Genomic DNA, 132005 nt, shown 5'->3' with positions numbered 1-132005 from the left:
ATTAGCAACATTATAAAACCTAGAAGATTGAACTCATGATAATTTTCACTTACTATATAACTCCATGAATAAATGCAGCAGTTTCAACAGTTAGCTTCATCTCTAAAGGACAAGAAAGAAGAATACGTGCTAGAAGTTACAAACACCGATAACCCCATGCCCCCATGAAAAACCAAGCGTGCTGCGTGCCATCAAGAAAAGATAAAGAAATTATGTCGTACCAATGAAGATTTGAAAAATTAACTAATTCAAAAGCTCAACCACAAGCCCAGTGTCTTAAAAGCCACTAAAAAACCGATACTAATGCAGTTCAGTCTGTGGTAGCATCCAACAGAAAATAATACACATTCAAACAAGTGGCCACTGACTAGCCACAATGCATGAACAATATTAACCTAAATTATACCTCGCCTGATTTCTGTGACCAACTTCACTGCTTAATCATATGTGACTTCTCTAGCCAAAAACTCTATCTAAATTCCACTAAGACGGGGTTTTAATTATCTAAAATATACTCATTCTGTGCATTCATCTCAGCTGTCACAGTACAAAAAGCAAATGCAGACATGCGAACTCACCCAGTTTTTGAGCATCTCCAAACCATTTGCTCATCAAGTTTGATATCCTCACGTTGATAAAAACAGCTCCAGACTCTTTTGCTATAGCCTTGGCAAGCATGGTCTTTCCAGTACCAGGTGGTCCATAAAGCAAAACACCTTTTTGGGGACCAAGAAGTTTTCCATGTGAGAAGAGATCAGGTCTTCGAAGCGGAAGAATAACCAGTTCAAAGAGAGCCTGTTTAATGGTTTCCAACCCTCCAATAGAGTCGAATTCCACATCAATATGGTCAGGATTTATGACATCACATGCTATCACATCCTGAAATTGTAAAGGAGAAAAATTAGAAGGAGAACGAATCCGAAATTGACATATGAAAGCCCAAAAACCTTCATGAGAAAAGAACATTTTTCACAAAAGAAGCTATTTACTGCAACTTGCAAAGTAACCCAGGCAGATGAATGATGACCGACCAAACAACAAGATAAAAGAAAACGTGCCCAGCCCCACTGCATATACGTAACACGCTATCAGTTGACAAACTACTCAAAAACCAATCTAAAATAGTTTTTATGGCAATCTGATCGGCATTCACCATAATCTTAGTACATGTTCAAAACCCACAACTGCATAAGGCATTCCCAATAACTTCCAAGATGGTGCAAGACCGTCAATAGTGACAACACCTTCCAGAGATAAAACAATAATCGAGTATATATCATACAGATAGAACCTTCGCATTAAAAATGAGACCGACAATTGGGAGGACAGCGGTAACCCCTCAACTCCTGTCCCAACTTCCATACGAGACTCCTTATTCACTTAACCAAGTCAACACTGTTTTAGACAGGAGCTGCAATCAATAGCAAGAAATACAAATCTCAATCACATTAAGCAAAATGAGTATCTTAGAAAGCATATGTGCTTAACCCAATATCACACTATAATATGCCGGAATCTCTGCCCCTTTGGGTAAAGAATTCTATATGGTCGACCGTATAAAGAATTAAAATCAAAGTACCATTATGACTCGGGCAGAGCAATACAAAAGATTAGATTATGGAATCCTATCAAACACCGACCGAAATATGAAGCAAATGAAAAAATCAAGCATCTTGCCGGCGGCAAGCAATTCGATTCATCTCATCTCAGTAATAAACTCATAACAACTTGAGGGCTTCCAAAAACAAAAACCAAACGCAAAAGCTCCCAAATTTTCCCACTTAAGCACATCAAACACTGCACAATCCTCCATCCAAATCATAAAAACCCGCTTTAAAACACGCCACCTAAACCTCAAATCCAAACCCGTGTGCAGGGCAATAACGATTCCAACAAACAGAAATTCGAAGAGTCCAACCTCGTACGGATTGGTCTGGATGAGGGGGCGACCGAGCCGCTTGGCGATTTCCTTCTTGTGCTCGAGGGCCTTCTTGGAGGCCTCACGGTTCGGGTCGAGGTGACGGAGCCCCGCGAACATGACCAGGCAGCTGAGCGCCGCGCTGGCCGCGTACAGCACCAGCTTCTCCAGGAACCTCGCCTCCGAGCCTTCCATGTGTGGGTCTCGCTCGGCGGCGACGCTCGTCGACGTTGAGGGGCCCGGAAGAACCTGCTTCTCCGTGTCCTGCGCCTGCGATCCGGAAACTCGCGCCAATTAAGTTGGAGTGGTGGTGGGGTTGCAGAATTCCAGAGGAGAAGACGAGTCTACGCTCGAGGATTGGGAGGAGGATGAAGGAGAGAGGGTTTTCGGGAGGAGAGGAGAAGTCGCGGGACTCCCAGGAGGGCCCAAAGTGGCAGTTTTGGTAAAAAGCGGTTGATCCGTTTCTCTTTGGGCTCTCAAGTCTGAGCCATCTTTTTGGATGGGTCGGGTCTTAGCATTAAGGCCAGGTCCAGCCCGGCCCGGCCCGGCCTGGTCCTCTCTATGTGCCGCGGTCGGCGAGGGATGGGACGGACTTTTCACGGAGAACTTCAAATGGGATGAATGCCTCCTAAAGGGTAACCGAGGTGTGCGAAAGTAGGCTCAAATCAAGATTCTACTCATGAACATCGTCTCACATGTAGATCAATTCACCATTTGCAATTCGCAGCTCTACATATTCGAAATCTCATGGCTGGAGATATCCGGTTTGATGTTAGCTTCGGAGCGTGCGGGAGTTTTGGAAATACAAAGAGCTTATTGAGATGCATATTTTATGGGCGGTATTATTCTACGTGGCGTATAAGCTCTCCCTATACATGCAGTCTCCTTTTATGTAAGTTTTTATAATAGTTGGCACCGGTCTTGCAAAAACTTCACATGGTACCAAAGCAGGAAGTCCCGAGTTTCGGATCCCTTATTTACGTCCACTACATCCATTTCCACGCACAATATTATGACAAAGTCTAGCCTAAGAGTGAGGGAGAGCGTTAGAATATGTAGGTATTAAATTATGCATTCATTTAGTAGCTTGAACCCTTAAAACGGGCCGCATGCTCTCGCAAAACTTTATAATACGGGCATTGCCCATTTCAGCCATCCGTTCCATTCAAAAATGGGATCGATGGTGAGGAGGCGGGGCTTGATGGTTCCAATGCTGCGCTTCGGTCTAATTTTGCGGGGACGGTTCGTGGATCCTTCCTTCGGTCCTCGATCCTTGCTCTCGCTAACGTTCGTCCACCGATCTGATCTGTTTGAGATTCTCTCGAACTACGCAGCTCTGAAGAGGCCAACTGCATTTTGCAGGCGAAGCAAAGCCCGTATGCTTATCAGATGAAGGAGCTATCCACAACCCAGCATCTTAATATGAGTTAAGAGCTGATCGAGAAGTTGCGGTCGCAGCAAACTAACAGGAGACCGATCACGGAAATGCTTACGTGTGGTGATTTTCTAAATATAGCATAGATCCTTTTCCCTGCTGATCTGAGTATCCATGGGAATGGCTTGGAATGGAAGAATTAAAGTGCTCTTGAAGAGGTGGATTGAAACTTAATGGGATGGCGGGTTCTCTCTCCCCTTCAAGAAGGTTTAGAAAGGAGGATCTCACCTGTGAATAGAGCCCAAACTGAGTCCACATAAAGTTTGACAGGATCGAATCGAACACGACGATCTCGCAAGCTTGCATTGAATTGGGCGACAGCATCTGCTTGCTTTGCTAAAAACCTCTGCACAGGCCTAACTGCAACACTTGATAGACTTGATCATGTTGAAGTATATAAGCTGTGAGTTTGAGAAGAAGCCCTGAATGAGCTCTATCTTAAAAAACTCCAGTGAGATCAAAGGAATGACCTTGTTGTACAGTAACGAGTTCCGTGGTTCGAGATGTCGAATCGTTTTTCACTACACCACTCTTGCAAAATTGATCGGCCGAAAATTGCAATGGAGCTCGAGGGGAATAACTGATCCTCCTAGGCCAGCGGTCTAATGGAGGCATTGCTTCCCGCATTGTTGCCGCGCAACAACGGTAGAGACGGAAACATTCTTAGATCCCCTTGCCTTCCCCTCCTGAAGCTCAAGAATAGTGTTTTGACCAGGGGTGAGTAAGTCAAGCCGATCGAATTGAGAACAGTCCGAACTGGACCGGACCGGTGGTCCGGTTCCTAGTCCCAGAGGGCGGTAGTCCAGTTCCCAGTTTTAGGACAAACCTAAAGATTTTAATTTTTTTTTTTAATTTCAAGCACAGATTGTTCTCTAATTTGTTCATCGCCACCGAATCACCTAATTCTTGAAAATCTCGGTTAGCGGGTCAGATTAGAGGTTGAAATCAGAATCAAGTAAACAGTATTGCTGGTACTACTTTATCAGAATACAATTGACTCGCACCATGGAACAGTTGAATTATTACCGACGCCTAATAGATGTTTGTTTTATTTAACAGAATTACGGGAACTACCAGGTATACATCATCTTGATTTTTTATTAGGTTGTTTTGGGATATCAAGAGACATTGCATAGTATACTGATTTCATTAGACCGCCTAGTGACCGGACTGGACCGGGAACCGATCACCTCTAGTTCTGACCGATTCTTAATCCCGTTTAGGAAACTTCAGGCTTACTTAGCTTACCTCAGTTTGTAGAGAAGATAAGATCAAAATGATGAATATCAGTCTTTTGAGACAATGAATAATAGGGGACAGGCATCAAAAGTCAAAGGACTGAAGAGTGAAATCCAAGGGAAAATGTTGTGCAGTATCAGCAGCAACCAACTCTCTGACCCTAAAGAGCAAAGACCTCAACACCAAACCCTAAAAAAATTCACAATTTTATTCATCCACAAAGCTAACAGGGATCTAGGGAAAGTTGGTCATCTCCCACATGATCATTAGTGGCCCTAAACACTTTCAATCTAGGAAACCTGTTCTCCTGAAAACAGCACTCCGGACTCGGCTCAAGTCCCTCCCTTTCAGCGTCCTCCCAGCGCCTACGAACACCGAACCCGCCACCGTCGCCTGCGACATCGCCGCCATTTCGTGCGGGGCCACCATCTCCTTCTCCGGCCCATGGTCATCCTCCGCGTCGTCAACGTCCTTGTGCTGCTCCCAATTAGGCCCAGGCCCACCGCCATTGACCCACTTGGGCCAAGTGGGCACATCCACTGGGGCCGACATCCGGACCCTCCCAGGACCCGACCCGGAGGAGCCTCCACGGTCCGGAGAGGGCGAGTGCGCCGCTTCCGGGATTGCGCGCGCGGCTGACACGGCGGACAGGGTCGGGTTTATGGCGGGTTTCTTCCGGACGAGAGGCGGGTCGGCCAGCGCGGCGGAGAGGCCGAATCTCGAGAAAGGGTGGCGGTTCGGAGTGCTGGTCGGGGTCGCGGGTGGGGAGCTCGTCGTGTCCAAGTCAGAGGACCAGAGGATATCAGACTCTTCCCATTCGAAGGAATCTCGGCCGGAGCCAGGTGGGTCGAGCTGACCCATGTCGCACTGCCAGGGCGAGTTGCTGCGGAGTCTTTCCATGGCAGAATTCAGTTCTCCTCTCTCTCTCTCTCTCTCTCTCTCTCTACAGCGGTCTTCTTTAGTTATCTCTGTGGCTTGAGATTCAATGGGAAAACAGAGTGAAAAGTACCCAGAACGAGGAGAAGAGCTGAGATAGCGATGTGCAAGTTCGCGAGGAGGCTGTTGCCAAAATCATTTGACGCCACACGTTCGGATAGTTTCAGGAGGACCACCCAAATGTTTGGAGTTTTTTTTTTTTTTTTTGGTCGGAAAAATGTTTGGAGATTGAATATGAGAAAGATGCTCACTGGCCATGCATTTCATCAAATCTTATTTCATGGCGAATCCCTCCTTTTGTTGCTTTCCAGATGATTTTCCGAACACACTTCAGGTCTCTTGACCGTTGCGAAAACACGGAATCGGGCATCGGAATTACGTGATTCGACCGGCGCGACCTACTCCCGAAAGTAGAACTATGAAACAAACAATGCAATGAATATTACAATTATTCTAACACCCTTAATATTTCTTGGCTCCCGTTTACACCTAGCAACTCATATGCTGCCTCATTATTTCTCTCAATCAATTTCTCATAAAGGATCACACAGCTCTTGCCACAAGATCCGTTTGTTTCAATACACTTGCAATTCGTTCAAGATGTAATTCATAAGCTTGCCACGCAATTGATTGTTATGGCCAAAAACTCCTCCACATGAACCTCTTACGCATAGGGGTGAGCATTGATTTCGAGATGGAATCGAAAATCGAGGAATCAAACCGGTGAAAATATGATAAGTTCTAAATTCTAGGGTATGCGGGGTAAGTTCCAGATTTCAAAAATTAAGGAACTTGTCCCGACGGATAGGTTGTAAGAGGTGGAACCCGAAACCCGAAACAAGTCTTTATGTTTTCCTTGTTCTATACTTTCGTTGTGGTATTCCATGAGGTCTATGTGTAATGTGGAACTATTAATTTAAGCTTCTGTTTTCGGTGATATTCATAACTGAGTCTTTTACTTTATCAATATTTCATATTCTTCGTGTGTCTAAATGTGAGTTATGATCAATGAATTGTAGCGACAAATGATAATCATTAGATATGATAATTTACTGCAATTGATCAATTAAGAATAAATGTAGAACCTATGGGTATACCCTATAACTCGTGACAGGGTATGTTTCGTGTTCCAAAAAATAAAGAACCAATAGGTTTCTGGTTCTAATTTTCGTGTAGAATCGCTCACCCTTGCTTATATGCAATCAATCCGATTTGAAAATAAGAAACCCCTTTTAGGTAATCTGCTCAAACTAGAAAACCTACTCGATCATATTTTCTTTACAAACTCAAACTCAAGACGTTATTTTTCACGAGTGCCGCAACCATCCTCGTCGGCCGGACTTGAAATCCTGACATACCGTATCACGGAACTGGTCCTTGGATCCAACCTTGGATCTTCACGGCTCGAACCGATACCCGGCACACCGGGAGCATTAACAACACTTCCTAGTATATTGTTTGGGGCCATACCTCATGATTTGGAGATCCATGGCAAAGGAAAAAAAAAAAGAAGGACTAACAAAACGGTGAAGCACGTGTCGTCAATGAATCGAGCGCGAAATCGACACGTGCAAGTGATTGATGTTTTGCCGATTCAACTCACCGAGCCATCTCTGTCTGAACAAATCTAATGGAGTTGACTCGAGGAATTTCGTCTGTTTTTTTTTTTTTTTTTTTGGGTGCTTTCTGAATTGGCAAGGTTGGCTAACTTTTCAGTCCTATTATAGAATTGTCGCTCCCTCGTGGTAATTTTGCCCATTTTTCACCACAATTGAGAAATACTTTCCAAGCTTATCATCTTGTGAACACATTTGGCTGCAAGTCAAGAACTTACTGCCGACCAAAAAAAAAAGGCAAGAGGGAGTCAAAAACAAGAGAGAGTGCCCTATCGTTTCTGACCAAGCTAGTTTGACCTGACTCTCTGTATAAACAAAAGAGGAAAAAAAAATAGAATTGCTAATATTCGTATATATTAATATTACTTATCTGTTTTTTTTTTGAAAAAAAAAAGGTCGCAAATCTCCAAATTATGCCTACCGCGACACGTTCATTTAAAAAAAAAACTATATTGTTAAAAACTCCAAACTATGTCTATTAAGACAAATTTACCCTAGACTTTTTATTGTAACATAAAAAAACCTTAAACTTATATCTATTTGACTCGTTTACTCTCTGTCAAGGTTCCATCGCATGATCTTTCAGCCATAACGACGTCGTTTTTTTATTTCACTGGAGTCTCGTGGGCACCATGCCGGTGGATACAAAACTTTGACGGAGGGCGAACATCCGAACACATGAATAAATTTGGAATGTTGGTATCGCAGAAAAAAGGTTAAGACAGATGTCTCACGGGAGACATGATTGAGAATTTTTGATGACTTTTTTTCCTTAATTTTTTTTTACGATATTCTTTTTGGATTTTTACTTTTAGGGCACTTTCGAAAGAACCTGGCAACCAAAAAAAAAAAAAACTCGACCAGGATGAAACAAGTGGTGGGACTAAGACCAAGTCAAACAAATGGAAAAAAAAAAGTCAAAACTTTGATTTCGGGCAATATATTAGTGAATCACGCACCCAAGTCGGTCTTCATGAAACTTATAATATTCATATGGTACTATTTTATGATTTTTCCTTTTTCCACCTACCTCGGAATTCATCTTTTTTTATTTTAACGTTCCTTTTGTATGAAGAGGAAAAAAGGAAAATGAAATGACGACGACGAAAGCAACAGCAGCAACAGCAACAAAAGTGAACACAAACCTCGAGCCAAGAATGACGAAAACTCTGTTTAGGCATCCTAAGATTGAGATTCTTTCAATTTGCTAAGTTAGGTCGATAATCACTCCACCCTTTTGACAGAAAAATTTGAGGAACAAAAAATTACCATTTTTTTATATTTTTTATTTTGTGAGTAATTCGGTGGTAATCTAGTTAATTTACTTCCCTTTTTTTTTCTGAAAATGAAATCCTTTTCTATCAGTAGAAAATAAATACAATAAAAGCGATCGTTGTCCCAATTCAGGACACAATTACCCCTGCCCGATTCCTTCACCTGGAGAACATTGCCACATGTTGTCTGGAAGCGAAGGGCGTTTCGGACACTTCGGCAAAGGGCCGGGCGCATATAAAACGCAGTGCGTTGAAGCGGCCCGCGGTGCCATTGAGCTTGACAGGCGGCGACAAGATCGAGGGGGGACGAGAGAGACAGAGAGAGTGGGGGAAAGCAAGTTCCAATCCGTCTTCCAGAGACCCTTCTCTTCCGTAAGTAGGGGCAGATCCGTTGCTATGTCCGACGCTGATTCTGATTCTGATTCAAGTTCTGTTCTTTTGGTTGTTAATTCATTTCTTGATGCGCTTCCACTTGCTCGTGTTTTTTTAAGTGGGGTTGATGTAGATATCGCGGGGGGTTTTTGCTTTTCGGGGGGGTTCTTTCCCTCAGTCACTCACTTTTCATGTCACTGGTACAATATGATGCAAGATTCAGTACGAGTCGAACGTCTTCTTTGGCGCAAGTTTATGTCTTGGTCGACTTCACTCTTATGTTTTGAGTTAGACTTGATAAAGATGTTTTTTTCTTTTTTTGAGGTGGGGTGGTTTCCTTTGTCACTCATTTTTCATTTGATTTTCACTTGATTGGTAAAATTTATGTTTGATTCAGTGCGGAGATCAAAGTTTTTTCGTGCATTTTGGATCTGTAGGAGCTGATAATGGCTTCGGACCAAAAGCTCTTTGCATTTGAGGAGGTCGAGAAGCACAATCAAACCAAGGATTGTTGGCTTATTATCTCGGGGAAGGTCAGAATCAGATCTTTCTCAACCGGATTTGTGATCGCTCGTTTGTTGCGTTTTTGGATTGTAATTGCTGAAGTACTGACTTTTCAATTGCAGAAGTGAGGAGTTATTAGAGGGTCGGTTGAGTTTTCCCTTCGGCTAGACCGAATTTTGCAATTGAGCAACCTTAACTCCTTAAATTGTCTTGTCTGAAATCTTTGTGGGCGCTTTTAGCATGGTTTGTTTGATTTAGGTGTTATCCATCTGCTTTGGGTGAACATTTTGTGAACTTTGCTTGCTTGGAACTGACCAGGATTGTGCGTTAGCGATATACTATGGATGTTTGTCTTTCGTGAAGTACTCAAGGCAATGAGTTTTCAAGTTTGATGATCTTCTTGTCGATTGGCGAGTTGTCAATCAATCATAGTTTTAGTAGGAAAACATGGCATGAGTCATGAAATTTTGTTGTATGTAGTCGAGCAAGAAGATACTCAGAGTTTCTTACATGAAGTGAAATATCTCTTTTTGTATGCACCAGAAATTCCACCGTTGGAGTGCTCTATAACAGTAGTTTTGGCTATTTCTGATGTTCGTGAGTCTGTTGCTGAAGCCTGAGATTCTTGGATAGGACTTCGAGAAAAAACTGATTCGGCAGAATTGACCAATCTTCTGCTGTACTCTTAGGCTCCGGTTGTTTTGTTGGTTGGAAAACATTTTCCTAAAAATAATCACTTGTATTTGCCTACAAGAATGAATGAATGTCATCCACAATAATGTTTGGACATATATTATTGTTGATGATGAAAATAATTTTCGTTGACTAATTATTTCAAGCAATCATTTTTAAGAAATTATTTTCTAAATTATACATTTTGTGCGAAACAAATGGAACCTTAGTTTTTCTTTATTTGTTTTTCCTTGACAACATATAGTTCTAAGTATCTAGTGCCAAGCATCAACAGTAAGACGGAGACAGTTGATGAATGATGTACACTTTTAGGACATAGGGGAAAACAAACCTTTTGTTAGTGATGCAGAATTAAAATATATGCATGAATTTTGTCAAATGTAGACTCTCTCTCTGGATAAATCTAGTTGTCACATATCTTTATAGTAGTCTAGACACCATTGCAAATTAGTGGAGTGCTCTGTGATGAAAATAAGAAATGAAAATGCAACTTCTGGTTGTTGAAATCATTTCTCAGATAGAAACTGCTATATACTATTGCAGGTGTATGATGTAACGCCATTTATGGATGATCATCCTGGAGGAGATGAAGTTTTGCTATCAGCAACTGGTAAGGAACAATTTCAGCTTACTCAATTCTTTATCACCTCGAAAGAAAAATTGTTGGAAAACTTTAAGCCGCTTTTTTCTGGAAGCATGAGCTTGAACACAGGCAGCTTGGGTTTGTTGAGTAAGCTGGAGGATGTAAAAGGGAAAGTAAAAGAGTTGATGGCAAAGAAAATCTGCCTTAAGTCGTACTATTTTCTTATGTTCATCTCGATGTCTTGACTGAGTGCGATATGTGCTCTACTAATTGTAGGAAAGGATGCAACGAATGACTTTGAAGATGTTGGCCACAGTGATGAAGCTAGAGAAATGATGGATAAGTACTACATTGGTGAGATTGATGCATCAAGCATTCCTTCCAAGCGCACTTACATCCCCCCGCAGCAACCCAATTACAATCACGACAAGACTCCGGAATTTATTATCAAGATTTTGCAGTTTCTCGTTCCTCTTCTTATCTTGGGCTTGGCATTTGCCGTGCGGCACTACACGAAGAAAGAGCAGGACTGAGAACTACCGCTTGGAGATACCCTCTCATGAGGAGGGAACTGTTTGTCTTGCAGTAGTCTTTAGTTGTTTGAAAAATCATAATTTGGGGTTCTGTCGTGGCAGGCAGTTTGTCACGAGACCTAAATGTCATTGGTGGACCCCCATGGATGATGGTCAGTTGTCCCCAGGGTCGGAACATCTTCTCTCTCTTTCCCCATCTCTCAATCGGATGTTCTGTTTCAGCTTGGACCTGCCATTTTCTTGCACTTCGTTGGTTTTTCTTCCAAAGGTGCTTTCAGAGATTGTTCTCATATCTTTCCTTGTTCATTTGTTGAATTGATGCGGATTTTGATTGTTGATGAGTTTGGAGTGACACTAAAAAACAACGCAACAAGTTGACGATATCGAACATGTTCTACAGTATTATGAGAAGCGAAATTCGGGATGGAAGATTGGGTGGTGATTTTGCCGTTTCCCTTTTGTTTTGCTGGAGAAAGTTGGTTGGCAATGAGTGAAACAATTATTGAGAAGCTGCAACGCGCTTCAAACGTTGGCAAAACACCCTAAAAAGCTAGCACTCTTTTACGTAACAAATACCCTGTGATTAGCTGATGGCAGAGCTACCAACTAGGAGAATTGCCCACGGCATCAAGTCAACGCCGATGAGGCTAGAGAATGATGATTTAGTGGTAGGTTTAGACTCTAGAACTTGGAAGACGTAACAAAATGTCAAACATAGAAGAACAAGAGAAGCCTTCAGTTCAGCTCTTGTGAGCCAAATTTGATAATCTGTAGGGAGAAATAAAAAGTTGCCACCATGTCAAATACCCTTTTTATTAGCTGATGGCAGAGCTACCGACCAGGAGAATGACACCCGGCATCAATTCAACACCGATGAGACTAGAGAATGGTGATTTAGTGGTAGGTTTAGACTCAAGAACTTGGAAGACTTAACAAAATGTCAAACATAGAAGAATAAGAGAAGCCTTCAGTTCAGCTCTTGTGAGCCAAATTTGATAATCTGTAAGGAAAAATAAAAAGTTGCCACCATGTCTTTCTTCTACAGATCGGAATCTACGCTTTCGATCTCACACACTTTGAATGGAAGCAGACACGGCTATGCTCTTTCAGACTAAAGAGGTTCTCTCATTGAGGCATCTCTTGCCCGCTGTTGCTCCAGGTGCAAACAGTAGTAATTTATAGCACAGCTGCACGTCTACTTTATCTAAAGTGTGCCCCTGCCACTTCCTCAAGCCTTGATAATGTAAGCCATGGCCAACAGGCGGTATAAGCTACAGAACCGGGTACATATATAAATTGGCCAAAAAATGAAATTCAAATACTAATCATTGGAAAGAAGTTTCTATTTTCGGATGGAGGGTCACCACCAGGTCGTGTGCATCATCTAAAAGCTTCCACACATCAAGGTGCCCGGCCATGCTATTGCACTCTCTCAGTATCTCATCCATGCTGTTGTACCGCTCTATGATCAATTTCCTCTTCTGCAAAACCGAAGCAGCTATCGCATAGAGCAACAAATCCTCTGTTGGAGGGGCCCGCTGCCTTATGCGGCTCCATGCCGATTTCCCAACCCCAGCCCGTATGGCAGCCTGGTCAGCCCACATCACCTCCCAGAGGCAAATTGTCTGTTCAAAGGTTAATTCCCTTCTAAATAGTACGACCACCATCCTATAAACAAAGAAACAATCTTCTGCCTGGAGCTTCTCCAAGTGCCTGTAAAGGTGTGAGTCCTTGGATTTGATAATTTTGGAGACAATGTTGAGCTGCTTTCTAATCCCCACCTCATCGAGCCTAAAATTATGCCGAGCCTTCCTCATGAAACTAACGAAACACCAGAAAGCCTCATGATCTTCAGCGATCACAGTAATTATTGGAGAAAGAAGATCACTCATACCCTGACAATAGCCAATTTCAGGGTCATAAACGGCATAGGCTTCGAGAACTGCAACTAGTCGAGCAGCGTGGAAAATTCTGCAAGGCTCAAGATGATCATAGTCCTTCAAACCAACAGCCTCAGCAGATCGCCGAGCCCTAGCTTCTGATATTGTGGCCTGAGATGGGGAGTAGGGTATCCATTCTGGGTTGGCACGCACTGCATCCAAGCGGATAATCCGCTGCCATGTTGCAAAGTCCTCATCAGTGCGAAGGGAAGATTGAACTTCTGTCCTGGACGGAGAGAGGTTCTCTTTGTGTGGTGTATCGGGATCATCCCCAGTCTCTAATGAGAAAGATGCATCAATTACTTCACCATCCTCTGATGAGTCCGTATCTGATGACTCAGAGTTCAATGTAGAGGTATCAGCATTTGTAACTCTTCTTGAAGAGTTGTCTCCTTCCAACAATTTGCTAGAAGAATCATCCAAGCTCCCACTATTTGGGCCGCCTTCCCCACTAGATAGGGACTCCCTGGCACTTTCCACTTCTTCAGAGCTAGGAGAATATGCGTCTTGAATGAGCGGCCCACTATATCGCCTGCTGCTGAAGCTGTCATCAAATTGCCTCATCAACCGACGGCATTGCATTCGAAGTTTTTCATATTTCTTCCTGCAAAGAACAATGGCAAGCGAAATGCTAATTAAATGGAGTTGCATCAAGGTACAAGGACAAGACATGCCACAGAAACAATGACCAGATTCAAACTGAACAGGGAAAGCACCTGTTTTGGGTCCTTGTTATATCTCTCTCTTCTTTAGAACTTTTCAAATCATACCTGACAGTAAAGGAAGTAAAATGAACAAATTACTTGCACAGAAATTTACTGTTACCACATCCTAATTCAGAAAAGGTATAAACTGTTGATACACAAAAAAGCAACTAATATCACAGAAACTAAAGAACTTGGCAAAAATCTCACTTTTAAGAGAGGCAAGAATGCTTTTGTCAATAAGGAAGGAAAGTTCTACAGAATCACATCAATCCCAACATGCATATTTCTAGTGAGGGCAAGCCACAAAGATATTCAAAGGTTCAAATTCATATCTCATATCACAAGAACTCCAATATGAGATTAGCACACTCCGTTATAATAATATTTGAGAGTATCAAGATTCTTACACTCCAAGAAGGAAAGGCCAAACCTCTGCCCTAATGCTTGGATGAACTCCCTGGAGAAGGATATGAACTTTTAGCTCACAGGTTATGAACATTGAATAATGCAGTTTAGATACTTCTTGAAAAATTATCCCTAGAAAGACTTGATTACTCACTCCACTGCGAACTTTCTTGAGAAACTTGACTCCACCATCTCTCAGTCTCCCATCGGGTGAAAACAAACTTCTCCATTGCTTGGGCAAGAGTGCATGTTTCCTTTTTCGGCGAGACCATGGTGATTTAAGGCGGCCCCTGATTTTGATGACAGGCAAAATTAGTATATGCAAGAAAAGGGAGAAGAGGAAACAGCATAAAGATAAGCAAGCAAGAGTAAATTGCACACGTTAAACAGATGCTTGGTTTCCCTATAACCCGTTTTGCAATATATGTATTCCAAATGAGTACTCAAAAGACAAGTCATGAAGAAAGCAAGAACCAAAAGCATTCAACAATCCTAATGGACTTCAAGTCATCCTCAGGGAAAATGGGCAAATCCACAAACTAAGACCAGCCTAAAAATGAACCTCGAGCCATACCACCATAAAAATGGACTAGCACCAATTACAGTGCAAGAAGCAATATAGGGAGAAACACATTACAAGTGATGGTGACATTCTCAGATAAGCCAAGTGACAGCAGCACACACATGGCATAAAAGTTCAACAAAGCATGCAAATGTTGGTTGGCTAGTTCGGTTATGTGTACTGTGTTCCCTTAATGTTGGTTGGCTAGTTCGGTTATGTGTACTGTGTTCCCTTGCATATTGATATAGGTTTAACACATTGACAAGATTCCATCATCTCCTTAATAAGAAAAATTTCTCCAAGCTGCATTAAACAACCTAGAAGGCATCCAAATTTCGCTGCCTGTGTGAACAAGATTGATCTATGCAGAAGCTTTCCAAATACATGCACTTGCACCAGGAAAAAACAAAGAGAAAAACAACAAAAGGGAACAACTGTGCTTGTGATGGAATCTAATCAAAGTAATCGCCTTTGCACAGGAGAATCCATTCGATAGCAGGCAGGACACATGCTTCCAGCCAAAATGGCTATCGAAGTTTTCCAGACTTCTAATATCTGCTTTCTTGCCTACAATTTCCATTGTTTATGGCCAATTGGCTTATCACCATTTTTTCCTGTATGGAAAACATAATTTATTCTATGCACTATTTTTACCTATTCAATAAGTACTTTGATTGACCGCGGACGCATAAGAAAGTGTACATCACAAACTGACAGAAGCTCAAATAAAACCAAAAGGAACAAACACGGTAAACACCAAACCGGAACTAGCACGGTAGATTGTCAACCCATGAAACTGCACGAATCTTCAAATAGAACCCGATCTTCAACCATCAAAGCCAAGCAACAATAGGCAAATTTACACTAGCCTATTAACAGAGAGAATAGAATCTTCGTAACTCCGATTTCAACAATCTCCCCCAAAGTTGGCGCCCAAAAACATTTACCTCAAGAAGGGACTAGCAATTTGAAGAACGAGGGTAAGTTTAGAAAGTAATCGGAAGTGAAGCTAGAAAAAAAAGATCTTTGATTTAAGACTTCAACTACAAGATCTGAACGGCAGAAGAGCGACATAAAACTAGAGAGAGAGAGAGAGAGAGAGAGACTCACCTATCAAGGGAAGAAGAACAGGAAGCTGGCGATGAATTAGCTACGACGAACAGGACCGAACGCAAATGGATCCACGAAGAAGAAGACGACGACGAGGAAGAAGGAGAGGACGAATTCGTAGAAGACGAAGTGTGACTCCGCTTTAGAGCTTTCATCTACGTGATGCATACGCGGACAACGCGGCCTAACACTCCCTAACGAGTCTCTCTCTCTCTCTCTCTCTCTCTCTCTCTCTCTCTCTCTAGGGTTCCCAGGAGACTTCAACTCTGACTGGATCAACTTCCGACCCACGACAATCGATTACCTACTAGCGGAGCAGAACACAGCAGCTAACACCGCGAGGCCGGCCAAGGCGGTGAACAGAGCCGCCGCATAAGCGGGAGGAAGCGGCGCCGCCGACCAGAATCCACCTCCGCCGCCGAGTAGGGGGAGGAATCGGGGGAGTAGGTCGGGCATGACAGTGGGGTGGGGGGGAGCCAAAATCACGGATTTGCCCCTCCAGCGGCCAAAGAGCTCGATGCGGGCGGCGGTGGCGACTTCCGTTCCACGATGTTGATGGAGATTCTTCTTCCACAGAGACTCGCCAACTGAAGCCCAACTGCATTCGCTTTGATCTCCTTCCTTTCTTTTCTTTCTCTCTCCGTCTCTGCGCGTGCAAAGTCTTTTTCTTTGTCTCTTCTGTAGAGAGAGAGAGAGAGAGAGAGAGAGTGCGGGTTTGTGGGGATCGATCGTAGTGAAGCGACTTTGAGAATCAACGCGAGCATTAAGTCACAGAGATACTTTCAAAACGACGTCGTTCGGTCGTCGGGAGACACATTGGAATTTACTAAAATAGTATGCGACGAACGATAGGGGAGTAATTAAACTAGTCGCGTGCAGACCCCTTGTCGGACTGAATCATTTTGGTGTTTTTACATGAGATTTTGTTGGTTTAAATAAATTCATAAAAGTTACATATTTGGAGAGATTTTGTTGGTTTAAATCAATAACGATATGCCTATCCAACCTCGCCGGATGTGCTTGACGGTCCCCGTTCAGTAGACTTCTCGCTCCAATTATCCATAGAGAATCCCGTAGAGTAGATTCTCACGTTCTGATCATCCTTTCGTCGATCATTTGGTCGATCGAGATGTTAAATCTTAATAACTTGAAATGAAGTATGAAGCATCGGCGGCAAGCGGTTAAATAAGCGCCTCGCTGCTACTCAACCTCAATGGAGTACTCTTCTTTGCTGTCTTCCCTAATTCGTCGTGATCATCCTACGAAACATGTTGCCTGTCTTGCCAAGAAAAAAGGAAGTGCGCTCTAAATGTGACTTGCAAAGAAATGGTCTGTATATTCCTTTCTAAGTATAGGCGCCTTCCTTTGCTTTCTACCGGACAGTTGAAAGGATGTAATGTAAATAGAAAAGGCAGAGCTTATTTATAAGCTTTATTACATGAATATTTAAGGTAATAAGATAAACGTAACACCAAATATAATCAATCAAGAATACGTAATATCAAAGGAGATATACGCATAATCACGATAGATGTGCAGAATCAAGCGCACATCCTAATATCTTTGGAAAGATATATAAAATATCTTTAACATCTTTCTTCAAACTCGGGTGACTTGAGTCACCTTGAATTTGAATCAATGTTGACAAGCTTGGTGGATCCGCAACGGGGAATTATGTGAGGCGGCATCTACCAAATTTGACTCGTCGACGGCGACGAAGGCTGGTGGTGGTGTGGTGTCGGCTTCTCGAAATGAGAAGTGAAAAGTTGAGAATCGGAGGCATTTGAGCCGAACAACATGCGCCCTTTGACGTCGACTTTGCTGTCGAGATAGTAACTTAATAAGCGTGGCCGATGCGGTTGGCGTGGCTACATCAAGCGAAATAAGCTAGGTACTATTGAGCGAATGTTACTGTGCGAAGATACGTCTTCGCAGCATCAAAAAATACCTCCGTGGGAAAGAAAAGCTTGACTTGGCGTCGCCGACGTCGTATTGCGACCACCATGTTGCTTACTCGGATGGGAATGAGGCACTCGGTGAGCATTAGGATGTATTTATTTTGCTATGATGATGGAGAGGTGCACGCCGAGGATGATAAAAATGAAAAATAGAATTTCTAGGGTGCGTACTCGGTTCACGTTGCCTCGTGAAAGAATGGCTCTAATACCAACTTGAGAAATATAATGCGTAAGAGAGAAATATAATGCGGTAGATATCTAGAATATCTTTAACACCGGCTGTACCGTGCCGTTCATGATCCGTCCTCATCGAGAAAACGTCCGGGAGACAATCGGACGAATACAAATGGTTAGCTCCCGCGAGCCCGAAAGATCGGTGACTTGTCTTTTTTTTTTTTCCCTCCTCGTTATTGAACGGTTCGAGCGGATGGATATATCTGCGATCTCATTGTCGGAGCAAAGGCAAAGCCCTAAAGCGAGTGCTCACCAGAACACGATGCTTTTTCAAGGCTTTTTTACTCAGTTAAGAGCCATTCTCCTAGTTTCGAGTCAACAAGAGCAGGCGCAGACCATGCAGTTCATCGAGCACGAAGAACAAGAAAAAGAAGAAGAAATCGCCATGGGTTCAATAAAAAATGAAGATAACCCCAGAAAAAGGGTTGGTCGCAGAATCAAAGGACTTGGCGTCACCGAGTGGATAACCCGGATGACCCATCATCAAGTCCTCTTTGGTTCTTGGTGGGGTGTTGCTTTCCTCTTCCTTTGGCTGGTCAAAAGGTCAAAAGCGACCCTGTTTTGTCCTCTTTTTCAGCTGGGGGTCGTGCTGGCGTTATCATTAGCGCTAATGAAATCGATTAAGGAGGAAGATTAATGATACGCGAAGGTTGGGGGCCCCGTGAGAAAAGTGCCGGCCTCTCTCTCACGAGTCTCTCCGCTGGGGTCGTTAGCATTACCTAACGCTTTCCACTTCACGGACACAATCATGGGACGGAAGGCCCACCCCGGGGGGGACAGCAGATTCGACGTCTTTCTTTGGTTCTGGTCGGCCAACAGACCGTCCGACTCTTGAAGGTTAATTTCCAAAGGGACGCACCGTCTCTTTGTTTCATCATAGAACTCGCCCCCCTCTCCTTTTGACCCTTTTAGGCAAAGGACGATTTGCCATTGAAATGAAACGCGATGGACAAGCCTAAGGCGAAAAACGTGGGAAGGCTTCAATTGAGAAGCTCGCTTGCGGGCAATGAACTCAGCTGCTTCGCGTCCGAAGCAAGAAGTCGTCGTGCATTAGCTCATGGTAGTGGATTTTAGGCTTCAATCTTTAGGCATTGCAAGGCTATAGCCGCCTGTAAGATATCGACCTTCTTCAAGTACGCGAGTGACCTCCTCGCATTGCTGATCAAAATGCAGTAAGCAGGCGATGAGAATGGACATGCCGTCTGGTAAAGAATGATAAAAGAGTTTTTTCAACACCGGATGGAGCTTGAAAGGCTTTTTGAACAGCTCCAGAATGGCCGGATCTGGTAGCCATCAACTGTAAACACAGCGGCGTTTGCCGTAGTGACAGCTGACAATGAATGCAATGGCTGCCAAAAACAAGCAAGAGCAATGCGCATAACAAAACCCAAAACCATGTTACATAAATCAAAAGTACGTGAGGCAAGTTACAAAGGAAGATGCATGTATCGAGTTCACTCTGTTTTATTTCGTTGATGCTGTGATCCTGTGACGCACAGATTGCAAGAACTGTCCTTGATGATTGGGCAATGGCATCGACATCTCCCAGATCCTGTACATGTAAAGGTACAGAACCAGTAAGATCTCGATGACTTGATTATAAAGGAAGAAACACCGCACAAATATAGCATAGCCTTGCTACTACAGCTTTGAAGCAGCACCCTTGTCCAAGAACCAAGTCAGCTCGCCCTCAGGCGAAACCATTTCAACAGGTAATTGCCCAGGAGAATTACTTTTACCCAATGCAGCATGCACTGCACCAGCTTTTCCAGCTCCAGCAACTACTAGCGCAATGTGTGCAGATGCGTTGATCACAGGGAAGGTAAAAGTAATTCTCTCTGGAGGTGGTTTCGGCGATTCCTTAATGAAGGCGACCCATTTCTTGTTTTCGTGGACAAGAGGATGACCAGGGAAAAGAGAGGCAACATGTCCATCGGGACCCATTCCCAGAAGCATGAGATCGAACTTTGGGAACCCACTTTCTGATGACGCTACTATGTTGCTCTTCACTAAATGCTTAATACATGTCTCATAATCATCCGCTGCACCCTCTGCCGACAAAGCGTCGTTAATTGCATAGACATTGCCAGGAAGTACCGGCACCTACAGTAGGGAAAGTAGCAAGAAAAATGGCTGGTCAGTCAAGAATCTTACAATTCAAAATGATCTCCCTTACAGCCAAAGAAATGTGCTGTATCTGTTTTCATACATGTCAACCTTAGAGACTGCACAAGAATTTTTCTTTTTCCTGATCACGTTCCGTAGATTATATGACTCATGCTCCTTTAGGTTCTTAATGCGAAGCTTAAGTTAATCAAGCATAAGATGGAGCCTCTGGATAGCCACTGATAGCAGGTAAAATAGAAAAAAACAGATGACCTAATAGATCAAAACTACTGAAGACATCTGCCAAAAACTAGGTCTGGAAACTATTTATGACAGAAACCGAGCACACAACATATCATCAAAGATGCATCACATCCACTTTCATCTGCACCAATACAGATACACCCAAGTAAGTAAGCACTCCCAATCAGCTAAATATACAATCATGCAATCCCAATTTAGTTGACTGAGCTCTCTCTTGAATTGTCAGTAGTGACCCTTAAAAAGCGGGTTGGGATTTGCTTTGCCTTATTCAATCCCAATTCATCCATTTGACCCGTTTCAATGCAAAAATGCACCTCGAAGTAACAGAGCTCAAAACCAATGGGTACCCTATCAACCTTAGAAAACGCTACTTGCTAGTGTAACATTCTGTGCAATCTAATGACAAGAAGTGTCTTCGGATGATCTAGCAAGAGGAATAACAGCAACAAGCATATCAACACACACCATCAGAGCATGAACTTTGCATTTTGGAGAAGTGTAAATGACATTAAGAATCGGCCTTTTAGAGAAAATAGACATACCTGTGATAGAAAGCCATTGTAAGCGAGCTTGTAGTTACTATCATCGTGATCCTTGGGCACAACTCTCTCATCCACCCAGAGAACGTGCCATTTCGACCAGTCCACCGAATCAATGTACGGCGCTTCAACTAGTTTCCTGAAATGCATCTCGCACAATAAGCCAAGCTCTTTCTAGTGTAAAGTAAATCAAAGACACATAATCAAACAACACTCCAATCTTGACCTTCTAATGGTATCGTAAAGCCACCAACTAATGGTGATTCTAATTCTTTATGCCAAAGATGATTAGCTATTTGACGCTGAAAGAGCCCAACTTCAGTGTCTAGTCAAGCACTATGCTTCAGAAATCTCGGTCTTGCTCACTAAACTAGCTCAACCACCCCCAAAGGCTACACAAATGGTGGCCTAAATCTCAACAGCAGTTGAAAAACAACTTTGAGTTACTAACCAAACGCACAAATCTTCAGCCAAACAAACTTGTTAAGTTCGTTTTCTTCCGCCATTCATCCACTGAAAAAATTTCACTGAGTTGTAATCTTCCTCAAGCCCTAATTCTTCGGTTTAGCAATCACTCCTCTAATTCCCTCCCACGAGTGACTGAACTGCCGAAAGTTAGATAAATTCCCTCGGAGTCCAGAAAGTTATTACCGCAAACACACAGAAAAGCCAATGAAAATCAGCTCCAAACCTGAGTGACTTGATCAACGAACCTCCGGACAAGACGACGCTGAACGCTCCTCTTTTCTCGACGAACTTAGCAGACAAATCAGCGGTGTACTTCGCCAGAGAAACAGCGAGATCCTCCTCGGTGTCGAACACCTCCACCTTCTTCTCACCGCTCTCGGTCGCGGTTCCGGCCATCGACGATTTCGCCCTGGAGCCGACGTTCCTCGAGCGAGTGCCGATCAGAGAGAGGCCTCCGAAATCGATGGAGAAGGCGAGCCGTTTCGGCGGCGATCGGGACGAGAGCGGCGACGCGCGCGAGAGGAGGAGGTGGCGTCCTGGGGAGAACGAGCGGAGCGAGGAGGAGAGAGAGGCCATGCGAAGTGGAGATTTATGGGGCATTTGGTGAGTTTGGTGGCGACGTGTTGGAGCGCGGGGCTTGACCTTTCGGTGGTGGCGGTGGTGGTGGGGAAGGTTTTAGGTGTCCGCGGCGAGTCGGCGACACTGACGGTGATGGCCGGCGAGGTTTTTGGCGACACGTGGGAGGGAAGGGTGAATTTCCGGTTTAAGTTACTGTTTTTTTTTTTTTGGGACTAACGACGAGTTTCAAGGGCTTTTTCGGTTTTTCCCTAGCGATCGACAGAAATGGGCACTTTCGTCGTAAAATTAGGGATACTAGGAGGACGCTCTAAAATCAACTTCTAAATAAAAGTAAAAGTAAAATTTTTTTTTTCAAAAATAAAAATATGAAGCTACGTAACTAAACTGATTTCTACTCTAAAAGCTCTTGTAGAGTAGAAATTTACTCCAGAAATGTTATCATGCGTGCTCGGGACATCCGATTCACATAACCTACGAACAAATTTCTATGTAAAAACACATAATCGGGACATCAATTCACGTCATTTATAAGATTTGATGAAGTAATTATGGCATCTCAATCAAATTTTCTTTTCCTTTCTCAAATATTCTCAACCGCTTATTTTGCATATATTGACGTTTTAATTCTTTGTTGTCCGTCCACAAAAAAAAAAAAAATTCTTTGTCATCTCTTGTATTTTTAATTTTTAATTTTGAAATTATTTTATCATTCCATATAAATGTGTACGATTTCTTTGCGTAATGTATTTTTTTTTTTTATAAATTTTTGGGTGACGTATAACTTTCTTGGTTGTGTATTACCATCCGCTTCTTTAATTTAAGCACTGTGATTTATGGATATATGGATATCGACAAATTAAAAGTTGAAAATTGACTTTTTTTTTCTTAAGTGAAAAAAAGCCTAAATTGGGCTAATTTATCTCCACCACTGCCCATTTTTGTTTTCCGCAATAGTTTACTTTATTAAGAAAAAAAAAACTATTGCCTTGTTTTATTAATCTAATTGACAATTTTTAAAAACAATAAAAACCAAAAAGCCGACTTAAAAGTAAGGGTGAGCAAGTCGGATCGACCGGATCGGGAACAGCCCGGACCGAACCAATGGTTCGATTCCCTGTTCCAAAGGGCGGCAATCCGATTCCCTGTTCCAGAGGTACATAACCGAACCGGATCATCCGGATCGGACCGATCAATTTTAATTTTTTTTTTTTACATTTACGAGGTCTCGTGCGGTTGAGATTTGGACCACATGTTTATTTCGCTGCTTCTATTGCCATGACTCCACCGAACAATACTGAATTATGCTCGGAAATTCTATCATCTCGTTTTTTTTTTTTTTTGAGAAAAACCTTCTATTTTAGAATCATTTCTTTGAAAATAATAACCTTGATAGTATTTGCTTAACTCCATTGGACTGCTCGATAACATGACCGAATCGGCAATCTGGTCTCCAGTTCATAAACTTGAGAACTGGCACTACTAGTCCAGTTCTCAGTTCTTGAGGAAAATCGGATCAAACCGAAAACCGCTCACCCCTGCTTAAAAGGACTGGTTAGCAATTGACAATTCTTATCCCGGTGCGGCGGTGAAAACTAAGAACTCCCTATCCCTCGTAAGAATATCCAAACCGAAGAACCAAACAGAGCCTACATCCAAAACCCTAGTCTCGGAAATTGCCTCGTATAAAACGAAAGCTCCACCTACATCAACAGAAGCTGGCACCGGAAAAGCGTCTCTCGGCCGCGCGAAAATGCAGATCTTCGTGAAAACCCTAACCGGCAAGACCATAACCCTCGAGGTCGAGTCTAGCGACACCATTGACAATGTCAAGGCCAAGATCCAGGACAAGGAGGGTACGTAAATTCCTGATTCTGGAAGTTCTCGATCGTTAGTGAATTCAGATGTTTGACGTTGTGCGTTTCTTTTTGAATGTTTTAGGAATCCCTCCGGACCAGCAGAGGTTGATCTTCGCCGGGAAGCAGCTCGAGGATGGCCGTACGCTGGCTGATTACAACATCCAGAAAGGTTTGCTCGTGTACCTGAGCTTGCTTTTGCGTTCTAGATAGCTAGATCGTAGCTTACTGAATTGGCCGTCGGGAGCTGTGTGCCTGTGTTTTCGAAACTTCAGCTGATTGTTGAAGGCGTCCAACTTTGGAGGATCGCTGAGTAGAATCTTATCTGTTAGGTATGCGATGATCACAGTGTTTTAAGCTCCGAATTAAGGTACATATATTCTGCTGTAATCTTTGCTGTGTTCGGGGAAAATGAAGGTTGAAGTGTTCTAACAATCTGTCCTTTTTCATACGCAAGAAAAGGACATCTATTGTTGGGTGAAAATTAATGATCAGACCTAACAAAGTGGATCTACGGTTTCTTTTACATGATAATCTGGCTGGTGTTGCTACATGCCAAGGAAAAAGGACGCAAATTATTCGCTTTGCGACTGATTTTTTTGTTTGGCACTAATGTGATCAATATTTAACTTGATGAAAACACAGCAATCGATAATAGGGCTCAGAAATATTTCTGGGCGTGTATGGATATCACGTTGAAATTTACTCGTGACCAAAATTCACGGTATGTTGGTTGCTCGCTGGTCATGGCTAGTCAGCTACAAGTAGGACTCTGCAAATTGGTGCGTTTTCTGTCTCCTTAAAATTAATGGACTGATCATCCTCATTGTTGCATTGTGCAGAATCAACTTTGCACTTGGTCCTAAGGCTTCGAGGAGGCATTATCGAGCCCTCATTGATGGCATTGGCCAGAAAATACAACCAGGACAAGATGATTTGTCGCAAGTAAGTAGACTTTTGACACAATGAATATCACGTGATTTTCATGCGCGACAGTTGCAATTGTTTATCCTCTATATCGCTCTCCTTGCATTTTTTGCAAAGGTGCAAGTAAGAAGTATGCTTTGGTATTGGAAATTTCCGGAACAGTGAATCCTGCTGCTGAATGATCTACCTGTTCAACTTTGCCTTAGTTTTTTAGGGGAAAAAAGATGGAATTCACCTATCAATTCAGGCATTTCTTTTTCCTCAGTTCCCTATATGACATTACATTAGTGAAGATAGATTATTAGAAATGGCAATTCATAAAATGACCTCCAGCGACAGGCATCTTTTCTCGCTCCATTGGCCTAGTCGAATGCTTCCTTGTAGTGTCCTTAGTTAGATGTGGTAGCCTTTAGTGAGATAAAAATGCATGTTTGGGTTGCTTCGGATTTTCTAATGCGGAATGCTTCTGGGCTACAGATGCTATGCTCGCCTCCACCCTCGCGCTGTCAACTGCAGGAAAAAGAAGTGCGGACACAGCAACCAGGTAGATAATTCAGTAATTCCATCAGTTGCTTTTGGTGTCTCTCTCTTTTCATCAGCCCCTCTCCATATTCATCTCTCTTTTTGGGCTAATTGTATTTGTCCATCTCGACTTCAATTGCAGCTGAGGCCAAAGAAGAAGATCAAGTAGATTGCTGATTTTGAAGGGCTTTGGCGTGCGTTTTGTTTGGTGCATTCCGACTCAGGAAGCTTAACTATTTCAATATATTCCGTGAGAAGCAGAACCTTTTTCGGTTACCGGTATTAGTAGTCACTGGCAGTACATTTGTGCCCAGCATTTCTATATTGCATCTCTCAATTTGATTCGAAGTGTTGGTAGAGTTTCAATCAAAGATCTCCTTTCTTCTGTACTATCTCTCGGAGTTTTGTTTGCAATCGAGGATGATCGTTATGATTGATGTATAATGAATTATAATGAATGTCGAGAACCATACAACCATAAGCACATTTGGAAGTGAAAATATATTATTCGCATCATTTAAGTATTTCCAACAAGAATGGTTGTGCCGACAAAGAAAACTGAACGTAAGAGGGAACGCACACACCCACATCGACACATACCAAGCACAAAGTTGGCCCCTGAACAAATAAACGAGCCCTATCCAGAGGAACTGCAACTGCCCAAAACAAGCGAGACAGCAGCAGGAACGTTTCAGCAGCTACTGCGGTTTTAAGCTCGTTACCCTTGCCTTTACCCATTCTTCTCTAAAATGAGAAATTCCCGTGCTCGAATGCCTTTTTTTTTTCTCTGCGGGGAGGGGGGGCGTCGAAGCTTGAACACCTTTAGCCCGTCCAACTTCAGATGAGCTGATGCTTTAGCAATTGGCGGCCTTCAGTCGCCGTCCCATTGAATTTTTCACTTCGTCTGAAAAATGTTTTGGATCATCTTCTTTGGAGATTCTTCCGCTGCGTTTTCTAACTGAAGCAACTCGCTGCCACTGAGGCGCCAACCTAGAGCGCCCAAGTTTTCCTCGGCCTGCTCCACTGTCTTAACTCCCGGTATCGGAATTGCGCCCTTACAGATGCACCAGTTTATAGCAACCTGCTCACGGAACAATCTCCCATTACCAACAGGGCAAGTCCAATAAGATCAGGGGACAACGGTAGATAACCGGGCAATCCTCTTTTCGAAGCCAGACTGGCCAGATCACGAGAAGGAACAGCTTATGGCAGAGGTTAAGAATTCACAAGAAGGAAGATTCATAGCAGTTTACCTGAGGTATGGTTTTTTGCCGCCTTTGCGCGATATCTTCTAGCGAAGATAACAAGGGCTTCAGTCCAGGAAGAATTTGTCGGAACAGGAATGAACTGTGACGATTACGCAACTCATGAGGAGATAGCAGAGACTTGCATAAATAAGCAATTTTTACCAAAGTCAGTTCACCAAAATCTTAAGGTGAAGTAATGGAACTTCCATACCGGGGACCCCGTGGTAGTTTGGAACGTGTGTACTTTCCTGTCAGCATTCCAAGTCCCAGAGGACTATAAGCAATCAAACGGATCCCCAAAGAATCACATATCTTCTTTATCTCAAACTGATCTTCTCCCATGCTAAGCAATGAAAACTGGACCTGCGAGCACAAACGTGATCATGATCCAAAGTCTAGGCGAGAGCCGATTGCCGCACAATGATGAGCTCCCCGAACCCATCTCGGAAAAGCTTTAACAGACAACAAATTGGAAAAGTATTCAAATTCGATCTAGAGCTTCACATTCACCTGAGCACAACTTAGAGGAATGCCTCGGGCTGTGAGGTACTCGTGAATCTTTACTAGCTGCTTTGGTCCATAATTGCTCACCCCGACCGCTCGAACTAAACCCTAAATTATCGCGGCAAGTTGTAGGAACTTGAAAGTAGTACATAACTGGGAAAGATTTCACGGCTTAAGAGTGAATCACGATAACCTTTTCATACATTGCCACTAAACCATCCCAGAGGGCTAACTCCTGAAGAGGGGCGTAATTTGCAGTCGACCAATGCAATTGTCCGATTCCAATTTGCTCGATCTGCAGTCGCTCCATAGAGGCCCTGAAACGATCCACATACTCGTCATGATTCTTCTTGAGAAGCCAAAGTACAGAGAGGACCGGGACTTCCTTCTCCATCCCCGCTCCCTCATTCTTTGAGTTGCCATACGGAAGAAATGAGCATTGTCTTTTTCATAGAGCATAAGAGTGAGCGCGACATACTTGCACGCGTCCACGAACTGGCCAGGCGTAAGTCGCCAGGGGTAGGCAGCAAACTTTGTAGCTATCACGATCTCGTCTTGTCCCTGCTCTTTCCCTACTAATGCATGGAAGTGATTCAACCAGTTGGATGAATCGGATCAGAGAAAGAGAAACTATTCGAGCAAAGCATTTTCGGACAACTTCGGTTGAGATTTCAATTAGCAATCTGCAAGTGTGATGCAATTTTACAGTTTCATGGAGCTGATATCTCTCAGCATTGCAGTTGACATTTTCGTGTAGTTTCACATTTTAATGGAAAGAACATTTGGTCTCCACCTTCACTAACCCATTAAAAGCAATCACTTAGACAGGAAATCAGCTAATTACAGACTCATTATAAGGATTATCTTCCTCGAAATGATCAGGTAAACAACACCAAAGCTTCACTCATTCAAGCATGGCAATTCGATCCCCTCAAACGTGCAAAGTTTCACATTCATCCATTCCAGAGAGAGAGAGAGAGAGACCTTGAAGGTCTTTGATGAACTTCCCCAGGAGCTTCTCGCTCTGCCCATTCAACCTACCAGTGCCGTAAGAATCGGCCGTATCGAATAGATTGACCCCATTCTCAACAGCCAAATTGAAGACCCTTTGAAGATCAGAGTCCATCGATTCTTGATAACCCCACAGGAGCTGATTCCCCCATGCCCACGTCCCAAACCCCATTGGAGACACGCTCAGCGGGCCCATCTTCACCTAAGCTCCGCACCAATTTCAAACGCTTCAGCAAATCCTTACAGAAAAGAAAGAGTTGGGCATCGCGTTTACCTTTTTCCGATTCTGCCATGGCCAAAAAGGAGGGAGCTTGAGGGACTTGAGGAGTGAGGAAGGAACAGAGGCCTCGCTTTGAGGAGTGAAGCTCGAGGGGCTAAAATACGCCGAGGGTGTTAATAATGTCAGGGTGGAGGACGCCATTAACATTCACAGCTGCTTGCTTCTCTGCTGTTCAGTTCATCGTCCGCCTCATGCTGTGTTCCGTGCTCGTTGTGTGGTTAGAAAATGGGATCCGCAGGCTCCTATTGGATATTACAAGTATGGTTGTTCAGATGATATTCTGACCTGTTTAATCTTTATGAAGTGGATGCGTCCGACGGTCAGTTGGCAACGGATTGGCTCTAACCCATTATGGCTCGCTGACACCGAGCCATTAAGTTAAAACATATGCCCACAATAAAAAAAAACTATCAAACTTTACCAATTAAGTTCATCCGATCAATTTTGATCTGAAATTACTGATGAGGACGCCGGCAATCTTACGTGATATAATCGGCACCGACGTGAATAATTTTTAATAATACTTAAATATCTTTTTTCTTAGTTTCTTTCCATTTTTCTTCCTTTAGTCGGTAGTTGACCACCGACCATGGCGAGCGAGGGTCGTCGTCTCTCGCCACAGGCGAGGCCCAGCTGGACGAGGACGAACCCCAGCAAGGGCTCCCCTCCCTAGATCCGGCCTTGGCAAGAGGCTAATGCTCGCCGGGCCAATTTTGATCGGAAATTTCAAGGCATCAAACGAGAAAAACGAGCACGCTTCATCAGTGGGTGGCGATTATATCCGCAACCTAAAGATGTATGATCGTTTACTCAATTTTGAACGTGTCCACGTTATCTATCGTCCATTCCAAATCGGGCATTTGATTCTTTTTTCCTTTGGGTCTTTTCTGTTATTCTTGCATGCTGCCTCACCTTCGTGGCACTATCCCGCATTTTTTTTTTTTTAAGGTGGTCTTGATCGAAGTTGGTATTTGTACAAATTCATAAATTTTTTGAAAGGTTTATGATTGAATTGACTAAAATAAAATAGGTTTAGGATTTTTTCGAAAAGAACTTTCCGATGCAATGAAATTCACAATTCAAAATACAATTCCTAGAAAAGGATCAAAACGACACCTGTAAATCTTTTTTATTTTTTTGGGTCAAAGTATCATTTCATTCGATCCCTCGACTGCCAAATGTTTTTTGGTCGTGATGTTAACCAAATGTTGGTTTAGTTCAAAATTGACAAGATCCATCGACCCAAATTGAAGTTGTATGGACACAGAGACTAGTCCTTCTTGGGGCTACTAGTGCTTCCATGCTCAGAGCTCGAGCCACCAGGAACTGAGCATGAACCGCTGCTATTGTTGCTGTCGTCGCTACCGTGGCCGACACCCGCGTCTCTGCCGTTTCGTCTGTCATAGAGGTTGACCAGAGCAAAGCAAAGCCTGTTGCAACAGTCTGTCGGAATCAACTCGGAACGACCAGATTTGATTCCTGTCGCCCGCTCTCAGCTTGTTCTCCAAAGCAAAGTTGTTCCAACCGGACCTGAAGATGTAGATCAACGATGGTTTCGCTTTGTCCCTACTACCCATCTCCAACAACGCGAATTTCAACACCCCTTTTTGCTTCGGGCCGATCACGCACACGTCTATCGCGTTCTGCACTTTCCCCGACTCGGCTTTCTTCGTCTCTGAGAAAGCTTGGATCGCGGACTTGGTTCTTGGGAATCAACAGGCGACATATATGTCTATCCATGTCCATCCGCGGCAGCTCGTTCTCAATCACTAGCTTGACCTCTTTCCCGCCCATGCGATCGATTCGGTCTTTGAATTCCTGAGGCATATCCACCGGCGGATCACAAGGGGCCGGCGGACTCCCCTTACTTTTCCTGCTGCTGCCCTCTCCTGCTTTTGGGGTGAGGCCGACCTTTCCCTTAGTACCGCAACTCTTCTCTTCTCCCAAACTCCATTCCCGGTTGCGGCTGAGCCACGAGCCCAATTCCCTCTTCGGCAACTTCTTTCCAGGGCCGGAGGCGGTGCTGCACGTCCCCACCCGAGAGTGTTCCTTCCATCGCTTTCCTCTTTCCTTCTGCTCTCCCCGGGTTACCAATGACCAACTTGTTACTCCCACCGGCCCTTTCCAGGATTTCTCCTTTCCTTGGCGCACCTGTCGAAGTCGTGGCCGCCGGCTCACGGCTCTCTCCTCCGCAGGACGACAGTTCTCTTTGGTGTTTGCTTTGAGCTACTTGGGCGAATGCCGTGAGCATTGACCCGAGCGAATCGCCCATGGGATGTCCCTCGAAGTCTTCGCGGAACAGCCATTTCCTCTGATCCCTCCAACCCTCCATTGAGGACAATCTCTTCTTGATGCATAACAATCGATTCGAACAGATCTTTTCTTCGAGGTTTCTGAATCGAAATAGTTCAGTGCCAAGTCTAAGAGTGCGAAAATAATCTAGGCATTTGAGAAGCTAATAGTGTAACATAACTGTGCAATATCAACCGCAAATGTTATGAATGACAAACTATATTTAGCAATCATAGCGGGATTCACCTATGATGTTATGGCTAGCATTTCACTATTACACTGTCATACTATCATGATAGTAAGGTCGAAATTTGAGAAGCTAACATTGTACAGTATAACAGAAAACTAAGTCGAAAGAATGAAAGAAACAAACAAACAAGTTTCCTAATGTAGTCGTAGCATACTAGGATTTCCCGAGCTTTATGGGATAACTATCTCGCTAATTAACACTATCACAAACCATTTTTCTCTAACTTATCTCAAAATTCAGTTCCAAAAGAGTTATCCAGACCAATATTGTGATGTCCTGAAATTTCAACATCCGTAAAAAAATTATAAATTCCAGCGTGGAAAATAAATTTGGATTTTGAGGATTTAAGAGAGGATGATTAGTCGTTCGAAACGTTCGTCGAGAAAAAGTCAAGTTTGAATAGTCAAACTTTGATTTGTAATACCACGGACTCGTCGGCGCAAATCCAATTTTATCCGAACCCTAAATGCGAAAATCTCGATTTTACCCTCAATAGATTGAGCTAAATGACCGTTCGAGGTCGATTTGTTAAATTACCATTTTGCTTCTAAGTTTTATTTGTGTAAAACAAAATTATTAATGTTTATTTTGAATTAGTGAGTCCCATTTCTCATTTTCATTATTCGGCCGCCATTCCCCCAAAAATTTGTGCAGCCACCCCACTTTAGCTAAGGTGACATCATTGCCCACCTCATCACCCTCTTCCCCAAATTTTATCTTTTTTGACTTTTCTCCCCCACTTCCTGGCCAAGTTTCCCCCTCCCCACGTTTTTTTCTTCTTTTCTCTCTCTCAGCTTTCCCCCCTCCCCCACGACGTGACCCCACTCCTCTCTCTCTCTTTCTTCTTCTCCTTCTTCTTTTCCTTTCGTGCGCGAGCAGACCCCCCAAAATCTGCACGACCACCCACCCAGTTGCCGTTTTGCGCCGCGCCAACTTCGGTTCGACGCCGTTGGTCTGCTTGATACTCGCGAGGCCGCTGGCCCGAGGGCCAACGTGGCTTGCGCCGCCGCACCAAACTCTATCCGACCCAGATCCGGCCGTCGCCAGTCCCGAACCGCCATTGCGGCCCAACCGCGTCGTGACCCGACGCCGCTGTCTCGAGTTTCCCAAACGCCAGCCCACTGACTCGACTCCTCGACGTCCGCCCGATCACTCCCTAGCTTCTGCTCAGTCCCGACGATGAACCACAGCCCACGTTCCCTCGCTTTTGTGACGCCGCAATCCCAACCTCCACTGTTCGTCACTTCCATCAGCCACCCGAGACCTAAACAGTGTAGTCCCAAATCCGAAAATAACCGAGGACCTGAGAATGTGCTAGCTCCGACGCTTAAATCCGTGACGCGGCGCTAACCCGAGGATCCGAATCACCCGAACCGAAATTCTGACCGATAACCCCTAAACCCGAACCTTATCTTTGTTCAGCCACCGTGTAGTTGCCTCATTGCCGCCGCGGTTCCGACCCAAGGTTGAGCCAACCCAAAGTCGCACGTGGACACGACCCGATACGGGAGTTTGTAATGTGATCCCAGAATCCGACTCGATATCGAACGCAGGAGTGGTGAGTTAACCCCTAAACTACGAATAGGGTGTTAACTGCGTTTAAGGATAGATTTAATATTATTAACTTCTAATTAGATTTTTTTAGCTGGGACCGGATAATTTAATTGCATGAGATCGAATTACTTGCGTGAAGCTGAGTCAGCTAAATATTTTGGTATTACTAATGGAAGTCTGGATTAGTTAATCGAGATTGATTGATTAAATGTGATCGAGATAATTAATTACGTTAATTAATTATTATTATACGATTATTATTATTATTGGGCGATTATTGTATTATTATTGGGTGATTGTATAATGGCTGCTACTTGTCTGGATTGATGTGAGTGATCACCCTGTTTATGGTTGCAAAATCTTGTGGATGATTTGTATATCTATATGACCACGTGTGGACTGAATTTTGAGCATAAAAATGGCCTCGAGCCAAGTTTTGAACACGACTGTTTGTTAGTGCATTGAATTAAATGCAAAGATAAGAATTGGCTTGATTATCCGGTGTGCTTGTGTAGTCATATGATGAGATTATACCGTGCAAGTCGTACGGTTTCCTAGTAAGTTCGTACCGTGCTAGTCGTACGGAATAACATGACTTATTAGACGCCGGTCGCAGCTTGTGAAGGACCGAAGCCCCTACAAGGATTTTTGGTAGTTTCGTGTCGTGCCAATCGTACGAATTTTATGGACTATCGGACGCCGTCGCCGGAAGTAAGGGACGAAGCCTGGTCATGCCGGTAGACACCGCTAGTCATAGTGTTAAGCCACACTAGTCGTGTACGCTGGGCCCGATGGTCTCTAATAACCGGAACATGTGTGATACATTATGTATGAGATTGTGATGAGTGTTACGGTTGAGTGCCTTGGTTTATATGTTATTGGTTGTTATGCTACGAACTGTTCGTCATGTGAACCAAGGCGGGGTAAGTTTGCATGTGATTGAAGATTCACCGTGATATTGTACTTGGCCATGTGGTAGATATAGCGTGGCGTGAGTCACGCCACGCTATTGATCTGTTATCAATATTATCCCGCATGTTTAGGCTGCCTTGAGCAAGTCAATGTCCTACTCGGACTTAGGCGTTGACTCACGGAGATTTTATATCTCACCCGTTATTGTTAACCATTTTTCAGGCCTTAACTATAGGAAGCTAGAAGTGAGCGTGACTTCTTTTTGAGTAGCATGAAGTAGTGTTAACCCCCAACCCCGAACTGATATTTTTTTTTAGAACTGTAGAAAGTGGCCCGGAGGTAGGGCTTGTATGTACGTACTTCCCAGGATTAACAAGATAATTAAATAAAAGTGATTTTTGGTTAGTATTGATTGATTTGACTTCTTACTATTCTATCACTGCTTTTAATTTATTTGTTTGGGGATATTGCACGTTCCGCATGCGTTATTATTAAGATAAAAATAATGGGTCGATGACGTGCTTGGGACGTCGTCCATTTTGACCTAAGGCGTTTTGGTAGGGTTGTTGCGGGTCCGGGAATCGGGGCATGACAAATATCGTTGTTACATTAAGCTGCAACGGATTATTTTTCACAGCTTGTTGGTTGTTTTTGTCCGTATAAAAGTAAACAATATACCATTTTAGTCTTAAAAAAATATGAAAAAAAGATTATAGAGGATTCTATTGGTGGGTATTCAACTGCTATGAAAGTTTTTAAATGTTTCGAATTAAATGAGAGTTTTTTTCGAAATAAAAACGTCAAACCCATACTTGACCAACCGACTAATTTGATTTATCTCATGACCAGGTAGGGCGAGTGATTATGGTGTCTGGCACGACTTCAAAGACTGCCGTGCAAGCAATTTAACGCCGCAATTTGAAAACGCAGAAAAAAGGAGGAGGACGAATTCAAGGAAATACTACAAGTTAGAGGATTACGATATGAAGTGGCATTAATTATTAGAGTTTTCGCTTATGTTAATTGATATTGTAATATACCGTTTACGGAGTTGGCATAATAAGGTAAAATAGAATGACTCTTAACCAGTCTAATATGAATTTGACATTGTGTGGGCCGAGTTAAGCCCTGCTCATGATGAGAGGAGCCAAGCTGAAAACTTTATAAATAACGTTCAAGTCCCTCCTTATGGCTCTAACGAACTCATAACACGTCGCATGAGGAACGTATACGGACAAGCATAGTTGAGGGGCTATCTCATTGAGTAGCCAATGATACAGAGAGTAATAGAGGGCTATCTCATTGAGCCAGGGATACGGAGGGTAACAGAGGAGAAGAACTTGAACTCGGATCATCGTGATTCCGCCTAAAGCAATATGGATTCGAAATTAGGTGCACAAATTCCTTTAAACTATTACCGTGTTTCTATATTCTAGCTATGTTAATCCTGGGATTGCCGACATAAGATTATAGCGGCTTACATCAATGGCTTGATTCAGAACAGGAACACTCAAACCTGGGTTTTGATCTAGACAAACGTTTTGTGACAGCCCCTAGGCCTGCTTCCCGACCAAAACTATCCACAAGAACGTCAGCCAAGGATTGCTGAGAACTCACAAGATGCTCCCAGATAGGAATGATTGAACTTAGGCTAACCAGAACATACGTCGCCTGCGATGCCATGTCGTCTAGTAAATCGAATATAGTTAAAGTTTAGTACCCTTAACGATGTTCGTTAGTTATTCAGAGTTCTTTAGGTTAGCGAAATGGTAATAGCAGCCAAGAAATGCATGCAGAAAACAGCAAGAACCAACTGCTAAATGCAAATGCAAATGCAAATGCCTCAACATGTCTTTACATGTCCACTGTACTAACATCACAAAAGAAGTCCATGCTTCGAGCTCTGAAATTCACCTCATTTCCCTCATCTGCGATGCCTCTATTACCAAGCGGTCTCTTCGTCTCTGTTCGAGTAGGACCATTTACCCCACCAGCTAACCCCCGTTCTGTACAATGTTTTCGCTGCTGCTGAGACCCCGATGTTACGCTGAATCCCGAAAGTTCAATCGCCTAGGCGACCCCTTCTCAGGTCCAGAAGTTCCACCACGGCGCAACGTTGCTGCAAGGGTAGTCTAACATGTCATTCGAACCAAAGTTGCTCCATTTCTCTGGCAATGCCATGGAACAATTCTCTTCACCCCCGCTTAGATGTTCCTGCACGTCTTCCGCGGACTTCTCCGTCTCGTTTAATTGGTCATCTGGTGAGGTGACAATCAAACTCCGATCGAAAGATTCGCGTAGCCGAATTGGGTTGGCTTCGTTCTCGCAATTAGTATCTTCATCCTCCAAATTGCTAGTCTCTCCGCAGACCCTGCCCCCACCTTGGCTTTTATCTAACATGCCACTCAACTTCTGCAACTGTAAATGACCAAAGAAGGCTGTCATTGTGAGGTTTATACTTCTCTCCAGAACAACTTGTTTCCTAAAGCACTACGGAATTGTCACTTATGTGGTCATAGTTCATGCAGACTTCATCTAGTGCTCAAGATTGAAATCATTTGGAGATTAGCTTTCATCAATCATTGCCTAAGAAATGAAGTCGATCTCTCCTTTTATTCAAAATTCTTTGCCCTGATGTGATTTCTCCAGGACCATAATCGGAAGGATCAATATCAGCAATTAGCCAGGAATTAAACAAAGGAGGGGATTAGTGACTAACTACCTCTTTCTCCAAATCCTGTTTTTCTGTCTTCAAAGACTCGAACTCAGCCAACAGCTTCTCATAGCTGGCTCTCAGCACCCTGTACTCTTGCTCGACCTGCTTCGACTTCCACCGCGCCCTCCTGTTCTGGAACCATATCGCCACCTGCCGCGGCTCCAGCCCGAGCTCCCGCGCAAGCTCCACCTTCCGCCTCGGGTCGGGCTTTGCCTCGGACTCGAACATGGTCTCCAGCAGCCTGATCTGCTCGTCGCTGAACCCCTTCTTCAGGTTCTTGCTCTTGCCCATCTTCTTCTTCTTCATGTTCCCAGCCGCAGAAACCTCGCTCCTCTCCATCTCCGGCAGCACCCTCGGTGCCACCCAACAGCAGAGACTACACTACAGAACGTCTTGGGTAAGCGAGAGAAGCTACTTATGGAGTTTGATGTTAACAGAGGAGTGAGTGCTGATTTGATATGTCTTTCCAAAAAACAAAAGAGTATGGGCTAACGTGGGCTTTAGTAGTATAGCTGTGGAGGGAGGATTTTCCCTTTGACATGATTTGGATCAATTGCTTTCCGGGTGATGAAGACGTGCGATTGATTATAGGATTGTTTTTTCATCCAAAGCCAACCGGGTCAATATCGTATTGCAGTGATCTTTCTTACATTATTCTTTGTAATGTCGCCTTTGTGGTAGTCGCTATCTATCTCCTCTTCTTTTCCATTCTGGTGCTAGTAGTTGTACCTCACTGTTTGATTATCATGAACCACTTGAGCTACGTCATGGAATGAAAAAGGAAAGGAAAAAACAAAGCTTGATCACCACCATGGAAGCAGAAAAAATCTCAGTCTTCCCTTTGACAGCTTTTCTGGGATCGAAGCGGGAGGTTTGTTTCCGTCACTGGAAACTCCAGTAAGATCGATCCGAAAGATGGGATCTTCACGCCGAACTATGAATCTATCTAGGTGCTTATGGTGTAATCGGCACGGATGAATTATACTGCACATTCGATTCGAGAGACCTGGCTAATTGAAGAAAAATTGCCGCCTTGAACTCGCGTTAGTTAACGTATATCTTCTCGTTCTTCCGTCACCGAGATGCCAACAAAGGCGGAGAATGGAGACGAATGCGAGGAAAGCCAAGAACGCATTCATCAATCAACATCAAGCTCAATGTGAACTCTCCTGAGTAAAGCAGCCACTTGGCTAGTACACGTTTGAATGCGGATTTACTCAACAGTCGCGTCTCACCTAATCGAGAGATTACGACGTTCCAAAACGATAAGGATCGAATCCGCCAGGGGGGACGACCCCCGCGCTAGCGTTTTCCTACTTCGATCCTACACGAACCCACGCATCCGAGTTCGGTGAGGTTCTCGGGCATTAGAGTCGCGTTTACGTGGCCGAGCCGTCCCGGCCGCCTTAATCTTCCCAACATCGGGCAATTGCGGGTGAGAAACGAGCGCAGCCGGGGAAAGATTAACGGGGTCTTCTGTCATTTCCTCCAATCAAAGACGTCAAGCAGAGAAACATCTTTGTGCTCGGTCATCACATCATCCGGGGAACGAAGATGGTGTTCATCATCGTTTAGTCTTCGCTACAACTCAGGAGTTGGTCCCTTTCGGGTCGCCTAATAGCGACAAACGACCTGTCGGATTTGTCAAGTTGAGAGTGGTTTACAAGTTTCTTCACCCTGGGAAAAGATAAGAGAGGAGGGAGCCAGCGAGCCACTGCGGGAAAGCACAGCGTTTGCAATCATGATCAATCATCATCGTCCGCAGCGGGGCACAGTAGCTCGGGGGCCAAAGCTGACTTCACATCGGCCCGGGTTTTGGAATTTCCCCGTGCGATTAGAACATCGTTCGGTCAGATTCAGGGTTCAGAATCGCGCGGGGGGGCCCACGAGAGCTCAGGCTGAAGAGGCTGATCTGGCGAACTTCGCTTGTCAGGGCATGGTTTGTATGGTGGTGGGGACGTCCGTGTCGTGGGGACTGCTAGGTGGCTCCCGAAGCCGTGTACGAGGCTCGCTCCCTTCTGGATGTTGGTCGCTCCACCACGCCGCGGATGCCACCTGTGCGCGCCCGAGATTAGGTCGGGCCTGGGTCGTCGACACGGATAGCCACGTGACTAGAGCGCGGGGGTATTACTAGGCAGATGAGGATCATTGTCAATATCGATGAACATCGGTAATCGTTACTGGCCGGTTGTCGATATGCGGCGGCGACGTATGGTTAATGATGTTCGACAAAGGCATCGATTTAGAAGGGACGACGGATTACCGGTCGAGATAATCACGAAAAAGGTCGGATGCCTATAGGGCGTCGGGGATGCAGTTATGAGTAGTTTGAAGTCTGGTGGAGTGACCAAAACACGACCACAAGGAAGCAACCACTTGAAGACAAAATCGTGGCATATGAGATTATGGCACAACCACCGTGAATACCATCGTACGTCTACTGAAGATCCATGCGCGCGAACAAACATTTTTCACTATCTTTTAGCTATTTTTACTTTCCTGCACGGTAGTTTCGGTGAAAACTCGCGTGTTCGATTGAATTCCGATGTACTTCTTGGCTGGAGTTTCTAGATCCGCTTCTGTCGATTAAATTTCGGCAGGGTTTTTGTACATGCAATTCCATTTGGAATACACTTGTCGTTGATTCGGATTGACCTGTGATATTTCATGTCCGAAATACCATAGAAAATGTCTCGACGACTTTCGACGAAAGATATTTCATCGCGGAATCCAATTCTCATGGAACACCGCTCATTCAAATGCTCGAAACATCATGTGTGCTTATTACGTTAACTCAAGGGTGTCACAATATGGCATCAGAGTGATAGCCCTCCAATAGCTGTGTGATTCGGGGACATAACGTCGAAGCTGGTAGGCCCGAAACGATTTGGTCTGACAAGGATGAAGAGTGTTTGCCGGAGGTCGGAGGGTCTGAACAAGAAGTATGACTACTAAACAAGAAGGAATGAATGGACCGAATTGTGCATCGTACAAGAAGGCATCAATGGATCGAGTTGCGCATCAAGCGAAGGGAGAGCGTTCTTAAGGGTATAAACGTGAAACTGGAATTACTCGTAAAAAGAGCGTTTAGACAGAATATTAATGTCTGTCTAGCAATAGTTTTTCTCTCAATGGGAAGGGGCTAAAAGTGCCCATTCTTTTGGGCCCATCCATCAAACTCACAAGGCTAGTTCTTAGACAATTGGAGAGCTAGCAATTATTATCGATTCGTGTCTGCTTCGAGTCAGGTCGGGGACATGCCGTTACGAATTCTTACTTCTCTCGACAGCTTCGTGTCGGTTTTCCGGTCGTGTTCTCACACCATGTCCGGAATGGGCCGTCCATCGGACGCAGTCTCGAGGGAGCCGGTGCGAAATAGAAATTGATATTTCATTTTGTCTACAGGACTAATGTTTTTGGGAATCTATGTCCGAGTCACAAAGATTAAAGTGAGGAGCGCGTTCGATTAAAGAAATTTAAATAAAAAATACTAATGTTGAAAGTGGAGTGCGAGTGGTTCCCCATTTTCATGGAGTAAGGGCTCCAGTTCATCATTTGCTTTTGACAAAGATCTCCTTTTCATTCTGGGTCGACCAAAAAAAAAATTCTGGGTCATCCCATTTTGTGGGTGAGTAACGACTCCACGGTTCGGTTAAGCAAAAGAATCTATCTTTTAAAAATAGACGAGAGGAGGTTTTTTTTTTAAAGAGGTAAAATCGCCCGATCAATCCTAAGTCGAATGTCGATCCAATCGTAAACTTTCTGTTTATGCCCAATTAGTTCTAAACATCTTCGCGAAAATTTCATGGTAATCCTTTTGGCCAATTTTTACCGGAAACCGCTGACGTTACGATCCAGTCGTCAACGTTAATCCTAAGGGGGTGTGCTGCCACGTCAGCAATTTCCGGCGGAATTTGGTCGGAATAACTATATTGGAGTTCCTCGTGAGGGTTTAGGGCTAAATGGGCAAAAATGAAAAGTTCACGTCAAATTTTTTTTTTTTAATTTCTACTTAGTGCATAACATCATATTACGTCATGAGCGAGTCGATAAGGATATACATTAGAATCTGTTGTTATTGAATTCGGGGGGGACGCATATGACCTAATATGAAAGCTCTAGAAAATGACTTGCTCCCAGCAACTTCTCAAATTTTTTTATTGTTCGGATCCATCAACTTCTCAATTTAAATACTCCATTTATTTCACGAAAAATCTTTTAATCGTCCACGAAAATTTTCTGTTATAAATTATTTCAATCGATGCAATCGATCATTTATTAGGGATGACCCCACAATAAATAACACGTAGGTGTAACCTTTCACTGGATAGAATTGACAATTAAAGCATCCAAGGCTGCATTAATCGAGGATACATGACAGAAGGATTTTTTTTTTTTCAAAATTCACCTTCAAAAAGCATAGATTTTTTTATTGCCATAGCCTTTTTTCTTTTCTTTCTCGAATCGCGAGTATTTCTTATAAGGCTGAAAGAAAAGCGATAAATAAAATAGAAAAAGATACTAAAATAATAATAATCAAATCGCACCGTCTCTATAATAGGCAAATGCCTCTTTTTCTCCCGAAGTTGTCGGTATTGATTGATGAAATGGAAATTCTCCTATTTATTTGATGAGAAATGGGAAACGAAAAAACAAAAAAAAACCAAAAAAAAGAGAAATCCAATCCCTTTTGGAAATGAAATTTGGCTATTTCATTGTTTCTCTTTTCATCCAAATGGGGTGATGAATTAATGTATTTTTTTGTTGGATTTGATTCCGTCGGATGGACGGGGGCTCAAACCCCCAGCTATCACTTTGATAGGGCAGTGCTCAAAACCAATTGAACTGCAATCCCCAATAAGTAAAGCGTAGAGTATATACATACTCTTATGATTGCATTTAAACCATTTCTTTTTTCTATTCGAATCCCCGTGATGTAAGAAGGGTAATAGAGGCCCGACATACTGATATCTCTATGGATGGGCACTTTAGCGAGAGCGACACGGATTACTAGTAATCCTTTAATTATTGTCAAATCGGGTGATAATCAATCTTTACATGAAAAAATAAAAATAAAAAATTTCAAATCATTTATTTTTTGGGAGGTAAATAGAGCTTAATAATAAAATACAAGGCATTCTCATTGATACTTTATAGATGATTAAAGTGCAAACCACAACAACTACCGGCCCCATTGCATAATGCACGGAGCGCAACACATCTGGTGCTCTTCTTTTTGTAAACTGAAAAAGAAAAGAAAAGTGCTTTTTGAAAATCCCAGAGCACTGCAAAAAATTTCTTAGGGTGAGATGTATAATTGACTCATTCCACGCTAGAAATAATCGCAAGAAATCTTTTAATAACATGGATTTCTATTTTTTAATAATATCTCACGACCGAGACAACTGGTTAAATCCCGTGAAACCATTTGTGAGAATTTCAAAATGTACGAAATTTTTAGTTCAGTTCGGTTCGCGCTTCAGTCCAATTTTCAATTCGGTTTGGACGTCCCTAGCTTGTTAGCGATGGCGGTGATTTACGAGTAGGTCGATTCCGTCGAAATCCTAGCAGATGAAAGGAAAAAAATGAAGTTGAATTTGATTCAATCTATTCAATTCAATTACTCAAACTTTTAAACGACGATTTATGCTGATCCGAATGATTTGAAAAGTGCCTACCTATATCTAACCTACACTTCGACCCAAAAAAAAAAAAAAGAATTTCTAACCTACACATCTTCTGAAAAGTCTAAATCTGACTTTGATTTGGAAGCTCATCAGAAGATTGTACTCCACACCTTCCACGTTGACAAAATACTCAAGTAATTTCGCTGAACGGCAACTTCTTCCATTGATTGCGGCGTCAGATCCGGTCCACACCAGGCCCGCAACTAGAACATTCGTGAAAAAAGATCAAACGGAATCGAGGGTAATTTTGTCATTAATCGAATCTTCAATTCCGTAATAAGATTTTGTTGACAGACGTCCTAAAAAATATATATTTCCTAAATCAAAAACACGATTATTATTCGAGTAATCCGTAATTTAATATTTTTGTCGTGTGATCACGGATTTCACGTTAAAGGAGATATTTTTTTTTTATTTTTTGGGGTGGGGTCGAAAAGCTAAAGGAGAATTAAGAAGGAAGGAAAATGATGAAAACGTTGGGATTAAGGCAGGAGCTGCTGACCAGACGTCTCTATTTGCGCCGAAGACTTTGGTTCCGTCAGGCGCGCCGAGCCAATTCGCCAAGCAGTGCCCCCCAACCCCCACGCCACTCCCGTGCTGACGTGTACCGGCAGAACGTGTCGGTCAGTTCTCGATCGACGCGGGCCCCACGCGAGCTGACGTGGGGAGGGCATTTTCGCCTCCAGTCTCCCGCGTGTCGGTTCGAGGTTTGCTTACGAGCAGGCCCCGCGAGATCATCGTGCCTTCCGCTGCGCCGCCGTATCTGTTCCGGGCGAGCAGTTGGGGAGGGCGGAAAACAAAAAAAAAACAGAGAGGAGGGGTGGGTGCAAAGTCAAATTCACGAATATAAATGGTTGTAGTTGGAGATCGACATTGCAACTTGCGAGTCAATTGATTTTCTTTTTGCCCTTTTTGGCAATAGTCTTGAGGTGAAAATACAATTTTTTTTAAAATATGCATTGTAATTATTACGCCAGAAATACAATTTTTTTTTTTTTTGGTTTAAATTCATGGATTGGCATCCTCAACGAGGATTCGGCATTGACTTTCTTGTTTGCTGGCCGCTTGAAATACAAATAGCAAGTTTGTTAATGCTTAAAGAACATGAATAAATAAATAGGGAAGGAGGATCAAAATAGAAAAATAGGTGCGACCCCATGAATAGGTTATGATCAAGGTTTATTTTGGAACAATTTCTAGGACGCGAAGTGCATTCGATTAGTCGATTATAAGAAGATTTTGAGAAATGGATTTTAGGTCATACATCCCACTTTAAGGTGTTACCGAACATGATTTATTGTTTTATTTCTTTTGCTTTTATTTTAGAATTAATAGCACGAAAAACTTCAAACTGATACACGTGTGATAAATTTACCACAATTACAAAAAAACCCTCAATTGGTACACCTGTGATAAATTTACCACAAACTATTTTTTCGACCACAAAAAGTGTCAAACTTAACTACTTTTTTCACAAAAATCCCGAATTGATATACCCATAATAAATTTACCGCAAACTAATATCTTGACCACCAAAGCCCTAAACTAATACACGTGTGACAAATTTACCTCAAGCTATTTTTCTGATCACCAAAAATTTCAAACTAGTACATCCGTGATAAATTTACCTCAAACTAATTTTTTGATAACCAGAAACTCTAAACTGTGTACACTTGTGACAAATTTACTTTTTATTAGTTTCCGTTAAACTGAGATAATACCATAGAAAATTCCAAACCGATATACTTGTGACAAGTAGAGGTAAAAATATCAAACCGATACACACGTCAATTGCTACTTGTCATCCAACTCGATAAATTGATGATAAAATTTAACGAAAAATTAATGAAAAGTAAATTTATCACAAATTTATCAATTTGGAGTTTTTGTAGTCAAAATAATAATTTGGGATAGATTAATCACGCGTGTATTATTTTAAATGTTTTCGGGGTATTAATTCTCTATTTTATGGCGCACGTCCCGGCCCTGTGCAAATAGACGATATCTTAGTGAATATAAGGGGTTTGCCACGTTGGATGTAGTTAATTGCGCCGATTTGGCCTTTAGCGAGACCTTATCCCTGAATTTTGAAAAAAAGCAAAGCCGGATCCCCAGCGTAAACACGGAGAAGCTTTGAGAGAAATCCCCACATAAATCACATAATCAAAAAGCTAAGCAATATTCTCTGGAAGCAGCAAAAATCCTCTAATCCCGGAAGTAGCGCATTCTGATCTCCAGCTGTAAATTACCCCGAAAAAAAAAAAAAATAAAATAAAATAAAATCCCTTCATCTCTTCTTCTTCTTCTTCTTGTTGGCGAGCGAGAGAGAGAACCAGAACCACCTGATCTTCACACTGATGACCCCCACGAGATATTGACTGTTTCTCTCTCTCTCGCTCTGCCTTTGTGTATAAGCTAAGCTAAAGCGAAAAACCGAGCAAACCCTATACCAACACAACACCAACGCCAAAAGGCAAAACCTCCTCCTCCGTTCGCCGTCTCTTCTCATTATAAAAGCCTGCCACCGCCTCCTCCACCAGACCTCCCTCCCTCCCTCGCTTGCTCCATGCTGATCGGCCATCGTCGTCTACCATGAGCAACATACCCAGATCTCTCACCGACTCCTCCTTCACTCTCTTCCAGTTGGCCATCTCCTCCTCCGACCCTTGGCCCTTCTCTCTCCTCTCCCTCTTATTGTAGTCCTTCATCCATCCCCGACTCGCTCCCCGTCTCTCTCTCTCTCTCGCTCTCTGGTTTCTTTCTTTCTTTGTCTCTCGTTCGGCGGCCGGCGATGGGAAGCGGAGACAAGCTGTTCCACCTGCACTTCCCTCACCACCACCCCCACCAGCCGCGGCACGAGCACGACGTGCCGAAGGGGTGCTTGGCGGTGATGGTGGGGCATGGCGAGGAGGAGAGGAGGAGGTTCGTGATACCGGTGATGTACGTGAACCACCCGCGTTTCGTGGAGCTCCTCAAGGAGGCCGAGGAGGAGTTCGGCTTCGACCAGAAGGGACCCATCACCATCCCCTGCCACGTGGAGGAGTTCCGCTCCGTCCAGCAATCCATCGACCGGGAGAGCTCCCTCCACCACCACCACCACCCCCTCTCTCACGGCGGCGGGCACGGCCATGGCCACGGCCTCCACCACGCGTGGTGCTTCAGGGTTTGATCACACGGATTCGATCTTTATTCTTATTATTATCATATGCTAGGACTTCCTTTCGTTTATTAGATTGTTCTGGGTCTGTTCGCGTCGGTCGATGATGATGCGTGAATAACTTCTGCAACTGTGAAGAATCACTTCCTTTCTTCTTCTTCTTTTTTCCTCTCTTTCCTTTTTGGGCTTCTCTTTAGGTCTCTTGTTTCAGCTGATTTTTTTTTTTTGCGGGGCGGCGAGAATGCTGCTCGAAGATGATGACGATGTTGACGAAAGCCTCTGATCTACTGATAAAAACGACGTGGATGCTTTGGATTTCTACTTCTTTTTCTCCCCCATGTTCCAGTAAATATTCTCGACAAGGAAAAAGCGAAAAAGAAGAAGAAAGAAGAAGAATATTGCTTTCATTTGTAAATCAATATGCTTTCCCTTTACCGGTTTGATAGCAACGTCGATCAATTTAATTAAATAATAATTAAAAAAAAAACAGCTAGCAAATTTTGTGAATTGCTGATCGTTTCAAAAATCCGAATTCCAAATGTCGGGGCAATTTCCGGGTCTAATGGGAAACGGGGATAGGCCCGTTTACTTGACCGCTTTCCGGTGAGTGGAGGTGGTCGGGGGAGAGCGTGCGAGGTGGGGGAACTCCAAACGTGTGGAGCACGATTTAAATGTGGAAAAAACAATGAAACAATGATTGGATTGGACACTATAAAATAAGATATTATTTTAAAATAGGAGTTCGAAGAAGATACGCCGAGCAAGCTAGTCGTTTAAGCCGAAAGAGCGTTCAGATTAGCGGGGCTCTTATATCGAATTAATTGAACATTTATTCGCATTTTGGAGATCTTTTTTTTTTTTTTTTTGCTTAAATTGCTTTTGCTTTGGAGGTTAGGATGCCATGCAATTTCTGTCATTTGGATATAATTTGGTGGTTAGGGCTTAATATCGAATTAATTTGTCTTTTTTTCTTCTTCTTTTTCGTTTGTTGTATTCTGATTCTCTTATCTTATTCGAACTTCTACTCTGCCTTTTTTATGGAGCGTGAGAGTTGAACTCCGTGCTCGAAACTAAACGTCCCCATCCCATTGTCTTAATATTGGGCCGCATGTTTAGTGGGTATAATGTCGAATTTGTTGGAGGAGGGGGAAAGGGCCATCAAAACGGATTCTTTTGTCGTATTGAGCTTAAATTCGATGCTCCTAGGAAGTAATAACCTTTTTAACCTAGGTGTTGTTTTCCCTAGCCCCACTTTTGTGTGTCATGTGGGTCTAGGGGTAATCGTCGAGTCAATTCCCGGTAGAAAATCTGAAACATGTCGTGACTAGATTGTTTCCATATTTTGAGAATCGAGAACTGAACTGGGGTCCCTATTGAACCAGCCTCGAAGCCGAATCGGCCGCTTCCAAATTGATTTCGGGGTACATAGACGCGGGAGCCGGATTGCAAGTCCTTTTCTTTTCGTTGCCTCGCCACCACCCCGGGCGGGGGCGAGGTGATTTTGCCTTCGTGGAGGGCAACGGGGCACGACCTTGAACGAATTTAAATTTTCCCTTTTCATCATCGCAGAGAACTAATGCCGAGTGCTAGATGACAAATTGGCATTCTTTTTCTTTTTTTTTTCATTCTTTACAAAAAGTAATAGCCTTTATGAGTGGATTTTGTAACATAAAAATGGTCTCGTGAGTTGCATACATAGAGCCAATGAAGCTCCAAGCTTCACAAATTAGTCGAATATTAAGACATTGTGAAGTAAACAAACGGGAAACAATTGTCTCCTCATTACTTTCATAGACGTGTTCCAAAAGCTTTACATTTTCCATGGAAAAACTAAACTCATAAGCAGGAGGCTGATGATACCGGCCTCAGCCTACCCCATGCCCCGCCTAATGCCCGCGGTTTATTTTTTTCGAGGAAAATTTGCCGCATTCAAGGTAGTATCCAACCGTTCATGTATTCCTCGCATCTCCGGACCGGGTAGGGCCGGACCAAACCGGTGGCCCTGACTCGTTTTATACATACATATATATATATATATATATATATAATAATAATAATAATAATAATAATAATAATAATGGTAAATTTTGGATATTGCTAAATTATTAGGGCCTTATAGATAAGTTTCGCCTCCTTTAAATTTCTCCCATAAAATGCACGAATAAGTCAATAGTGATTATTTTCATTACAATTGCCCCCACAATTTGATGAAACTCAGTAAGCAATTCTACAATTGTGAAAATGCAGTTAGTTTAGACAAATGAAGCCTACATAACATTTGATAAAATATTGGCCCCCACTAGAAAAAAAATTTATAGATTCGTCGTGGGAAAAATTACCAAAAAAATCCTAAATCTATTGTAATTCTGTTAATTCAGTCAATTTGGCCAATTTTGGCCAGAAATTATTGCCGTGGCGCAATTGACAACGACATTGATAATTTTTAATAATAAAATTATTATTTATTTTTTTCCCTTTCTTCTTCCTGGCCGGGGGTGGGTGAGGCTCTCCCTCGCCAATGATCGGTAGGGGTGAACTTTGCCAAAGGTTGGTGAGGTCGACCTCATGGCCCTCGCCTGCGGTCGGTCGCCGAGCTCCGGCGATCGGCTGGAGAAAGAAGAAATTGTAAGAAGAAAAAAGAAATAGGAAGAAAGTACAATATTAACATGTAAAATTACTATATTATTAAAAATTATTCACGCTAGCGATTTTCGGCTGAAATTGATCCGATGGACTGAATTGGCACAAATACAAAAGGTTTAGGACTCAATTGGCAAAAAAAAGTTACAAAACTACATTGACACCATTGCAATAGGTTTTAAATTTTTTTGGTAATTCTCCCTCCATCATGACTCCCTGCGCTCTTACTTGATGTGCAATTTAGTTCTCGAAGTTTAATTTCGATCCAATTAGTTATTGTATTCTCTGATTCGAACTTATTGAGTCCTTTTAGATAATATGGCAATCTAACTCACACCGTGGAACCATATTTGCGGACGTGGCTATACAAGTACGCAGCCACAAAAGCAAATCGGCAAAAGATGAAAGATTGGTTGGACCTAAAGAGTACAAGTATAAAACCAGCCGAAATTATAATTCAAGATCAAAGTGAAAGTCGAATGAAAGTTCAACCACCGATTTTCACGTAGTCCCACCAAAAATTGCCGACCATTCATATCCACCTAACCATCTCTCTTTCCAACGTCGATTTGTGCGTGCGTGCGACATAGAGCTCGACGAAGTTGATTGGCCAGGGCCTATGATCATTCTTGTCGTGAGAAATTATTACAGTAGACGACTGAATCTACAACGACATAATAGGAGCCTTTGGCTACAAACTCAAGAACACATTTATGCCTCATAATCCCTTCACATGTTTCCCCTCAAGGCTTTCACGCGTCGACTTAGTGGCTTTACAAGCAATGACATCAACTCACTTTATTATTCTCAGTTAGGTTTGGGCGCGGGTGATGTCCATGCCTGTAACTCAGCAGACGCATGGTTTGGAGTGAATTTCCGACCATTGATCGAGGAGTACAATGTAAAAACAAACAGTGGGGCTGGGACCGGAAACCAGAAAAAAAGTAAAAGACAAAGTGGTAGTAGGGTTTGCACATGCACATCCACATGCACATGCACAAGGACCCAAACATAAAGATGCTTCCCAAAACTTTCGACAGCGGGAACATAAGCTGGCAAATTCGTGGCTGTAAAGATTGCTGGAAGTCAAAATGAACGTGAACCACTCAGTCCCCATGGAAGGAGCCACCGAAAGACAAAAGTCTCCTGTCCAAAACCCTTATCATCCTCGTTCTTGGCGGGTATAGCGGTTGCAGAACATGCTTCTCCACCGGCGAAGAGGGGTTGAACCCCGAACCTCGAACGTTGACAAGACAGAATCTGACTCAAGGTAAAGCTTCGTCGTTCCCGGCGCGGGGGGGGTGGGGGTGGGGGGTGGTGGTGGGATGAGAAACGAGCCTGTCGACCAACCCTAGCGTCGTTGACTTCTATTCGTCTGCGTGTCCAGGGCAACTTCTCCTAAGAATACTTTCGAATCATGCGTCGGTTTCGTGCTTCCATTTGTATGGAACACCGGGTCGCCCGCCGTTAATCGCCATTTAAAAAAAGACAAGTCAACGGTCTCGTCTTGAAGCGGCGAATGTATTGAAGATGGGTTTGTCGTAGTCGTACTCCTCCTCCCCCCCGCATGCATTCCCACCAACAACGTGATCTTAGGGCCAAGTAGAATGGACCGAGCAGACGCGGAATCGCCCAAACCAGAACGAATTGACCTATTCAGTCCGATTTTTGATTCCATAAAATTGGAACCAGTTATTGTCTGTCCGGTTCCAATTCCAAAGGGCAAGAACTGGACCGTCCAGATAGGATCGTATAGTATTTCTTTTCTTTTTTAAAAAAATTCTAAATGTAAACCTAAACCTAAGATGCTTATGATGCTTATGATGCTTAGTATAAAGCAACAACATGATGCAATTAATAAGAGGTAGTTCAATGAATGTGTAATTAATGAGAAAAATTTAACGACGAATCATACAAAAAAAAAAAAAAGGCTGGTCCGATGATTTGCCCACATAGGAACCGAATCGGACTAGGAACCAATTACCCCTACATGATCTCACACTTTTTTTTCATGTTAACATGATCCTAAACTTGGATCGCGTCATTTTGACTCGAATTCTTGCATTTTTTGTCTTTTGATTCCCAGTACACCATGCACGAGACCGTCAGTCAAAACTTATCGAAACGACAGTACTCGTGTGGGAGAATTACCAAAAAAGTCCTAAACCTATTGTAATTGTGTCATTCAATCCTAAATTATTACTTTTTTGCTAATTAGGTCGTAAGCCTTTTGTATTTATGTAAATTTAATGTGTTTGGCGGGAAATCGTTGACCTACCGTGGCCGGTGATTGTGCACAAATGTAAAATGTTTATAACTCAGTTGGCCAAAAAAAAAAAAAAGTTTAGGACCGAATTTACATAATTGCAATAATTTTATGATTTTTTTGGGTAATTCCTCCGTGCTCATGTTATCGTGCCTTGGATTTACGGTTGTCGGTTGCATAGCCCAAACATGCCGGATTCAGAAAAGCAAACTAGAAGGAAATACGATCGCGACATAACCCCAAGTTCAATCTAGATCCACATCGGTAGCTCGAGGTGGGGGCAATGAGCTGATTGCAAGAGAGTGATACTAAACGTAGGAACACTAGTTCGTAACATGGATGTGCCAAGAGAGATGTGATGATTAAACTCTTCTTGAGAGCCTATCGGATCTTTCATACGCCACGGCCGGTCCGACCCCGTTTGATTCCCCGAAAGTCAAAATGCGTGCGGCTATAGTTGGGGGGGTCGTGAAATAAGCGAGTGGGCGTTGACGGCGCTTCTCAAGGGATCGATCGGGCTCATCATCATGGGTTTGTTACATAGTTTTGGGTCTTTTCCAATCGGGTCATTTTTCGACCCGATCAATCCCACAACGCATCATCCAATCCCGACACTTCTGCTCATATTAACTTCCCAAGTTCTATGAGAATAGGTTTGGAGTGTTTGGACCCGATGAGTGGCCCGGCCCATGCACACCGGAACAAATAACTTTTCTCAAAGGTCAGGCCCGAGCCCGAATTTGTCCGGCCCGCCCATCCATCGGTGCTAAGGGGACGGCCGAGCCATACGCTGCACGCGCCAAAATGGGTGCGTGAGCCTGCCAATCATGTGAGCCCTATAAATAGCAGGAGTCTCGAAAGCGTTGCGATTTTTCACATCTCTCTCTGTCTTTCTGGACTCTCTTAATTATACTCCAAGCCCTCCAAAACCCTGCAATCTCAAAACCTCACTCATTTCGCCCCTGAATCTTCAGCTCAGGGCCTCCGACAGTTCATCCCTCGGTTGCGCTCGGCTAGTGTCGCGGCGGACCTTCTTCTCCGCTAGCCCTTAGACCTAATTGGTCGGCTGATTTTTTCGATCCGAGGGCTTTTTGTTTTTGCCCTTTTTTTTGTATGGTCTAGGGTTTGTGGCGTCGAGAGGGGAGCACGGGAGGGGGAAGGGTTAGTGTTGCCGCAGCAGTGAGCGGGTCTGACTCGATGGAGGCTCCGGCCGGTGTGGCCGCCAGTCGCGCGGGTTCATCGCCGATGTCTTCGTCCCGAAAGGAGTGGCGCGCCATTTCGGAGCATCAGCCGATTCGGAGCTCTGGAAATGAGGTTAAACTTAAATCTGAACACTTGCTTCATTTGATTGGGGTATAATGTGAATTGATCATTACGGTCATCGTGGAGTTAGTTTTGGAAAGCCGTAGTTTGTGCGTGACTCTAAGCGACTGTAACGAGCCCGTGGGGATTGATTTTTATTTGGCTAGGAATAGTTGTTGTTAGTAGTCGTCGTCATTTTTCGGTGCTTGCTTTTCCCAACTTTCTCCACACTGTTGGGCGTGGAAGATCGTGCGCGAATGGTCGTGTAGGGAGTTCTTGTGATATGATCGTGTACAGTCGGACTCATTCTAATTTAAATTCGGAAAACTGTTACCTTTATGCTCTGAGTAGATAATATCTTTTTTTATCCTTCATCTCGCGCATTAATGTCCGGTGTAGGAGAAAAGCCAAATTGTATATGCTTATGCTTGGTATCCTCTTAGGACTTGTACTTGTTATATTCCTTTTCTCTAAATCTTGATGTAGAAGTATTTGCAAAATGCCTGGCTAGGTTCGGCCTTTTTGCTGTATTGGCAGCCTGATTTTCAAAAAATTTAAAGAGAACTACATTTGCCTCTCACCTTGTCTAAACTACTCCTGGTCTTTTGGTAATTTGAATTAGCAATTCGGCTTGATGATAGCATAGTCTTTTGCTGGTCCGGTATCTGGGTGCTAGCCTCAGTAACCCGCTCCCTCCCTTTAGTATAGGAAAAGAGATTGCCATTTTTGAATTTTTTTTTCTGGCGAGCAGTTTTATACGTAGATGTGAATTGTCTAGGATAGTCATTATACTCATCATGTCTTACTTTCTCCCTCCATCGATTCCTCCTGAAATGTTAATTGTTAACAGGATTTGGAGAGGTCAAAATTAGGCCAGTCTGATGAGAGAACGATATATGAGGTAATGAACATGATATTGTGGTTGGGACTTATTCGATGGACATAAAAGTGACGTGCTTTGCTTTGAATTAAGGTGCAGCAGGGAAGACAGCCACTCGACTTCTGTGCTATTACAATGGATGGCAGTTCTGGTGATGACCTATTGGAGCAGCTTCAAAGCATTGCAAGTAAGAGAGAGGATTTGCAGCATCTGGAGATTGAGCTTAGAGCGCAGATGATCGCTAAATCGGAGATTGCTGAAATGCAAAACTCCTTTGACTCTCAAATCAAGGAGCATGGGGATGCTGCTGTCAAACTTCAGGTCTGCTAAAGTCATAGTCAACTCTGAAGTTCTTGCTCTAATAATGTATTTGGAGGGACGAATTGGTTGTGAAATTTCAACCATATGTTTCTCCATATACAAAACTAAAGTTATTTGCACTGGAAGTACTTGAGCTTCTGCATCAACTTGTTTAGAGCACAGTTATTAGGAGCAATCTCCTCGATGATGGATGACCTCGACTTGCATTCTAATTTTGTTTTGATACGGTCAAGTTTATTTCTTATCTTTCGGATGGGGAGTAATAGAATAAAATCTTTGTCTACAAACGAGCAATCGTAAGTCTGTATAATGGGTTGGAACATGCATGGTCTTAGAATAAAAGGCCAGCTGAGCATTTTCCATTTATACAGGCTGCTTTCTCCTTCTCTGATTGATAATGGTATGTCATTTTAGGTTGTTAGCTCCCTATAGCTCTGACTAGTCATCATCGACTAAAACTTTTCAAATATATCAGTAGATTTATATATATATATTTTAGTCCGTCATTTAAAATGTGATATTATTTGGTAATGCAGGAGCAACTGCACGAAAGAGAGCAATCGATCCATGACTTGGAAAGGAGGATGGAAGAGAAAGATCGAGAGCTTATTGCTATAAAAAGAGACAATGAGGCGGTTTGTGAACCTTTTTCATTTTCTTCTACTTCCATTTCAAAGTCTCGTTTCTAGTTCTCTCTTAACTGTCCCTTTAATTTCGCAGTCTTGGGCCAAGGAGGATCTTCTAAGAGAACAAAAGAAAGAATTAGCAACCTTTCGGTGTGTCTTTAACTTCGAGTTCTGAGCTTATGCTTTAGTTTCATATTAGGTGTCACTTTGCCGGATAATACGAAAAATTTCTCTTTGATAGTGCCTTTGGTGCAGTATTGTCATCTCACTTGAAATTGAGTGCTTTAATTTGTGCGTATCTTGACATGCGAGGCTTATTTCTACTGCAGCTTTTTTACCTCGATAAGTTTTATTCCTGTGACTTGGACAGTCTGATGCTTAGACATCTTGAAGTGACTTTGATGGTAATTTCTCTGTTGTGCTCTCCACAGAAGGGAGCGTGATCATTCCGAAGCTGAAAGAATGCAACACTTGCAGCAAATTCACGACCTTCAGGAACATATTCAGGACAAAGAGAGGCAGCTCATGGACTTGCAGGAACAGGTCGGTGCTGCTTAACAAAAGTGTTGCTTAGGCTTCTCAAGTGAAAAGCTTTTTGAGAGTCAACAATTTTCAAATCTTGTTGGCATAAGGAAATCATCTCATTTATCCCTTTTTTTTTTTTCTAAAATTATTTGGTTGATGTGCTAGTTTACTTTGGTGCGCATAATGTTGTCTGGATAAATTACACTGTTTATAATTACTTACTCTTTTCCCTTTTTGCAGTATAGAGTTGCTCAAGAGACAATCATATATAAGGATGATCAGTTGAGGGAGGCCCAAGCTTGGATTGCACGTGTTCAGGAAATGGATGCTTTGCAATCTCACTCTTTACAAGCTGAACTGCGGGAACGAACTGAACAATGCAATCAGCTCTGGATTGGTTGGCAACGACAGGTTGATCTGCTACGATCTCTCTATCATACTTCTAGATTGTATCTCTTATCTGCGATTAAGTTAAACTGTTTCATATTTATATTTTTAGTTCATAGCATTATTTGGCTATTTCGATTTCCATATGCTGACATTGTACTGTGTTACATTTGTTAGGTGGCTGAAATGGAGAGATTTCATGTGCATACTGTACAACAGCTTCAACTTGAACTGGCTGATCTGAGAGAAAGATGTGGATCCTTTACTGATGAATCACATATACCGCAAACAAATATGAAGGATGCATCTCAGTTTGGACAGATTAATGACAACCGATTAGATTCTAATGGATCCAGTGGAAATACTGTGGCGCTTTCAAGTGATAATTCTGGCAGTGCATCCAGCAATGGGTCAACCCAGGTAGAATGCTAATTATGGGATCTTCTTTTTATCTCAATGATGTGCCAAGTTAGATTTAGAGCCAGAAATATGATCCAGATCCTAGGGTGTTCATTTCATGGAAAAATAGCCCTTGGACAACGTCTTATCTATGTCATTTGGCTTTGTTTGGGCTATTTAGTCAATAAAAAATTGTTTTCACGTTCGAGATTTGGAAAGGGGACTTTCTTTGGTTGTTATTCGAAGATGTTGGACCTGCATATTGAATCAGAAATATTAGTATATAATCAAGTTTCATTACTGTACTTTTGTGTCGTTTTACTGAAATTATGCTAGTAATTTTTGTCGAGATGCCTCTAACTTCCAAGTGTTTTGGATATGTGGCAATTTCAAATTAGATTGACCGTGCTACTGGTGTTCCACTTGTGTCGTCATCACTGCTTGGACTGCCTGCATACCTTCCACCTGCTCAGGTCCCTACTCTTCATCCATTTGTTATGCATCAACAGGGAGTCCCACAGTCTGTGCCATCAAATGTTCCTCACTCACAGCTTAATGAGTATCAATCAATACCATCACTGTCATCCAATCAGCAGTGGCAGAATCAACAGGTTAGCAGAGATGGCATATAAGCCATACGTGCTAATGACCAAATTTTCTTAATGTATGGTGATTGAGTTCATGTGTTTTGGTTCATATCATATACACAGGATGTATCTGGAGAAGTACATATATCAAAGCATATACAGCATTCAGAAACCCAGAACGAACAGAACTTACTGAAATCTGATTCTGGATATGGCTATGAGATGACTGTTAATGGTGAAGTCGTTCAAAGAGAATATCCGGATGTTCATGTGAGCCAAGTAATAAAGCCTGATTCTTCGATTTTCTCATCTACTGGAGAAGCAAAGGTGGTGTTTTCAATCCCTGTTTAGTCATTGAGAAATTTCCTCTTCACACTGTTGTCCACAATTTTGAATTAAATACCACAATCTTCTATCCGCTAGGTTACCGAGTCTATTGATAGTAGCTACTTGGGATCCTCCCAGCACGAGCAGAGTTTAAACCAGATTTCATCTCAATTTCATGATGCTCTGACTTTGGATGGTCATCAACAGAGTACTGAATCTAAGGTGGGCTGCTGTTTATGCCTTCGTAACTTTTGCAATTTCTTTTTGCTTGTCTCGTGAGGTCATCTTCCTCAGGCAGCTTGTAGGGCTAAAAAAAGTTTCTGTTGTTGCAATGGTATAGGAGGAGGGTGTTTCCAGTGTGACTAATCAAGAAATAGAGGTTCAAGCATTTGAAGCTGAACAGCCAACTCCTACTTCACTTCATCCTGCAAATAGTGATGCCATTGGCAACAATCATGCTGCTGATGAAGTTGCACCTGAAATGGGTGTTCCAACTGGGAAGGCTATTAAGTCAACTGGTGGAAGAAATCTGGAAACTAATCTTTTGGATGAAAGATCCTTGTTGGCTTGTATAGTTCGCACCGTTCCACCTGGTGGTAAAATACGAATTAGTTCAACGGTTAGTGTTTTTTCCTGGAAATAGTCTTTGCGAGCCACTTTGTCCATCTTGCATGAAAGATTGATTCGATCGGATGAGCCATTTGTGTCAATTACAGCTGCCAAATAGGCTGGGTAAGATGCTCGCACCGTTACATTGGCACGATTACAAGAGGAAGTACGGGAAACTTGATGACTTTGTTGCTAGTCATCCAGAAGTGAGTTTCTTGATAAGCTAGTTTGCATTCTTGCACGTGCGCACACTCAAGTAGATTAAATATCGTTGATATAGGGAAAGATCCAATATAACTGGAGAATGTTATGTGCTATTACAGTTTTTTGTGATTGAGGGGGACTACATTCAGCTGCGTGAAGGTGCTCAAGAAATGATAGCTGCTACGGCAGCTGTTGCCAAAGTAGCTGCAGCAGCGGCTGTGTCAGCTCCCCATTCCTCATCCATGCCCTCTGTGGCTCTTACCCCTATGGCACAGGCCCGGCTAAGAAGTGTTTCATCCATCGATAGCAAACAGATGAATGCTTCTGAAAATAGTTTCAATGTCACTGAAGATTCCTTGCGCCTGTCAACAATGCATATGCATTCTAATGGAATGAACTTTAGCATTACCGGGAGTACTTCCAAAGTCATGGTACTAAGCAAGTCTAAGGATGCTTTGGTTTCAAACGGTCTGGAAATGAAGCCAGGCCAAGCACCTGGGTTCATTTCCAATGGGGCGCATCTTGATAAATTCAGCATTGTGAATGCTCATGGCAAAGGGCTAAGTAATGGAAGAGCTGGCTTAAATGCTGTTGGCAGACAGCCGGGAAGGTATTGATCGATGTTTAAAAGTGTCCTTTCTTGTTCTTTTTATTCAATGCTTTTGCAGTCGAAACTATTCTAGAGCATGTGCTTATTCAGTGTACTTAATTTTGACAGGGCTAGCAACCATACTTCTATTCCCAGAAGATAGTAAGTATCATATGCTTATGGTCGCCACATGCGTGATAAGTCATCAATCTACATTACTTAACTCACATGTCCGTTTTTTCTGTCATTTTTCCTTTTCGGTCCTAGGCTTGTAGAGTGTTTATTTTTTTTATGGTGATGCAGGAGATGATTGGACGTGCATGGCTTGACTGCTGATATATTAAGCAAAACAAGGAACAACGTCCTTTCAATCACGATGGTGACTGGATGAATAGGTGATCGGGAATTCTGTCAGACTGAAAGTTGCACCCACCCTTTTGCTGACGCTCAAAGTCGCTCTAATTGAAATATCTTGGCTTAATTTACTGTCTCTCATTTTACCTGGTCCAGTAAAATTAAAAACGTGAATCTTCATACTTTACATTGCATGCTAAACTGACGACTGCATTTTTGGCAAAAATTTATGCGAAGCATCCTTCTATACCATCCCATTTTCGCTCTATCATATTTTTAGGCGGTGCATTGGGTTATGAGTGTCCAGGTCAGCGTTTCAAGGTCTTGAATTTGTCCCAAGGACAATGACACATTAACTTAACGAGCGTTGAAATGAGAGGCGGTAAGTAACTTCCAGTCAATTTCTCCTTAATTCTGTGAAATGTATTAAATCTCATTGAACCCCCCAATAATATGCATGGTAGCTTTGAAGGTTTTGAGGGTCGCTGTACTATAAATGCGATCGGCATGGGCTTCGTTTCATTGGAATGTGAATCTTTTTGTGATGTATATTATCTAGCTTTCCCCTGGACATCAATGCTACCCGGATGAGTCTTGGTCGAATTTTCTCTGACTTGAATGACTAGATTTGCTTTCAGCCCTCATGGGTTCTTCGCCAACTAATGAATTGATTACCCTATGGAGCCATGTTGTCGATTGACGATGTGTTACCCGAGCGGGTCAGTTCAGGTGTAATGATTGATCCGCAAAGGAAGGGAGAAAGAAAGGAAGAGAGCGAAGTTCGAAAAAGAAGAAGAGGAATATCTGATGCTGGGTCCTAGAAGATGGACGTGAAAAGGAAAAAATCACATGCATGCCAGCTTTGTTTTAGGGAGGACCTAGTGGACGAACACAGCCGAGCCTGAGGAAGGAGTTTAGGCCCACTTGATCCCTACCAGCGACCTAACCCATTTGCACAAACTGGACTTCTTCCCAAGTCCAAACTCCAAAGTGTTGGGAAGATAGAGTACTTAACTCAAACCTCGCAGTTTATTGGGGCTTGAAAACTATACCTGGCCAGCCGGTTCGATCTCCGACTCTATCTTTAGGCCGGTTCAATTGCATAATGAACACCTACGGGCTCTCATTCGCCCCCCACGTAGCCAACGGTTAAATAGCAATGTTCCTATGAAGGTACAGTCAAATGATTGATTTTGCGAGCACACTTTTTGATAGGAGTGCAGGCGGTGAAGTGAAGGCAAGGGTGTCTCCTTCGCGGTGGCAACTAAAGACTTGCGCGCGACAGCGGCCCACGCCGTCGTCACTTGTTTGTTTGCTCGCAGCATGGAGGCACAAAAGTTCGTCTTTTTCTTCCGTGTACACTGAATCAAGAGGGGACCATCGTTTCGTTTTTTGTGGGGGTGCAAGTACAAATGGACCCGTTTCATGGTTGCAAAAAATTTCGTAATTATGAGCATGGCTTTGTATGTAGTGATCGGAAATGTGTCTTGATAAGTCGATGTATTACTAGTAGCAGTAACGGTAGCACGAACTCTAGAACTCGAAAGGCCGGGCAATCTTCGAATTAGTGGGAGTTAGGGGAGTTTGGTTGCGAGAAATTTTGACCCCACATGGATGCATTTTGAGCACGACCCTTCACGCAGGGAGGGGGGGTGGGGGGGCTTTTATGGGGTCATCTTCATTGTTTGTTTTTCTGACGACGTGAATGAGAAACATTTCAAATCTGACTTTTAGATGTTTCGTGTGATCGCCGATCGTATGGTTAGCGTTTGTCAAAGGCACGAGGGAATTAGCGAACGAAGAAATCGAGCAGCTTAGTAAATGCAAGCGATGCACATCGGAAACTTCTCACCACAGTGATTACAATCTCGATTATTTCTTTTGTCGAATGGAATACCTCACGCAGGGACCGACCTAAAGTGATGGTAATTGGGGCTGTTGCCCCCTCACTCATTTCTCCAAATACCTGATATAATTCTAGGTTTTTTTTTTTTTTAACTTTATGCTAAAAACTAATTTAGCCTAGAAAACTAAGTTTTGCCTCCTTCCCCATTAAATTTCTCAAAATTTTTATGGCTAAACTTTATGGTTAACATTTTCATTTCACACAGACATAATCATATAAATAATCTATGAACTTTGATCTAATGTGCAATGTGGTTCATGAACTTTAAACCCTTAATTTGACCAATATGATTCCTCAACTTTTGGGATATGCTCAACTTAATTCCTGAATCATATGAAGATATTTAATGTAGTCATTCCACTAATTAAAGTTCATGGAAGATTTTCAATATTTTCAAAAGTTTGTGCATCGCATTGAACAAATTAAAAGTTCATAGATCACATTGCACGTTGAGCTGAAATTCATGGATCATGTTGGGTAAATTAAAAGTCGATGAATCATATTACACATCGAGTCAAAATTTAGAGATCATTTGTGTTATTTTTCTTTTTTACATTTGGCCCCACTAGTTGATAAAACTCAGTTAATTTGCACCGCAGCTCTAAGGGTCGAAACGTATATTTCTGCGTACTATAGTCATCATTGATCGAATTTCGTCCTCACCCAAAAAAAAAGAACACCCAACATTCATCCCTGGCCTCACGTCAACATCTGGACAACCTTTCTTCGTTAGAGCTGTCGTGCAACTCCACAACCCTTATCTTCTTGTCGAGTACAGACATCATTTTCCTCCTCTTCTTCTTCTTTTCTCTTTTGCATTTTAAGAAATGCGACAATAGAAGATAACCCAATTTACGTTTTTTTTTTCTTTTATTTTTCCCCCCGTGATCTTGACAAATCGCTATAAATGGTGGGGTGACGACTTTAGGGATGGTTGCCAATGGTGGGGGCACGGGAGGAGGAGGAAGATGCCAAAAATCAGGGCAAATATCTTTTATTGTACGACCACTGTCTAACGTGCGTGTCGCCATTAATTGGACAAGATGGAGGAGGAGGGTGCAACTTTCCCCCCACTCCCACAAGAAAGTTCAAGAGCAAAATTTGCTTTTGGTACTTAAAAATCGACACAAACGGAGTCTCGATTATAATAATCCAACGTTCGGTCCGGTCCATAAACTTTCAACTCGCTCGACCTTGTCATCCAGAATGTTTCCCAATCTCATTTTTTGGACTTTTAATTCGTTCGATACGATATATAAATCGTTCGTGAATATTTGGTCCCGTCCATAAATTTTTGTATTGTTCGAACTATAATCTATAGAGTATCACGATACTTCCATTTAAGCGTATTTTAGTTTGTGAACTCTATAACCGTTGAGGTAGAATCTCATTAAAATTCGTATCGGATTGATATCCCGGCTATTTTAATTTAATTTAGTCAAGGCAACACGAAATGCAAAAGCTTGTAAATTTATCTAACTAAAAAAATTGGAGCGGGATTTAGATTAATATAAGTACGAAATATCTATAGATATATTAATGTCATTATTGATTATTCTTGTGAAAATAAATATATTTAAAATAAAACGAACACGAATCGGATATAACCTTAGATGAGGTTATATTTATACTACTACAAATAGTATCGGTGAAAGTATAGTTAAATGGGACGGTAGTTTTATTCATAAAGACCAAAAAAAGTAAAACGGTGACAGAAAGATAGCATAATCGCTATTCTTCCCTTCATTAAATTATTCCGCAGTCAATATTAATCAATTGATTAGGACGTAATTGAATAAACAAGATATGTAGAAATGAAGTTATGTGATTAACTCAATCGATTTACACGGTTATAATCCATGGGGGAAAATTTTCCTAGCTAGAGAAATTTGAAAAATATTTTGTACTGTTCTAATCATGGATAGGCACTAAGGAAGGTTTTTAAACTCAGATATTCGACTGCCTTTTTCATTGATTAAATTTAGATAGAAATATATTTGACCTAATTTGCTTATAATTTGAAAGCTCTTTCTTTCTCCTAGTAATATTTTTACAAAATTTGTTATTACGAACATGGGCAACGGGCACGATACATCAAACCTGGTTTGATAAGAAACATGAAAAATAACACATGTGAGTTCTAAATTTTGGTCCAACGTGCAATGTCATTCTTAAATATTTAATGTTGTCCCTCGACTATTGAAAAATATTTAATAGAGTCTGTAGACTATAGGCCTAATACCCCAAAAAACCCTAACTTTGACATACATCCCCAATTATATTCAAAACTTTTTTTGTCTTGTAGAGAACCTCAAACTTTTACTTTTATATCAATTCTACCGGCCTAATACATAAAAAACCATCAACTTTAACATCAGTCCGAATTATATCCAATTTTTTTTATCTCATAAAAAATCCTAACTTTTATTTTTGTCACGATTCCACCACTATCGGCCTTTCGTCCATAATCACTTTTTAGCTAATTCTATGTGGCACGAATTTTCTCGCCGAACTTACCAATGAATTTTCGAAATTTAGAAACAACGGGTTTCGGGGAGGATGAGATTTGATATCATTCGTCCAAATAAGCGAGTCTCCACGTCTAGCCGTCCTTTAGGCTATTGAGCACCGAGAAGAATCAGAAACGTGTCGTCTTGAGTAGCTTTGTATCTCCTAGCAATGTGGAGGAAAAACAGACAATATAAGAGAAGTTTTGAATTTTTTTCATGTTAGCTTTACTGATATGCAATTCATTAGCAATGTGAAAATGCCATGTAGGATTAACTAGCGGCGATTATGGATGGAAAGCTAATAGTAATAAAATCGAGACAAGAGTAAAAATTGAAGGGTTTTTTTACGAGACAAAAAAAAAAGGATGTAATTGGGACGGATGCTAAAGTTATGATTATTTTTTTTGTATTAGGTCGGTAGAATTGAGAAAAAAGTAAAAGTTTTAGGTTTTTTAGGAGACAAAAAAATTCTGGATATAATTGTGATAGATGCTAAAATTAGGGATTTTTTTAGGTATTTGATCATAGATAATATGAAAATGTTCAATGTTGTTATTTATCAAAGGAATCTGCTAATGTGGTTGCCAATCCATTAAGTTTGAATGGTAGATAAATAAGAAAAAGCTACATATGAACTACCAAAGTGACGTAATAATCAACGTCATCAGACCATGATTAACATGCCAATGCTCCAATTCTTTTTCCTTTCTTAAAGTAAATGGATAAGACGGTAGGCACATTAAATCATCATTTTTCCAAACTCTAATTCAACATGTAACAATTCACGTCATCAAACAACGTCCGGTTTGTCGTTTGAGCAGATGGAAAGACTAATTTATAGACAGTTCGGGAATCGCATCAGATACATTAAAAAAGTCCGGAGAAGAAGAAAATGTCGCGGCAGCCAGGATGTTGGGCCGCCGTGCTGGCCGTCGGATTACAACACATCTAACCCAAGGTTAGAGGGGAAGAGCGAGACATTAGTACGAGCGCACAAGCAAAGTAGTTCTCCAAAAGGAGGTACTGACGAAGAAGAAACGGATTAGACAAAAAAAGAGTAAAAAAAAAAACGGAAACTTAAAAAAAAAATAAAAAGAAAAAAAGGGTAAAACGAAGTATTTCCTCATTTACAGCTGTCTCCCCCAATATCTGCAATCTCGCTTACTTTTCTATTGAAGAATTTCCAAATAAGGACACGAAATATTTTCATTTATTTTAATAAAGCCTGAAGTGTTTTAATTATTTCAAAAAAGAGTGCTGCCAAAGAATATTTTTATCATTTATCTTTTTTAATTTCTTTTTCCTCTTCCCTCCATGGTCCTCACCGACGTCAGGCGACCCTCGCCAGCGTCGACGTCGGGCAACAGCCCAAGCGGAGGGTAAACAAGAAAAAGGAAAGGAAAATAGAAAAAGAAAGAAAGAAAGAAAATAAAAAATATAAATGACGAAAATGCCCTTTGATCGGGCTTTTTCTTTTTTAAATAACGAGTGCACTTCAGATTCTCATTTGAAACGAGTTCCGCTTCAGGTCATTATTAGAGAAAATGAAGGCACTTCGTACCTCTCATTCGAAATTTATCCTTTTTTCTTTCGATGAAGAAAATGGCGACAAGAAGCGATCACCGACTGCACGTTTTGCTCTGCCCCGTGAATGCACGGGGGTCAATTAGCAGCCACGTCGGATCTCTCTACGCGATTCGAAATGAAATCAATTTTTTAAAGTAGTAATGACTTTGCGTAATCCCGAAGTGCATTTTACATATTGAAAAACTGTAAAATATTCTTAATTAGCTGTTTTAAGTGCCCCTGAACTGGAGCATACATTAATTAAATCTGTTTTTATTACGGCATTGACATTAATATTAGTTTCATTATTGAGGAGTGGGGAGTGGGGGGTTCGTAGGGTTCATCTTTTTGCCTTTTTGGGGCCAATAATGTTGTTCTTCCCGATGGCAACATGCATGGCCAAACAAAGCATTAAAAAGAGAGAGAAAAAGGAAAACGTTTGTTGCATCATTAATAGCCGTAATCCCTCCCAATGAGATCCGTCCGAAGGTGGGGCCCACCACCTCCTCAATTTAAATTTTATTTTTTTTGCCAAAAAAAAAAAGTTTTTATGACAACGACTATTTAATAAAATAGATAAAGTGCACATTGAATTACTTGACCAACTTCGTCCCAAAAAAAAAAAAAAAAAAGCTTTACTTGACCAAAATAGAAAAAAGAAAAATTTCAAATACAAGATTTTTTTTTTTGGTCGAACAAATAAATAAAAGCTCGAAATGCATTTATTTTTTCAAATAAGAAGTTGAAATGAATTTTATTTCAATAAGTATCTGAAATGTTTTTTTTTATTTTAAAGAATGATCTGATTAAAGGGCGTTTTGGTCATTCTACGTTCTTTTTTTTTATTTTTTTCCCCTTCTTCCTTCCTTCCCGTCCCCTCCCCCAACGTCTTCTTATGCAACCGTGGACACCTTCATCATCTTCAAGCCCAACATCTTCTGCAACCCTTCGACGGCCTTTATGGCGGAGTACAGTGGGCACCCGGAGCCTTCGTCGGCCTCGAGCATGGCCGCAAGGATGCCCCCCACGCCGGTCCCGGCGAGGATGTCGAAGAAGTCGCGACGGAGGAGTGGGGTCGCGGGTCTCGAGGCAGATCTGGTCCTCGAGGCGGACGAGGGCGGACGAGGGCGACAATGCAAGTGGTCCCGCCGCCGTCGATGCAGAGGAGGCGGGTTCGATTTGCATGCCCATACGGCTCAGCCGGTGAGATTGAACCCAGTCGGAACGATGTTGGCGATGCTGAGGAGTCCCTGGATTGTGTTCCTGACGAACTGCAACGCTGATTGGAGGACCCCGGCGACGGGCAAGCTCGACGTCCTTGTCAGTACCGGCGTTGGGGGCATCCTCACTGCCATGCTTGCGGCCAACGACGGCTCCGGCCGCCCGCTGTACTTTGTCAGGAAGGAGTCCAAGGGTTGCCGGAACGTTGGGGTTGAAGAAGACGAAGGTGTCCACGGTTGCAGAAGACGTTGGGGTGGGAGGGGGAGGGGAGAGGAAGTAGAAAAAACAAAAGGGAAAGATAAATTTAAAAAAATAAAAGAAAGAAATTCAAAAAAATAAAAGGACGAAAACAACCTTCGATCAGGTCATTTTTTGAAATAAAAAGAAGTCTTCAAGCCCTTATTTAAACCACACTCCACTTCAAGTCATTATTTGAGAAAACAAACGTAATTCAAGTTATTTTTTGAATTTTTCACAAAAAAAGTTACACATTAAATTTGGGTTATGATGCCGTGGAGGGGTGATTTTTTATTTTTTTTTACACAGACAAAAACACGAAAGGAAATTAGCAAATTTGGTGATATCATTCGTGTTCGAGTCAATTTCGCATCAATTCGCGTGACATGAGTAATAATTGCGTCATATTCATGTCAAACTCCTATAACATGTATAGATCAACGAATATCAGTTCTTCCAAGTTAGTCGTTGTAAAAAAAATATTTGATTAAATTCTATGAATACGTTGTTTAATTTGATTTGATAATGTTTCGCATGATTGATTATCGCAATTTTAAGATATGTTCTATGAGGAAACTCTATTTTTTTTTCATGCTGGACTTGTGTTAATGGGTTAATCTGGTATCGTGTTGACCCATCGATGGATCGTGTGATGCAAACTTTGATAAATTCCAAGTCGTGTGTCCATTCGAGCGGGGTCAGCACAAATTGTGTTGCACGGTTAGTTCATCATCTCGTGTTCAAATTGACAAATGTTGTAGGAAACAGTATGAGCATGACTTGCCACCACTAGCATTAGCGCGTGATCCAACTCATATTTTCGAGGATCAATGTCATAAGAAATCTTAAATCGATATATTTATAACAAATTTATCATAAATTAATTTTTTGATTACAAAAAAATTCTAAATCGGGTACACCTTTGATAAATTTATCATAATCTAATTTTTTGACAACAAAAAATTTCAAATCGATATGCCTCTGACAAATTTACCATTCGATATTTTTCGCTAAAATATCACTAAAAATCTCAAAATAGTACAAGTGGGACAAACAAATGATAAAATCTCAAATTAGTACTCCCATCAAGTATCATTTAACTTAGCAATTTGATGGTAATATTTAATAAAAAATAATAATTAATAAATTTATTACAGGTATGTTAGTTTGAGATTTTAAAATGAGTTTATCATAAATGTATTAATTTGAAAATTTTAACTCTATTTTCAAATGCTCAAATTTCATTTATTATTATTATTATTTTTGGGTGGGGGATCCCATTATTTGAAATTAGGTACCAAACTGTTGGCTCTCTTCGGACATACCCCCAAAAAAAGTCCACTTCCTTCTCAACTTGCTCTAGTCCTGCGCGTGCTTCGCACCGCCCAATCGCAGCTTCCGCAAGGGAAAAGTCGCTCTTGCTCCCCCATCGCGGCGTGGCCCACACGCGGCGAAGCGAGCGTGAGGGGGGGGCGATGGGCCTCGCGCTGGTCCAAGAGTGTTTAAAGCTTCGCTACGTCAGCACATGGGCGGGTGGTCCCCACTCCCTCGCACCGAATCGTGTGTGCGTTATCATCAGTCTCTCGAAAAAGCCAAGGCCTGTGTCTGGTCTTTACCACCACGTCCCCTCGCCTCTGCTGCTGCTGCCGCTGCAAGACCGTTCTCGTTCCAATTTCTTTTCGGTCTGCTCTGTCTCCATTAGTCCATTGTCTCTTCTAAGAGACACAACGCAGCCTCAGAAACTAAAACATGGGAAGTCTTTAGAACAGATTGCTCGAAAACGCTTCGGAGTTGCCTAAGATGTTGTCCTATCTTTACCTCAGCAAACATGGGTTCGACATTTTCCGATAAGGCGATAATGGGGAAAGGGCGACCGGCGACGGCACGTCCGATATAACTATGGATGGTGTAGATGTCTTTTTAACCTCGACGGACGTTGATTAAATGATTTGGCATTGATTGCTGGGGGATGATCATCGACATTTGCGAAAACAGGGTACTTGAAAATCGATTGATCAGAAATAGAAGCGTAGAGGGTATTTCTGGTATTTGAAAAAAGTTCACATACGGTGGTACTGGTTCTGGTGGTGGAGAGAAGGAGATGGTTGGGTACGGAGGTGGTGAGCATTACATGCAGAAAACGATAGACACGACAATAATGAGGAGAGAGAGAGAGAGAGAGAGAGAGTGGGAAAGTAATTATCTTCTCCTACTTTGTCTTCTAGTGTGGTGCGAATGTTGGAAGCATGGAGGCAAAGCAGAGGCCGAGAATGGCGGCAACCCATTCCTCCTCCTTCCCTCCTCAACCTCATAACCAAAACCACCACATTATCACGCTATTATTATCATTCCCACCTTTTTAAAAAGTGGAAAGAATGAAAAAAATATCTGCGATATAAGACATGGGTCCTCTCGGTCACCTCCTTCGGGAGCTCCTCTTGAGATCTCTCTCTCTCTCTCTCTCTCTCTCTCTCTCTCTCTCTCTCTATATGCCAGAGACACCTTAGGCCTGTCTGAAACAAAGAGAGTTTGGGGGAGAGACGTTGGTGTTTTTCTTCCCTCGTGTGCTTAAAGAGCAACCTGGAGATCTGCCATTTTGGTTAAAGTTTGAATCTTTATGAACGGAGATGGAAATGGCAATGTTCTCGGGACTGACTTGAAGCGGTGACCGAGCTGAAACATACCCTTTTTGTGAGACCATGATGGTCCATCACGAGAATCAACACGGCGGCGGCGGGGTTGGAGGAGGTGGTGGTGGTCCCGCCGGTGGTGCGTTTCCCAATGTTGTTCTTCTTCCTTCTGATGTCTCTGGTGGTGCTCGTGGCGATAATGGTGGGCTTGGTGGTGGATTTGTGAGAACTCTGCAGCCTTATGACATGGCTCCTACTGTTCACACTGCCTTCAGATCCCCTGGTATTGTAGCCTTCCTTTCACTTTTGGAAGTCACTCCACTTTCACTCTGTTGTTATTGTTGCAGTGGTTAAAGATTGCATCTTTGTGTCATGAACCACTGAGAAAACCTGATGGGTTATTACGGCAGTCACTGAGGAAGCGGCTCTCTCTCTCTCTCTCTCTCTCTCATCTTGTGGGTATTTTGATTTTTTTTTTTCCAGCAGGAGCAATGTTGGGATATCCTTTTACGCATGCACAGTGGAAGGAGCTTGAGAGGCAAGCTATGATTTACAAGTACATGATGGCTTCCATTCCAGTACCTGCCGAACTTCTCATCCCTATGTTTACGTCCAGAGACGGTCCTCCTCGTTATTCCTGTAATGCTTCATCTCTCCCTCTCTGCTCTGACATGCAGATTATACGCTTTGCTTCGGCATCTGTTCTTTTTCTTCTTTTCTTTTCTTGTCTCTCTTGCTCCGTCTGTTTGATTTGATGGGTTTTGGGTGCTTCTCTAGAATACCAGCAGAAACAACATTTATATTGGTTTCTCCTTTGCGCTTGTTGAATCCTTGATGTCTCTTCCGTCCCTTTTGGTTCAATGATACTCTGTTTTCTGTATCCGATGTTATAGACAGTGTCTGCTGATAGCTTCCTTATGATTCTGGGGGGAAAAAAAAAGCTTCAATCTATGTTCCTTTCCTTGGCTTTCCCAGATTCTTTCACAGGCAGCTATTGGTCACCGCTCTTTTGGTGGCTTCAGTATCTACCTGTTTCTTTCCCCTTTAGAGTTCCTTCTGTACTCCCCCACCTCTAGCAAAACCATTCTCACTGGGGTCTATTACATCAGCCTCTTCATCTCTTTGATTTAATGCATGTTGTTTCTTCACAGCTAAAAGAAACTTTATCTATTTATGCCGTATGCTCGTCCTTGCTGAGAAATTAACTGCTTTATCGTTGGGTTAAGTTAGGTTTTTAGTCAAATCTCTGTGTGTGAAGCCTAATGTAGGGTGTTCTTGTTGTGGTGGCGGTGGCAGTTGGGAATGGATATAGTCTAAGGTACTCGAGCAATGGAGATCCAGAGCCAGGGAGGTGCAAGAGAACGGACGGTAAGAAGTGGAGATGCTCAAGAGAAGTGGCTCCTGATCAAAAGTACTGCGAGCGTCACTTGCACAGAGGCCGTCCTCGTTCAAGAAAGCCTGTGGAACTCCATCCGTCCGTGTCCAAGAAGACCCGCCTTCTTCACCAGCCCAGTCCTCTTCCAAAAACAGAGGACCCTTCGTTTCTTCACAAGCCCAGTCGTAGTTCTCACTCTGTCGAATCTCCCCTCAAGGAAGCTAGGTGAGTGAAAAATTCCACCCCAAAACCTACAACTACCGAGTAGCTACTATTCTATGCTTGGGTTTCAATTATTTCGATCTTCTGCAAAGCATCCGGACGTGCATACGCTTGATTGCTTATGCATCAGTATGACCTTAGGATTAGGAAAAGTCAGTTTTAGATGCTATATATGCACTTGCTTTCGTGCGGAACTTGGTGAAGCTAAAGGAAAAGCTTATTTGAGCATGTTTAGCGGCTTTAGATGTTGTATTATCTGGATATTTGACTTGTTTCTGCGTGATCCATTTCCAAGGAACACGGACTGGCTCATGATAGGAGAATCTTCTCCGGTCCCAATGCCGGATCAACAACAATGGCCAAGTTTGATGCATAGCAAAATAGGATCAGCTGCCGAGAGCTCCCTCGACAATTTCAATCCTTTCCTAGTGAAAGAAGAACCCCTGAACCTAAGTTTTTCTACAGGTTTTCCTTCTGGTGAAATCCATCATCTCAGCAAAAACCAGTTTTTCCTCAACTCTTATTCACTTCCCCTTGACAAGACCCAGATTGAGAACCCCAAGGGATTCATTGATGCCTGGTCTAATTCGGTTTCAGCCGGCAACAATAGCCGCTGCTCTGTTTCTTCGGATGAAAATATCTCTCTTTCCTCACTCACTCTGTCCGTGGGTGGCAATAATTCATTCGAAGAACAAATGGGCCGAGCGCATTTAGGCGTCAGTCGATTGGATTCTGACCAGAATCCGAGCAGAAACCACTCTCATGCCACTTCTTGGCTTGGTTCGACTTCATGGGTTTCTTCAACGCCCGGAGGACCGTTGGCCGAAGTGCTCGGAGCTGGTATAAATGCGACCCTTTCTAATCCACCATCTCCTGGGGCAGGTAATGAAGACCCTGGTAGTGTTTTGACGACTACAGTTTCTTCTCCTTCAGGGGTCTTGCATAGAACATTGGCTTCTTTGTCCGATAGTAGTGGCGGTAGCAGTCCGACCCCCTCGAGTTCCATGGCTAGGTCAGAAATCACTGTCAAGTGGTTCAATCCTAACAAACTGGCATCATCTTAATTGAGGAGGCAGACTTTTCTTATCATCTTCGTGCGTGAGCTGTTCTTGAATGTGTTCCTGATGAATTTGCATTGCAATTTACTTTGGGCAAAGTTGTAAAATGATTGGTGAAGTTGAACACCTAGTACTGGAAATCAAGACAGATTGTTAAGTTGAAAGCACGAAACCAGCATATGGGTGTGCTGATTCCTTGCTTTTCTCCTCTATTGCTCACTGGAGATATTCCTGGTTGTTCTTACTTGACTGTCTTAAATGTTGTCTACTAACAGTTAAACAAGCTTACAAGTGTTTTATCGTAACGTAGAGGCGGCATTCCCTCCTTGAGTTTGAATGTCTTTCATCGATCCAAAGCGGTTTTGGAGTGTCAAGGCGCTAATCGGAAACATTAGGGCTGTATCATAGCACTGTGATTGACATCCAAACTTTTGGATGCTTGGTTCATGACGACACCATTTGCACTTGAAACGCTCAGCTTTCCACCCTCCATCTTTGAACTTCGAAATACAGAAAAGAAACTATAACATACAGAGGTAGGCTACATTCTGATGGTCAGTCGCTCTCCTAAATCAGCATTTATCTTTTTTGGTCATATCCTCCAGTTCTTGCCTTAAATGGTTTCCGAGGTCATTCCTGGAATGGTTGCTTCCTAAAGCTCTTCCCTCATTGCTCGGGCTCTTCCAACAATGATGAAATTCACCATCCATTTTGCCAAGCGGATCGGGAACAGGAAACGACAAGCGTTTTCTCGCCGATCCAGGTTTTTCTCTCACTGGAGTTGGAATCCTCTGCCTTGGTGCGCTCTGGGACCGTATCCTAGATTTTGCAGATGCAGTTGCAGCCATGTAGTTTGGCTTTGGTCCAGCGCTCGAGCCACTTAATCTAGGTTCAGGACTGGAATTGTACGCCGGTGCTTGGGGCGATTCCTGGTGGTTCCGGTGATATCTGACAAGGCGAGGACTAGAAGACTGTACGACTTGGGTGTGATGTCTCGACTTAATTGGAGATTGGTACAAAATGGACGATGGACGGTGTGCGCATGTATCGATTTTGATGATTTTTATCGCTTCTCCGTGGTCACACGAGGTTCTACTTTTATTTCTTCCTGTCATCCTCTGATCAGAACTCCGGGGCGTGTCCAGGTTCGGTTCTTCCTCACTGTCAAGTAGGTCTCTGCTGCAATCACTCCATATCTTCTAGCATATCATGCAAAAAAAAGGAGAGGGGAATTAGATGCATAGCAAAGCTTAGGTGAGGTTGGATGATTGCAGAAGCAGGAAAGGGGGTTTCCTATTGAACCTGCTGAGAGAAAGCAAAAGCCAGGTCTTTTTCGCATTTCCAAGTGACTTTCTTCCTCTTCTCCGGCGCGGATTTGTTCTCTGCCAACTCGTGCGGTCGGCGATAGTTACTCCTATCCCAAGAAACGCTTCTTCCATCTCTAGGCTGCAATGAAAGTTCCGAGATTCAGCAAAAACTGAATTAGCGATAGCCAATATGGACAGACCGGTTCACACTGATGTTGCTCCTGAATGCGGTGAACGCTACGCTAGTGTTTTGATCTGAAGCGCGAAAACCCGGTTTGTCATAGTAATAACTATATCTTTTTCAAAATAGAGACTCTGGAAAAGGCTTGAACCGCATGAAAAAACTACTAATTTGGCTACAATGTTCTCCGGTAAACAGAGCAAGTGAACCCGAAAAGCCTGAACTTTTGCTTCTCATCATTATTATTTTCTGCTCTTTCTTCGCCAACACTCCGACAACAGACAAGTACATGTCTATAGATCACCCATGCCATCCAGAAAGGAAATGTAATCTTACAGCGAGTTTGATGTCGATAGAATCGATTGAACTCCAAAAGCTGCTGAATTCGGGAAACCTGCATTTTGTGTTCCCTGCATCTGAGAAGGAGAGCCTCTTACGTTGCTCGCATACCTGCGCCTGAACTCGAACCAAAGCCTGCATGCACTTGAGAGTCATCTCCGCTCGCTTTCTCACATTGCGGCCTCTTACTATTGCCTGCACCTTCACCAAACCTCTAAGCGCCCGAAGCGCTTTCCTCGCCTACGATTTACGCAACATGGCGCGACCTTAATCACTAGCCACATGGTGGTGGAAATATAGCTATCGATCGAGGCAGCTTTACCACGTGCGGTCAATGAAGAAATGTCTTGAGAAAAATTTAAGTGCGCATGTCGAATGTGAGTACTAATTTTACCAAATATCCTCTGAAGCTGGTTTGAATGACAATGGCGGCACAGTGTTCTATCCGAGCATCAGCGCAAGCCCTACTGATTAGCGGGAGGACTTCAAGAGCCACTTTTGCAGTCGCCACCGCCGCTTGAGCAGCCGCCGTGGTCGCCATCGCTACTTCGAGTTGAGCACCATCTGCATGGGTTTCTTCGACGACACTTCTCATTGCTGTCGTGCTTATGGTCCGTTCGCGGCAGCATCGTCGGGTTGCCGCAGCTTCTTCAGTAGCAGGCCTCAAGAACGTCCATCTTCTCTTCGCTCTCCCCTGCAAAATGATAAAAAAAATGAAAAAAAAAGAACATAGGCAAAAAAGAGAGGAGAACAAAATCACTCCTTTGACCCTTTTCAGAAAATTGGCGCATCTGGACACGAACCTTGTCTTCTTCGTCTTCTTCCTGAAATTCTTCTCTCCTCCTGCAAATCCTCTTCAAGGCACTGAACCAAGAGCTTCGCCCACTACTCCTCCCCATGAATCAATAAGCTAATGTCGCATCAACCAGACGAAAGCTCAGCTGAAGCCAAGACATGCACCGAAGGCAAGAACCTTCTATCTATACGAGCTTGGCCTGGCTCAGTACGCAGCTGGAGTCATTGAAAGCGACAGGGAAAGGAAAGGGACAGAACTGCGATGAGACTGATGCGGGTGCCATCAATGGAAGTGGGCATTTCTGGTCCGTTCATGTGGGGAGCAGACGCTGGCCAATATCATGTTAAACGTCCATATATGTGCCGCTGTGAGAGTGCAGTTGCTCATATGATGTCGAAAAAAAGAAATGGGTGCTCTCGAGCAATCTCGAAAATGGTGAAAGCGACCCACATGGAGAGAGAGAGTCCTCTCCTCTCCTCTCCTATCCCCTTTACATGTTTCTGTAAACTCACGTAATTGTTCAATCATTCGAACCCCTTGTTAACTCAGCTATTACAATGGACTTATTATGCTTAAGGATGCCGCGATGTTATTAAGGAAAAGTAAAGAATGCTGCGGGGGACTGCATCTGAGCAGTCTCGAATTCGTTTCTACTCGATAAAGTTGAAGAGAATAACTCCATGCGGTCTGTCGCAGAGTTCAAAGCACACAGCTTTAACTAATTGCTCTCGACAGACTTGCAGACACAGGGAGAAATGTGGGGCTGTCCCACCAGGCACCAGCCGAGGAGACTAGTCAAAGCGCCTTGGATCCTCTGGGGCTGTTTGCTTTATTCGCCTGGGGTTGTGCTATTGCCTCTCAAGAATCAAACGAAAAGGCAAAGGCAAAGGCTATAAACTGTGGCCATTTGCGGGCCACCAAACCGCAGAGACGCGAGGACCAGTAAGATTAATCCTTGAACTGTTGAGAAAACATTTCCCTCCCCTCCGTTGCATCAGTATATTAAAGCGTGGTTCATACTTCTTATCCACGTATCCACACGAGGAGATTATAAGGAACAGTGCTTTCGAGAGGTCGGAGAGTTTTTTATAATTTAAGTTCATATTTCAATAGTAATTTAAGTTTGGGTTGATAAATAATTACTGTTATACATATTTTCTTTCTTTTATAATTGAGAGTTATAATAAAGAAGTGAGAAGTGTTAATTAAAGTAAATTTTTTTATTACTGATGTAGTTCTAGTTTAAGATGAATTAGAACAAATCTTGTGTCCCTTATACTCTTCGTTTGGTTACGTTTGTGTGCCTAATTGTACTAAGCTTTTCTAGGTTATGCTGTGGACATTACCCGAGTTCGAGACTATGATGTTACGAACGGTGCAGGTGTTGAGGCGAGCCTTCAAGATGACAAAATTTTTGCATGATGTAAGAAACAACCGACGACAACATCTTGAGCGGCGACAGATGTGGGGACCAGGAACTTGTAACCTCTTTCACTGCACACGTATCACACTTTGGATCGACCTCGCCAATCTCTCCCCAGAAAAGATCGAACCACAACTCTATCCCCAGAAAGGATCATATTCAAAGCTCGCTCTTTGGATCACTCTCGACGTTAACAGAGCATAGTTCTAGAGGAAATGGCCGGGTCGTTAGTATCGTACGCTTCACCTTTGCTGTCGGTCATACCTGCGGCTCCGTGACAGCAGCTGTCGGTCGGGCTTCCGTCGCTGCCACGGTGGGTGGCAGCGGTGAGAGCGGCGCAGGGTGGCAAAGACACAGGCACGTCTCTGGACGTACAGGTGAATCAAAGAAAGCCTAGGCGTTTGGCCTTTGACATCTCTCCCTCGGGTCCTTTTTCAAACATGCTTGCACATTCACTTTCTTCCACAAGGCAATTGAGGTTGTTCCTGACGCATTTTATCTGATGGCAGGGATGATGGATCATCTATCTCCGATGAGGACGATGCGGCAGATGGGCCATCGACTGCCTCTTCGATGATGACATGGAGGGCGGCGGGGGATGGGAGATCTGCCCGCCGTGGGACATCCGCGAGGACGGCCGCGAAATCAAGATGCGGTTCGACATGCCACGGCTGTCCAAGGAGGACGTCAAGGTCTCCGCGGAGGACGACGAGCTCGTCATCCAGGGGGAGCGCAAGGAGGAGGCGGGGAGCGGAGGAGGCGGCCCGTGGTCGGCCAGGAGCTACGGGTCTTACTACACCCGGCTCCCGCTCCCGGACGACTGCGAGAAGGACAAAGTCAAGGCCGAGCTCAAGAACGGGGTGTTGCTCATCTCGATCCCGAAGGCCAAGGTGGAGCGCAACGTGATCGATGTCGAGGTCGAGTGGCAAGTGATGCGAGTAGGTTTAAACCGTGTCTTAAGTGCCTGTTCTGTCATGGAGATCTTGTCCTTTGCTTGTGCCTCAGTTCTGTTCCCTTACCTCGTCTACATGGACGTGCTCAAGAAACTATCTTTGTCTATACTTGTTAAAATGAGTTTGAACCTATTTCTTGACCCTACATGATAGTGCTGTCACAAGATGACATATGAGTTCGTTATTTTTATTAAATGATTTTTAAATGGATCAAATATAATATGAGTGTTAGGTGAGTCACAAATAAATTGTAAATTGATTATAAGTAGCTTCGTTCTTTTCGTGGAAAATAAAGCATTTCTGAAAAATATTTTCTAGAAAGCATTAGTCGGCATTTGGCCGATACGTGAAAACGAACTGAAAAATATTTTTCGCCGTCGGTAAGAAAAATCAATTTCCTCTGCGCAATCCTTTATTAATTTTTTTAATTAAAATTTTTTCTTTAATTATTTTAACTTGTTTTATTAAAATGATTAAAAAAATTCAAAAATAAAAAGAAAGAAAATAAAATAAAAGAGAGTTAAAAAAAGAGGGAATGAAGGTGTGGAGGAAGGAAAGATGAATGAAGATACCTTTCTCTTTTCATGAAATTATATTTCCCATTTTTGGATGTGTTTTTTTTTTTCATGAATGAAAAACGTTTTTTTTACTGATTTATTTTCTGTGAACCGAACGTTGAAAAATTTGAAAATATTTTTTTGGACGGAGCGTTAGACTTAATCCATTTTTGTGACTCTCTTCATTCTCTATTGCTCTCACTTGATTTCGCACTCGCTCATTCCGCACTTACACTTGAATTTGGGGATGAGTTTTATTAGATTTGACTAAATATGGAATTACTTTTGCAATATGGGTTGGGTCGATAATGAGTCACTAGATTTGCATTAAACGAAAATAATTGAAAATGAATTAATAAATCTATTTAGATCAAACCATTTTCGAGTCAACTCAAACTTAAGTCGACTCACCCCGTTTTGCGGATCTATTTGTCCGGCATCTCTTTTCGAATCTGGTAGCCCTCTAATGGGCTTGCTGAAGTCGAGCCCAAGATAGAGTAGATACTGTTCATAGCAATGAGAAACAAGAGCTTTTTCACGTTTCGATGTACCGTCCTTTTCTCGTTCGTTCGTCAAAGCAATGCGTAATCGAGAGACGTGGCCCCCTGAGTGGCGGACAGTCGGCAAAGATAGCCGTCGTGACAGCCCACAAAAATGATGCCAAACCTTTGGATAAACCTTGGATACTCTTGTACCCCCACGTCACCCAACGTTTGACTCTGGTGCTTCTCCCCTCTCTTTTCTTGCAACTGTCCAATTGATTCTAGCCGTTGTCTTTCCCCATCTCTCACGTTATCTAATGTGCTTTTCCATAGGATCCTAAACGCATACTAGAACACGCGATTTTAAGACGAAATTTGCGTTATATCTCTGCTGGCTCCCAAAACTGAGATGCCTGCACGTTGCGGCTTTGCAGCTCATGCAAGAATGTCTAGTTTCTGCCACTGATCGAGGTCTCTGAAATTTGGCTTAATATGAAATGTGGTTCCTCTGAATTGTAGGTCAATGCACAATGTGATTCATGAACTTTCAATCTGCTCAATATGATCATTGAAATTTTGATACATGTCCAATTTAGTTTACCCGAACCATATGAAAATATCCAATGTTGTCCTTCACATTGCACATCGAATTACGGTTTTCGGGGATCATATTGCATATCGAGTTAAAATTCAATAACCATTTGTGTCACCGTCCTCTATGATATTCACGAGAGGACGTGCACGAAGGTGTCACCAATGTTTCGAGGAAAGCACCCACAAAGACCATGCCCAACATCAAGAATTTGCATGGAAATGGCTGGGAAGGAGAAGCGAATGCGATGTCATGGAAAACGAGATGTAACAATAAACAAAGATTTCCGGATGAGGAGAGAGTGAGACGGCGAGAGTTGTATACAGCCAGGCACGTATCGTCGTCGGACCCATTAAAAAGTTTGGAAATTTATGGTGCGAGACTGATTAAATTTGGAAGTGAAATATCGAATTCATCTCGTCCTCCTTTGGAAACCTCTTAGCTCTGCCACCCACTTGCACTATTCTCGTCGTTTTTTTTTACCTTATTCAGTCATTGAAATAATCTTTACCCTCCATGATTTTCTGCATGTGCATATATTTTTCTCGCCTTTTGCATTGATTTCCTTCCGTTCTGATCTTTTCTTCTCCCTACATCAACGGTTCTGGTTGAAAGTTTTTACATGGGTGGCAGTTTTCTCTCTCTCTCTCTCTCTCTCTCTCTCTCCCTTCTTCCTTGTTGAAGGAATCTTCGTTGGGGGAATCTGAGGAGGCTCTGTGCGAATGTTTTTCATATCAGCTGGTCGTGCTATAAAGTGCAGCAAGCACACTTGATGACCCTGATCATGGTTCTACACCCTGTTTTGACCGGATTCTTTTGCTGGTTGCTTTTAGGTTTTTCTGTGTTTCGTGGGTGTGTTTGAGATCACACGGGGGGGCTCTCTCCTCGCTTTCTTCCTAAAACCTTTTTCTGTTAATTGGGTTTTTTCTTCCTCCGGAATCCGAATCTTCGGCGCATGTCCTGCTGTTCCTGCTGTTGTCGGCTAAGTTTCCGGCTTCCTCGGGTTTAAAATGTCTCGCTCTCGGCAGGCGCAGAAGGAGATGGTGAACGTGAGCGAGGCCCCGCAGCCGGGAGACACGACCTACACCAAGATCTTCGTGGGCGGGCTGGCTTGGGAAACTCGGAGAGACGCGTTGAAAGGCTACTTCGATCGGTTCGGGGAGATCCTAGAGGCCGTGGTGATCGCCGACAAGGTCACGGGGAAATCCAAGGGATACGGCTTCGTAAGTTAACAGTTTAGCGACATGCTGCCCGCCTTTTCCTTTTCGAGGTAGATTAAGGATGAGAGGAAACGAGTGTTGGGTGACTGTGTCTCACGGTGGGCTGTGGTTGTTCGATCCTGTTTGATCATTTTGTACCAGGTGACGTTCAGGGACCGGGATTCGGCGAGCAGGGCTTGTCAGAATCCTTACCCAGTCATCGACGGCAGGAGGGCTAATTGCAATCTCGCATCTCTCGGCGCGCAAAGGAGTCGCTTCTCGACAAACCAGCAAGGTGCTCGTTCTTGGTGTGTGTGTGTGTCTCTGACATTTTTCTTTAGGAGCGTTATCAATTTGTTCTGCCACAAGAAAGTACAACTGCTGCATCAACCATGGAAAAGCTTCAATTACTCTGTTTTAATTGTTCCTGCAAAGTAACTGGTTGTCTGTTTTCTCATTATGGCGATTGGTTGTTACCATCTAATGCCTTCAGTTCAGGAGCACTTTCAAGTTGCATGTCTAGTTTCTGTGAATAATGGATATGTAACACCAGGGTCGTTCGCAACGTGCAGGAGCCGAGAAATTTAGGCAGAAATCCGCATCAGCGGCATCCTCCAGCTTCAACGCCTCCGCTCCGTATTTTCCGCAATCCGTGCCTCATAACGCATTTACTTACTCAGCTTACGGGTATCGAAACAGATTTATTCGGTAGACAGTCTGTGTCACGCGCATGTTTGTTCATACTACCATCCTCCTCCGCTCTAAATTCACCATTTCTCGGCATTTCAGGTACCCGGGTTATCCTCACGACTTTTACGCAATGGTTAGTCCGATTCCTTGCACTCGTCGAACATGCCATTGCATTCGTGGTCCGTTTCGGTGCTTAATTCAGAAGTAGGATTTATTTTGGGAAACAATTGGATAGACAAAATTAGTTGAAAACCAATTCAGATGATGACTATAGAAGGGAAGGATCTGTACGTTTTCATGCATCTTCTGCTGATCACTTTGTGCTAGTTGATCTCGTAAGGTAATGTCTTTTGAACGAGCCGGTTGGATGCATTGCAGAACTATTACAACGTCTATGGGGGCCAACAGCATCCAGCTTATTACCCGTCTCCGGCACCTGGGTCCTCGGGGTTCTACTTCCATCCATTCTATGCACATCATGCGCAGAGTAGTTCGACACAGTACCCAAAACTGATGCGATATCCGCTTCTACCTCCGACGGTCCGTGCCTTAGAGTTCCCATCAGCAACTACCTCGGCTTCTTTGCTACCTGTTGTGACCAGTTGAGTATGATAGCACTCGTCTAAGACTTAGTATTTTCGGTTTTGACCCGTGAACCGGTAAAAGATTGTCCCTCTACTGCATCGTTGAATTGCAGCACGATCAACCGCATCAGCAGTTCCTGCAGAAACGAGGGACAAACCAGCACACAAAAATGGCTAAAAGATTCACGGGGCAGGCGAAGAAAAGGCGCTAAAGGAGCAAAATTCGAAGTCTCGACGGGCTGCAAGTACAAAAATATATGGAGGCATGAAGGAGCAAAATTTTTCAATTTGACCATCTTGTAGGCTAGGTCTTTTCTTACTGGTTTCGTCTTCTTCATTCACATGGATTACAGAAATTCATTCTCATTTCGCAGCATTGTACACATTCACATACATGCACATTGCATAACATACTTAGACATGGAATTTGCGTTTCTAACTAAAAATTTGAACTCAATTCTTGACAATGTTCAGGTTTGTGTCTCTATAATGTTACCGACAGCGCGCTAGTGATTGTTCTAACCCTTCCTAGTTGGCAATTTTTCTGTGCCTTGTATCGATGCCTAGCGGCTTCACATACTGGCCTAGTAAACTGCAGTTGGGCATCTTCAGTTGAATAACCAGTACCGGAAACTTGAGCGATATGAAAACACCAAAAATATGCGCTGTCGACCGAGAAAAAAATGCTAAGGAGAAGGGTAGGTTGCGCATTTGCATCTTAGCTTTGTGCGTGGGATTGCACAATCGTGCAACCGCCGGATGCAAACTAAGATTTATGAGACTGGAAACTGCTTTGCCGAGTAGCACAAAGACGAGCAAATCCACTGCCAGAGAATGCATTAAAGATGAAATATTTCCGTGGCAATATAGGAAACATGTTGAAGCAAATGCCAAGACTGACAGAGTCAGCTTGTCCCTGTAGTAGTATCAAAGGTTGTCTTGTAGCTTATTGAGTATTTGCTATTGGGTTTTTTGTAATCCATAGACCTTTGGCATTGCAAGCAACAAATAAAAACGTGGGATAAGTGCACCTGAAATCCAAGAAAAATTGAGTTTTTTTTTTTGGTCGAAAAGTACAATTGAGTTTTTTTTGGTCGAAAAGTACAATTGAGTTACAACTTTCAAAAAGTGCAGTCAAAATATAATCGAATGCAAAAAATTTTGAAATGTGCAATTAAATTTTAAAACTTATCACGAAAATACATACTACATCTTAAAACCTTTCAAAATGGAAGGACCTGATTTCACAGATTTAACAAATTTTAGGACTTCATTACACTTTCTAAAAGCTTGAACCAGACCTTTCTCAGGCTTTAAAACGCGATTCTTGAAAAAAAAAAAAATCTTGAGGAGAAAATTATGTGGCCAGATTCTCATAGGCTTTGGCTATTTAACTCTGTATTTGGTTGCTAAACTAATGTTTCGGAAGCACCCATCTACTTTAGCTCATGAAATTGTGGAGACGACAGAAGTTGAATGAATATAAACAAGACGAAAAGCTTTTCCTTAGTCTCGCGACTTGAAAAAGATTTCTCTCTCTTCTCTAAGTTTGTCTCGTGGATTCTATAACACACAACTTAAGCTTACAATGCTGCAACAATTTCCATTCTACTATCAAATCCAATTAACCGAACATAAAATTCATTTAACAACTCATCTGTCAACGGCGAAAACGTCCAGGAGTTAAACTACACAAATGGAACAAACACAAAATAAGAACTTTTGGGGTTCTTCAAATAGCACAGCAATCCTCCAAGGGGCAGAACTCATATTGCACTATGCAACAAAACTAGGCCACTCATATCCTCAAGATCTTCAACTCTACATGCTTGACAAACAAAACATGAAGTTGTCCTACACGTCGGAACAGATCAGGCTGAGACGGAGGAAAGGATACAGATAGATAGACGGGCACGTTTGCAAGTACCATATAGTGACTATGTACCTATGTATGTGTGATTAAATGTCTATCATCAGCAGATAAGTCCTAGAAAGATGAAGAGCCATAATTAATGCGTCAGAGAGTGAGGAACTCGAGGCCTGACAGGGGTCTTTGATGGACTCACCCTGCACGCGTAAAGCGAAGAAAACTGGTTAAAAGACGAGCAAGTCCTATATTAATCTCGTGTCGGGGAAGGAAAAACAGTTGGATCACAGATATCATGAAGAGATCGCGAGGAACAACCTTATGGGCAAAGATCCCAAAACCACACCACTGCAACTAAGAGCCGCAATTGCACTTTCAGCCTGCAATTATGGTGAAGATGACCAATCAGCAGTAGTGCAGGGTTGGCAGTAGACATAAATATGTCCTACTGATTTGGCTGAAGACATCATAAGGCGATGCTCTATACTTCATAGATAGCGAACACAGAAGAGGGCTTGTCATAAAAGAATCTAAAATCAACATATATTGTCTCATCAACATCAAGTGAAATTCCAGAACCTTTACAAAACTAACATACCCACAATGACAGGACACCAGACTATGGTTGGTGATTTTTAGGGCTAACCTATGTAGCAACAATACCCCATATACCAATACGCCAGCTATTTGCTCATAATTACCAACGGTGAACCAACTACAAGGTGCAGCAAGGCTTTTATTTTTCCCCCTAATCTTCTCATTCAGTCAAGCATTACAAAATGAAGAAACCATCGATGGGCAACATATGTCCTGGCTAATGTACCATACATCTATGCTAGGATACCACTGGTCAAAATTTCGTCGTAGCATAAATATATAGTCTCGTGTTTTCGTCAGGGATTCAAATATCTATAAGTGAAGTTCCATGAAATCAAATTAGAGACGACAGCTTAGAGGCTAATGTTTCAACAGTTTATTGGCGTCGATCCAATTAATACAACTGCGACAATGCACCACCACGTCAGCTACAAATGTTTTTCCATTGTCTTGTGCATAAAACAATTACACGGTTAGGAGAAGCATTGATAAAGGAAGGCATTTAAAAGCTCAATTTCATCCTCGGCAAAGCAAGGCTGAGGGACCTTACTCAACCACATTAGAACTATGCTGACCTGTTTGAAGCCATCAGCAACAACAAATGCTTCCCCAAACCTCAGAAGAGGCAACATTTGCCTAAGAAAGAAAGTATTTTCTTCCTCTTTAATCAGTACAGGACTACTCCATCTCTGGTGTAGCATTATGCAATTTTTTTTTATTAAAGTGCAGTACAATGAACCTTACTCTCCAATTTAGTCCCTAATGTAGCAACGCTTCTGCTCATCTGCCACATGCCAACTTCAGCACCTACTACTCAATGTTTAGCTAATGCTCGCTTGGACAAGGCTTCAAACTCAGTGAGACTTAAACTTCATGCTATGCATTTCCTAACACACCAGCCTCTCAACTTTCAGCTCGAGTAGTCTATAACAACCGCTCCCTGAGGACCCTAAAACTTCAACAGAGGAGGTTCAGCATAAATTCACAGGTCATACAATTGTTTAGTAAAACATTAGAAGTGATTAAGATATGAATCTGACCCCCTAAACCCGACATTTCCGCTATCATTAGACAGGCAAAACCCAATTCTGCATCTAGCGACAGAAATTACTCCAGTCTACTTGTGAGGATCAAACTTGGGTAATCACAGAGGATTCCAGCCAACACCTGTAGGATTCATTGTCTATTTTGCTAGAGAGATAGTGGGAGACCATCACCACCAAGTGGCACTAACAGTTAGCCTGACATTGAGGACCACTAAAATCTTCAGCACCAGGTGCTCTAAAAATGAACAGTAGACTAAAAACAGTGTTTTAGCAGTACCACATTGCATTAGTGCGATTTTGCGGATGCTGAGGACCTCTTTTAGGCATTAAAGAATTTCCCAAATGTAAAAGGAAACAGTGAAGCCAAGACCTGAGAGAGCTTGCTTAGTTGCAAATATCCACAAGTTAAAAATCATCCAAATTCGAATACTAGTAAGGGTCAACCGCCCGATAAAGACACCTATGTAAATGTGAACATGAAAGGACAAAAGCCACCACTAGGAAAAATTAACTAACATGAGATGATTGGAATATCGACAAAGGCATCATTCTTAGTGACTGGAAGGCCAAAAACACCCAGCCATCACATCCCTCTGAAGCAATGTAAATTAAAAAGAACTCACCTCTTAGATTTGAGACTACTGCTTAAAGGGAAAAGATTCTTAACTTACTATAAAGAATCTCAATTCAGATTGTATTAGTTCAGAGAGAACATATATTCATAGACAGTAGAGGATAGCTATAAGAATTTAGGATCAAAAGATCTGGCTTTACCATCACAAACTCCACAAAAGCAATACGAGTTGAATGATGGTAGTCTCCAAGTAGCCTCAGACGGTGAACCTGCAGGAAGCAAATCCATTGTGTTCAGCAAAAGGTAATCAAAGTGAAGCAAGGACTAAAATATTGCTTAAGCTGTAATTGCTCACCTCTCCACAGAGAGATTCAAAGAAAAACTTAACATCTGCTTGAGTAACCTGCATTGATGATCGACAAAATGAAGAAGGGCAAACACAATCCACCAGGATAACTACTCCCAAAATAGGGGAAGTTCATATCTACCGTTTTGTCAATGTTTGTGCAATAAACAGTTCTTGAGCACATCTCACGTTCATCGTCGGACTGAAACAGAACAAGACCACAATTATTTCAGAGAAGATGGAAAAACTTAGGTCAATACCGGAGAAAAGGCATGATGAGATGACCGACACAGTTTACTCACCCTTGGCAAAAATGTTGGATTAACAGGTGCAATCGCAGTTTTGGAAGGCTGAACCCTAATAGGATAATAACCAAGAACAGTCCCCGAAAGATTCAAAGCAGCCCTTGCACCATCTGCAAGAAAAAGAAATGATTATGTCAAAGTGCATGTGAAGAGCAAAAGTTTGCCATGGCACTATAAGTATGTTCAACCATATACCTTCATCAGTAAACTCAACAAAAGCAAACCGGAGACAAGAGCTTGGATCGCCACATACACGACAGTCGACAACCTTCAGCAGAAAAGAGAAGCTTTCTTTAATGAAATGGCACCACAAGCATCAAACCAGTACATTATATAAATGAAATTCTGCTTACCTGCCCAAAACTATTGAAAAGAGCTGCAAGTTGCTCTTCAGTTACCTATTCAGAATAAATTACAGACCCAATTAAACCCAGAGACAGGTACTGGTAAGAGGGAAAGGAAAAAATATTACGAGCAACAGATGACATTTCCATCAAAGAACAATAGAAGTCCAGTAGAGCCATACAGTGTAAACAAAATGCTTACCTGTTGATCAATGTCAGTCACATACACGGTTCTCCTAATTACCTCGTGACGCTGCGCCATACTAGTTCTACTATTTATCCGCCGCTTACCCTGGCTATAGCCATTCTTCCTCTGGAAAACAAAAAACAGCCACACGAAAAAAAAAAGGTAAGCAATGTGCTCAGAATTTAGCAGACAACAGAAATGAAAATTAGATTAGAAACGACACAAAACAATACCACAGCCCGGTTAACTTCACTGAATGTTAAACTATTTAGCAGACAACAGAAATAGAAATTAGATTAGAAACTACACAAAACAATACCGCAGCCGGGTTAACTTCACTGAATGTTAAACTATTCGTTCCCAAACTGACAATATTCCAACACCGACGTTATTCATTTACTAATTCAGGACAACAAACTGAAGATTGCATCATTCAATGCTTTAAATTTTCTCAACCTTCTGAACTAACCATCAGATAACATTATGGAAGATTTCTATGAATGAAAATGCAGCTAGCGTCAATACCCTTCTTCCGGTATGTCCATTGCCATCGACCCCATCAATCTGTAACACAAAATTCTGGGGATAGCCAAAGCCGCCATCAGCTAAATAAGCAAAGCTCTGACCCAGCGAAGGAGGCACAAATTCCTCAGCCATAGGATTCAGCTTCGACAACATATCCACAAGCTCCCTCACGTCATTCAATCCACTCGACCCGAAATTACTTCCGTTCCTGCGGAGCCCGTCTCTCATCTGACTCATTTGACCATTTCTACTCCCCCTAGCGACCAGAACTCTGCCGTTCACATCCGCGCGGCCGTTAGCGCCGGCGTTGACGGGCCGATCGAGTTGGGTCGCGGCACCGTTCCTGGGTTCCGATTTCGCGGAATCGCTCGACGCATTCCCGTCCGACGATACAGCAGTAGCGTCCAAATTCTGACCCGACGCGCCGATCTTGACCCCGTCATTCTCAGCGACCGCCATGATCAAAGACCCCTTCTTTTTTAATCTTCTTCCTTCTTCAAAAGCTCCTCCCTCTTCTCTTCTGCAAAGAAGGTTTTATCAAAAGATCAAACGATGCCGATGAGGAAGGAAATCCCAAAATGATTAGATTCAGCAAGAGTACGTCTGGTCGAAGCAGCAAATTATCTGCCTTTATCTAATTCGCATTGAAGCGAGAGCCCAAGGAAAAGACCCACCACCACCAGATCGTGTCTTCCCTCCTAAAACCCAAGAACAAATGGCAACAAAAAGCACCAAAATCGTTGCGGGGTTGATGAAAGAACAGGTGACAAAGGTGAAGCTCGCACCTTTTGCTTTTATACTCGAGTCATTGTCTGAGTGATGACCCGTGTAAGAGAGAGAGAGATTAGAAGAGGGTTTTAGAGAGAGAGAGAGAGGAGATGGGCTTACTTTAGAGAGAGAGAGTCGCAGCGGAGCTCGTCTTCGGATCGTCCGGTTGCGCTGCACTGCCCTCTTTGGACCTTCTCGATTTCGATGGACACCGGTGTTGGGTGTGCGCGTGACGCCTGGTACAGAAGAAAAGTCTCATTCGAATACCATTTTCCCCGCATGTAGATGTCATTCACGCTGTGGGTCGTTGAATGCCAATCGGGACCATTACAATCTGATTATTGTCCTTTCGGGACACATTCTCAAAAATCTTAGTACCAACGAATTTCATCGCATCTTTCTCGAGACGAATTACATTCGACATCGATATTTTAGCAGTAGATATACGATAAGACAGGAGAAATTTTAATTCTGGCTAGTAATGTTCTTATTCAAGATCGCAGTATACGGATAATCTTTTACATATTATTGCGCGTGTTTAACCGAGAATTGTTTTACATTTTCACCTCTCGCCTCATTTATGAAAGAGATCCGACGATAATAATTTCTTGAATTCCCTTTAAAGATCTTTAGATTACTCGACGTGCCTGACTTGACATTAACGGTTGTCAAAATTAAGCGTTTTTCAATAAATTTTGGGAATTCGTATCAACCGTCGGAAATGCCGAAATGGACATGAGATATATTCAGTGGAAAAGCGATAGAGCAGATGACCGGAAAAATAAAATAAAAAGAAGAAAGAAAGGAAAGAGAATGAGAGGAGGGAGAGTTGTAGAATATTAGGCGGATATGCTGCTGACGTGGCGGGGGAGAGAGAATGCCGTGCGGTAGTGTCCATGATTGGCGTGGTGGATCGATGGCCTTATCCACTGCCACGTGTACTTTCCGATAATCGTGATCAGATTGGATTTATTACAGTCCAACTTGGAAATGCTCACCGTGATAAGGTCAAAGATAACATAAAACCGAAATTTCCGTTCTCATCCATTTTTTTTTTTTTTGGGTCGAACATTCTCATCCATCGCGCACTGGCGGCTTTGACAAAATTCCGGTTCTGATTGGGCCTTCTTTCGTGGGCCATCCGCCACGTGCGATCCGTAAATTGGCCCATTGGTCATATCGGGCCGAACTCAAACGTGCCCGACCCGTCAACCCGTCCCAGCTCAGCCCTCGAAGTAAAAGGGCAAGAAACCAACGCCAGGGTCCACAGACTGTCAGACTCCACCTCGGCCAGCAAAGCTAAAAAACCCTAGCGCTCACCTGGTCCTCTCTCCATCGACGTCGCTCGGAGCTCGACTCGCCTCTTCTCCTGCGCTCGCTCTCCGGAGGGAACGTTCCCCGCGCTGTCGAACTCAGGTACGGTATTCTTCCTTTGTTTATGCAGATTGCGTTGTTTCTTCGAGATTTGGTTACGGAAGATCGAGTACTTTTTTAAAGCGTCTGGAAGTTAGGCTGCGTCTTTTTAGCTTCTGGTGTCATATGATTTGGTTTGCTACTGAGGAGCGATCGGAGGGCCGGGTTGGCGTTGCTGAATTCACTGTTTTAGGGGACTTTGGTATAGTGTCTTTGGCTTCAGTCGTGACTGTGTGGAAATGCGCTGTAATGCATCTGTTTGGGCTCGGGAATTCGGTTTGGAAATGCAATGTCGCAGTGGGGATTTTTTATAGAGGGGCGGGTCTGATGGTCACAACTTATTATTTAGCACGATCCAGCGAACTGTGTGCATTTTTTTTTTTTGGGTCAAAGGACATGGGGCTTTTCATATTTGAGTGTGGCGAGCTTTGTGTCGTCTTTTCAAACAAATATGGATGTGTTAGTGTGATTGGCGGGGTGCCTGTGCAAGTTTAAAATGTGAGAGGTGCGGCACATTTCTGACAAACTGCAAGGTTTTCACTTAACTTACCCTTTGATTGATGATCTGGTAAGGTGGCCCTTTTGTTTTTTGGGGATTTAGCCTGCAAGGGACTGTTTGGGGCCATAAATTTACCTATGATCATTTGCTGTTGATTTTCAGTTTGGTTCATGTGACTGTGTTCTTTGTTGACATTGAAGGATGGTAAGGACCGCTGAGTTCCCAGCATATTCACTTATAAGATGGTCATCTTCATATTATGCAAAATAACCGGAGAGAGAGTCATGTGAGGGTGCAAGTTCTTTTAGAGGTAACTGCATTTTGGGAAGTATTGTACAGGACGCTGTTGAATAAAGTGCATTATCCCTGAAAGTTAATGTGATGCAAGTATTTTGTTGTACTAGGGAGGGCTTGTGTATTGATTTTTGTGAACTTGTATGTTCAGTCTCATTTGCATATTGGAGAATGCTGGGGTTTGATTGAGCACTCTTACTTTCATTCCACCCTTTGAACTATGTCATGCTACACTCAGTTTGACAATAGCAACCAATAGGAATGTCCATCAGGACAATCGCTACAATGCAGGTTTTACCTTCTGGAGAGGAAGGCATAGTCAACTATTGACTCACTAACAAGACATGTCTGGCATATATTTTTTTCTACAGTGGCCTTTTGGTGTTTAATCAAATCTACGTTTTAATTAAACAGAATACATGTTTAGCAGGCTTGTTAAACTCCGACGATTTTAAAGAGAGATAAGTAAGGTGAATGAATTGATGTTTCTCAATCTTACCTGATCTCATGACACGGATCCTTTGTTTATGATAGATGACAAGTGCTTGGACAAATATGAGCTTTGCAATCATTCATAGGGATTTAGAGAGGGAGTGGGAGAATCAGGGAGGAGTAATGGGTATTTTTTTAAATAACTGGAGACCTTGGTCACTTCCAGAAGATCTATACATCTGCGAATTTTCTGGAGAGGATGTGGAGATCGAATTTGTTTTCAAATTTAATATAGCTTTGGAGCATCTTGGAGCAAATGAGCAGTGGAGCTTGTGGAGCATGGCTCACCGCGGGATTGCTCTCTTGGTTTGCTTCATAGTTTTGGTCTTTCTTTTCGTTACTCTTGACAGCAGTGGTTGACCGATAATGGCAGCTGGGTCAAATATCAACGAATTGAATAAGAACAAGTTAGTTTTCAAGCTTCGCTAACCTGTTCCTTGCCCTGTTGCAGTGAAAAAATTTTGAGATAGAAATGAGTAGCCGCTTTTCTCGCTCAATCTACGTTGGCAACCTCCCATCTGATATAAGGGAATGGGAAGTCGAAGATCTATTTTACAAGGTTTAGTTTAAAGTTTCTTCTCATATAGATGTTGTTCTGCCATTTTTGCCTTGTCAAATTAGCTATTAGATATTTTTGGCATAGGTGGCTTTGACAGGTGTCTAAACTGTAATGTGTTGTTTTACCCATCGAGCTTCATTATATCCATATCATTGAATTTTTGTCATATAAATCGCTTCTAGTTACCGAGGGCTGTAAACAGTGGATCAAACCTGAGTTTATCTTCTCAATTTCCACCAGTTATATGGGACGCTTGTTGGATAATCAGCTGTGAAGCACTTAAGTGTCTTGATTCCCTAATTCATTGTCTACTCAAGGTTGCTGTGGATTTCATGTTGTCTTATGTGTCTATATAGGTTGAGTGAAATCATTTCGTAAATGACTCATTCTGAGATTTTACTGAGCTGACTAGGTTAACCAGCTTATATGAGTTCTTTTGCCATCTGCAGTATGGAAGGATATTGGATATCGAGCTGAAGATTCCACCTCGTCCTCCATGTTATTGTTTTGTGGAGGTACCTCATAATAGCCTTCATTCTACTAAACTATGCTATGGTATTGGTGATGCTTACAGTCATATTGATGTACTTGGCAAATATGTGTATCATTTATGAACAGTTTGAGAGCTCTCGAGATGCCGAAGATGCAATTAGGGGTCGTGATGGATACAATTTTGATGGCTGCCGTCTGCGGGTGAGTTGAATGTCCTCACTTTTGGTGTGTTCTATTTTTACGGCTCTTCCCTTTTTTCCTTTGGCTTTTGACCCGTCCTTGATGCAGGTTGAACTTGCTCATGGTGGTAGAGGACAATCATCTTCAAGTGATCGTCGTGGTAGCTATGGTGGTGGAGGTGGAGGTGGAGGTGGAGGTGGAGGTGGAGGTGGAGGTGGGGGTGGGGGTGGGGGTGGGGGGTGGAAGTGGTGGGGGCGCTTTGGTGTCTCACGCCATTCGGAATACCGAGGTACTCGATGTAGGACTATTCAAAATACAATTATAGATTTAACAGGAGAACTGCAGCTTGAGTTTATGAGAATGAACTTGATTTTTTGTCAAATTTATATACAGTCATTGTTCGAGGGCTTCCTTCTTCTGCATCCTGGCAAGATTTGAAGGTGAGGCTTTTTTATATGCATAAAAAGCTTTGAATCTAGCATTGTTTTTGCCCACTTGAATGTTTCTATTAATTGCAGGATCATATGCGTAAAGCTGGTGATGTTTGCTTTGCGGACGTTACGCGTGATAGTGAAGGTTTGCTATCAAATTTCAATATGCATTGCACCAGCGTCATTTTCTTCTATCATTTCCTTTTACTCTGGTTGACGTGAAAATAATTATTGAGTGCTACCTTTAGTTGACAAAGGCTGTCTTGTTGATCGATCAGCACAGGTTTCTATTAATATGTTAGAGCTTCTATATTTCTCAAGAGAAACTGCAGATATTTCATTGGAGTCATTGAGCACAAGCATCAGCCGTTTCATACCCCAGTCGTTAATCGTGGGAAGGAAAATTAAAATAACATCTACATCTGTCAATCTGAAATTTTAGCTGACTTGAATTCTTTGGGATTGCCTTGCCTTCAAAAATCTCAAGTGGCATCTTTTTGTCATAAAGTGGATGGGCTCTCCTATAATGTACAGACATCAATGCCAATGTTATACAAATGCATTTACTTTGTCAATTGTTTTCTTGTTTTGATCATGCTCTGAGAATCAAGCTTAAATTGCCCAAAAATTGTGTAGAGTATTGAGTGCTTATGCTAAGTAAATTTCTAGAAAATATGGGCTGAGACCGAGTGAAATTTCCAACTATGCTTATTGAAGCAATACTTCCGCCTTGGCATATATGGTGTGGTTTTCTGTAAAATGTTGATGTCAGTATCTGAATAATTCCTTCTGCTTCCCTCCTCTTAGTTCCGTGAAAGATTATCCTGATAGTCATATCTTACATTTGAGGTTCTAAGATGCACGTGGGCTCATAAATGTATATTTGTCGGTTTATTTTATTTTGCATAATGAGAGCGCACTGCACTTTGGTAAATTTATCATGGAAAATGAAGTTTTCAATTTACTTTGTACACTTCTAGCCAACTTCTGATGTCATGTCTGTATGGGGACCCATTTCCATTTGAAATCCTCCTTTCCTCTGATGAACCGCTAGATCTGGTCCTGGCTCTTGGTTATAGATAAACGGTCCTGGCTTTTGGTTATAGATAAACAGTCATACTGCTGAGGGCATGATAGAGATGATTAGAGTCTGCACCATGCAATAAATTTATGATTATGGAATGCTCATCTTAAGTTTTTTTTATTTGGAAGTGCTGATATTTGAGATATGTGCAATCAGGGACTTATGGCATTGTTGATTACACCAACTATGATGACATGAAGTATGCTGTAAGTTTATGAAAAGGAGCACTTAATTTGCTGGAATTACTTTCTAGGGCTCCTAATTTTTTCTCTTTTTTCCTGATTTTGTGTAAAAACCTTCTGTTGTTCAGATTCGGAAACTTGATGACACTGAGTTCAGAAATCCGTGGGCGAGATCTTATATACGGGTGACTCATTCAATGATTTGGTTGATAAATTTGATGTTTAAGATTAATTAAGCTCTGTAGGAGAACTAAGCTTTAAAAGTAGAGGTTATAATTTCAATAACATGGAATTTTAAGTCACTTTGTTAAAGTCTTCTTCTGATTTGCATCTTTTGGTCACTTGGCTAGGTGAAAAAATATGAAAACAGTCCTTCTAGGTCTCGCAGCAGAAGCCGCAGTAGAAGCAGAAGCGACAGAAGGGAACGGAGGTTCTCTCTCTCTCTCTCTATATATATATGTGTGTGTGTGTTCTGACAAAAAAAAAAAATCTATCAATCTATCTATCACTCTCTCTCTTGATGCGCTAATATGCCATTTTTCTTTCTCTAGTGAATCACGGGGTCGATCTGCATCAAAATCGCCATCTAGATCTAGATCAGCATCTCCAGTCAAGCCTACTAGGTATGTAGGTTGGATTCTGATCTTGATTTGCTTCTGTGTGCTATCTTCTGTGTCTTATGCTCTCGGTCATTTTCTCTGTGCCAAATCAAACAGAGCAAGATCCAGATCAAGGTCAGCATCTCCCCGCCAGGTGAGTTGTTTTCCCCCCGTGTACTAAGATGCATGTCGTGCTAGGCAAATTCAGATAGAGCTGATCTATCGAGTCTTAGGGTTGTGCTTCTGGAAATTAAAGATTAGAATATCAATGATATACGAGATGACAGGTCCTCCTGGGTATATTGAGAGGAAGGAAACGAGGGATGCACTATAGTTGGCAATTTCATACAAATGTCTCATGATTGTCGTAGATAAATTGCTCACCTCTTACATGTCAGGGGGGTCCTATTTGAGTCTAGATAGCGATAGTAAGGCTCTCTCTTGTTAAAGTTGGTACTCAACACTCCTATGCCTATGATCGTGTTCTATTACTGCTGTCAATGAAATTGTTGAGTCTATTACCCCATCAATATGCACATGGGATAGATACAAATTCCTATTTCCTATGGAGGACAAACTTTTACTTTTAAATCAATGAAATAGCGATATTTATATTTTTCTGTTAAACAGTAATAGTAGGTCTTTTCTTGTTCGGTGATTCTATGCATCTCTGAAGATATCCACGTTTCTTTTCAGGTGAGGTCAGGTAGTGGCTGATTCTTTGAAGCAGACGTCCTGGTGCTTATGGTTGTAATGAAGAAAAGTGAGTTTAGGGAACTTTGGGATCCATCTTTGTTGGGGTTACGATGCCTTAGTCAAAGAACTTTAGGTACTCAAGAATGCCTTATACTGTTTTGTGACGTCCTGTAGTGTTGGATTTCAATGCGTCATCTGAATATTATAAATAGCTACGAAGATGCTATGGTGTTGTTTGAGATGATGATGGCTTGGCTCGAGACAAATCCAAGGGAGAGATTGCATCCTGGTTTCGAATTAATACTGATGTTGAACTGATTGCCAGTGTCCTTAGCACTGAAATTTGTCTTGTCCTTATCAAGGTCCATCGCGCGGAGCTATGGGGAGGAATCTGAACTTGGTCTTCTAGCAATGCTTGATGGATTCACGAGGATACTCTTATTCAAGGATACTCTTATAATGCCAATAGCTTTCATTCTGGGTATTTTAGCGGGAGGTATATAATTCCCTAAACAGACTTCTTGATAATTTGGCAATTCGTCCTATGAATTAAATTGCCAGATACCTTCAATAACTTATTTGAAAATCTAATGAAGTGGACACAGAACAACGTACTTGAAACAGAGAAATAAGCATCATGCTGTCGACAAAGGTCAAGATCAAGGCGTGGCAAAACTGGTTCTCTTGGGTTTTATCGTTTCCTAACCTAGAAACTAGTTCGAACGGTATCTCATTAGAGATGGAAAGGTCCAATTGCTGTTGGCGTGTGTTTATTCGAACGATCCGGCTCATAGCGAGATTTAAATCCTCTTTCCAAATCAAAACTGCCAATATCTCAAAGGCTTAGGAGGTAGCCAATGCGTACGATCGACGCCTACGCCTTGATTGTTGGTGTAGTAGGATGACGTCAAGGAAACTTGCCTTGATCGTCGGTGTAGCAGGACGACATCAAAGAAACTCGTCACTCCAGATTGTCGAGGAGTGATGACGTCCCAAGAACTAACAATCTTTGTTCTAAACCTCGTTATTTCGCGCCATTTAGGGTGTGAGCACTCTCTCTTAAACTCACTGGTCTTCAGCTATTCCTAGCACCGAACGTGCATAAATCTTTGAACCAACAACAAATTGCCCCATGATGCTTCCACCAAATGGGTATATGAATGTTCCCCTAGAAATTGGATCGTCTCGTTGTGCCGGTCTCGTGGTGATCATCTCTATCTTTAGGTTGTTTATCATCCAATAGCAACAATATCGGCTGTGCCCCTTGGGGAATCCACAATATGAAAGAGACCTTTGCAGAATATTATTGCGTCTTTGAATACTCTTATCCTCGGATGATCCCGAAGGCACCTTCAATCACTATCTCCAGGTTCAGAAGTGCTAATCCTGTAGATCCCGCCGCACATTACTGCGACCTAGTACTCGTTCGAAGAGGAAGTAGGCTAACAAGGCGAAGCAGCTCCTTAATGTGGTAATAGGGATTAGGATCTCCGTCTCTCCTTGTCGTTGTCGTCCACTCGAACATCAGGGGGAAGATAGACTCACGTACCGTGGAAATGGTTGAAATGGTCATCAAGAAGGCTTCACCCACGACGAAACAGTCATCCACTTGACAATTCGGAACATCTCTTATTGCCGTGCATTTCGTCGTTGCTATTCCTCGTGGGGATCAATATTATCGTCTCTGTCAAGAATCGAGATCTCTTTTTTGTTTTTTTGGGCAGAAAAAGAATCGAGGTCAATTACATATTTTTTTTACACCGACCGGTGGACCTAACAGAAGTCCTGGCATAGTCCTGGTCCGAATCCATGGGCTGGGCCCAACCATCAGTGTTCGTTTGGCACAGCAGACAAGTCACGTGCTGCACCCACGTGACAATCCAAACCCTAGCTTCCCGAGGCATCATAAATACGTCCGTCTTCTCTAGAGCTTCACGACGGCACGCTCGCTTCCATCGGCTCTCTCAGGCAGGTTTTTGAAGTGAAGGTCTTCGTCCGCCACCGCCAAAATGTCAGCCGGCGAGCTCGCTTGCACTTACGCCACTTTGATCCTCCACGACGATGGAATCTCAATCACCGTAACTCTCTCTCTCTCTCTGTGACGCAAATGCTCATGCCTCCCTTCTCTTGATTGTCATCGCTGAAACGTCGAATGTAATGAAACAGGCGGAGAAGATCGCCTCGTTGGTGAAAGCAGCAAACGTCTCCGTGGAGTCGTACTGGCCGAGCCTATTCGCGAAGCTGGCGGAGAAGAGGAACGTGGAGGACCTAGTCATGAACGTCGGTTCCGGCGGCGGCGCAGCTCCCGTCGCGGTGGCCGCACCAGCTGGCGGCGCCGCCGGAGCGGCTGCGGCGGCTCCTGCTGCTGTCGAGGAGAAGAAGGTAGTTTCCTCTTCTTTTGGCTACTCCTTTCTATATACAGCTAATAGGATTTGATTGTGTGGATGTGCAGAGGTTTTTCTGCATCTGATCGATTCTGTGTTGGAAAATGGAAATTACTTAGCCAAATTTTTAGCATTGCATAGCGGTGATTCCAAATTCTGGCCCTGTTGCATATTTTTTGTGGCTTTGTTTTCTTCCTTTCGATTTGAATCTAGAAGATCACTAAAGGCTTCTTTGTCTGCAACGGTAATGCGAAGCATGATCATTACTACGGATCATCGCTCGAATTCGGAAATTCGTTAAGTCGACGTAGCTCGGCTGAGTTGGTGTTAGCAATTGTGACATCACTTGTTCTGAAAAATCTGTGTGAGAAATTTGCAGGGACTCGTTCAAGTTCAATTGTCCTGGTCTAGTTGATGGCTTTGATGGACAATCACTTTGTCATTTGTCTCTGAATTGCTCCTTGTCTTCTTGAATTTGACCGCAGGAAGAAGCGAAGGAGGAGAGTGACGACGACATGGGCTTCAGCTTGTTCGACTAAGGAAACAAGTACTCATTCTGATTCTTCTGGTATTTTTTGTTTGGTTCTTCAGATTATAGAATCTTTTGGAAAGTTTCCATCCTCAATTTGGTTGCGTGCAATGTCGACATTTAGCGGATCGTTTGATATTGAGTTGGCTTGCAAAGCGGAATTATGTCTATGGCGGATCGTTTTGATATTGAACCTTATCATGCTTAAAGCGATCGGAGTTACCCCTGAAAATTCTCAAAACACACAGAAGACTAGTAGCCAGCTGCACATTTACTTATTAGAAACGAAAGATTACTCTGGTCGCGGTGAATGATCATCGTAAATGCAGCATTCGAGAATTTGCTCTTGAAAAACAGAATTATGTCTATTGCGGATCGTTTTGATATTGAACCTTATCACGCTTAAAGTGTTCGGAGTTACCCCCGAAAATTCTCAAAACACACAGAAGACTAGTAGCTTGCTGCACATTTACTTATTAGAAACGAAAGATTACTCTGGTCGCAGTGAATGATCATCGTAAATGCAGCATTCAAGAATTTGCTCTTGGAGAATACAAACGGTCAGAGGCCAATTTTTGTCCTGTGGCAAATGGCATTCATTGCTATCATTTGCGTAACAACTGCAAGTCCCTACACAGTCGCGCCTTCAGTCCTGACATATAACTACTTAAGAGGAACGTTGTATACAACGCATGGCTAGTCTAGGGCCTTCCATTCTCATTTCAACACATAGCTAATTTCAACATTCGAATGAGGGAGGGGACAATCAATGAGAATCTTCTAATATTACACCAAAGGAAAGATGGGGGAAAAGGAAGTTTTTATATAAGATGACGATTAGGGTATTTTCTTCTTTTTTGTGTTTTGACAAGGGTCAGCCGTTAGGGTTGTTGGTTAGTTCATTGGAGCATACTGAAAAGCTGGTATTGGAAGCTGACCAAGCTTAAGGAGTGGCCACATTCTCTTTAGCTTGAGGAGCAATCTCCTCCCCGTCGACTCCAGGTTCGCTGCCTGCCACCTCTAGACTTAATAGCAATCTCTCCCAGTTCTTTGCCGGTCCCTGTCACAACAAAGAGGCAAATCTCAGAGAAACTCAAGAAAATGGTAGCTAATGCGTTTGGACTTCCGGTCCATTGTTTCTAGAGGAGGACAGCTTAATATATGGGAATATTACTGTACGGCTTCCCTATGCGGTTCTTTCTTCGTCGTTCTTTTTTTTTTTTTTTGCTTAATAGTCAAACATGGTTCAATAACAACGATAAACATCACACGATGCCGGCTGAGAAGTAAATGTGAAAGGCTATCGATCTTTCTGACCTTCCAGGAGAGATCTTGAGCCATGCAGTTTCCGATCATCTCCTTCAGAACGGGGGTGCCATAAGTTGCTAGTGCCCTTTTAACAGTCTTTGCTATCGCTGCTACATCAGCAGGATCAACAGTCTCGCACTGAAAGGTAGTAAAACAGGCAGCTTATTACACAGCACGAGTTTTCATCGACCTTCTCTTGTGGGATGATAAACGAAAGCGACATATAATCACCTCGACATTGAAGGCGCCCATATGGAATCCGGTATAACCTTCTAATACCGTGTCGACCAGGCCGCCGGTGGATGCCACAATTGGTACCTGCATCCACGGTTGAGTCTCAGATTTGTGTCTACAAGAGGGATGCTTAGTAACAACCGTGAGAAATTATCAGGCTTAGTAAAAGATGGAGAGAAATTCTACGAGCATTCGTACCGTTCCATATCTCATGGCGTGCAGCTGAATGAGACCGCACGGCTCGAATCTACTTGGTACCATCATAAAGTCAGCACCAGCTGTGATCATATGCGCAAGGGGAACATTGAATTTCGCGACTCCCCTGGCCTTGTTAGGGTACTTGATCTCAAGCTCTTCAAGTTGTTTCTCCATATGTTTCTTCCCAGTGCCCTGAATATCAAAAATTAAGATTGTAAATAAGTAGGCAGGCAGTATACAGAGCAACCTAGTTCTGAAATTGCAGTAGCAGAAGCAACACTTGAAAATCATTCATTTCTATCTTCTTCATCCTTACTAGAACAATTATCTGAACATCTGCGCCGATGAACAGAGGAATTGCTTGCGCAAGAATATCGGAACCTTTCTGCTCTTCAAGCCTACCAATGAAGCCTATTACAGGTACATCTCTAATTGGCAATCCAACATGAGCTTGCAGTGCTTCCTTCAATAGGGGCTTTGCTCGCATCACCTGAGAATTATCGAAGGTGTTGATTAATGAAGATTCTTAATTCACTGGCATGTCAATTTAAGTCTTTCGGGCAACGAGTAGAGAAAGTACTGGCACCGAGGATCTTACATTTGTAGCATCGTATTTGACGTCGATGTACTTGTCTGACAATGGATTCCACTCTTGGACATCCATGCCATTGACAATTCCTGTGATGCCAGCCATTCTGATGATATTATCCAATTCTACACCTTTTTCTATGCTAGAGACAAGTTCCTCTGCATAGTATGGACTCACTGTTACAATCCTGTCCGATTCTAGGATCCCGGCCTTCATCCAATTAATCTTCCTCCCCTTCACAGGCTTGTCGTAGCTTTGGAATCAAAAGGCTATCAGATCAGACACAGGTTCAATATATACATGATGGACAGTTGAAGAAAAACGCAAAAGTAGTCGTACCCGTCAATAAAATCGAAGGATGCCCTGAACTGGTTTGGAAGGTTCAATAATGAGAAGTCCGCATATGCAAATCTGCCCTGGTATGCAATGTTGTGGATACAGAAAGCAACCTAAAACCATTGTCATGAAGAGATTTAGCTCGCCGACCTCTAGAGACTTGAATAAGAACACGCAACTATACTAAACCTAAAAATGTATACCTTTGCATTTTTGTAGATTCCTCTAGGCTTGTACATTGATTTTAAGTAGCAAGGGAGAAGAGCAGTGTGCCAATCATTAGCAATAAAAACAACATCCTCGCCTGTACAGTTTTGTGATTTTGTCATGTATCTCATCATGAAAAATCAACCGAAATGATTTAACATATTTTCGCCCGTCCTCTTCTTTTTACTTGGCAAAAAAGAACAATGAAGAATAGGAAAGGAATGACCCCCACCATAATGTCCCTTGAAGTACTTGCTGAGGTTCAAGTTTAGAACTCGTGGTGCTTCCAAAGCTGCCTGATGATCATTGCAGTCCCACGTTAGGGTCAAAGCATTCCAATGTTAACAATGACAGTGGCATTGGTCTTAACACAAGTAAAGTGCACGATTGACTCTCCTTCTGTTAAATCGAATAGCTATCTTTTTTCAAATGAAATTTTGAAAGATGATAAACATCGTTAGCTCCAACGCATGAACAGCTTAAAGAGCTGACCTGGCATAGCAAGCTGAATCTAAGTTGGTTATCAGTATAGTCCTTCCCCGCTTGGGGACCATAAATCTTGGATCCAGTTTTCCCCCATACCTTATTAGTCAAGCCATGGAGACGGATTCAGCTGAAGAGATTTTCGCCGATTCAATTTGCAATAGTCAATGACGAAAGTTTCCCCACAAAAGAATAAACAGTGTATGAAACTTACTTTCTCGAGAAACATGGGGTGATCTACAAACACACGATCAACTCCTCTTTTGTAGCAGTGGAAGAAGCGAACCGTTTCGATTCTATCACCGACTTTAACCTGCAGAACGAAAAGAAGGCTCCGAGACATTCCATGGAAAATGTGAGCGCAATACAAGTATGAGCCGTTAGAGAACTTTACCTCAGCCACCACCTCTGTATCCCAAGCATCTTTATACTGATCGTAGCGAGGGCACACAGTCATGACCCGGTGACCTATTGCCTGGAGAAGAAGCATAGAACATCAGGGCTTATGACCGTAATCATTTGAACTTCTGAGCAGGAGCTAAAAGTGATAGAATTTGTCGATAAAACAGAAACAGAAGTATGCTGTAAGGTATGCTTACTGCCATAGCCGGTGGAAGTCCTCCAAGAACATCACCGAGTCCACCAGTCTTGCTCCATGGACCAACTTCTGCACCTACAAAAACTAAGTTCATCCCAGTTCCACATTTTATAACTCCCAAGGGGCTCGCAACCTGTGTCTTTAATGCCTTTCTTCGCGATTGTCTGCTGCCTGCCCTTACATTAGTCCTAGTCTGCAGCATATCCAACTTGTTCAAGGACCTCAAGCCACAGTGTGTCATTGGTTGGTTTTTCAGGTCATTGTGGGTCAATGCTGTTTTGGAATCTGACCCAGTTGCTCCTGCAGAGCCGCAGTAAGAGCTCCCAGAGACGAATCGAGCAGCACTCACGGACGCCATTAGGGGAGAGATGGTGCACACGGCCGCCTGGAAGGGTACACATAGTTTGACGATGTGAAGGATTAATGCAAAACCGCCAATTATCAAATGATGCATGCATTTCATAGCCAAGCAGTTGCAGAAATACTGATTGTGATCCAAGAAAGCGCAGCGTGTTTATCAATTTTCAGAACCATAAACATCGCATTTGAAATCGTTTGAACGCCACAATGGAGCCAACACCACGCGAATTGAGCAAACTTGGTCCTACATAACGTGAAACCTGCTCATATTCTTCGTATTACCTATTGCATCACGCTATTCGACACGTTCGAAACATTTAAATCAACCGTGAACTCGCAACATCGATCATGAACAGATGAACAATTTCAAAGTGGAACTTAGCATCATGCAAATGAATGACACAGAGGCACCGGGGCATCGGAAGAACGACATGCTGATGCACGATTCGAAAATTTAAGCTGGATCCCCAATGACAACGGCGAGAGAACCGCGTTCGGATTCGAAGAACAAGCGAAACGCAATCGAGAGGAAACGCTACAACGCCGCAACCGATTCCGCAAAGGCGGAAGGGAAGGTCCAAGAGAGGACGCGCGAGCCCCAATCGCATTGCTTCTTCGCTCACCTGGAGAGCTGGAGCAGCGTGCTGTGCGGTTCTGCACAACCCTCGATCGCTTCAGGGAGCCAAGAGCTTCTTCCGACGCGAGCCGCGAGTGAGTGTGAGCTCGAAGCGTGGGGAGAAACGGCCGCCACTTGTAAAACGGGAGCCGACCGGGGGGCCCGCAAGTCCCACGTGGCAGAAGGATAGTGGCCGGGAGGTCCCTCCAAGTCAATGGCGACCTCTAAATCTGACTTGAGGCCGTGAGGCCAGGCCGCCTGAAGCGGGGCCCATGGTAGCCCAAAGCGAATATACGGGCAGCTCCCCCCGGATGATATTATTAATTTTTTCCTCTCCGTACGATGTTGCAGACGCCACACCGATAACTCTGGCCCATTGACCAAGAACAAAAATAATAATAATGATAATAATTCTGGCCCATGTCGAGCCGTGCAAATCTGTTCAACGTCCTTTCTATTATTAACCGTCGATCTTTCCCCAAGATATCTCAATCGAAGTCAAATATTTTAGAACACCACAAGGCCATTTCGAATCTATGCGGTGTCCCAGGGCACTCGGATTGAAAAGACACGTAGAAAATCGGAAAAATTCAAATGAAGTTTCAAAGTGGCGTCATTTTTTTAGATATGGATTTAAAGTGAAACGGCAATTTTAAATAAGGGTATGAAGTGGTCATGACCCCATTTCAAATAAGAGCCTAACCTTGCTAGCCACCAAGCCAATCAAACACATTTTCGTCAAAATATAATTTCAATCAAGGGCATTGATGACAGTGAAGCTAGCATGTATCTATTCCGGTTAGGGTTGCGCGGCATCCTCGACAGACAACGATCAGAGTGTCGTATTGAAGCGAACTGATGAGAGATTGTGACCTGTAGGAATTATCTCCTAGGTAGTAACAACTTTTGTGTAGGCAATGTGACAAAGCGCTAGTTGGGGAACAGGAATAAAATGAACCGCTTCTTTGGGAGAGCATAGCATTTCCAGAAAGCCACAAATGAATTTAGATTAAAGGAATTTTACGAAACACGAACATTATTAGTTAGATTGTAAGTAAAAAGTGCGGTCACTTTTATGATTTAATTGCTGTTTGGGAAAGAACTATACTGTACTTGCAAAGGACTGCAGTCTCCGCGATGGCTCCATCCGCTTTGTCGTCGCCGACGGAGGCGTCGACGTTCAGTTTCAGCTTTGAGTTCGTCGGAGGGATCCAATTGGGAGGCAAACTTGGGTCTTGATCAACAAAGCGAGTATCTTTTTCTATTCCATTTGTTGTAGCTTTCCAAAGTCGCTTCTGCTTCGTGGATTAGGTTTGTCGCGTTGGGATCTTGCCCTCTAAAAACAGAGCCGTTTCTTGTTCTCCAGATGCACCAGAGGATCGCTGCCGTCAACTCGAAGGCGAGTGAACGGGTCTCTCTCAATCAACTCCCGAAGCCACGCATCCATGCGCGCGCAGTTTGGTCTCGGATTATGCCCAAATGCGAGGGGGTTTTGCCAGATCTGTTCTGTCCAAGGACAACGGAGAAAAATATGCTCTGTGGTTTCTACCTGTTGGTTGCACAGAATACACAGGGGCAGGGGAATGACATTGCGCTTACAAAGGTTTTCCTTTGTGGGTAGTGCGTTCTGGCAGAGGTTCCATAGGAAAACTCGAATCTTTGGAGGAGTATGGACCTTCCAAATTCTGTTCCATAATCTGCGTGATGGTTGGAAGGATGTTGAAGCTTGGTTTGTGTTAGCCTGAGGTTCCTTGTCCTTGATTGCATTATATGCACTTTTTGACTCTGAAAAACTCCAGATTGCTTCTTTTCCGAGGGTCAAGTTGAGTGGGGTAGATAGTATCTCTTCAGCGAGCTTTTCATCAAAAATTCGTCGAAGTTTTGGTTCTTCCCACTTTGCGTCCTGCCTTGAAATGAGGTCTGCCACTTTGGAGGGGTCGTCTCTGTTCGCTGGACCTCCAATAGGGCCTCTACTGAGCTAGTGATCTTCTCTAATGCTGACCATTTCGCCTTTGCCTATGGTCCATCTCACTGACCCTGAGATGTTTTCTCTGCCATAAAGGATACTCTGCCATCTTCAAGATGGTCTAGGGCCTTTTCCCGCTTGAAGGAAGGACTTGTCTGGATAATACATACCTTTTAATACTCTGCTCCACAGAAAGTTTTGGTTTTGAGCAAGTTTCCGTGCTTGCTTGCCTAGCATAGCCACATTAAAGGCAGTAAGATCTTTAAAACCCAAACCCCCGTTGTCCTTCCTTACTTTCAAGATATCCCATTTTCTCCGGTGCAAGCCAGTTTTGGATTTATTGTTTTTCCATCAGAAAGAAGCTATTTTCCTTTCAATTGATTTGCAAATGGAGATGGTGATTTTAAAAATCGACATAGCATATTGGGGGGCATGGCCTGAACCAGAGTCTTTATCGGGATTTCCTTCCCTGCTTTTGAGATAACATTCTCATTCCAACCTTCCAATTTCATACCCACCCTCGCAGAAATCCAAGAGAACATCATCTTTTTCAATTCTGCCCGATCAGATGGAATTTCGAGATATCTTCCCGTTCTCTCTATCATTGGGACTCTCAATGTAGAAGCTAGGTTCTCTGTTCAACTGATAGGGACAGTTTGGTCCCAAAGATAGCCCCGACTTGTTACGATTAATTTCTTGCCCCGATGCAAAGCAATACTGTAAAAACTTGATAAGACTCGCGTTGGCCCAAGTGACTTTAGAAATGCTAGTTTTGACTCCAAGACCTCTTGTGATTTTGTTGCTAAAACACCTTTTGGGCTCAAAAACCATTTGAAATGCTGCGCCGAATCCAAGCCCAAGTAATGCTCTGCTCTCGGCCTTCACCAAAAGTGAGAAACCGAAGGGGACAGCGCACATGCGTTGGTCAAAGACGACGGACCGTTGACTGCAGGCTAATCGTCCTTCTCGTGTGCTTGAGGGAGAAGAAAGTTGACCCGTTGACCTAGAGGGTTTCGGAAGCTCCCCTGGATAAAGCTTTACGAAACACCGAATCACCGTTTCATCAAAAAACACCCATCACCACCGCTCATCTCCCTTCTCCTCAATCGATCGGACGGTGACTACTGACTCCCCGTGTCCATCGATGGAAGCTTCGACCGCTCTCTGGTTGACCCGGCACGCGCCCCTGCTCAGTTCTCGCACACGTCAAACGACGGAATCCACCTCGACGACCCCGTTCAACGCCGCAGACCGCTTCGATGCGTCGACGTCGTCGTCGCCAATCCCAGGTTCCACCTCCAGTAAACGGTCAATGATAAGCCCACGTGTCGAGCCGCCGAACAGATCATCTTCCCACCCACCTCCCTCGACCTTTCCCACCATGGAAGAAGATTCGGCTCCCCATCCTCGCTCGTTCCAGGTCCTTCTACACCCCTCTCGCCCTCCTTAAATACCTCCTCCTCTCGAATCCCCCTCAGCTCATCGACCCGAAAAAGCACAGGCAAAGCTACTCTCGAAAGTCTTCCCCCCAGCAATCTCTCGGCTTAAAGCTCGCATCGAGTTTCTCCGATTCTTTCGCGATCGAGACAAGATGATGTCCATCTTCAGCTCCTTCGAGGCTCTCTGCGCCGAGTTGCACGGCCAGAAGATATCCTTCTCTTTCTCTCCGGCCAAGCCTCAACCGCCCGCGGATTCGCCGCCGCCCGCGGCCGAGAAGGCGAAGAGCGTCGGCGCCAAACCGTTGCCGCCTCCAGCGCCGAGGCAACCGCAGCCGAAGAAACGAGCGCCGAGGTTCGCGCCGGAGCTCGACGGAGTCCACTGCTTCGAGGCGATCCTTCCTTACTGATCAGACCACGACATGGGCAGCCTGGAATTTGTATTCTTTGTCAAAGGATTCTTTTTTGTATATGGCTGGATACACATCTGCCTAGTTACGAGGTTAAAGCTCGATCAAAGTTTCGACTCAATCGCGAGTTCCATCGTGTCTAGTTTTCTCTGCGGACTCCGAGTGAGTTCCCCGCTGCGATTTCCCCGTTCCTGCTGAACTGCGAGTTCATTAGCCATACGACTCTGACTCAAAGAGGATGATTAGAGATAAACACAAACGCATTAAAAAGATTCATGAATCACAATATCGAAAAGATGATGATGAGGAGAAACTGCATACGCTGGTTTTCAAATTCATCAACGGTCCACCGTGTGTGCAACGGTTAGATTTACAGGCCGGTTCGTGTGGACCGGAAATCCAGCTAATTCTCGAAGTGGTAACTAGGGTCATCAATTAATTTTTTTTTTAATTTAGTTTTAGGGTGCCAGGTTCAGTATAGATCATTTAAAAAATTTATAAACAAAGTTACAATGAGGTTGAAGTATTGAAGTTCAACTTGATATGGATTTATGTGGATTGGCATCAGAATGATGAGGCAGGTGAGCTCCGAGCAAGAGACTCCGCTCGTCTCGTCGTTGTTCCTCGTTTACTCGAGGAACACCATCATCGTCGTCACCTCCCGCAATCGCTCATTGCCGTCATTGATCGTCCCTTGAGCACTGTAGCCGTCTTGTCTGTTCTCAGTTTTAGATCTCTCTTTACAGACTCAAAATTTCTCAGATTTGATGCCGGACATGACAAAAAGTCCATGACCTCGAAATGAAGGTGTTGGACCTCCAGATGAGCGAAGATGGAGGGTCACGATCTTAGATTTGAGGTCGAGTACCTCCACAGGCTTCAAATTATGAGGCTGAGGATCGCCACCTGCTTTTCGACTGTGGCGTTGAGCTCGGTTTTCTGAAGGCAACCGCATGAGGCGGGCGGCAGTGCGGTAAAGGTGGTCTTGGCGTGACAGAGCGTCAGAGGAGGTGGCATGATATGCTGGTTGGGGAAGAAGACGACACTCTGCAGCAGCCAAGCCGAGGTGGTGGTCTTCTTCTGTTTCAAAATTCCTCAACCGAAAATACGACATCTTTCCCAACCAGCCAGCCACCATCTTATATCAATAACTGATCATGATCATCATTAAACATAACCATCGATAGAAACTCTCACGGTCTTTATGGTTTATCTATAAGGGCCTATGCATCGATGTCTTACCAATGACCACACCTTGTTCAAATCACGTGCTTCCTCAAAACCAGTATCATGTCGATGACTTTGGCCAATGTTATTATGTAAACAAATCCATGAACGCCCTACTGAAGGTGAAGGCTAGCCTTACGTGGTAAAAATGAGAAATGTGCTGTGATAGCAGAAACTTGCTGTAGACCACAGGAGATGAAAGCGAAATGGGCATTTACAACTTGCATGCTATGCTTCAGGTCATGAGATGACTACAACACGCAAAAGTGGGCTCTGCTTCAAAAGTTCACTTCCCATAAGTAGCACCGTAATGCTTAATCAGTTGTAATTTAGTGATTTTCAGTCTGAGATCATTCTGGCTATGGTTGGCCTTTCAATGATCTCCTGCCAGGATGATGACGCTGATTACGCAAAAGGCCTTGAAAATCTTATGTTATCGCATGGAAAAGGATCATCCCCTTGCTTCACCTCGCCTCTCTCACTCGGCGAAGGACCGCTCTTTGGCTGCTTCTATGACCACAGGATCAAATTTCTGTGCTTTGCCGTTTCCTTTCGGTACTATCAGACCATATCCCCCATCTTTTCTCTTGTACAAAATGTTGATCTCACCTGCAGTGACAGCACAGAATTAGTCGAAATCCGAGGAAAGATGGCTAGGAGGAGAGAGCAACAAAGCATAGCGACCATCATACCGGTTTCTTCGTTCCGGAACCCATAGAAATCATGATCGACATTTTCCAGTTGCTCAATTGCTTCAGATACCGTTAAAGGTGGCATTTCAAAGTACTTGGTCCTGACAATCTGAGAAATAAGTTCACTGTGAGCGTGACTCGCAGAAAGAGGGCATGAGCATGTCATAAGCAAATATAAACTAAGAGTTCGTGAAATTGCAACGATTATGTGAGATAGTAACCAGTCAGACTAACAATGGCGGGAAATATCAAGCAGAACTACCAGTCGTAGTATCTGCCTGGCTCATGAAAACTGCCGCAACATACTGGGAGGTAAACGCAAGTCGTTCTTTCACATTGCAAGAGCCAAATAAATGATCACCAGGACGTGTCAAAAGAGAACAAAGCTCAGCAGCGTCACCTAGACTCAAATATAACGATCAACGATTTATAGCTCGACCACAACTTATAAATAGGATAATCAACTGAGAAGTATCTGAATCTAATGGCTATTATGGAAAACTAGGAACAGAGGAGTCGAATTACAGGATCCCGCAGTGCCTTTTTTAGTGCTTCACTTAAAAGACACGCAAGCAAGCAAAGTCTGCTATGAACGTGAGCACACAAAGAACATAAGAGCTAATGTATTGACAAGCGGTGATCATAGTTGTTGCCACGACATGAACAGAAAAACTTATCTCTAGGTGTTTGACTCAAGTTAGTCCACTTTGTGCAGATCATAAATACAGACATACACTGCAGGTGGTGGACTAGAGAAACATTGGACAAGATATCGATGAAAATTGATGTTTTTATAGAAGGAAGAGCAGCCTCGTGATACAACAGATTTTAAAATGAACAACACTTTGACAGTCTGAGCAGACAGCTTCACAATCTCACCACTCCAAGCCATTGGTGAAGCCTCACATGACTGATGCAATGCAACACATTCACCTAATCCCCAAAGTTGCAAGCACAAATCTAATTTGGGAAATAAGTGACTACCTGTTGTTTTATCTAATAAACTGCTTGCCTCATAATTTGACTTCCCATGAGAGTTATCTAATAATTTACTCATGCAAGTGTGGGACGAAGTGCATTAAAGAATGTCAGCGACAAGCCTCTCAGCTTGGCCCTTCTACTAGACTAAGTAGTATTCCACTCGTGCAGTGGGTGTATGGGCTAGCCCCCTCCTGTGCCAATGGTGTGGGGCGTCAGAGGCTGTTGCCCCGTGGCCTAGTCGAAGGGGCTTAAGTTCAACGCAGGGCTTTTTCGTTGTTAAGTTATAGCAGTATTGAACAACATCCAACAGCTCCGGTCCTTCTGGTCTGCACTAAATAAAGTGCCTGAAAGAATTGCCTCATTGTCAAATAGGCACTGGCGTATGAATCGTGGATACTGAGTGCAAAAACAGTAGAGAAGTGAATGGGGCACAAACCGATAGAGCCAGACATTCCAGAACAGATGACAAGTGTAAAGCAACAGTTATAACCTCATCAAAGTTCCCATCTTCTCGTTGAGGAACATCCTCAACATCATCTTCCACAACTGGCGGCACAGCCACTGGTTCTCTAACTTTGAGTCTATCAAATCCCTTCATGTGCCTGCCATGATCAGACTCCTTCTCCTTGATCTTTCTCAACTTCCTTTGTATTATTGATGACACCATATCAATACTTCCATAAAGCGACTCCGCCTCTTCCTCAGCTCGAACCACGCCATGCCTCTTGGTGAACAATGTGACCTGAAAACTCGAAAGGAATCAGAAAGTCGATCAACAATCTCAAAGTCGAACCCCAGATTCAGTCGTCGCTACCTCACATCTCCGAACTTTGGGGCCTTTTCCAAACTCTCCGCCTCGTATCGACAGCCTGACATCGACCTCACGCACAAGGTGGCTGTGCTTCTGTACAGCCTTTCCAACTTTCTCCTCAACATAAGACTTCACTGAACTGTTCAGCTGTATCAAGTAATAGGAAGATCCAAATTATTTCATCATCCTCTATTCCACGAGTAAGGGAAAGATAAGGGAAAATCATGGCTTGTGTTTCTGCAAATATAAAGAAAATCCAAACTTCAACTCATGCAATTAGGTCGATGCAGATATGTTTCATCCCCTTGCACCATCCCTTCTCAATTTCTTCACCCACCCACACTTTGATTGGACCACTCTTATCCATTGCCAAATGCTCGAGACTAAACACCCAAAATGGATAATTTGAGAAGAGAAAAGCAAAGAGAGAATCAATCACCTCCAGATTTTTGCCTTGGATGATCAATTTGACGGAAGAGAGCGGTCCATCCCAGGACATGCACACGACCAGCGGCCCGCGGCATTTGCTCCTCGCGGTTCTCGCGCTGAAATCACTGATAATGCTACTGAAATGGCTGGTAAACAATGAGGATCTACTCGACGACAGGCCCGGAACCCGGGTCCTCGCCACCGACAAGAGCGGCGAGCCGAGGTGGGAGATAGGAGAAGACGATGGAGACGCTGCCGACGCCGACAACGGGGACGACGGCGATAGGGGCGGACCGTGCAAGGCCGTTTGCAGAGACGACGAGAAGAGGGTGGCCATGTCGGAGCTCCCGCAAGTGGATTACAGCAGATTCTTGGTCAGGTGTGGTAGTGTAGGGATGACTAGAAAAAAAACTCGGAAAGCGAGAGAAAATTTTTGCGTTGAGCAGAGGCAGCAGGATTCTTGAATATTCACTTTAAATTGGAATTCTCCGGTTTTGGATAATTCTGGGCTTTTGGTTCTGGTGTCGGAATTCAGACGTGGCACGGTTTTGGATAATATCCGATGATGCGGAGGCGAGGATCGGGTCGGGTCGGGTCGGGTTTGACGCCACCAGCGCACAGTTGACCAAAATGGTCCCGCCCGCGCTCGATCTCTGCTAGACGGATGGTTCGTGGGCCCTACCGTCCGTTCTTCATGTCCGGTTTGGGCCCAAAACAACGGCCTCGCCTAAACCTTGTCCGGATCGTGTCCCGTGTTTCAGTAATTCTTCTCTTTCTTCCTATTTATTTTGACAAAAATAGAAGAAGTGAAAAAGTCATAAACGATCTTTGATATTTTGGCGCAATATAAGATGTAGTCTATGAACTTTCAATTTGGTCAACGTTATTTCAGTGCAATGTCGTAACTTTTAATTTATTCAAAACGTATGGGATACATACTTCAACCTTCTTTTCACGGGTATCTTAGGTACTTGTTTAATTTAGTCCGCAAACTTAATGAAAATATTCAATGGTGCCACTCCATTAATACAAGTTGACGGAATTTGCTGATTTGGCTACCAATCCATTGAAAAAAGTTACTCGTGGAATATTCACATGAGATACTCAATTGAATCATATTCTAATCTGGTCAATTAAATGATTATTTATGTAATTTGATGACGTGGATAATTATATCATGATTTTAGTTGAACATTTTACGTAAATAATTAACATGAAACGTTATTTTTTTTGTCCACCGTTCAAACAGAATGATAACATTGGCTATTTTCATATAATCCATCGACTATATTGGATGTTTATCTAAAGTTCAAGGATCACATTGAATAAATTAAAATTTCAAGAACAACATTGCACATTAGATTAAAATTTAGAGAGCATATTGAACAAATTAAAAGTTCAGGGAAGATATTGCATAGTGGCCAAAGTTCAAGGGTCATTTGTGTAACTATCCTAAAGAAAGAAATACCACTCTCTAGGTGGTGCTCTTGTATTAGTGATTTTATTATATAGGGATAAGTGCACTAGAGATCCTAAGACTCGTTGCCAAAATGCAATTGAATCATAAAATTTTTAGAAAGTATAAATTCCTAAGTTTTTCAATTTAATGTAATCAAGTTCTTCTATCAATATCGTCCAACTTGACTAATGAAAAATGCCGATGTGTCTTTTCTAATTATTTTCTCTCTCATATGTGGCGTGTCGTGGCTAAAACATAAAAGGAAAATGCAAAAACGATGTCATTTTGGTCCAAATTTGATTATTTTAATAAAAATTTTATTTAAATAAATTAAACAAATAAATGAAAACTTTCAAATAAGGGCCTGAAATGCTCTTATTATTTCAAAAAAACGGTCTAACAAAGGGCATTTTCGTCATTTATTTTTTTCCTTTCTTTTTTACCAATGGCCGGCCATACCAATCATCGACGAGGGCTAGATGAGGTTGCCTCACCTGCTTCAACCGCAACCAAAAAAAATGAAATAAAAAAATAAAAAGTAAATGACGAGAATACCCTTGGTCAAGCCTTACTTTTGAAACAATGATAGCACTTCAAACCTTATTTGAAATGGTCTCACAAATAACCAAACAAAAATAGATGAAGGGAAAAAAGGGCAAGGGCCTATAGGACTCTCGTTGCCGCTACCCATCATCGCACGGAAAGGGCCTGTGATGGTGAAAAGAGGGTTGGTCGGGCTCTGTCGAGTAGTTGGCGACCCCGGTTGACCCGTAAGGACCGACCAACCCTCGTAGGCGATGGTGGGCAGCGGCGACTAGGGTTTTGTAGGCTTTCGCCCTCTTTTGCCTTGATCTTTTTTCTTTTTCTAATTTATTTTTAATCTAAATTTAATAATATTTAATTTAAAAATCAAATTTGAATCAAAACATGTTAGCACTACGTAGAAAAGTGAAATAATGGTGAAAAAATCATGTTAGCATTTTTCGCTAGTCAAGTTGGATAGAATTAATAGAAGAACTTGATGGTACTAATTTGATAAGTTTTAAGGCTTAGTTGGATTTTTTTGAAATTTTTAAAGACTCAATTAAACTATTCGTGATAAGTTTTAGTATTTTCGCTGCTCTTTGATTCCGTTACATAATCTTGTAGTTTCTCCTCGCTCTATCTTCTCCTCATGTAATTTGTCGGTCCCGCCATTTTTTTCTCTCTCTCTAAAAATAAAAGTTGCACGCTCTATCTCGTCTTTTTCCTTTGTCATGGCTTCTAGTCCCTCCCTCCATCCCTCTCGTTCCTTCATCTTTTCCTCGTCTTTTTTTTCCTTTCTCTTCTTCTCGCACGGCCGTAGCGCTAGGTCTAATCTCTGTTGTAGAGTTCCCGGGGCCATGACCGCAGTAGCTGCCTTGGCCTAGCGCAGTAGCAGAGCTCCGGCGGCCATCTCAGCTCTATGACGATCTCAAGTGGCTGGTCGTGGCCCTGGTGAGCACAAAGCCCACCTTGTGCCGCACGACAAAGCCTCAACCTTAGACCGCCAGCTCGGCCATTGCCTCGGGCTGCAAACGAGCTCGGCGCAAAATAGAGACGGGCTCGCCGAGAGAGGGGTGTCGATGATAGGGTCCTTTATTCTTGATTTGTCGGGGGTATTATATTGTCTCGCCCACTAAACTCCGTTTATTTCACAATAAGTCTTCACTTTGAAGAATGTTTTCCTAAGAAAAGGAAACTCATTTTTCAAAGTGATATAAAAATATAATATTAGGATTTTTTTTTCCCGGACCGCTGATTTTCAGTCAAACAAACATATTTCGCGAAGTGTTCGTTCCAACCTCACCCTTTGCTCGGAAGCAGGGTCTGTATTATCGAGAAAATACTTCACATTATCTTTTATATGACATGGTAGTAATGACATGGTGTAACTCATCAATCGCCATGACCCGAGTGTTGTGAATCACATCTCCCTCAGCATGGTGACCAGAACCAATCGCCACTGTATGAACAGGAAGAGTGAGGCAGAGCGGCCGGAGGACGTCACAACTGGCAAGACCTTGCCTTTTTTCCTACTGATCTTTCTCAACTTGTGAGGTCACCCTCGCTCTTCTCGACAAATCCCGGTTAAGCAATATACATAACCCTAAGCTCAAGTTTAATTAATATTAATGACTAAAATCCAAAAAATTTGTCCTTTAGGTCACTCAAAACAACTGTAAAGTCTTTTTTTTGGTTGATGAACTTATTACAGTTGACAATATTTACCAGCATCATGCAGAAAGAGCTTGAACTGTAGACACAGGGAAGCTACTTAAACAAGCAGAGTCAATAGATCTGGCTTGGTGACACTCCACTCCCATCACCAAGCCCAAGCATTTCGGTCTTGTTCATGATGAAGTTTTGCTTGATTCCCTCGGAGGATTTCCTCATCAAAGTTGCCTCCGCAGAAGAGCAACACGGCAGGAAGTCTTTCCCTTTTCCCAATCAATCAAAAACTGATTTGACTCGGAACGGTGGTGTGAATTTGCACGTCTTTCCTGAGAGTTTGAAGCACGGGGAGCCCGTGAATCCGGCCATCCGGGCGAATGCACTGGTCTTGAAACCATGTCCGATTCTGACTGTTTTTATCCGTAGAATCTCCTTCCCGACCGGGGAACCTTTCCACATAGGATAGACCAAATGGCTGATGCAAGTTATCTCGTCGAAGACCTTAGCTGGTCTCCAATGAAGAAAATTGAGTAGGGTTGAGCAGTTTCAGAACTGTCCAAATTCTGTTGGAAATCTAAAACCTGCTTGTTTGTTAGAGCCAATTCTCTAATTTTTGGAATTTAAAAGCGTGACGACCAAGATCTTGGCAGCGGGCGCAAGAGGAGGGATGGCAGGGGAGGCTGCGCTTCCGGCCTAGACGTGTGCGGGGCATGGTTAAGCACATATATCTTGTCCCACATCACCAACGGAAGAAGTTCTAGGCCAGTTGATAAGATTTGGAGTTCTTTTTTACTCCGTATAACGGGTTTAAGTGAGCTCAAAGCAGATACTATTACATAGTGGCAACTCGATGCTTCTGCTATCCCGCATACCCTTAGGTTTTATTATTAACCATAGAAATCATAGCAATGCTATGATATTATAGAACAAATTTCTATTTCGAGAATAGAAATATCGTTTCGGAATAGGAAAACAAAAAAAAAAATCTATTCCCATCTAAAAATTGATGTAAGGAATAAAATTGAAGACGACACTGCTCGACATCCAACGGAAATTAAGGAAGACCATCTCTCTTTTCAGTCCACGTGTACGGTAGCCCCTTTGCAATCCAATTCGAACATCTGGTCCATGTATTTTCGTGGACTGCACTAACGGGAGACACCCTTGAGGCGAGACGAAAGCTACACAAAATACATTAACTACTCCAACGGCAAAACGCCAACCGACGGCGCACTCATTGTTCGATAACCAAACCGTCGCTGTGTCCAAGAATTCTCGTTCGCTCGAATATCTTCGGATCAAGTGGATGGAATCTAAAACGAAAAGAGAAAATGAGGAAATCGGCGAAAAGATAGCCATGCTTCCTGGATTGAAGCAATCTCCCGGACATTCCACAGAGATTCCTTCGGCACTGTGCGGTTCCCATTCCCCTACAGCATTTGTTCATACACGAGAAAGGTGTCGGGGTAGCAGCTCCGCTTCGTTTTGATAGAGTCTTCTTTCTAATTATTCCCGTTCAAGAGATCTCGGAGAAATATCGAAAATTTTTATTTGATATTTCTATTCCGAGACTTTATCGTATGCCGGAAGATTTTTGCCGCTAGCCATTAACAATATTGCGGGGACAAATAATTGCTTAAAAAGAGTGTTATAATGACTTAAAGTCTGATTTCATTTGTTCACATCCGAACGTTATATTTTCCGATAGAAAGTTTCTAAGCTCACATAATCTAAAATGTACGGTAATTTGAGAAGCATGACCAAGAGCATATTTAGCTTAACTGGAAAGTTGGGTCAACCGAATGTCGGGTTAATCTTGGGTTCGCGTAAATTGCACGAGTCGCCGAAGCAAAACCGATAACGTGGCACCAATTACCAATTTGATTCTTAGATTATTATTATTATTATTATTATTATTTTTGCCAGTTACGTCCTCTAGCGAACCCAATCTAGAACTCGACACGATCATCCATCGTCATGTGATTAGAACGAAAAATATCTGGCCCAAAGAGGAGAAAAATAATAAATAAAGCACAAGTGGCCTCGACTAGAAAGGATCAAGTCATGAAAGAACAACCTTAATGATAACAGCCACGATTTTAATACTGCTAAGGCTGAGTAGACCCGTGGGCTCCAAATCGACCACTTGCCAAACGGATGGACCACACGTCTCGTCGGGGCATCCCGTGCTGCCCGAAATTGACATCGACCAATCGCGGAGCGCGCGCCGGGGAATATAAGATTAGCGTTTTAAAAAATTGCTCTAATTGTCGATCCCCTACCCAATGGGAAGGCGACACGTGGAGCTTCGCGAAGAATAAGCACCCACGTTTTCTCGTCCAATGGAGGAAAAAGCTTCTGCCCGGAAAAGTAAGAAAGATGAGCGGCGCCCCTAAATATCCTCCACGTGTCGCGAGACTGTCCATGAGATCAGTGTCAGCGCTCACCCCAAAAATATCTCCCCCTAAACAAGTAATTTCCAGTTCGACCAAACAAAAAAAAAAAAGAAAAAAAAGTAATTTCCAGCCCCCACGTCCCGCCACGTGTCCAATCCCTCAAAAATATCCCGAGCACCACCACAAGTCCTCCCCCCAACCTTTTTGACCTCACAAAGAGGAAAAAAGAAAGGATGGATGGAGAATTTTTCATTTTCATTTTCCTTTTTTTTTTTGGGGGGGGAAGACGACCTACCAACCACAAAACCAATGAGTCTCTTCCTTTTGATCGCTTAGCTCGGGGCTCCGATAGAGCGATGACGTGGCACTCCACAGCCACACACATGATGGGCTCGAGATATTTTGCGTGCGCGCATTTAGGCGAGATATTTCTTGCCTTTGGATCTTGAGGCTGTTAGCGGTGGACCCGGCGTCCTCACCGTCCGATCTCCGCCAGACTTCGAAGATATTTTGAGTGCCCTCTCTCTCTCTCTCTCAGCTAAAAACCTCCCATTGCCGGAAGGGAGGGAAAAATAAGAAGAAGGAAAGGGCGAAAAAAATAAAAAAACGAAGGAGGTGATTTCAGTTTCGGTTCTTCTCCATTTTCTTCGTCGTGTCGCGACGTGAAGGGGAGCTGAGGGAGATATGGGGGAGGTGGTGGTGAGCAGCGACGGCATGGAGGCGATGATGGAGGAGGGCGGCGGCGTGGTGACGGCTGTCGAGGCGGCGGAGAAGCACGCGGGGAGCCCGAGCGGAGTGGTGAAGTGGGAGAGGTTCTTGCCGAGGATGGTGCTGCGGGTGCTGCTCGTCGAGGCCGACGATTCCACGAGGCAGATCATCGCCGCGCTCCTCAGGAAATGCAGCTACAGAGGTCGGTTTTGGCTCTCTCTCGCAGCTCGCGATTTCTCTTATGGTGATTGCTTCGTTTGTTCTGTCTTCTGTGCTGTTTGGGAAGGTGGATTGCGAAATGATAATGAAGAAGGTCGATGTTCGGAGTTTAGTTCGGTAGGTTTTCCAATTATAGTAAGTTGAGATCGAGGAGTGGTGTTGATACTGTTGTAGGCTCTGAATCTATGCTTTTGTGCCTAGCGGTTTGACTTCTTAGGCAAATTCCCGTACAAGTCATGGGGTAGTGTCTCAATGACAGTATCGGAAACCGCGTACTCTGAGTCCATCTCCTTCAGTTTGCGGCTTTTGGAAGAATGGTTTCCTAGATCTTCTATCATTTGTCACGAAGGGTTTCTATTCTGGTTTACCAATTATGCGTGTCCTTTTCCTTGTATGGAACATCATTTTTGGCTTTCTTCTAGGCAAGGAGCCCTTTGTTGGGTTTGATTGAAGGGTTCAGCTTGATGTGAATCGTCACATGTTGTCTGTTGTTGATGCACCTTGTGAGTTGCTTGCATCCGCATTCAGAAGAAGAGGTGAAGTAGAAAGTATTCTGTGTATATGATTAAGTGCATCAAAGAGGCTGATTACTCTGAAATCAGGAATACATGGTTTGTCTTGTGCCATGTTTCGTAGTGCTTATCACTGCCTGCACCAACCAAGACATGCATTAATAGGTTATGATTTGGTTTAAGCTTTGGACGCCTTGTTAATGTAGACTTGTTCTGTCTGCCCTAAAAGAGGTTAATCAATCAAGCTCCAACTGTATGTTTTATGCACAGATTCCTAGAACTCAGGTCTAGAATTCCCTTTTGTCTCTATGCATTTTAACACGTCAGCCCTCATAATGGAAGTGACTTTATCCTTTTGTTGAGCAGTTGCAGCTGTTCCTGATGGTTTGAAGGCCTGGGAATTACTGAAGGGAAGACCTCACAACATAGATCTCATATTGACCGAAGTGGATTTGCCATCAATATCTGGATATGCTCTTCTTACTCTAATCATGGAGCATGATATATGCAAAAATATTCCTGTCATAAGTACGTCTGACATATCTATACATGGCAGATTTATATTCTGTGCGGGTGCCGTGATCCAAAATGATATGTTTATTATTCCATTGTCATTTTGCAGTGATGTCCACACAGGATGCTGTCAGCACAGTGTACAAGTGCATGCTGAGAGGTGCTGCTGACTATCTCGTCAAGCCTATTAGGAGAAATGAATTGAAGAACTTGTGGCAACACGTGTGGAGAAGACAATCCGTAAGCCTCCTAACTTGCTTGTTCAATATTTAGATCATTTAAGATTATTACTAACAATGGCTTAGCATTTTTCCATCTCATTTATATGTGTACTTCAAAGTTATTGCTTGTTGTAGTGAACCCTGATTTCTTTACTGTTTAATCAGTCAACTGCCAGTGGAAGTGGCCGAGAAGATGAGACTAATGCATTGCAGAAGGTCGAAGCAACTGCTGAAAATAATGCTTCAAGTAATCATTCGAGTGGGTACATGGCTTGTGTCGAGAGAGACAAGGAATTAATTGAGAAAGGAAGCGATGCTCAGGTTAGTATCCACTCCCACGTCGAGGAAGCACACTTCCTCGCTAGGAGGAATAAAAGCACTGCCTGTGCAGTCAATGTGATTTTCTCTATAAAATTTACTGGCAGTCTGATATCATATATGCAAATTGGAGTTGCTTTTATCGTTAATATCTAACTGCAGATCCACTTTGCTTTTACACTCCATGTATTAATAATGAATCAGATCCACTTTGCTTTTAAGTTCCATGTATTAACTATACATTTGCTTTCCTTCTCCTGTAGAGTTCTTGTACAAAGCCAGACTTGGAAGCTGAGATTACAGAAACAGAACAGGTGCCAGATTTTTCTCGGCCTGGGTGGGACAAATCTTCCGTGAATGAGAATAAGGTAGCAATGCCTGAAGAGAAAGTGAAATCAACTCAGGAAGAACTTGTCTTGCAAGATGCTGCTGCTGATGGTATGCTATTCGCGACGTCATCATTTTTGTTTTGTTGCATTTAATTATTTAACAGAACACCTGACTCTCCACATTCTTTCTGGAAAAGCAGCTATTGTGGATGCTCGCAAAAGTTCTCATGCTTTGACTCAGATCAAGGATGCCAGATCTGAAGTTCACAGGGGGGATGAAAATGCTGTCAGTGATGGGTGTGGTGATAATGATGGAATAATGAATTCATATAGACAAGCGATTAACTTAATTGGAGCATTTGAGAATAATTCAAATTTCTGTTATGTTGATTCTCCATCCAATTATGGCACGAGACAGTCAGACTTATCACCACATCTGGATCTTTCCTTGAAAAGATCTGATCCTAGTGCGTTTGGGAATCAAAAAACTGAAGAGAGGCAAACACTTAGGCATTCTGATGCTTCGGCATTTTCACGGTGAGTTTACTTTTCTTGTCGGGCATTATAATTTTGGTTATGGGGAATAGATTCGAGGATGCAGCTGGTCTGTGGTGCAATTTTCTGTTAATCAGTTCCTTTTCTTTGCACATTTAGATGCTCTCTCTTTAGTAGGATTTGTCATCTTCAGCTCAGTTTGGAAGTCCAAATGCAGGTATGTGAACAAATCTTCACAACCCTTGCGGCCACAGTCAGTTCAGCAGATGGAACATGGAAGTGACCCTGATAAAGAGGCTTTGCATGTTGTTGATGATAGTAATCCCGGCACTCCTGTTCCTGTTCAAAGCATTCCAAAAAGTATGATTGCATCGGGAAGCACTCAATCTAGGCAATCCGAATACTTCCTTTCGTGCCCTCAGCAGAGTGGTTTTCCGGCTCCCATTCCGGTGAGAGGTGTCAGGTTTGACAATCTAAGCACAGATTATGGTTCTCTGTTTCCTCGAATATACTGTGGGCAATCAGTTCCCTCACCAGTGCCAAGTCCGAGTACTGCTGGCCAGCAAGATGCTTTCTTCCGCGCTGAATCTCTTCATCAGTCAAGTTGTGAAAATAATAATTGTGATCGCATACTGAACCGCCTCGATCAAAACACAAGCAACTCCTCCAACCAGAGTAGGTACAAACAAGAGTTTAAGATTGATTCGTTGGAGGATCGAGGACATATTTCGTCGGGTACAGACAGGAGTGCAACTAGCAGCTTCTGCAATGGCACATTAACTCGTCTTAGTAGTCTTGACTGTGGAAGTATCTCTGGAAGTAACGGCAATGTGAACCAGGCCTCTGCAACGAGGCATGCTGGTGAGAGCATTGGTGGAGATAGTCTTGTTTCCCAAGATGGAAGCTCTCGACAAGCTACACAAAGAGAAGCAGCTTTAGCGAAGTTTCGCTTGAAGCGAAAAGATAGATGCTATGAAAAGAAGGTAAATACTTTTACTTTGGTCCTTCTTTTGCAATAGTACGAGTAGTCATCATATTTGCCTACTTGAGCCTATTTCCTTATGTTGTGAGACAAATGTTTTAACTTAAAACTGATGGGTATCCAATAGGGATTTAATATGTCGAAACTGTATCTCAGGCCTTGAAATTTATTCCTTGTGGAGTTCTGCAGTATGAGTGTGAAAAATTGCGTATTTTTAATAGTCGCGTTGAACTGCAGTCAGCACAAATTTTGTCCGTTGCTCTTTCCAACAGCCTTATATGTGGTCTTGTTCTGCCTAGAAGTCTTGTGATTTTTCTGTCTCCTCTTCATAGAAACTTCAAAGGCCATAATGAGATCTTGGAGATTTACATCTTTTTTCGAGCCTTGTGACAGAATTGAATGAATGGTTTCTCAAGCCTTGAAATTTTAGTGGCAGCATGCTGATTTTGAAATAATTTGGCTTCCAAAATGGAATATGGATTTCTGAAAAACACTCTTATCAAATCTTTGATAGGTGAAAGTGAAACTCAGAATGGACGTGGATCTTTTTTAGCAGGTGTTACATGGTTGATCTTTTTTCTAATGGAAATTGGACATCTGCTCATCTGGCTAGTTAAGAGTTAATTAGGTCGTATTGCTCAAACTTAAGTGCATGATGGTATTTTATTTCAGATCAATCCTTTGGTTTTGCATGTTTTATAATCTTAATAATCACAAAAATCAAAATCCCACCTAGTATCATTTTCCAGCATGTAGACTTAATTATGCTGCTGTCCCTCAGGTTCGGTATGAAAGCAGAAAAAAACTTGCGGAGCAGCGTCCTCGAGTGAAAGGACAATTTGTACGGCAAGTGCTTGCAGATCCTGCACTTGGAGAAACCAATCCTTGACATGGAATCCTATCCACACGCTCAACTGAACAATCTGCTTTCAAATGGGGGCCATGGTCTCAAGGTTAGCTGAACCAAGACGTGTTTTTGAAGAACACTGCACCCATTTGTGATTGCTTCGCTTAGTAGTGGAAGGACTTCCCAGGATGCGTCTTCTAACACCTTATTCTCACCCCTCTTTTGTGGATAGAGAACAAAGTTATCACTAGGATTCATTGTATCATAGCACTAAGCAAGTCCTTTTCCCTTGTTTTTAGCTCTTTGTTTTGTGAGGTATTTGCATATATGTTGTATTTAATCAGATATGCAGGTGTCCTTTTTTGGCAGAAGTTAGGAATAGGTTCCTCGTATAAACAAATTGTGGCTTGTCGACTGGCTGCCGTTTGACACGGTATATATAGCTAGTGTTTATGTTTAATACTGCAGACTCGGTGCTGCCCCTTTGTTTGCTTCCGTGGTACATTTTAAGATGCGTCTGTCACATAGATTTGGTCCTCCATTTGGGTCAGGAGAGAAATCGAGGCTCCACTGTATCTCTAGTGAATTGGCTGTTACTGCATCTGATCCTTAGTCAAGTCATCAATGTAGAAGGGAAACTTGAGTTCAGGCCATCGAAAGAATGATTTCGAAATCAGCAACTGAAATTTTCACGGGCACCGACTTAAGTTCAGCCTAAGAACTATTCTTCTTCTTCTTCTTGTCCTCCTCCTGCCCATCGAAAGGTGAATATTGATTCGTATCTCTCGACCGACCGAACACGATGGACCTTTATTTGGTGGGAGAGTCTCAGCATAATCAAAATCTAGTCACGCATGGAGTGCGACGGAGACGGTCAAACTTTCTCGTAAATGTCAGGATAGCGTATTAAAATGAATGAGGGACGCTGCAAAAGCAAAAATGAATCCAGGCAGATTTCGAACCAGTAGTAGTATTGAGTGTAATGTTCTCTCGAAGATCCTACTGCGCGAGGGTCCCGTGGCCCAGTGGCTTCACATAATATGGTCAGTCAACCCAAGATGCAGCGGTACATGCAGGAGCATCAAGGTTCGGTGAGGGGCGTGATCTTGTTCGATTTCTTTAATGTCAACAAGCAATCGGATCATTGGTCTCGGGAATCCGATGTCACTTGAAGATCAGCTCGTGCACTTTTCCTCTTGCACGGTCCAGTTTCTTAACCCGAAAGCAATAGAAAGACACTACGATAATTGCGAGGCAATCATACTGAGAAAAGTATTATTCCCATGGCGGATACTGGAAAAGTCGGTCTAGGGCGACGGACTCCACTGCTTTCTCCACCTCAACCTGTCCGTTTCCATAGCTCATCAAGATATTACCCTTCGAAAAAACGGAAAAGAAGAAGAAGCAGAAGTCCTCTTTTTATGGCTATATCCATATCGATGTATACGGGTTTTACACTGTAAAAAACTGGCAAATTCCTGGAGCAGTTTCTACGCGATCCGTCGAATCGAAAATGCAAGTAAGAGTGATGGGGAGATGAGCAGACGACGACGACGACGATCCAAGTGACTACTGCATCTCGTGTAGAGAACGCGACAGTGCATGAGCATGACCATGCACTTACGCTCGTGCTCCTTCATGTTCATTGGATCTCCAAAAGCTCCACTCACCGTCGTCGAATCTGCCACGGCTTCGACTTTGTTAGAAAGCAGCGGATTCAAAAGCACATGTTTGTCCAGCTTTTTCCATCAGAAAACCTTTGCGGGCTAGTGGACTGGTCAGATACACATCAAGACGACGCAGCATACATTTTTGCCTGAGGTGACGCTGAGCTGGTTCGACTCCAGATCTTAATGCTTAACTGTTTCCCGAATTTTTTTTTTTTTTTTGGTATCCGAGGATCCGCACGGCTTACGCCCGCGACTATACCTCGGAGAAGACTAGCCCAACAACCCACCGCCAGGACCCCTCACTTAAATGACGAAACGGTTAGGAGTTTCGAACCCTCAACGTGGACGAAAAAGGGCACGCTCTCAACCGACCACGCCATGCGTGGGTGGGTAACAGTTTCCCAAATTTCATCTCGTCTACTTCCAAGAAAGGTTGTATTGGGACAAGGCTACAATGTAGTTTGCAAATATTGAGGTGCGGTTCATATGACACAAAAGCACGGAGTCCCGCTCTCTAGTGAGCGGGTGGGGGTTCCGGGAGAGCCGCTCCGACGGGTCTCAGACGTCACCAGAAGGCTTTTATAAGTTGAACTCTTATTTTATTGATAGTTTGGGCTTGGGGCTCATGAATATCAATTATTATATATAATTTCTTGCTCTTTAATTGAGAGTTGTAATAGAGAGATGATAGGTGCTAATTAGAGTGGAATCCTTTAATGGATGTAGTCTCTTTAATTAGATGAATCAAGATAAACTTTGTGTCTCGATTTCTCTTTTTCACATTTACTTTCTATTTCGTTGTGTTTATGCATCTAATCCTAACAGCAAATTGGCTCTCATATCGCATTATTTAAGATGCCATTTGGAGCCGCTGACTTTATCTAAACACTGCTCTCAAGAAGAAGGAACGGGACAGGCGAGAATGTTTAGCAGAACAATCCAAGGCTGGACCCTTTATATGCATAACACTTAGAATTAATTCATTTACTTTTGTGTAGGATTATTAATCTAAATTAGAGCGACTCGTCAACTTTTATCGGATTAAATTAGCCATTGATTTTGAATTACCAACTCTGTTTTAGTTTCTTATAGTCGATTTTTTTTTTTTATCAACAGTTATCAACTTTCATTTGTATGTGTTAGTAGTCCGTCAGATTTACAAACTCGTTTTAGAGATTACCAACTTTAGTTAGTGCGACTCTCTCCATTAAAGTACTACGTAGTCTTGGATTGTCAATTCTCCTTTGAGCCACTTGTCAACATTTATTTAGTTATTTTTTTAATTAGCTGACTTTTCTTATTACAAATTTTTATCTTTATCTCTTAGTAACACCTTAAATTCACCTACAATTTTTAGGGTTACCGACCATAGTGACTTCCTCTATCAAATTACCAACTCTAATTAAATTATACACCAAATTTATATTTTCTTTTCACTTTACCGAATTTTTTTTTTTATCATTTTTTAGTTTTACCAATTTCTTTTTACCTTCCTTAGCTATGCTTTAAGTTCACTCATTCTTGTATGAAATTATGAATGCCTACAATTCATCAACTTTTCATCTAATTACGTTTTTAACTAATTTTGGGACCTTTTTTCACTTAAGTTAGTCACCAACTCTTATTTGATTTTTGTTCCTATTGGTTTACTAATAGTTGGTAAAGCACTCCAATAATGGTTGTTTGATATGATAATTGATACATTTAGCGAGTTGGTAAAGAAAAGGTAAATGAACGTTCAGAAACAATAAGATAATTTTTTGTTGTCACTGATTGGAGAAATTAAAAATTAAGAAAAAATAAACAAATGTTTGTAACCAACTCAAAAAAGAGTTTGCAACCCAAAATTAGTAAGCAGTTTAACCGGAGAAAAGTTGGTAATCACTCTAATTATTGGTAAATAATAACATAAGTTTTCTTTTTAAGAGATAGGAGAAGTTGGCAACTCAAAAAAACGAAATAAATATCGGTAGCTATTCCAATAAATGTTGGTAATACAAAACTTTAGTTATTTTTTTGCGTTGGGTTTCTTGTGGTTACATATTTGGAGAAAAGTTGACAGTCGCTCTGATTGTGGTTATTAATTTCTTTAAAATGTTGGTAAGTAAAGTACATAATGGAAACTATATAAAATAATTCGTAAATTATACAAAAGGAAATAAATAAACATTGCTAAGGAAAACAAATGAGTGTTCACAATTTTAAACTAGTTGATATCGTAACTGGATAAAAGTTGATAGATCCAATATGTAAGTTTCATAATGATCTATAATAGTTGGTAATAGCTGGTAAAAAAATAAGAGATGTGTTTTTTAATTTCTAAATAAGAGATAAGAACTATTGTCAACTTAAGAAAATCAAATAAATATTGATAACTAACTCGAATAAAAGTTGGCAACAGAAATTTGTCCATGATCTAATTGGAGGAAAAGTTAGTGCACATTTATTGAGGTTGGTAATTTCCACAAAACAAGGGTAAAGTTTTAAAGTTAGTAAACAACAGAAATAAAAGTGGTAACTCATAGAAAGTTTGATAAGTTAAAAAAAAAATTGATAACTTAAAGAGGTCATAAGGATACCTCACGTGTCAATATTTGTGTACGGTACTAACTTTTGTGTCAATATTTTTTTTTAGATCACTTAAGTGCCAAATCGGGAAAAAAAAAAAAACAATCACTTTAGTGCTAAGGCGAGAAATTCCGGCGACCTCACCGGAGTTGACACTTAAATAATCATTTTAAAAAAAAATTAACACTTAAGTGATCCAAAAAACGATCGCTTTAGTGCCAACGACAAGAAATGCCAGTCACCTCATTGGAGTTGGCACTTAAATAATCGTTTTCAGAAAAAAAAAATTGACACTTAAGTGATTCATAAAAAATATTGGCACCAAAGCGAGCACCGTACACAAATATTGACACTTAAGATGTCCTTTTGCCCTTAAAGAGAGGAAAGATGATAAGTCACTCAAATAAAGGTCGGTGATTTCGTATAATAGTTGGTAAATTTGACGCTTAAATAAAATAAAAAAAAGGTACATAAAAGCTTACAAAATATAAGATAAGCCTTTTTCGCTGGAGATAATAGAAGTTGGTATTTCTTTCAACAAAATAAAGGTCGATAACTAATCCGAAATAATAGTCGACAATACCAGTCATATTTGGAGAAAATTTAGTTATCACTCTAATTATGTTTGGTTATTCATGAAATAGTTAGTAAGTTTAGCCATCGACAAGTAAGGCCAATAAAAGATGGCAACTTAGTTTAAAGGTTGATGAGCTAAAAGAAAACACCAAATAAACTTTGATAAGAAACTGAAAGGAAAGTTGGTTATTTGATGGGGAAAAATTAATAAGTCATATAAAGGAAAATTAGTAAATCCGCGCACGAATTCATAAATCTAAGACATTTGTAAGAAAAATAAATAAAACTTAGTAAACGATAACAAAAGCTGATAAATTTAAAGAAGCTAACGAATTCATAAATAGTTGGTAAACTCAAATGAGAGTTGGTAACAAGAAATATAGTCGGTAAGTCACTCAAATAACAATCGGTAATTCATATAGGGTGGGAAAATTAAGGCCTTGGTAAGAAAGACTAATGATGGTAATTTGCAAATTCTAACAAGTTGGTAATTTCACGAAGTTTCGCTAAGTTACCAATATGTTACTGATAATTCAGGTCATCGGTAAAATTCTTTTATCAACATATTTTTTAACACTTACTAGCTCTTTCCGAAAACTATTGTTAAGGAAAGAAAAATCCTTTTTTTTTCCGAGACAAGAGGAATCGTTCCCAAAGATTGTAGTGTCACGAAATATCAAAGACCCTTCAGGATTAAACCCGCTCCTGACAATGCTTGCCCGGTGAATTACAAATTCTGGTCTCTTTCGCAGCTGTTCGGGTCAACAGCTCGTCCTAGTTTAACCCCTTTTTTTTCCGACAGTGAAGACTCGATCGAGCGCCGCAGGGACAGATTCAGGTTGCCGGAATTGTATCCTCCATCCAAACAGATGAAGTAGAGCCGTCTCAAATGCCGAAACATTGCAAGAACTTTCCGATGAAGAAACGATTTTGCCACACGGAACTTGAATCACTTTGTACATGTTAAGACTTAACAAGTGACTGATAAGTATGCCATAGACAATCCTTGGCTGTTGGAACCCACAAGAGGATCTGCAAGTCAAAAGGCATGAAAGCTAAAAAATTATTGCCGCTTTGTGTCTTCTTCTTGCACACCTTTACTTAACTACCCCCCTTCTCTCGTTCCTTAGCATTGCTAAACCACCGCCTCTCTCCCTCTCTTCCCACTCATCTTGTGCAGTTCCTGCAAATGTCTAGAGTGCTTATCAGTTCACCGGAGCACTGTGAAAGGCGAGGATTCAACACCGACGCACGCTACAAGAAGCTGCTTTTCGCGTTCTTCACTGCCCTGACTTTGTTCCTCGCACTGGTTGTTCTTGTTTGGCTCATCCTTCACCCGACCAAGCCTCAGTTCACCATCAAGGAAGCTGATATCAACCAGCTTAACCTCTCCAGTCCTCGCCTCAACTACTCTATCCGGCTCACTTTGCTCACCGAGAATCCAAATGGAAAGGTCGGGATTTACTACGACAACCTACAAGTTTATGTCGCTTATAGGGGTCAGCAGATAACGGAAGAATCCACTCTGCCTCCTTTCTACCAAGGGCAACAACATAGCGATCTCCTGACTGCTTCCTTGGTTGGGAATGGACTTCCAGTGGCTGCTTCTCTCAGTTACCAAGTGGGACGAGATCAGACGGCTGGGCAGCTAGTGTTGAGCGTCAAGGTGAACGGACAGCTGCGGTGGAAGGTTGGGACTTGGGTTTCCAGGCAATACACTCTCAATGTCAATTGCACCGTGGTCATGGCCTTTCAGCCCAGTGCCCTGGTTACCCCCTTAAGTTCGAAGCAGGGAAGTCGGTGTTCGACTTCCATATAAAATTGACATGTACTGATATCTACATTCACACTTTGTCGATATTGTCTTGTAAGCATTCTGGCGACCGGTAAATCCGGTCGACGAATGGTCTGGCGTAAATAAAAAAAGAAGGAAGTTAGTGATTGTACGTGAGAAGGAAGATCTATGTTCAGCTTTTCATCGTAGTTCTTTATCTTGTCTTTGCGTATCATCATTCATACAGAGCTTTCGATGAGTGGAAACGTCTGTGGATACTGCTTTTTCCACTTCCTTTTGCAAGTGGGTATTGAGCCTTTGGTTCTTCTTTGCTTGGGTTGCAGAAGGAAGAAGGAAAAGTTGACAGAAGATGAGATTCAAAGTGGGGCAAAAATCGAAATGAAAAAGCAGAAATTAAAGGCGGGAAGACAACTGCTTTTCGGATGAGAATCTTCACACATCCTAGCCAATTGCCCAACTTTAATCATTAGCAGATTAATGGAGACCACCATCAACAAGTGAACATCGCCTAAACTCATCATCCCAACTGCAAAGATTAATGCAGCTTATCCAATGATTTTGTATCATGATTGGTTATGCTCATCGGGTATTTCAATTTCATGGAACGAGCCTAATCCGGACGAGATGCTGCAAATACAAAAGAGTGCAGACTCCTCGGTAAAACTGACATGATCCGGACACGACTCTGTTGGCTCTTCGAATTCCTGAACAGAGGATTAGCTATATATCACATAAAATGTAGAACTCGAATTCTACAGTGTGTTCGAATTCTAATCTTAAGTTTACCAAGCTCTTTGTCCTACAGTGAGACAAAGACGTGTCTTGGTTGTTCTTTGTGAAAGAGAGAGAGAGAGTTCACAGCTATCAAAAGTCCTCAAGGCCACCAGTTATTCTCAGTTGGATTTCTGTCTCTCACTAGATTTCTCTGTAACATGAGAATTCAGGAAATGAGGCAAGCTGACGGAACATTCCTGCCGCGGAAAACGTCGTTCTTATTGAAAACCAAAACAAAACATATCCAACCCTGCACGTCATCGAACTATCGTGTGTGAACATGTGCTAGAAATCAGAAAGAAGAATACCCCATATCCAATATGAAACTGCATTGACAGCAACAAGTTCAAGTCCGTGTCTATGAACACGTGATTAATTTCTTGCATTAGCTGCTCACCGAAACATCTTCTTTCGAGAAAAGCTTTACGCAAGGGGAACTCACACCAGCCCAAAATGATCATAACTTATACTATTCAAAGACAGTCAACTTTTTTTGACCCAGAGTACAAAGAACGTTCAACTTGTGGTGTCATTCTCCGAACCGGATATGCTCGGATATGCTCGGATATAACATGGTGATACAATGTCCGACCCTAGGGCTGATTTTTTGTCCCTTCAAGCAACATGTGGCTTTTAAATTGTCGACCTAGCCAAGCCATACCCCGTTTCCTGCAATGACGTCGACTGCTTGTCAAACACATCCAGCTCAATATCTTTCAGTGTCAATCTCTCCCTCCCTTCCTACCTCTCTGACGAGTTCCGGATCTCGTCAACTACTGCAATTTGGCTGAAACTTCGGCCTACGACCATGAGGCAAGTCGCCGGACCAACCGTCCACCTTGAATGAGTTGCCAAGACCTGATCCCGAGTGCAATTTGGTCTCGTGGCTTGTCCTCACGGTCACCAGCCTAGGTTTCAGCCAAATCGCACAAACGTGCAGTGAACAGTTAATTTGCAATTGTCCATAGCCGGTCGACACATTAAAGGCCAGGACTTTAAAGAAGGGTGGCTGAGAACATCCGAGAGCTCCTATTCTTGTAATCCAACACAATCCCATCTACATCCTGATGCTTTGCCAAAAACTTCTACTACTGCAATAGCTTATTTCCGATCTTACACTTGTAATTTTGCAGTAAGGAAGTTTCTTTAATAGTCGAATTACCTCTTAGCCGGAACTTCAAGGGGTGACCGGAGGACTTAAAGTTTACCACAATGTTTCAAGTTCAAACTCTCTTATCCAACTAAAGTCCATTGCTGAAGTTCTCAGTTTACATGGTTCCTGACCTTGTCTGGTTCCACATACACAACCTTAGTGAGGCCTCAGAAAGATGTATAGGAAGTGGAAAGCAACAGAGCACCATGAGAACTTAAAGAATCACATTACTGAAGCTCATCATATCACTCAATAAGATGTCACGAGCGAATTTACATCAAGCTCGTCATGAGCTACAGAAGGCCCGTACAACCATCACTCCATCTGAAGATACAAGTTATTACCAGAGCACAAACATCTTGACGAGCTCACGTAAGGATCAACCTCATACGTTACTGAATCGTGTATTATTCTCTATCATATACATTAAAGAAAAGATAAGAAAGAAAGCCAAAAAAAGACACCAAAATTGTCAAATTGAAGCGCCAAAACTCCCCAACCCTCCAAACCAGGAGCTAGAATTCAAGATTCAATAGAATCGGCACTCACCCATTTCCAGTAATGCCTCCTCACGGAAACCGCCCTGTTCGCCACAACTGCATCGCCTCCACCTTCGTATTCCTCTTCCTCCTCCGTGCAGAACTCTGCGTCCTCCGGCAGTCCCTCGACCTCCACCTCGAACGAATGCAACATGTAACACGCTGGCAATCCCGGATAAGACAGTGAATTCCTCTCCTCCACTTTCATCTTATATGATCCCGGAACAATCCTCACAACATCCCCTATATCCCCGGCCTCCACCCGAATCACTGATCCCAATTCTTCCCTCACGGCCCTGATCACCGCCATCTCGGGGGTCTCGCTTGGCTTCATCTTCTCCGACAAGGGCCTGCACCGATTGCGGATGCTGCCGTCGGACAATTCCTGGCGCGACTCGACGAGAACCCGGCCGTTGGCTCCGACGACATGGACCGAGACGACATTGATGGTGCGGATCGGAGGGAAGGAATCGGCGAGCGAGGTCTCGCCCTCGGATATCTCGAGCCAGAGGTTGTGGACATTCTTGGTGCCGGGCTTGACGCCCCAGGAGGCGAAGGAGTCGGAGGGGAGCCGCGGCTCGAGCCAGTCGGAGAGGGACTGCGGGGTGGCAAAGCGGCGGTGGATCTTAGGGCAGGGGCGAGACATGGTGGGGATTCTGAGGAACCGCCGGAGGTTTAAGTGGCAAGACAAAAAGGGGATCTTTAGGGCTTTGGCTTTAGCGGTGGCAGCGGTGGAGGAGGAGGAGGAAGAGGAAGAGGAAGAGGGGTGGGAAAAGAGGAAGAGGACCGAGAGGGCATTGAAGAGGAGCTCAGGCAGGGTGGCGCTGGGTTGGTGGCGGAGGAACGCAAGGTGGTGGTGATGGCGGCTTTTGGTGATGGGTTGCGGCGGCTGTGACATTATCAACGATGTCGGCGATGATGATTATTGCTCCGGCGACGATCAAGATCAAATTTTGGGGATTGCGCCGGTGATGACGAGCAGTCCATGGGGAGAGATTAATCAGCAAAGGAAAGAAGAAAGGAAAGGTTTTCTTCTCTTTGGACCGAGGTTCGTGTCTGAGAATAAGAGGTGAGGAACAGAGGAGGGTTTGCGATCAGATATATCATATATTGATGTCCTGATCATTCCCCCCTCTCTTTTTATTTTATCTGCTTCTTGTGTTCTGCATTGGGTCAGTTCGATTTGGGCCTGTCTTGTACTTCCGGATATGGGCCTCTCATATGGTCAGCCCATCCACGGTGTGCTGCCCAATAATCAATGAAAGACCGTTCGATTCGGGAGCGTACGTCTGGCACCAAAATTGTAACCAATCGATCTTACATAGTCGATAAAGTAATGGGACTTGGTAAGGTCAGTCAGGAGTTTGGAATAAAAGGGCACTAGGCTCTCAAAGGACACAAGCAAATTGACAAAAATATGCAGCGATCGGACCGCTTCTGATAGTCCGCCGATCAGCAGAGGGCGAGAGGGCAGCGATCCAAGTCATCCGACCACGCGCTTGGCATGGCGGAGATTGAGATTTCAGGAGGCTATGGACACGAGACGCGGAGCTTCCTTGGTGCTCGTGTCTAGCGAATCCATGAACTTGCGAGTCGTGAGTGACAAGGAAGGTGGTAAAATACCAGCTCAATGAGAATCCATGAACTTGCGAGTCGTGAGTGACGAGGATTCGTCCGCTTCCGATGGTCTGCTGATCAGCAGAAGGTGAGAGAGCAGCGATCGGACCACACGCTTGGCACGGTGGAGATTGAGATTTTGGGAGGCTATGGACGCGAGACGCGGAGCTTGCTTGGTGCTCGTGTTTGGCAAATTCATGAACTTGCGAGTCGTGAGTGACGAGGAAGATGGTAAAATACCAGCCCGATGAGAATGACCGGCCCATAGCAAAACATCCACCAAAACATATTTGAAGGCAATTCATGAGCTTCGTGTAGTGAGGCATTACTAACGACAACAAATTTGACGTTAATATATGCACAAAATTGTCAATAATCCGTAAATAACGAACGAATACGGTTCGTTGCAGTAACGATTAGCTGATTGATGGGAAGCACAAGTAGGGGGGAAATCAATACCACTGTGATGTTCGTCGATGCCAATTAATTCCAGTCGGATTACTCACGCAGCCGTTCAGAAAGCATGATCGTGCACATATCTCTCGTTTACCCAATATCATGAAAGGAGGTAGGACCCCGACGCCTCGAAAGAAGTCAGCATGTCTTTTGACTTAACTTTTGCATCTACGGCGTCTTAAGAAAGAAGAACGATACAAATAATCCATGAACTCTAATCCGATGTACAATATAGCTTCTGAATTTTTAATTTGTGCAATATAATCCCTCAACATGAACTATATAAAAAATTTTAAAGTTATCCAACCGAAAATGAGTTGAAGATTCTGCTCCTAGATAATCTTATTGCCCAAACAATCTCGATTAGCTTGGCGACCCCTAGTTTTACTCTGTTATGGGAAGCCGTTCTTACAGTTACTCTCCTTTTCTTTTGTTTTGTTTTGCCCCTATAAGTAAGTCGATTGAACAATGCATGAAGCCCTTCAAAGCACATACTTGTTATCTGCAAATTCGCAGAGCTCTTTCTTGCCTCGAACCTGGAGGTGGGATTTGATCCACGTTCCCCATCGAGGCAAGCCACTGTAGTCTTTGTTAGTCAACCGATCCACCTAATCAGAGGGATGCTCGTCATCGAAAGGCAATCAAAAATCCGGTCAATTCGCGTGATTCAGGATCAATCCATGAAAACCATACCAAACCAACTCCCTAATTCTGAAGAACTCAATTAGAGGATAGCATGAAACTAAACATCCAAAAGATTGGCAAAATAACGTACTCTAGGATAAGTAAACAAGAGAGCGAGAGATAAGAGAGAGACTCTGCTATGAATCACAATGATGTAGACACAAACCACAAATTCATGGCGTGGAACTTGTTCACGATCCCATTTCGTTAGAGAGGTTCCGATACAGCGATTAGACTATGGTGACAAAATACACCAACTTGATTTGTCTCCAAGGACCATGCAGAAGGAGAACAGACTTCTCACCTGACACCTGAATAATCTCCAACCATGACGGGGAGCAATCTCCATTCTACTACGACCTACTTGTCGGCCACCCACAGAATACAGCCTGAAAAACACCAACACACAAATGAGTTACACATTCATCAAGTAGCTACACAGTAGTCGTCTCTGCGGAAAGTTAAAAATAGCAACTTCATGATATGACACCACGCATGCTAAAAAGGATAGGCAAAGATAAGCCGACTGAATCAGGAAATTAGTCACAACAGTCTTGGAGTGTTTAAATCAAGATGAGGGTGGAAAATGCATTGTGCGCAGGATAACTGACAACAATAGCCCTGGATAGAAGGATGTAAGGCAGCTTCATCCTCTTAGTATCTAACAAATTTGCCCAAAGTTTTCGTTCATGGTAATGCTAATGTTAGGCAGGATGGTGACAGCACTTAGTTAAGCAGCTCTCCCATGTTGCAAGACCTTTTTGATGGCTTGATTTACCAGGACGAAAGGACAGACAAATAACAAAAGATCTTGGTAAGAAATCTTATGGGCACATGCACTGCAGTATCAAAATGAAAAGCTTCTTGGTTAATTTTATCAGTCACCGAAATGAGATCTCAGCAATCTCATCAGGACTTATCAGCCTTTCCCACGCTTACAGAAACAGTATGAAATTATCAATCTAGTGTCCAGTCG

General features: G+C 42.8%; 22 protein-coding genes and 1 pseudogene across 48 annotated transcripts in view; 11 read left to right on the top strand and 12 right to left on the bottom strand.

The window, feature by feature from the left end:
• LOC115742239 (outer mitochondrial transmembrane helix translocase) overlaps nucleotides 1-2349 on the bottom strand; it is a 4278-nt gene extending 1929 nt beyond the window's left edge. The window contains exons 1-2 of the mRNA XM_030676400.2: nucleotides 1919-2349; nucleotides 579-879 (exon numbers count right to left, since the gene is read on the bottom strand). Of these exons, the coding sequence (XP_030532260.1) occupies nucleotides 579-879; nucleotides 1919-2113 (496 nt within the window). The 5' untranslated portion in view covers nucleotides 2114-2349. The remainder of the gene's footprint in view (nucleotides 1-578; nucleotides 880-1918) is intronic.
• Nucleotides 2350-4743: 2394 nt separating this feature from the next.
• LOC115742244 lies at nucleotides 4744-5606 on the bottom strand. Its single transcript, XM_048271679.1, has 2 exons — nucleotides 5540-5606; nucleotides 4744-5509 (listed from the first exon to the last, which is right to left on the bottom strand). Exon 2 carries the CDS (start codon nucleotides 5490-5492, stop codon nucleotides 4878-4880), a length of 615 nt encoding a protein of 204 aa, XP_048127636.1. The 5' UTR covers nucleotides 5493-5509; nucleotides 5540-5606; the 3' UTR covers nucleotides 4744-4877.
• A 3052-nt stretch (nucleotides 5607-8658) lies between these two features.
• On the top strand, nucleotides 8659-11409 carry LOC115742245 (cytochrome b5). Its single transcript, XM_030676406.2, has 4 exons — nucleotides 8659-8790; nucleotides 9228-9323; nucleotides 10531-10597; nucleotides 10847-11409. Exons 2-4 carry the CDS (start codon nucleotides 9237-9239, stop codon nucleotides 11101-11103), a joined length of 411 nt encoding a protein of 136 aa, XP_030532266.1. The 5' UTR covers nucleotides 8659-8790; nucleotides 9228-9236; the 3' UTR covers nucleotides 11104-11409.
• A 975-nt stretch (nucleotides 11410-12384) lies between these two features.
• On the bottom strand, nucleotides 12385-16554 carry LOC115742237 (rab GTPase-activating protein 22). 2 transcript variants are annotated; one of them, XM_030676398.2, is made up of 5 exons: nucleotides 16132-16554; nucleotides 14310-14445; nucleotides 14158-14207; nucleotides 13760-13813; nucleotides 12385-13647 (listed from the first exon to the last, which is right to left on the bottom strand). In XM_030676398.2, exons 1-5 carry the CDS (start codon nucleotides 16281-16283, stop codon nucleotides 12429-12431), a joined length of 1611 nt encoding a protein of 536 aa, XP_030532258.1. In that variant the 5' UTR covers nucleotides 16284-16554; the 3' UTR covers nucleotides 12385-12428. The 2 variants fall into 2 exon arrangements, with proteins under 2 accessions (XP_030532258.1, XP_048127635.1); XM_048271678.1 differs by having other exon boundaries at nucleotides 15828-16273.
• A 2843-nt stretch (nucleotides 16555-19397) lies between these two features.
• On the bottom strand, nucleotides 19398-22139 carry LOC115742242 (probable 6-phosphogluconolactonase 4, chloroplastic). Its single transcript, XM_030676402.2, has 3 exons — nucleotides 21620-22139; nucleotides 20932-21067; nucleotides 19398-20122 (listed from the first exon to the last, which is right to left on the bottom strand). The coding sequence occupies exons 1-3, from the start codon at nucleotides 21994-21996 to the stop codon at nucleotides 19661-19663; spliced, it is 975 nt and encodes a 324-aa protein (XP_030532262.1). The 5' UTR covers nucleotides 21997-22139; the 3' UTR covers nucleotides 19398-19660.
• Nucleotides 22140-23667: 1528 nt separating this feature from the next.
• Nucleotides 23668-25666, top strand: LOC115742246 (ubiquitin-60S ribosomal protein L40). Its single transcript, XM_030676408.2, has 5 exons — nucleotides 23668-23828; nucleotides 23914-24000; nucleotides 24671-24773; nucleotides 25233-25299; nucleotides 25420-25666. Exons 1-5 carry the CDS (start codon nucleotides 23726-23728, stop codon nucleotides 25444-25446), a joined length of 387 nt encoding a protein of 128 aa, XP_030532268.1. The 5' UTR covers nucleotides 23668-23725; the 3' UTR covers nucleotides 25447-25666.
• Nucleotides 25667-26068: 402 nt separating this feature from the next.
• On the bottom strand, nucleotides 26069-28614 carry LOC115742240 (pyridoxal reductase, chloroplastic). 4 transcript variants are annotated; one of them, XM_048271537.1, is made up of 8 exons: nucleotides 28314-28611; nucleotides 28013-28241; nucleotides 27507-27600; nucleotides 27222-27345; nucleotides 27035-27136; nucleotides 26730-26887; nucleotides 26531-26627; nucleotides 26069-26358 (listed from the first exon to the last, which is right to left on the bottom strand). In XM_048271537.1, the coding sequence occupies exons 1-8, from the start codon at nucleotides 28464-28466 to the stop codon at nucleotides 26173-26175; spliced, it is 1143 nt and encodes a 380-aa protein (XP_048127494.1). In that variant the 5' UTR covers nucleotides 28467-28611; the 3' UTR covers nucleotides 26069-26172. The 4 variants fall into 4 exon arrangements, with proteins under 4 accessions (XP_048127494.1, XP_030532261.1, XP_048127495.1 ...); XM_030676401.2 differs by having other exon boundaries at nucleotides 26531-26624; nucleotides 26736-26887; nucleotides 28314-28606; XM_048271538.1 differs by having other exon boundaries at nucleotides 26216-26387; nucleotides 28314-28614.
• Nucleotides 28615-35152: 6538 nt separating this feature from the next.
• Nucleotides 35153-36523, bottom strand: LOC115742243 (homeobox-leucine zipper protein ATHB-12-like). The gene is made up of 2 exons (XM_030676403.2): nucleotides 36050-36523; nucleotides 35153-35745 (listed from the first exon to the last, which is right to left on the bottom strand). The coding sequence occupies exons 1-2, from the start codon at nucleotides 36380-36382 to the stop codon at nucleotides 35413-35415; spliced, it is 666 nt and encodes a 221-aa protein (XP_030532263.1). The 5' UTR covers nucleotides 36383-36523; the 3' UTR covers nucleotides 35153-35412.
• Nucleotides 36524-44118: 7595 nt separating this feature from the next.
• Nucleotides 44119-45053, top strand: LOC115742247 (auxin-responsive protein SAUR32-like). Its single transcript, XM_030676409.2, has one exon. The coding sequence runs from the start codon at nucleotides 44522-44524 to the stop codon at nucleotides 44897-44899; it is 378 nt and encodes a 125-aa protein (XP_030532269.1). The 5' UTR covers nucleotides 44119-44521; the 3' UTR covers nucleotides 44900-45053.
• Nucleotides 45054-50675: 5622 nt separating this feature from the next.
• On the top strand, nucleotides 50676-57158 carry LOC115742288. 7 transcript variants are annotated; one of them, XM_030676485.2, is made up of 16 exons: nucleotides 50676-51107; nucleotides 51946-51996; nucleotides 52078-52296; nucleotides 52833-52931; nucleotides 53017-53072; nucleotides 53354-53465; nucleotides 53688-53858; nucleotides 54012-54254; nucleotides 54632-54844; nucleotides 54944-55147; nucleotides 55244-55369; nucleotides 55488-55766; nucleotides 55864-55962; nucleotides 56080-56570; nucleotides 56679-56711; nucleotides 56853-57158. In XM_030676485.2, coding segments are annotated over exons 1-16 (2514 nt in total). In that variant the 5' UTR covers nucleotides 50676-50990; the 3' UTR covers nucleotides 56854-57158. The 7 variants fall into 7 exon arrangements, with proteins under 7 accessions (XP_030532345.1, XP_030532344.1, XP_030532342.1 ...); XM_030676484.2 differs by having other exon boundaries at nucleotides 52075-52296; XM_030676482.2 differs by having other exon boundaries at nucleotides 52069-52296.
• A 9455-nt stretch (nucleotides 57159-66613) lies between these two features.
• Nucleotides 66614-69788, top strand: LOC115742296 (growth-regulating factor 7). Of its 2 annotated transcripts, XM_030676502.2 has the most exons (5): nucleotides 66614-67256; nucleotides 67460-67612; nucleotides 68270-68573; nucleotides 68866-69410; nucleotides 69504-69788. In XM_030676502.2, exons 1-5 carry the CDS (start codon nucleotides 67043-67045, stop codon nucleotides 69632-69634), a joined length of 1347 nt encoding a protein of 448 aa, XP_030532362.1. In that variant the 5' UTR covers nucleotides 66614-67042; the 3' UTR covers nucleotides 69635-69788. The 2 variants fall into 2 exon arrangements, with proteins under 2 accessions (XP_030532362.1, XP_030532361.1); XM_030676501.2 differs by having other exon boundaries at nucleotides 66616-67256; nucleotides 68866-69788.
• Nucleotides 69789-69973: 185 nt separating this feature from the next.
• Nucleotides 69974-72742, bottom strand: LOC115742297 (protein IQ-DOMAIN 18-like). Of its 3 annotated transcripts, none has more exons than XM_030676503.2 (5): nucleotides 72259-72742; nucleotides 71850-72149; nucleotides 71453-71695; nucleotides 70931-71074; nucleotides 69974-70827 (listed from the first exon to the last, which is right to left on the bottom strand). In XM_030676503.2, exons 1-5 carry the CDS (start codon nucleotides 72352-72354, stop codon nucleotides 70201-70203), a joined length of 1410 nt encoding a protein of 469 aa, XP_030532363.1. In that variant the 5' UTR covers nucleotides 72355-72742; the 3' UTR covers nucleotides 69974-70200. The 3 variants fall into 3 exon arrangements, with proteins under 3 accessions (XP_030532363.1, XP_030532365.1, XP_030532366.1); XM_030676505.2 differs by having other exon boundaries at nucleotides 69974-70824; XM_030676506.2 differs by having other exon boundaries at nucleotides 69974-70824; nucleotides 70952-71074; nucleotides 72259-72740.
• A 964-nt stretch (nucleotides 72743-73706) lies between these two features.
• On the top strand, nucleotides 73707-74777 carry LOC125312733 (annotated as a pseudogene).
• Nucleotides 74778-77024: 2247 nt separating this feature from the next.
• Nucleotides 77025-79367, top strand: LOC115742300 (RNA-binding protein 38-like). The gene is made up of 6 exons (XM_030676515.2): nucleotides 77025-77481; nucleotides 77620-77752; nucleotides 78030-78144; nucleotides 78247-78280; nucleotides 78526-78748; nucleotides 78845-79367. Exons 1-6 carry the CDS (start codon nucleotides 77269-77271, stop codon nucleotides 78907-78909), a joined length of 783 nt encoding a protein of 260 aa, XP_030532375.1. The 5' UTR covers nucleotides 77025-77268; the 3' UTR covers nucleotides 78910-79367.
• A 988-nt stretch (nucleotides 79368-80355) lies between these two features.
• On the bottom strand, nucleotides 80356-85379 carry LOC115742298 (polyadenylate-binding protein-interacting protein 10-like). Of its 2 annotated transcripts, none has more exons than XM_030676508.2 (11): nucleotides 85151-85379; nucleotides 84523-85042; nucleotides 84013-84123; nucleotides 83820-83864; nucleotides 83662-83734; nucleotides 83464-83576; nucleotides 83304-83363; nucleotides 83171-83218; nucleotides 83016-83084; nucleotides 80917-80978; nucleotides 80356-80798 (listed from the first exon to the last, which is right to left on the bottom strand). In XM_030676508.2, exons 2-11 carry the CDS (start codon nucleotides 84979-84981, stop codon nucleotides 80741-80743), a joined length of 1098 nt encoding a protein of 365 aa, XP_030532368.1. In that variant the 5' UTR covers nucleotides 84982-85042; nucleotides 85151-85379; the 3' UTR covers nucleotides 80356-80740. The 2 variants fall into 2 exon arrangements, with proteins under 2 accessions (XP_030532368.1, XP_030532367.1); XM_030676507.2 differs by having other exon boundaries at nucleotides 85147-85378.
• Nucleotides 85380-86550: 1171 nt separating this feature from the next.
• LOC115742299 (serine/arginine-rich splicing factor SR34A) lies at nucleotides 86551-92529 on the top strand. 3 transcript variants are annotated; one of them, XM_048271957.1, is made up of 14 exons: nucleotides 86551-86706; nucleotides 88440-88547; nucleotides 88997-89062; nucleotides 89166-89240; nucleotides 89328-89421; nucleotides 89470-89508; nucleotides 89613-89659; nucleotides 89738-89795; nucleotides 90891-90940; nucleotides 91045-91101; nucleotides 91267-91346; nucleotides 91468-91539; nucleotides 91633-91669; nucleotides 92212-92529. In XM_048271957.1, exons 2-14 carry the CDS (start codon nucleotides 88461-88463, stop codon nucleotides 92230-92232), a joined length of 783 nt encoding a protein of 260 aa, XP_048127914.1. In that variant the 5' UTR covers nucleotides 86551-86706; nucleotides 88440-88460; the 3' UTR covers nucleotides 92233-92529. The 3 variants fall into 3 exon arrangements, with proteins under 3 accessions (XP_048127914.1, XP_030532370.2, XP_030532372.2); XM_030676512.2 differs by adding an exon at nucleotides 88158-88294 and having other exon boundaries at nucleotides 86582-86706; nucleotides 89328-89508; XM_030676510.2 differs by having other exon boundaries at nucleotides 89328-89508.
• A 1596-nt stretch (nucleotides 92530-94125) lies between these two features.
• Nucleotides 94126-95275, top strand: LOC115742301 (60S acidic ribosomal protein P1-like). The gene is made up of 3 exons (XM_030676516.2): nucleotides 94126-94289; nucleotides 94378-94593; nucleotides 95081-95275. Exons 1-3 carry the CDS (start codon nucleotides 94221-94223, stop codon nucleotides 95132-95134), a joined length of 339 nt encoding a protein of 112 aa, XP_030532376.1. The 5' UTR covers nucleotides 94126-94220; the 3' UTR covers nucleotides 95135-95275.
• A 576-nt stretch (nucleotides 95276-95851) lies between these two features.
• LOC115742295 (granule-bound starch synthase 1, chloroplastic/amyloplastic-like) lies at nucleotides 95852-100194 on the bottom strand. 4 transcript variants are annotated; one of them, XM_048271954.1, is made up of 13 exons: nucleotides 100057-100194; nucleotides 99079-99455; nucleotides 98694-98954; nucleotides 98489-98578; nucleotides 98229-98292; nucleotides 97993-98093; nucleotides 97793-97902; nucleotides 97463-97706; nucleotides 97181-97354; nucleotides 96865-97056; nucleotides 96664-96750; nucleotides 96442-96570; nucleotides 95852-96184 (listed from the first exon to the last, which is right to left on the bottom strand). In XM_048271954.1, coding segments are annotated over exons 1-13 (1947 nt in total). In that variant the 5' UTR covers nucleotides 100058-100194; the 3' UTR covers nucleotides 95852-96067. The 4 variants fall into 4 exon arrangements, with proteins under 4 accessions (XP_048127911.1, XP_048127912.1, XP_030532359.1 ...); XM_048271955.1 differs by having other exon boundaries at nucleotides 99079-99462; nucleotides 100061-100160; XM_030676499.2 differs by lacking the exon at nucleotides 100057-100194 and having other exon boundaries at nucleotides 98694-98792; nucleotides 98874-98954; nucleotides 99079-99490.
• A 4989-nt stretch (nucleotides 100195-105183) lies between these two features.
• Nucleotides 105184-108538, bottom strand: LOC115742266 (ribosome-binding factor PSRP1, chloroplastic). Of its 4 annotated transcripts, none has more exons than XM_048271675.1 (6): nucleotides 108016-108538; nucleotides 107580-107723; nucleotides 107256-107507; nucleotides 105785-105893; nucleotides 105566-105701; nucleotides 105184-105476 (listed from the first exon to the last, which is right to left on the bottom strand). In XM_048271675.1, exons 1-5 carry the CDS (start codon nucleotides 108340-108342, stop codon nucleotides 105571-105573), a joined length of 963 nt encoding a protein of 320 aa, XP_048127632.1. In that variant the 5' UTR covers nucleotides 108343-108538; the 3' UTR covers nucleotides 105184-105476; nucleotides 105566-105570. The 4 variants fall into 4 exon arrangements, with proteins under 4 accessions (XP_048127632.1, XP_030532310.1, XP_048127633.1 ...); XM_030676450.2 differs by having other exon boundaries at nucleotides 105184-105701; nucleotides 108016-108216; nucleotides 108250-108537; XM_048271676.1 differs by having other exon boundaries at nucleotides 105184-105701; nucleotides 108016-108219; nucleotides 108253-108536.
• A 6075-nt stretch (nucleotides 108539-114613) lies between these two features.
• On the top strand, nucleotides 114614-119664 carry LOC115742265 (two-component response regulator-like APRR9). Of its 3 annotated transcripts, none has more exons than XR_007196698.1 (9): nucleotides 114614-114963; nucleotides 115859-116020; nucleotides 116115-116245; nucleotides 116392-116547; nucleotides 116808-116982; nucleotides 117074-117410; nucleotides 117586-118351; nucleotides 119132-119295; nucleotides 119375-119664. XR_007196698.1 is itself a non-coding variant. In XM_030676447.2 (8 exons), exons 1-8 carry the CDS (start codon nucleotides 114738-114740, stop codon nucleotides 119237-119239), a joined length of 2061 nt encoding a protein of 686 aa, XP_030532307.1. In that variant the 5' UTR covers nucleotides 114615-114737; the 3' UTR covers nucleotides 119240-119664. The 3 variants fall into 3 exon arrangements, 1 of the variants encoding a protein (XP_030532307.1); XR_007196697.1 differs by having other exon boundaries at nucleotides 114615-114963; nucleotides 119132-119292; nucleotides 119371-119664; XM_030676447.2 differs by having other exon boundaries at nucleotides 114615-114963; nucleotides 119132-119664.
• A 5471-nt stretch (nucleotides 119665-125135) lies between these two features.
• On the top strand, nucleotides 125136-126139 carry LOC115742315 (NDR1/HIN1-like protein 26). The gene has a single exon (XM_030676536.2). It carries the CDS (start codon nucleotides 125201-125203, stop codon nucleotides 125828-125830), a length of 630 nt encoding a protein of 209 aa, XP_030532396.1. The 5' UTR covers nucleotides 125136-125200; the 3' UTR covers nucleotides 125831-126139.
• A 1808-nt stretch (nucleotides 126140-127947) lies between these two features.
• Nucleotides 127948-129371, bottom strand: LOC115742333. The gene has a single exon (XM_048271112.1). It carries the CDS (start codon nucleotides 129168-129170, stop codon nucleotides 128256-128258), a length of 915 nt encoding a protein of 304 aa, XP_048127069.1. The 5' UTR covers nucleotides 129171-129371; the 3' UTR covers nucleotides 127948-128255.
• Nucleotides 129372-131044: 1673 nt separating this feature from the next.
• The window catches only part of LOC115742331 (protein TRANSPARENT TESTA GLABRA 1), a 3501-nt gene continuing 2540 nt past the window's right edge, over nucleotides 131045-132005 (bottom strand). The window contains exon 2 of one of the 3 annotated variants that reach the window (XM_030676555.2): nucleotides 131045-131418. The gene's annotated coding sequence lies outside the window, so the exon portion shown is untranslated. Of the gene's footprint in view, nucleotides 131419-131460 lie in introns of those variants that run through there. The other 2 variants (XM_030676556.2, XM_048271111.1) reach the window with 2 other exon arrangements.

The sequence above is a fragment of the Rhodamnia argentea genome, chromosome 10 (genome assembly GCF_020921035.1).
Source record: "Rhodamnia argentea isolate NSW1041297 chromosome 10, ASM2092103v1, whole genome shotgun sequence".
Classification (NCBI taxonomy): Eukaryota; Viridiplantae; Streptophyta; class Magnoliopsida; order Myrtales; family Myrtaceae; genus Rhodamnia; species Rhodamnia argentea.
The sequence above is the reverse complement of the archived record's forward strand: the minus strand, read 5'-3'. Positions and strand labels throughout refer to the sequence as shown.

What these genes read in the sequence shown, in the direction of transcription:
- LOC115742244 (XM_048271679.1), bottom strand. Translation starts at nt 5,492, where the DNA reads ATGGAAAGACTCCGCAGCAACTCGCCCTGGCAGTGCGACATGGGTCAG.
- LOC115742245 (XM_030676406.2), top strand. Translation starts at nt 9,237, where the DNA reads ATGGCTTCGGACCAAAAGCTCTTTGCATTTGAGGAGGTCGAGAAGCAC. An exon ending in GGCTTATTATCTCGGGGAAG is followed by an intron (nt 9,324 to 10,530) that starts GTCAGAATCAGA and finishes ATACTATTGCAG; the next exon opens with GTGTATGATGTAACGCCATT. An exon ending in AGTTTTGCTATCAGCAACTG is followed by an intron (nt 10,598 to 10,846) that starts GTAAGGAACAAT and finishes TACTAATTGTAG; the next exon opens with GAAAGGATGCAACGAATGAC.
- LOC115742237 (XM_048271678.1), bottom strand. Translation starts at nt 15,982, where the DNA reads ATGAAAGCTCTAAAGCGGAGTCACACTTCGTCTTCTACGAATTCGTCC. An exon ending in TCAAGAAAGTTCGCAGTGGA is followed by an intron (nt 14,208 to 14,309) that starts GTGAGTAATCAA and finishes ATCCTTCTCCAG; the next exon opens with GGAGTTCATCCAAGCATTAG. An exon ending in TGGCCTTTCCTTCTTGGAGT is followed by an intron (nt 13,814 to 14,157) that starts GTAAGAATCTTG and finishes CTTTACTGTCAG; the next exon opens with GTATGATTTGAAAAGTTCTA.
- LOC115742242 (XM_030676402.2), bottom strand. Translation starts at nt 21,996, where the DNA reads ATGCCCCATAAATCTCCACTTCGCATGGCCTCTCTCTCCTCCTCGCTC. An exon ending in TCGTTGATCAAGTCACTCAG is followed by an intron (nt 21,068 to 21,619) that starts GTTTGGAGCTGA and finishes GATGCATTTCAG; the next exon opens with GAAACTAGTTGAAGCGCCGT. An exon ending in ACAATGGCTTTCTATCACAG is followed by an intron (nt 20,123 to 20,931) that starts GTATGTCTATTT and finishes TCCCTACTGTAG; the next exon opens with GTGCCGGTACTTCCTGGCAA.
- LOC115742246 (XM_030676408.2), top strand. Translation starts at nt 23,726, where the DNA reads ATGCAGATCTTCGTGAAAACCCTAACCGGCAAGACCATAACCCTCGAG. An exon ending in CAAGATCCAGGACAAGGAGG is followed by an intron (nt 23,829 to 23,913) that starts GTACGTAAATTC and finishes TGAATGTTTTAG; the next exon opens with GAATCCCTCCGGACCAGCAG. An exon ending in TGATTACAACATCCAGAAAG is followed by an intron (nt 24,001 to 24,670) that starts GTTTGCTCGTGT and finishes TGCATTGTGCAG; the next exon opens with AATCAACTTTGCACTTGGTC.
- LOC115742240 (XM_048271537.1), bottom strand. Translation starts at nt 28,466, where the DNA reads ATGTTAATGGCGTCCTCCACCCTGACATTATTAACACCCTCGGCGTAT. An exon ending in GTTCATCAAAGACCTTCAAG is followed by an intron (nt 27,601 to 28,012) that starts GTCTCTCTCTCT and finishes ATGCATTAGTAG; the next exon opens with GGAAAGAGCAGGGACAAGAC. An exon ending in TAGTGGCAATGTATGAAAAG is followed by an intron (nt 27,137 to 27,221) that starts GTTATCGTGATT and finishes GCGATAATTTAG; the next exon opens with GGTTTAGTTCGAGCGGTCGG.
- LOC115742243 (XM_030676403.2), bottom strand. Translation starts at nt 36,382, where the DNA reads ATGGAGAGGAGCGAGGTTTCTGCGGCTGGGAACATGAAGAAGAAGAAG. An exon ending in AACAGGATTTGGAGAAAGAG is followed by an intron (nt 35,746 to 36,049) that starts GTAGTTAGTCAC and finishes GGTCATTTACAG; the next exon opens with TTGCAGAAGTTGAGTGGCAT.
- LOC115742247 (XM_030676409.2), top strand. Translation starts at nt 44,522, where the DNA reads ATGGGAAGCGGAGACAAGCTGTTCCACCTGCACTTCCCTCACCACCAC.
- LOC115742288 (XM_030676482.2), top strand. Translation starts at nt 50,991, where the DNA reads ATGGAGGCTCCGGCCGGTGTGGCCGCCAGTCGCGCGGGTTCATCGCCG. An exon ending in ATGCTGCTGTCAAACTTCAG is followed by an intron (nt 52,297 to 52,832) that starts GTCTGCTAAAGT and finishes TTGGTAATGCAG; the next exon opens with GAGCAACTGCACGAAAGAGA. An exon ending in TAAAAAGAGACAATGAGGCG is followed by an intron (nt 52,932 to 53,016) that starts GTTTGTGAACCT and finishes TTAATTTCGCAG; the next exon opens with TCTTGGGCCAAGGAGGATCT.
- LOC115742296 (XM_030676501.2), top strand. Translation starts at nt 67,043, where the DNA reads ATGATGGTCCATCACGAGAATCAACACGGCGGCGGCGGGGTTGGAGGA. An exon ending in CGGTCCTCCTCGTTATTCCT is followed by an intron (nt 67,613 to 68,269) that starts GTAATGCTTCAT and finishes TGGCGGTGGCAG; the next exon opens with TTGGGAATGGATATAGTCTA. An exon ending in TCTCCCCTCAAGGAAGCTAG is followed by an intron (nt 68,574 to 68,865) that starts GTGAGTGAAAAA and finishes TCCATTTCCAAG; the next exon opens with GAACACGGACTGGCTCATGA.
- LOC115742297 (XM_030676503.2), bottom strand. Translation starts at nt 72,354, where the DNA reads ATGGGGAGGAGTAGTGGGCGAAGCTCTTGGTTCAGTGCCTTGAAGAGG. An exon ending in AAGAAGACGAAGAAGACAAG is followed by an intron (nt 72,150 to 72,258) that starts GTTCGTGTCCAG and finishes ATCATTTTGCAG; the next exon opens with GGGAGAGCGAAGAGAAGATG. An exon ending in CTTTTGCTTTCTCTCAGCAG is followed by an intron (nt 70,828 to 70,930) that starts GTTCAATAGGAA and finishes ATGATATGCTAG; the next exon opens with AAGATATGGAGTGATTGCAG.
- LOC115742300 (XM_030676515.2), top strand. Translation starts at nt 77,269, where the DNA reads ATGTCTCGCTCTCGGCAGGCGCAGAAGGAGATGGTGAACGTGAGCGAG. An exon ending in CTTCTCGACAAACCAGCAAG is followed by an intron (nt 77,753 to 78,029) that starts GTGCTCGTTCTT and finishes CGCAACGTGCAG; the next exon opens with GAGCCGAGAAATTTAGGCAG. An exon ending in TTTACTTACTCAGCTTACGG is followed by an intron (nt 78,145 to 78,246) that starts GTATCGAAACAG and finishes TCGGCATTTCAG; the next exon opens with GTACCCGGGTTATCCTCACG.
- LOC115742298 (XM_030676508.2), bottom strand. Translation starts at nt 84,981, where the DNA reads ATGGCGGTCGCTGAGAATGACGGGGTCAAGATCGGCGCGTCGGGTCAG. An exon ending in TTGAATCTCTCTGTGGAGAG is followed by an intron (nt 83,085 to 83,170) that starts GTGAGCAATTAC and finishes TGCTTCCTGCAG; the next exon opens with GTTCACCGTCTGAGGCTACT. An exon ending in TTGGGATCTTTGCCCATAAG is followed by an intron (nt 80,799 to 80,916) that starts GTTGTTCCTCGC and finishes TTACGCGTGCAG; the next exon opens with GGTGAGTCCATCAAAGACCC.
- LOC115742299 (XM_030676510.2), top strand. Translation starts at nt 88,461, where the DNA reads ATGAGTAGCCGCTTTTCTCGCTCAATCTACGTTGGCAACCTCCCATCT. An exon ending in TCGAAGATCTATTTTACAAG is followed by an intron (nt 88,548 to 88,996) that starts GTTTAGTTTAAA and finishes TGCCATCTGCAG; the next exon opens with TATGGAAGGATATTGGATAT. An exon ending in TCTCCAGTCAAGCCTACTAG is followed by an intron (nt 91,540 to 91,632) that starts GTATGTAGGTTG and finishes CAAATCAAACAG; the next exon opens with AGCAAGATCCAGATCAAGGT.
- LOC115742301 (XM_030676516.2), top strand. Translation starts at nt 94,221, where the DNA reads ATGTCAGCCGGCGAGCTCGCTTGCACTTACGCCACTTTGATCCTCCAC. An exon ending in ACGATGGAATCTCAATCACC is followed by an intron (nt 94,290 to 94,377) that starts GTAACTCTCTCT and finishes GTAATGAAACAG; the next exon opens with GCGGAGAAGATCGCCTCGTT. An exon ending in CTGCTGTCGAGGAGAAGAAG is followed by an intron (nt 94,594 to 95,080) that starts GTAGTTTCCTCT and finishes ATTTGACCGCAG; the next exon opens with GAAGAAGCGAAGGAGGAGAG.
- LOC115742295 (XM_048271954.1), bottom strand. An exon ending in GAATCTACAAAAATGCAAAG is followed by an intron (nt 97,903 to 97,992) that starts GTATACATTTTT and finishes CAATGGTTTTAG; the next exon opens with GTTGCTTTCTGTATCCACAA. An exon ending in TCCTTCGATTTTATTGACGG is followed by an intron (nt 97,707 to 97,792) that starts GTACGACTACTT and finishes TTGATTCCAAAG; the next exon opens with CTACGACAAGCCTGTGAAGG.
- LOC115742266 (XM_048271675.1), bottom strand. Translation starts at nt 108,342, where the DNA reads ATGGCCACCCTCTTCTCGTCGTCTCTGCAAACGGCCTTGCACGGTCCG. An exon ending in TCCAAGGCAAAAATCTGGAG is followed by an intron (nt 107,724 to 108,015) that starts GTGATTGATTCT and finishes TACTTGATACAG; the next exon opens with CTGAACAGTTCAGTGAAGTC. An exon ending in AAGATGGGAACTTTGATGAG is followed by an intron (nt 105,894 to 107,255) that starts GTTATAACTGTT and finishes CTTATTTCTCAG; the next exon opens with ATTGTCAGGACCAAGTACTT.
- LOC115742265 (XM_030676447.2), top strand. Translation starts at nt 114,738, where the DNA reads ATGGGGGAGGTGGTGGTGAGCAGCGACGGCATGGAGGCGATGATGGAG. An exon ending in CAGGAAATGCAGCTACAGAG is followed by an intron (nt 114,964 to 115,858) that starts GTCGGTTTTGGC and finishes TTTGTTGAGCAG; the next exon opens with TTGCAGCTGTTCCTGATGGT. An exon ending in AGAAAGGAAGCGATGCTCAG is followed by an intron (nt 116,548 to 116,807) that starts GTTAGTATCCAC and finishes CTTCTCCTGTAG; the next exon opens with AGTTCTTGTACAAAGCCAGA.
- LOC115742315 (XM_030676536.2), top strand. Translation starts at nt 125,201, where the DNA reads ATGTCTAGAGTGCTTATCAGTTCACCGGAGCACTGTGAAAGGCGAGGA.
- LOC115742333 (XM_048271112.1), bottom strand. Translation starts at nt 129,170, where the DNA reads ATGTCACAGCCGCCGCAACCCATCACCAAAAGCCGCCATCACCACCAC.